Source organism: Loxodonta africana, chromosome 2 (assembly GCF_030014295.1).
Source record: "Loxodonta africana isolate mLoxAfr1 chromosome 2, mLoxAfr1.hap2, whole genome shotgun sequence".
NCBI classification, from domain to species: Eukaryota; Metazoa; Chordata; class Mammalia; order Proboscidea; family Elephantidae; genus Loxodonta; species Loxodonta africana.
In genome coordinates, this window is record NC_087343.1 from 224,128,879 (window position 1) to 224,250,774 (window position 121,896).

General features: G+C 43.8%; 2 protein-coding genes and 1 long non-coding RNA gene across 6 annotated transcripts in view; 1 reads left to right on the forward strand and 2 right to left on the reverse strand.

Moving 5' to 3' along the window:
- LOC135230396 (uncharacterized) overlaps positions 1–683 on the reverse strand; it is a 5,290-nt gene extending 4,607 nt beyond the window's left edge. Inside the window, exon 1 of the long non-coding RNA XR_010321070.1 lies at positions 1–683. This exon is cut by the window's left edge and continues 277 nt beyond it. This is a non-coding gene — a long non-coding RNA (uncharacterized LOC135230396).
- Positions 684–25,955: 25,272 nt separating this feature from the next.
- WDR4 (WD repeat domain 4) lies at positions 25,956–70,913 on the reverse strand. 3 transcript variants are annotated; one of them, XM_003418986.4, is made up of 11 exons: positions 70,776–70,912; positions 69,103–69,168; positions 67,365–67,508; positions 54,459–54,615; positions 51,632–51,744; positions 49,078–49,138; positions 48,422–48,520; positions 45,665–45,729; positions 45,175–45,358; positions 44,240–44,309; positions 25,956–43,776 (listed from the first exon to the last, which is right to left on the reverse strand). In XM_003418986.4, the coding sequence occupies exons 1-11, from the start codon at positions 70,862–70,864 to the stop codon at positions 43,583–43,585; spliced, it is 1,242 nt and encodes a 413-aa protein (XP_003419034.2). In that variant the 5' UTR covers positions 70,865–70,912; the 3' UTR covers positions 25,956–43,582. The 3 variants fall into 3 exon arrangements, with proteins under 3 accessions (XP_003419034.2, XP_010596968.3, XP_064135577.1); XM_010598666.3 differs by lacking the exon at positions 67,365–67,508 and having other exon boundaries at positions 70,776–70,913; XM_064279507.1 differs by lacking the exon at positions 70,776–70,912 and having other exon boundaries at positions 67,417–67,508; positions 69,103–69,116.
- Positions 70,914–95,613: 24,700 nt separating this feature from the next.
- NDUFV3 (NADH:ubiquinone oxidoreductase subunit V3) lies at positions 95,614–106,676 on the forward strand. Of its 2 annotated transcripts, XM_010598667.3 has the most exons (4): positions 95,614–95,737; positions 97,086–97,203; positions 103,073–104,125; positions 106,439–106,676. In XM_010598667.3, the coding sequence occupies exons 1-4, from the start codon at positions 95,690–95,692 to the stop codon at positions 106,600–106,602; spliced, it is 1,383 nt and encodes a 460-aa protein (XP_010596969.2). In that variant the 5' UTR covers positions 95,614–95,689; the 3' UTR covers positions 106,603–106,676. The 2 variants fall into 2 exon arrangements, with proteins under 2 accessions (XP_010596969.2, XP_010596970.2); XM_010598668.3 differs by lacking the exon at positions 103,073–104,125.
- Positions 106,677–121,896: the final 15,220 nt, after the last annotated feature.

Genomic DNA, 121,896 nt, shown 5'->3' on the forward strand with positions numbered 1-121,896 from the left:
GTACAGTTCCGCATACACACACAAATGCAATGAGCTTTTGTTTAGTTGATTTAGAGTAACAATTGACTTCACACTGCTTTACACTTATGCTTAATCTTGCAATACCTTCCACAGTTTTTATAACAATTAATCTTTTTGCAAAACCATTGCCACATAGGCTTTGTCCATCTTGTCCAGGGTGGCCAAGTTCTTGAAGTCCAGCCACTTTGGGTTACATTATATTGTCCACGATTATGCCAAGGACAATTCGCCCAATCTCTATACCCAAAGACCAGTCAAGCGCAGCAGTGAGAGGGGTAGACGAGAAGGTTGACCTGTAATTGGCTGAGAAATTGGCTGAGAGAACTCACTGCCTTTTGTTTTTCCACTTTTATGGGATCATGTGTGGGTGGTGGTTTAATCACAAAAGGGCCTCGGTAAATACCAGGATTCCACCATCCTGTTTTAGTTTTCCATAGTCGAGCTATTTGTTTTCCCCCTAAGACAGCTTCATGTTGATCCTCAGGTAATACACGGGCTGTCCCTGCCCGGGATTTTACCAGGGGATTATGAGTAGGACGCCCCCCGTCCAAAGGTCCCTAAATCTATAATGGAATTTTATGCTTATACATTCTGCTATACACAGGCTGAAAATGAAATAGACACATAACACAGATGACAGAGATATTCCTGACTTTTCAGGAATTCTTCGATGTTTATGCTGGGGGCAGTGGGTGCAGAGAGGCCGCCCTTGCAGCCTGGCTCCCAGCAAATTCAAAAGAAAGGTAATCCAATACAATGCAGAAATTATTGAACAATATCATTAATATCACACAAGTAAAATTTTGCTGAAGATAATTCAAAAGTGATTGCAGCAATATATGGACAAGAACCTGCCAAAAATTCAAGCCAGATACAGGAGAGGGTGCGGAACAAAGGATATCATTGCTGATGTCAGATGGATCCTGGCTGAAAGCGGAGAATATCAGAAAGATGTTTACCTGTGTATTATTGACTATGAAAAGGCACTCGACTCTGTGGATCATAACAAATTATGAATAACGCTGTGAAGAATGGACATTCCAGAACACTGAATTGTGCTCATGGGGAACCTGTATATAGATCAAGATGCAGTTGTTCGAACAGAACAAGGGGATACTGCTTGGTTTAAAGTCAGGAAAGGTGTGAGTCAGGCTTCTGCCATACTTATTCAATCTATATGCTGAGCAAATTTTTTTTTTTTTTTATTACCCATGTTAGTATTATACCATGTTAGTATTATACTAAACTATGCTATATTGCACTCTTAGTGGATATAATCTAAGGTCAAAGATGAAGAAATGAAGGCTTTTACCAACTTCTGCAGTCTGAAATTGATCAGACATGCAATCAAGATGCATTGATAATTACTGGTGATTGGAATAAAAAGTTGGAAACAAAGAAAAAGAATCAATAGTTGAAAAATATGACCTTGATGATAGAAACAACACTGGAGATCACATCATAGAAGCTTGCAAGACCAACGACTTCCTCATTGCAAATACTTTTTTTCAACAACATAAATGGTGGCTATACAAGTGGACCTCACCAGATGGAATACACAGGAATCAAAATGACTACATCTGTGGAAAGAGATAATGGAAAAGCTTAATATCATCAGTCATAACAAGGCCAGGGAACAGACCATCAGTTGCTCATATACAAGTTCAAGTAGAAGCTGAAGAAAATTAGAACAAGTCCATGAGAGCCAAAGTATGACCTTGAGTATACCCGACTTGAATTTAGAGGTCATCTCAAGAATAGACTTGATACACTGAACACTAATGACCAAAGACTAGATAAGTTGTGGAATGACATCAAGAACATCATACATGAAGAAAGCAAGGGGTCATTAAAAAGAAAGAAAAGACCAAAATGGATGTCAGAAGAGACTCTGAAACTTGCTCTTGAACACTGAGTAGCTACAGTGAATGAGAGAATGATTGAAGTAATGAAATTATTAAATAAATGAAATGTGCAGAGACCTGGAGATAGAAAACCAAAAAGGAAGAACATGCTCAGCATTTCGCAAGCTGAAAGAACTGAAGAAAAATTCCAAGCCTTGAGTTGCAATAGTGAAGGATTCTGCAGGGAAAATACTAAAAGATGCAGGAAGCATCAAAAGAAGATGGAAAGAACACACAGACTCACCATACCAAAAAGAATTGGTCAGCATTCAACCATTTCAGGAGGCAGCATATGATGAAAAGTTGATGGTACTGAAGGAAGAGGTCCAAGCTGCGCTGAAGGCTCTGGCTTAAAACAAGGCTCCAGGAATTGAAGGAATACCAATTAAAATGTTTCAACAAATGGATGCAGAGCTAGAAATGCTCACTCATTTATGTCAAGAAATATGGAAGACAGCTACCTGGCCAACATATTTGTACCCATTCCAAAGAAAAGTGATCCAACAGAATTTGGAAGTTATCAAACAATATCATTAATATCCCACACAAGTAAAATTTTGCTGAAGATCATTCAAAAGCAGTTGTAGTAATACATCGACAGGGAACTGCCAGAAATTCAAGCCAGATTTGGAAGAGGACATGCAACAAGGAATATTACTGCTGATGTCAAATGGATCATGGCTGAAAGCAGAGAATACCAGAAAGATGTTCACCTGTGTTTTATTGACTATGTAAAGGTATTCGACTGAGTGGATCATAACAAATTATGGATAACATTGTGAAGAATGGGAATTCCAGTACACTTCATTGTGCTCATGAGGAACCTGTACTTAAACAAAGAGTCAGTCGTTTGAACAGACCAAGGGGACACTGCATGGTTTAAAGTCAAGAAAGGTGTGTGTCAGGGTTGTACCCTTTCACCATACTTGTTGAATCTGTATGCTGAGAAAAATAATCCAAGAAACTGGACTATATGAAGGAGAAAGCAGCCATCAGATTTGGAGGAAGACTCATTAACAACCTGCGTTATGCAGGTGACACAACCTTGCTTGCTCAAAGTAAAGGGGCGTTGAAGCACTTACTAATGAAGATCAAAGACCACAGCCTTCAGTATGGGTTACACCTCAACATAAAGAAAACAAAAATCTTCACAACTGGACCAACGAGCAACATCATGATAAACGGAGAAAAGACTGAAGCTGTCAACAATTTCCTTTTGCTTTGGATCTACAATCAGTGCCCACGGAAGCAGCGGTAGAGAAATCAAAACACATATTGCATTGGACAAATCTGCTGCAAATGAATCTCTTTAAAGTGTTAAAAAGCAAAGATGTCACCTTAAAGACTAAGGTGCGCCTGACCAAAGCCATGTTGCTTTCAGTTGCCTCATATGCATGCAAAAGCTGAACAATAAATAAGGAAGACTGAAGAAGAATTGATGCCTTTGAATTATAGTGGTGGTAAGGAATACTGAACATACCATGGACTGCCAGAAGAACAAACAAATCTGTCTTGGAATAAGTACAGCCAGAATGCTCATTAGAAGCAAGGATGGTGAGACCGTGCCTCACACAGTCTGGATATGTTATCAGGAGGGACTAGTCCCTGGAGAAGTACATCATGCTTGTTAAAGTAGAGGGTCAGCAAAAAAGAGAAAGACCCTCAACGAGATGGACTGACGCAGTGGCTGCAAAAATGGGCTCAAGCATAACAATTGTGATAATGGCACAGGACTTTACAGTGTTTCATTCTGTTGTACATAGGGTCGCTATGAGTTGGAACCAACTCGATGGCAGCTAACAACAACAGAATTGCGTCCATGTGTATACCAAACATATTTTAAAGCTGAAGTTATAAATATTATTGCTTACAAAACTTAGGACAAAACTCTACGTAAATGCTATGCATTTAAAAAATAACTTGATTGAACTCATTGCAATGGTCAACTTATTCAAGTTCCCTCACTTTTGTACCATCTAGGATGGGAGTTCCCATTGGTTGCTCAAGATCGTACCCTTGTGTTTGTATCATGGCAAAGAGCACTGCTATCCCTCCTGGTTGGAGTTGCTGGATCAGCAGACAAGGGTGTACAAGAGGGTCCTCTCAAAATGGATCAGAGGTATGTTATCTATTAATATAATCCATCCTTGCCCACAAACCACTCATGCTGGATCCAGTTGCATATTGGGCCAATGTAGCAAGAGTTAGACTTGACAGCCGACTTCTACCCCTTATTTATTAGAAAGAAATAGTATACTACCAAAAGAACCATCGAGATAATGAGGTTCAGTTGTATGGAAGGGGACTGTCGACGAAAGTGGTGAAGTGGTAGCGGCCTCGTAGCTTAAACAACCTGTGTGTGGGTGCCCTCGTGACCCTGCGTGAACTGTATTTCCGGCTGGCACATTCTCACGCACGGGAGCTGGTCATTTTCACTTAGTGCCCTGCCAATTCCCTTCCACTGCAACACTCACTTTTCCCCGTGTCCTGACTGCATGGCAAATATGGGTCTTTGCTTTGGACAACTGCTGCTTCTGTTCTGTTGATGCCTTAAACATGTGCTTACCTTGCTTTTTGGGTAGTCTATCCCTGGCCACAAGAGATGGTCCAGGAGAGAATGGTGAGAAAATTGTAGAACAAAACTCAAAACCTTATAAAAAGGGCAGACTTCCTTGACCAGCAGAGACCTGGGGAACCCCCAAGACTGTAGTCCTGAGATACCCTTTAAACTTTGGACTGGAACTACTCTCAGAGGTCACCTTTCAACTAAATAACAGATTGGCTCATAAAATAAACAAAACCACCTGCGAGTACTATGCATCTTTTATTAAAAAAAAAAAAATGACCTATTTGAGACCAAACGGTCAACATCTACCCTAAAGCAAAGATGAGAAGGTCAGAGTGGGGGCAGGGAAGAAAGAATAATGGAAACAGAACAACCAGAATGGAAATAATGAAAATGTTGATGCAATGTGGAAAATATAAAAAATGTCACTGAAAAATACTGTAGAAATTGTTAAATGGAAACATAATTTGCTGTGTAAACTTTCACCAAAAACTCAATAAAATATTTAAAAAAAAAACAAAAAACCTCTATGGAGCACAGTTCTACTCTGACACACATCGGGGCACTGTTAGTCAGAGTCGGCTCGAAGGCAACTGGTATATACAAATATATATTATATGTGATAAACTAACATTTATTAGTGGCTTATCACTGTTCTAAGAAGGACATGGAGATTAGATAAATAGATGGATGGATGGATGTTCTTTCTCATTTAATTTTCACAACTCTAGAAAGGTTGGTATTCCCGTTATCCTCATCATATAGATGATGCTGTAGCACAGGGAAGTTCTGTAACTTGCCCATGGTCATAGTAAGTTATCTCACTGAAGCCTTCCAACAACTCTGTATTTCCTCATTTTCCACAATAAGTATGCATTTCTGATAAAATCTTGTTTTAAAAAACATACCAGCAGAACAAGACCCCTGTTGGCCAGGAGGTGGAGTAGGTGGAACTGTCACACATAGCATGTGAAACAGTAAAATTGTACCACCACTTTAGAAAACTGGCAGTTAATTAAACACACAAGTGATCCAGCAATTCCACTTACTCCTAGGTATTTACCTAAAACAGAGAAAAACATATGTCCACAAAAAGACTTGACTAGAAATGTTCATAGCAATTTTATTCATAGTAGCCAAAAACTAGAAACAAGCCAAATGTCCATCAGCAGGATAAAGAAAATTCAAATTGGGATATACTCAGACAATACAATATGCACAACAGTTAAAAGGAATAAGATACTAATATACTCAATGACATGGATAAATCTCAAAAACATCACGCTAAGCCAAAAAATCAGATGCAAAAGACTACCTACATAGTACATGATTCCATTTACAAGAAGTTCAAGAGCAAGCAAACCAGTCTGTAGCGACAGAAGTCAGAACAAGAATGCCTCTGAATATGCAGACCTCTGGCAAATTTTTTTGCAGAGGCTTCTGACTACATAAATTATTTGGTTAAAAATATATTACAAAATATATAGGCCCATTTCAGGCATAGTGGTTTATCGATGGGGAAGATGTAGAACATCAGGTAGTCGTCATTAATTGGCATCAAGTCAGCTATGATTAAAGGAGACCTTACGTACAACAGAGCAAAATGTTGCCTGGTCCTTCCCCCATCTTCATGATTGTTAGTATGTGTCACGGATTGAATCGTGTCCTCTAAAAATATCTGTTAACTTGGCTAGGTCATGATTCTCAGTATTGTGTGATCGTCCACCATTTTGTCATCTGATGTGATTTTCTTATGTGTTGTAAATCTATGATGTTGATGAGATGGGATTAGTGGCAGTTATATATCAGTCGAAATCGACTCGACAGCACTGGGTTTGGTTTGGTTTTGGTTTATGTTAATGATACAGGACTCAATCTACAAGATTAGATAGTGTCTTGAGCCAGACCGTGTTGAGGTACGAAAGAGAGAAGCAAGCAGAGAAACAGGAACCTCATACCACCAAGAAAGAAGCACTGGGAGAACAGCATGTCCTTTGGACCTGGGGTCCCTGCCCTGAGAAGCTCCTCAGCTGGAGAAATTGATGACAAAGACTCTTCCCCAGAGCTTATATAGAGAGAAACCCTTCCCCTGGAACTGGCACCCTGAATTTGGACTTCTAGTCTCCTAGACTGTGAGGGAATAAATTTCTTTGTTAAGGCCATCCACTTGTATTTCTGTTATAGTAGCAGCAGATAACTAAGCCAGTATGTTTGAGTATGTTTGAGTCCATTGTTGAGGCAATCATGTCAGCCCATCTCACTGCAGGTTTCCCTTGTTCTCACTGACCCTCTACTCTATCAAACATGGTGTCCTTTTCTAGCAATTGCTCTTTCCTGATGACATTTCCGAAGTAAGTGAGCTGAAGTCTTGCCACCCTAGGTTCTAAGGAGCATTCTGCCTGTACTTCTTTCAAGACTGATTTGTTTATTCTTCTGACAGTCCACTACATATTCAATATTCTTTGCCAAACCCACAGTTCAAAAGCATCCTTTCTTCTTCTGTTTTTCTTTTTCACTTTCCGACTTTCACATGCATGAGAATAGGTTTATTGTTCAATCAGAGCACGTGAAGATCCTTAATGCATTCTGGCACCATCTCTCCAAGTTCTTTATTGTCAAATGCACCATCCCTAGCTAATTTTGTATCTCCTAACGCAAGGCAGCTGGATATTCTCAAGGTCATATTTTGGCTCTTGTGGACGTGCTCTGATTTTCTTCAGTTTCAGCTTGAACTTGCATATGAGCAATTGATGGTCTGTCCCATCTGAATTTAGAGACCATCTGAAGAATAGGTTTGATGCATTGAGCACTAGTGACCAAAGACCAGATCAGTTGTGGAATGACATCAAGGACATCAACCATGAAGAAAGCAAGAGGTCATTGAAAAGACAGGAAAGAAAGAAGAGACCAAGATGGATGTCAGAGGAGACTCTGAAACTTGCTCTTGAACGTCGAACAGCTAAAGCAAAAGGAAGAATTGATGAACTAAAAGAACTGAATAGAAGATTTCAAAGGGCAGCTTGAGAAGACAAAGTCAAGTATTATAATGACATGTGCAAAGAGCTGGAGATGGAAAACCAAAAGGGAAGAACACACTCGGTGTTTCTCAAGTTGAAAGAACTGAAGAAAAAATTCAAGCCTCGAGTTGCAATAGTGAAGGATTCTACGGTAAAGATATTAAATGACGCAGGAAGCATCAAAAGAAGATGGAAGGAATACATTGAGTCATTATACCAAAAAGAATTCATTAGTCGATGTTCAACCATTTCAAGAGGTGGCATATGATCAGAAACCGGTGGTACTGAAGGAAGAAGTCCAAGCTGCTCTGAAGGCATTGGTGAAAAACAGGCTCCAGGAATTGATGGAATATTAACTGAGATGTTTCAACAAACAGATGTAGCGCTGGAGGTGCTCACTTGTCTATGCCAAGAAATGTGGAAGACAGCTTCCTGGCCAGCTGACTGGAAGAGATCCATATTTGTGCCTATTCCCAAGAAAGGTGACCCAACTGAATCTGGAAATTATAGAACAATATCATTAATATCACACGCAAGCAAAATTTTGCTGAAGATCATTCAAAAACGGCTGCAGCAGTATATCCACAGGGAACTGCCAGAAATTCAGGCCAGTTTCAGAAGAGGACGTGGAAACAAGGATATCATTGCTGATGTCAGATGGATCCTGGCTGAAAGCAGAGAATACCAGAAGGATGTTTACCCATGTTTTATTGACTATGCTAAGGCATTCGACTGTGTGAATCATAACAAATTATGGATAACATTGTGAAGAATGGGAATTCCAGAACACTTAATTGTGCTCATGAGGAACCTTTACATAGATCAAGAGGCAGTTGCCCGGACAGAACAAGGGGATACTGATTGGTTTAAAGTCAGGAAAGGTGTGCATCAGGGTTGTATTCTTTCACCATACCTATTCAACCTGTATGCTGAGCAAATAATATGAGAAGCTGGACTATATGAAGAAGAACGGGGCATCAGGATTGGAGGAAGACTCATTAACGATCTGCGTTATGCAGAAGACACAGCCTTGCTTGCTGAAAGCGAAGAGGACTTCAAGCACTTACTAATGAAGATCAAAGACCACAGCCTTCAGTATGGATTGCACCTCAACATAAAGAAAACAAAAAATTCTCACAACTGGACCGATGAGCAACATCATGATAAACAGAGAAAAGACTGAAGTTGTCTAGGGTTTCATCTTATTTGGATCCACAATCAACAGCCATGGAAGCAACAGTCAAGAAATCAAAAGATGCATTGCATTGGGCAAATCTGCTGCAAAGGACCTCTCTAAAGTATTGAAGAGCAAAGATGTCACCCTGAAGACTAAGGTGCACCTGACCCAAGCCATGGTATTTTCAATCACATCATAGGCATGTGAAAGCTGGACAATGAATAAGGAAGACCAAAGAAGAATTGACGCCTTTGAATTGCGGTGTTGGCAAAGAATATTGAATATACCATGGGCTGCCAAAAGAACAAACAAATCTGTCTTGGAAGAAGTGTGGCCAGAATGCTCCTTAGAGGCAAGGATGGCGAGACTGCATCTTACATACTTTGGACATGTTGTCAGGAGGAATCAGTCCCTGGAGAAGGACATCATGCTTGGCAGAGTACAGGGTCAGCAGAAAAGAGGAAGACCCTCAAAGAGGTGGACTGACACAGTGGCTGCAACAATGAGCTCAAGCATAACAACGATTGTAAGGATAGCTCAGGACCAGGCAGTGTTTCATTCTGTTGTGCATGGGGTCGCTATGAGTCGGAACTGACTCAACGGCACCTAACAACAACAACACTGCAAGGCAAAGGCAGCATCACTGTCATTGCTCACAGTCCTGTGGCTGCCCAGAACTTGTCTGCATTGAAACCATTGAGATTCTCCTGCCTCTGCAGTCCCCAGTGCCATTTATTAATGCTGGCTTCGTGGTGATACGGAACTCTGCTTCATCCATCACTGTCGGTCCACACTGGCTTCCAACAACTCCCACTGTCTGTGCTTCGTCAGTGAGGGCCACAAAAGCAAACTGAACCAGCCATTCATTTTCTGGTTGTGTTGGTGTTGACATGCACAATTTTACAGTGTGAATAACAAACGAGGCGTCTTCCATCCATGCCCTCTCTTGACCTTCTTAGCCATGATCACTGCATTCCTAGAGCGTGATCTCTCAAGGTTTCCCACAGCCCGGCTGTACACATGCCACCAGCAGGAAGGGTGGGTAGGAGAGGGCCCCGGGGTGAAGGGAGAAGAGAATTCCCATTTACACAAGGAAGGTCCGCCCCTCTTCCCACAGACTGACCCGGGAGAGCATGTAGTGGCCACCCCAATCAGGGGCAAGAAAGAACAAAGGTCACAGATATGAGGAGCAATGGTCTTGAAAGCCCTCTGTGCAGATGGGGGCTGCCAACAGGAGAGCCCAACATGGTGTGTGGAGCCTGCAGAGGGAGTAGATGACTATCCTGAGTAACAGCCATGGGGTCCCCAGGGCAAAGGATGCCCACCACCCCCACTGCCTTTGAAGGCTTTACATTGGAGGCAGCACAACAGTTAGGATGCAAAAGGGCGAGGTGAACTCAGGCCCCCAAACACAACTGAAGCCCAAGGTGGGAGGTGGGCTAGTTGGCCCCACATGGCAGGCAGGGTAGAGAATCGGAGTGTAACCCAATGGGAAAGATGAGGACTGACCATCTCAGTCCAAAAGGGGATTAGAAGATGCATTTACACGTCAAGAAATAGCTGGGGTTACCAGGAGCTGGAAGAGACAAGAAGGGTCTTTCCCTAGAGCCGACAGAGAAAGCATAGACCTGCCAATGCCCTGAATTCAGACTCGACCTCCAGAACCATGAAACAATATAATTTCTGTCCTTATAAGCCACCTAGTTTGTGGTACTTTGTTACAGCAGCCCTAGGAAAACAGACACATCACAACTCCTAAACAATGAGCAGAGAACTGTCTTCTCCCTGAACACCCTTAAAAGAGGTGCAGTTAGTTATCAATGACCCCCATCTCATTAACCAGGCCCTGCAGTCCCCACACCTAGACCTTGGCTTTGGGTCATGCTATTCATTGGGACATGGAAATATGAAGATGAAGGAAGACCAGGATATGCCACCAGAAAAAATAAGAGAAAAACACTTATTTTTTAATACAAAAACAATCCATATTGCCAATATGAAAATGGGTTAAAAGACCTAAACAAACATTTCATCAGAGAAGACAAAGGAAGGTTATTCAGCTTATCATGAAAAGACATGCGACATCATTTTCCATGAGGGAAATGTGAATTAGAACTACTACGGTATACCACAATATATCTGTTGGAATAGCTAAAATATAAAATACTGACTATATCAAGAGCTGGCAAGAATATGGAGCAGTGGGAACTCTCAAACACTGTTGGTGGGAACGCAAAAGGGTACAACGACTCTGGAAAACAATTTGGCAATTCTTACAAAGTTAAATGTATGTTTACCATGTTGTTGTTAGTTGACATCAAATGGGCTCCAACTCATAGCGACCTTATGTATAACAGAACGAAATGTTGCCTTGTCCTGTGCCATATTCATGATCATTGGTACACTCAAGTCCATTGTTTTGGCTATTGTGTCAATCTTGTTGATGCTTTCTCTCATTTTCCACTGACCATCTACTTTACAAAACTTGATATCCTTTTCTAGAAGTTGGACATTTATTATATACCATAACCCAGCGATCCCACTCCTATGTGTTTACCCTAGAGAAATGAAAACTTAGGTTAACACAAAAACCTGTGTGCAAATGTTTATTACAGCTTTATTCATTATCACCAAACCTGGAAACAACCCAAGCGCCCTTCAGTGGGTGAGTGGAGAAGCGAACTGTAGTCATCACACAGTGAGGTGCTACTTAGCAGCAACAGGAACTATACACAGGAACTTGCCTTCATCTCAAAGGCATTCTGCCGAGTACACAAAGCCAGGCTCAAAAGGTTACATATTATGTTTCCATTTATTTGCCGTTTTCAAAAGACAAAACTGTAATGGGAAAAAGTGGTTGCCAGGGTTTAGGGGTGGGGAGAGAATGCGACTACAAAGAGTAGCACAAGCAAGTTTTTTGGGGTGACGGGACTCTCTTGCATCCTGAAGTGATTCCATGAATCTCTACGGGTGTTAAAATCCACAGAAACCAAAAATCTGTTGCCATCGAGTCTACTCCAACACATAGAGACCCTAGAACTGTCCCACAGGGTTTCCAAAGCTGTAAATCTTTATGGAAGGAGACTGCCACATCTCTCTCCCGAGGAGCAGCTGGTGTGTTCCAACTGCTGACCTTTCAGTTAGCAGACAAGCCCTTGTATTTTTATGGAAATAACACGCATCTTCTATGTTTGTTTGCCAATCTCACCTTTCCACTTTCGAGGTATTTTCTTAAGCCCAGCTATGTCAATTTTTTTTTTTTTTTTTACAGAACATGAGAATTGGCATGGGGTGCTTACAAAAAAACCTGGGGGGAGGAGGGGTGGTTGGCAAACACAGAAAGTACATATTATTCACATAAAAGTACAGAAACCACTGTGCCACCAACCAAACCAAAACCAAACCTGTTGCCCTCAAGTAAAATACAACCCGTAGCGACCCTACAGGACAGAGCAGAATTGCCCCATAGGGTTTCCAAGGTGCAGCTGGTGGATTCAAACTGCCGACCTTTTGGTTAGCAGCCCTAACTCTTAACAACTGTGCGCTACCAGGGCTCCTTAAAATTCATAGACACATACAAAAATAAATTTTAAGAATAAATTAAATTTTACTGAATGTTATTTTACTGAATAAATAAATTTTAAATTTAGTTTTTAAAATAAATTCTGCTGAATGTTAACTTAAAAATAACCAAACTTCTTTAAAAATACATGTTCACTTGTAAAAAATTTAAAAATACAAATAAGCAAAATGAAAAACATGAAAATCACCCATGACCCATTATCTAGTGTCTGATAATATTTTGATGAATATTCACTCTCCCAACAAAAAGAGAACCATATTATACATACTGATTTTTTCTTTTTTTTTTGAAATAGATTCTATATATACAGAAAAGTTGCAAATATGTCAAGAAAAGTTTACATATACTTATCACGCAGCTTCCCCTAATGTTAACAATTTACCTAATCATGGTATAATTATCAGAGCCAGGAAATTAATGTTGGTAGGACGTAATTAAACCACAGACTTTATTTGAATTTCACCAGCTTTCCCATCAGTGACCTTTTTCTGTTCCAGGATCCAAGCCGGGCTCCCACACTGCGTTAAGTGGTTGTGTTGCCTTAGTCTCCCATAAGCTGAGATGACCCTCAGTCCTTCCTTGTCGTTAGTGGCCAAAACACTTCGAAGAGTACTGGCCAGGTATTTTGTAGCTGTGATAGTTAAGATTGCATGTGAACTTGGCTGGGCCATGATTCTCAGTGGTTTGGCAGTTGTGATGCAGCTTGGCAGTCGTATAATGATGTAATCACCTCCATGATGAGATCTGGTTCAATACGATCACCTCCATGATGGGAACTTCTGTGAGCAGCCAATCAGTTGAAAGGGAGTTTCTTTGGGGGTGTGGCCTGCATCCAATATAGGTGGACTTTCTGGCAAGGCTGGTGGCCTTTTGCTTGCTCTTGATCCTGCAGCTGCCTCCTATTCATCTGACTTCCAATCTTGGGACTTAAGCTAGGAGCTGACCTACCCACCTTGGGTTCACCAGCCCCTGCAGCTACATGAGTCAAGAGAAGCCTGCAGCCTGACCCAGAGACTTGGGACTTCCCAGCCTCTATAGCCACGTGAGGCATTTTCTTGATATAAATCTATGGATGGATGGATGGGTAGATGGATGGCTGGGTAGGTGGGTGGGTGGATGTGTGGGTGGGTAGGTGGATGGATGGATGGATGGATGGATGGATGGATGGATGGATGGATGGATGGATGGATGGATGGATGGATGGCTAGATACATAGACAGATACATAAATACATAAAGGAGAGATATAGATAGCTATAAAAAAAAAAGATAGCTATAGATAGATATTTTTCAGTGGTTTTGCTTCTCTAGAGAACCCAGCCTAAGATGATTAATTTATTCAATTATTTATTTCTATCAGTAAGGAGCCCTGATGGCATAATTGTTTAGCACTGGGCTGCTAACCTAAAGATCAACAGTTGGAACCCATCAGTGGCTCCATGGGAAAAAAGGCCTGACAATCTGCTCTCATAAAGATTACAGCCTGGAAAAGCTTATGGGGCAGTTCTACTCTGTCATATTGGCTTGTCATGAGTTGGAATCAACTCAAAGGCACACAACAACAACAATTTGTATCAGTTATGGATTCATGAATGTTTGCTTTAGGCTGTAAGTCCAATACTGTCCAATCCAACACTATTGTTACTTATTTTGTTGCTCAAATTATTTCAGCTTTGGCCACTGGGCAGTCCTTCAGGTTGGCGCCTGTGTTCTTTTGACAACTCCTCCGTGTTTTTCGAACCCTTGGTTCCACAAGATGTTCCAGGCTCAACTTACATTTTCCCTGCCCGAGTCCAGGAATCAGTTGGTTTTCCAAGGACCCCTGGTTTCTTATATTGGAGAATGGTGTTTAAATACCAAGATTGGGGTGCTAGGTGAGCTCACTGTTGTTGGGATGCCATTGTTTCTAGGTCTTTTCAGTGAACAGAGCTAGAAAATAGCCTAAGTATATCCACACATCAATACTTATTTCTAAGGAGACCTGGTGGTGCAGTGGTTAAGCACTCAGCTGCTAACTGAAAGGTCAGTGGTTCAAACCGACCAACTGCTCTGTGGGAGAAAGACGTGACAATCTGCTCCCGTAAAGATTACAGCCTAGGAAACCCTATGTGGCAGTTCTACTCTGTCTTATAGGGATGTTATGAGTCAGAATCAACTCAACAGCAACGGGTATACTTATATCTGTATCTATCTTTCTGTATATATATATTAAAAACCATGGGTTCATACTAGTGATTCCAACTCAACACCACCCTGTTCCTTTTAGCCTTTCCTTGTTTGTAACTTTTTCTTTCAATAGTAAGAAACCTAGACCTCATTACCGACTACATATTTATTTATTTACAGCCTTCAGGGTGGATTACACTGGAATATGAAGTAAATGAAAATCCTCACAACTGGACCAATAAACAACATTAAGATAAATGGGTGAGAAAACTGAAGTTGTCAACAATTTCACTCTACATGGATCAACAATCAATACCCATGGAAGCAAGTCAAGAAATCAAACAATGTATTGCATTGGACAAATTTGCTGCGAAAGACCTCTTTAAATGTCTAAAGACCAAAGATTTCACTTTGATGACTAAGGGGCACCTGACCCAAGCCATGGTACTTGCAGTCACCTCATATCTGTGTGAAAGCTGGCCAATGAAAAGGAAGACAGAAGAATTGATACATTCAAATTACGGTGTTGGTGAAAAATATTGAATATACAGTGGACTGCCAGATGAACACAGAGCTCTGGTTGCTCAGCAGTTAAAGCACTCGAATGCAAACCAAACGGTCAATGGTTCAAAACCACCAGTGGCTCCATGGGAGAAAAAAGTGGCAACCTGCTTCCATAAAGATTTATAGCCTTGTAAACCCTATGGGGTCACTATGAGCTGAAATCGACTCTATGGCAGTGGGTTTGGTTTGGTTTGGGCCAGAAGCATAAACAAATCAGTCTTAGAAGAAATACAACTAGAATGCTCCTTAGAAGCGACTTTGTCTTGCTTACTTCAGACACGTCATCAGAAAGGACTAATTGCTAGAAAAGGACGTCATGGTTGGTAAAGTTGAGGGTTGGTGAAAATAAGGAAAGCCCTCAATGAGGACTGACTCAATTGCCACAACAATGGACTCAAACATACCAGTGATCATGAGTATGGCACAGGACCTGGCGACATTTCATTCTATTATACATAAAGTCACCATGAACCAGAGTCAACTCAATGGCAACTAACAACAACAACAACAATGCACACATAGGAGTCCCTGAGTGGTGCAAATGGTTAATGCACTCAGTTGCTAACTGAAAGGTTGGAGGTTCAAATCCACCCAGAGGAAGAAAGACTCATTGATCTACTTCTGAAAAATCAACCACTGAAAACCCGGTAGAGCACAGTTCTACTCTTGACACACATTGACAGCAACTATTTTTGTTTTTTTTAATGTACATATAGAATAGGTTCGACTAGCAACAGTCTCTTTTTTAACGTACACATAAAATAATTTTGACTGGCAACGGTTTCTTTTTTAGTGTACACATAAAGTAATTTCAGAATGACTAACCTATACTCCCATATGAATTTACTATCTAGGGTATAGTCTTTTGCACAGTTCTCTTTATCTTTGGACTTAAAGTATCTAATCAAACTACTGATTTCCAAAGTTTCTTAAGTTGGTTCTTTCTTCCCCATCCACTTGAAGGTCGTGATGTTATTCATTTTTTACTGTGTGTATTCCATTTGGGGTTTCCCAAATGAGTTTCATTGTTTATTTTTTTGCATATGTGACACATGATTATCCTTGGAGCTTTACCAAAAATTATCTTCAGAAAAGTGTCACTTCCCTAACACCCCTGCTACTGTTTTTCCATTCTCTCTTTCCATCCCATTCCCACCCTCCCCCTGAAGGTTACCAACCTCTTTAGTTTCTGGTTGATCCTTCCTGTAATTCTTTTGCACAAATGAGCAGGTACATATGTATTTTCTTTTAGCCCACCTTTCTTACATGAAGGAAACATGCTGTAGATACTCTTTGGCACTCTGCTTTTGCCCTTAACAGGGTGTCCTGGAAATCACTCATATCAGTCATGGAGATCGTCATTCATTTTCTAGAGCTGCATATTACTCCATTGTGTGGATGCCCCATCATCTACTCTGCCACTCTCCTATACATGGGCATTTACATTGTTTCCCATATTTTGCAATTACAAACAATGCTGCAATGGATAATCTTGTGGGTATGTATTTTCATACGATGGACTCAAACATGCTGGTGATTGTGAGGATGGCACAGGACCAGGCAACATTTCATACTGTTGTATATAAGGCCGCCATGAGTTGGAGTCAGCTCAATAGCAGTTACCAAAAACGATGTATTTTCATATCCTTGGAGGTATATCATCAGAGTAGATTCGAAGAAGTGGAAAGACTGGATCAAAACGTAAGTGCAGAGGCGGAGCCAAGATGGCGGAATAGACAGACACTTCCATCGAGCCCTCTTTACAACAAAGACTGAAAAAAACAAGTGAAACGAGTATATTTGTGACAAGCTGGGAGCCCTGAGCATCAAAGGCAAGCTTTGACAATGAACTGAGGCACAGGGGGCGGAAGAGACCGTTCAGAAGTGGACAGAAGTTACCGGACCTGAACTGTGGGGAGCCCTCAGGTACCATTCCTGGAGCGGAGGCAGCGGGCTGGTACTGGAGTTCAGCCGCAGTTTCCTCAGGGAGAAGCAGCCAGCCACACAGCCTGCTCACACCTCCGGGACCTGAGAAGAATGGCGCTCTCGGCAAAAGCTGAGTGAGTACTTGCGTATATTTTACCACGCTCCCCTCTACCCCCAAGCCGGCTTTAGCCGCTGAATCCCTGGGCCTGAGATAGGCCCTGCTGAGCACCTAGAGCCACCCTCCCGGCCTTGGGGAAGGAAAAATTTTGCAACTGGGGAGAAAAGATAATTTGCTAGCTCCATTAACCTAGAGCCACCCTCCTGGCCTTGGGGAAGGAAAAATTTTGCAATTGGGGAGAAAAGATAATTTGCTAGCTCCATTAACCGGGGGAGCTCAGGACAGAAGCGGCTCCTGTCCAGACATAAGCCTGCCATGGATCTTGAGCACCTTTCCCTTCTGCATGGACCTGTGTGGGCCTATTTCAGGAGAAAAGGCCCTTGCTGGCAAACTCCAACCATTTCAGCTGTGCGGTGGAGAGGTGGGTGTTTGATATTTGACATTGCATTGCCTATTAAACAAGGTCCTCACCTACCCACATCAGGGACCTAAGGACTGGTAGCTCCACTCAGATCACCTAGCACCCAGTCCTTACAATAAAAAATTTTGGGTGCCCATGGTCCGTCTGCAGAGCCCATGCACCTGCACACTGTAGGGAACAGGGGGACACGTTTTCCTCAGAGACACTCAGGGGTCAGTTCTCAGCTCCCTGCCTTGTTCAGAGCGTGACCCCCTACTGCAATCAGGTAACAGTATATACGCCAATCACCGCTGCCCCTCTAAGACTGTAGGACACAGCCTATACCACACACTTGATATCAGCTACCTGGAAACCTGAGCTGAATTCATACAAGAAAACTGAATGGACTCCTAGACTGATATACCTGATAACAGCTCTACCCAGCTGGGGACAGGATGCCAGGGCTCCAAAGGTGAAAATAATCAAGCTAGCTCACTCAAGCAACACACAGGGGTATATCAAAACAAAACAAAGCAAGAAGCTATGACACAGTAAGCAAGCATAAACTAATACAATAACTTCTAGATGGCTTGGAGACAACAGTCAATATCAAGTCACATAAAGAAACAGATCATGATCACCTCAACAGGCTCTCAAAACAAAGAATCCAGGGATCTTTTAGATGAAAGTGCATTCCTGGAATTACCAGATGCAGAATACAAAAGTTTAATGTACAGAACCCTTCAAGACATCAGGAAAGAAATGAGGCAATACGCAGAACAAGCCAAGAAACACACAGATAAAGCAACTGAAGAAATCAGGAAGATTATTCAGGAACATAATGAAAAGTTTAATAAGCTAGAAAAATCCATAGACAGACAAGCAATCAGAAATTCAGAAGATGAGCAATAAAATTACAGAATTAGACAACTCAATAGAAAGCCAGAGAAGCAGAATTGAGCAAGCAGAAGGTAGAATTTCCGAACTTGAAGATAAATCACTTGGCACTAATATATTTGAAGAAAAATCAGATAAAAGAATTAAAAAAAATGAAGAAACCTTAAGAATCATGTGGGAGTCTATCAAGAGAAATAACCTAGGAGTGACTGGAGTACCAGAACAGGGAGGGATAACAGAAAATACAGAGGGAATTGTTGAAGATTTGTTGGCATAAAACTTCCCTGATATTGTGAAAGATGAGACGATATCTATCCAAGATGCTCATTGAAAGATCTTAAAAGAAAGTCACCAAGACATATTATAATCAAACTTGCCAAAACCAAAGATAAAGAGAGAGTTATAAGAGCAGTGGGGGATAAACGAAAAGTCACTTACAAAGGAGAGCCAATAAGAATAAGCTCGGACTACTCAGCAGAAACCATGCAGGCAAGAAAGCAATGGGATGACATATTTTAAAAAACTGAAGGAAAAAAATTGGCTGCCAAGAATGATATATCCATCAAAACTGTCTCTTAAATATGGAGGTGAAACTGAGACATTTCCAGACAAACACAAGTTGAGGGAATTCGTAAAAACCAAACCAAAACTACAAGAAATACTAAAGGGAGTTCTTTGGTTAGAAAATCAATAATATCAGGTATGGACCCAGGACTAGAACACTGGGCAGAGCAACCAGAAGTCAACCCAGACAGGGAATTGCAAAAAAACAAAGCAAGATTATTAAAAAAAAAAAAAAAAAAAAAAAGCTTGAAACAGGGTAACAGCAATGTTATTATATAAAAGAAGACAATATTAAAATAATAAAGAGGGACTAAGAAATGTAATCCTACACCTTCCATATGCAGAGGAAGATACGGCAATACAAAGAAATAAAAGTTAGTTTTAAATTTAGAAAAATAGGGGTAAATAATGAGGTAATCAGAAAGGAGACAAACTATCCTACTCATCAAAATAATTTACAAGGGAAAAATACAGACTCAGCAGAAACAAAATCAACAACAATAAATATGAGGAAAGGAAAATATATAAAGAAAATCTACTCAGCACATAAAATCTAGTGACAAAAAAAAGACATCTAAATGATAGCACTAAATTCATACCTATCCATAATTACCCTGAATGTAAATGGACTAACTGCACCAATGAAGAGACAGAGAGTGGCAGAAAGGATTAAAAAACAAGATCCATCTATATGCTGCCTACAAGAGACACACCTTAGACTTAGAGACACAAACAAACTAAAACTCAAAGGATGGAAAAAAATATATCAAGGAAACAACAATCAAAAAAAGAGCAGGAGTGGCAATATTAATTTCTGACAAAATGGACTTTAAAGTTAAATTCATCAGAAAGGATAAGGAAGGACCTATATAATGATTAAAGGAACAATACACCAAATGCAAATTAAAACTACGATGAGATTCCATCTCACTCCAACAAGGCTGGCATTAATCCAAAAAACACAAAATAATAAATGTTGGAGAGGCTGCGGAGAGATTGGAACTCTTAGACAGTGCTGGTGGGAATGTAAAATGGTACAACCACTTTGGAAATCTATTTGGCGTTATCTTAAACAGTTAGAAATAGAACTACCATACAACCCAGAAATCCCACTCCTCGGAATATACCCTGGAGAAATAAGAGCCTTCACACAAACAGATATATGCACACCCATGTTTATTGCAGCTCTGTTTACAATAGCAAAAAGCTGGAAGCAACCAAGGTGTCCATCAACGGATGAATGGGTAAATAAACTGTGGTATATTCACACAATGGAATACTACGCATCAATAAAGAACAGTGAAGAATCTGTGAAACATTTCATAACATGGAGGAACCTGGAAGGCATTATGCTGAGAAAAATTAGTCAGAGACAAAAGGACAAATATTGTATAAGACCACTATTATAAGATCTTGAGAAATAGTATAAACTGAGAAGAACACATACTTTTATGGTTACGAGGAGGGGAGGGAGGGAGGGTGGGAGAGGGTTTTTTACTGATTAATTAGTAGATAAGAACTGCTTTAGGTGAAGGGAAGGACAACACTCAATACATGGAAGGTCAGCTCAACTGGACTGGACTGGACCAAAAGCAAAGAAGTTTCCGGGATAAACTGAATACTTCAAAGGTCAGCGGAGCAAGGGCGGGGGTTTGGGGACTATGGCTTAAGGGGACTTCTAAGTCAATTGGCAAAATAATTCTATTATGAAAACATTCTGCATCCCACTTTCAAATGTGGCGTCTGGGGTCTTAAATGCTAACAAGTGGCCATCTAAGACGCATCAATTGGTCTCAACCCACCTGGATCAAAGGAGAATGAAGAACACCAAGGTCACACGATAACTAAGAGCCCAAGAGACAGAAAGGGCCACATGAACTAGAGACTTACACCACCCTGAGACCAGAAGAACTAGATGGTGCCTGGCTACAACCGATGACTACCCTGACAGGGAGCACAACAGAGAACCCCTGAGGGAGCAGGAGATCAGTGGGATGCAGACCCCAAATTCTCACAAAAAGACCATACTTAATGGTCTGACCGAGACTAGAGGAATCCCGGCGGTCATGGTCCCCAAACCTTCTGTTGGCCCAGGACAGGAACCATTCCCGAAGACAACTCATCAGACATGAAAGGGACTGGACAGTGAGTAGGAGAGAGATGCTGATGAAGAGTGAGCTAATGATATCAGGTGGACACTTGAGACTGTGTTGGCATCTCCTGTCTGGAGGGGGGATGGGAGGATAGAGAGAGTTGAAAGCTGACAAAATTGTCACGAAAGGAGAGACTGGAAGGGCTGACTCATTAGGGAGAGAGCAAGTGGGAGAACGGAGTAAGGTGTATATAAACTTATATGTGACAGTCTGACTTGATTTGTAAACATTCACTTGAAGCTCAATAAAAGTTAATTTAAAAAAAAAAAAGCAACAATACACCAAGAAGATACAACCATATTAAATATTTATGCACCCAATGACAGGGCTGCAAGATACATAAAACAAACTTTATCAGCACTGAAAATTGAGATAGACAGCTCCACAATAATAGGAGGAGACTTCAACACACTACTTTCAGTGAAGGAGAGGACATCCAGAAAGAAACTCAATAAAGACACAGAAGATCTAAATGCCACAATCAACCAACTTGACCTCGTAGACATATACAGAACACTCCACCCAACAGCAACCAACTATACTTTCTTTTCTAGTGCACATGGAACATTCTCTAGAATAGACCACATATTAGGTCATAAGCCAAGCCTTAGCAGAATCCAAAACATTGAAATATTACAAAGCATCTTCTCTGACCATAAGGCCATAAAAGTGGAAATCAATAACAGAAAAAGCAGGGAAAAGAAATCAAACACTTGGAAACTGAACAATACCCTGCTCGAAAAAGACTGGATTAGAGAAGACATTACGGATGGAATAAAGAAATTCAGAGAATCCAATGAGAATGAAAACACTTCCTATCAGAACCTTTGGGACACAGCAAAAGCGGTGCTCAGAGGCCAATTTATATCAATAAATGCACACATCCAAAAAGAAAAAAGAGTCAAAATCAAAGAATTATTCCTACAACTTGAACAAATAGAAAGAGAGCAACAAAAGAAACCCACAGGCACCAGAAGAACACAAATACTAAAAATTAGAGCTGAACTAAATGAAATAGAAAATAGAAAAACAATTGAAAGAATTAACAAGACCAAAAGCTGCTTTTTTGAAAAAATCAATAAAATTGATAAACCACTGGCCAAACTGACAAAAGAAAAACAGGAGAGGAAGCAAATAACCTGAATAAGAAATGAAATGGGTGATATTACAACAGACCCAACTGAAATTAAAAGAATCATATCAGATTACTATGAAAAACTGTACTCGAACAAATTTGAAAACCTAGAAGAAATGGATGAATTCCTAGAAACACACTACCTACCTAAACAAACACATACAGAGGTAGAACAACTAAATAGACCCATAATAAAAGAAGAGATTTGAAAAGGTAATCAAAAAACTCCCAACAAAAAAAAGCCCTGGTCCAGACAGCTTCACTGCAGAGTTCTACCAAACTTTCAGAGAAGAGTTAACACCACTACTACTAAACGACAGAATACTACCAAACTCATTCTATGAAGCCACCATATCCCCGATACCAAAACCAGGTAAAGACACCACAAGAAAAGAAAATTATAGACCTATATCCCTCATGAACATAGATGCAAAAATCCTCAAGAAAATTCTAGCCAATAGAATACAACAAGATATGAAAAAAATAATTCACTGTGACCAAGTGGGATTCATACCAGGCATGCAGGGATGGTTCAACATTAGAAAAACAATTAATGTAATCCACCACATAAATAAAAGACAAGAATCACATGATTTTATCAATTGATGCGGAAAAGGCATTTAAGTTCAACACTCATTCATGATAAAGACACTCAACAAAACAGGAATAGAAGGAAAACTCCTCAACCCAATAATAAACGGCACTTATACAAAGCCAACAGCCAACATCACCCTAAATGGACAGAGCCTGAAAGCATTCCCATTAAGATTGGGAACCAGACAAGGATGCTCTTTATCACCGCTCTTATTCAACATTGTGTTGGAGGTCCTAGCCAGAGCGATTAAGCTAGATAAAGAAATAAAGGGCATCCAGACTGGCAAGGAAGAAGTAAAAGTACCTCTGTTTGCAGACGACATGATCTTATACACAGAAAACCCTAAGGAATCCTCCGGAAAACTACTGAAACTAATAGAAGAGTTCAGCAGAGTATCGGGATACAAGATAAACATACAAAAATCAGTTGGATTCCTCTACACCAACAAAAATAACATCGAGGAGGAAATCACCAAATCAATGCCATTTACAGTAGCCCCCAAGAAGATAAAATACTTAGGAATAAATCTTACCAGAGATGTAAAAGACTTATACAGAGAAAACTACAGTACGCTTCTGCAGAAAACCAAAAGAGACTTACATAAGTGGAAGAACATACCTTGCTCGTGGATAGGAAGACTTGATATTATAAAAATGTCTATTCTACCAAAAACGATCTATACATTCTATGCAATTCCAATCCAAATCCCAATGACATTCTTTAATGAGATGGAGAAACAAATCACCAACTTCATATGGAAAGGAAAGAGGCCCAGGATAAATAAGGCATTACTGAAAAAGAAGAACAAAGTGGGAGGCCTTACTTTACCTGATTTTAGAACCTATTATACCGCCACAGTAGTCAAAACAGCCTGGTACTGGTACAGTAACACATGCATGGACCAATGGAACAGAATTGAGAATCCAGACATAAATCCAACCACATATGAGCAGTTGATATTTGACAAAGGCCCCAAAACAGTTAAATGGGGAAAAGACAGTCTTTTTTAACAAATGGTGCTGGCATAACTAGATATCCATCTGCAAAAAAATGAAACAAGACCCATACCTCACACCATACACAAAAACTAACTGAAAATGGATCAAAGACCTAAATATAAAACCTAAAATGATAAACATCATGGAAGAAAAAATAGGGACAATGTTAGGAGCCCTAATACATGGCATAAACAGTATAGAAAACATTATTAAGAATGCAGAAGAAAAATTAGATAACTGGGAGCTCCTAAAAATCAAACACCTATGCTCATCCAAAGACTTCACCAAAAGAGTAAAAAGGCTACCAACAGACTGGGAAAAAGTTTTTAGCTATGACATTTCTGATCAGTGCCTGATCTCTAAAATCTAGAAGATACTGCAAAAACTCAACTACAAAAAGACCACCCAATTGAAAAATGAGCAAAAGATATGAATAGACACTTCACTAAAGAAGACATTCAGGTAGCTAACAGATACATGAGGAAATGTTCACGATCATTAGCCATTAGAGAAATGCAGATCAAAACTACAATGAGATTTCATCTCACTCCAACAAGGCTGGCATTAATCCAAAAAACACAAAATAGTAAATGTTGGAGAGGCTGTGGAGAGATTGGAACACTTATTCACTGCTGGTGGGAATGTCAAATGGTACAACCACTTTGGAAATTGATTTGGTGCTTCCTTAAAAAGCTAGAAATAGAACTACCATACAATCCAGCAATCCCACTCCTTGGAATATATCCTAGAGAAATAAGAGCCTTTACACGAACAGATATATGCACACCCATGTTTATTGCAGCACTGTTTACAATAGCAAAAAGATGGACGCAACCAAGGTGCCCATCAACGGACGAATGGATAAATAAATTATATTCACACAATGGAATACTACGCATCGATAAAGAACAGTGAGGAATCAGTTAAACATTTCATAACATGGAGGAACCTGGAAGGCATAATGCTGAGTGAAATTAATCAGTTGCAAAAGGACAAATATTGCATAAGACCACTACTATAAGAACTTGAGATATAGTTTAAACTGAGAAGAAAACATTCTTTTGTGGTTACGAGAGGGGAGAGGGAGGGGGGGTGGGAAAGGGGTATTCACTAATTAGATAGTAGATAAGAACTACTTTTTTAAGAACTACTTTAGGTGAAGGGAAAGACAGCACACAATACAGGGAAGGTCAGCACAACTGGACCAAACCAAAAGCAAAGAAGTTTCCTAAATAAACTGAATGCTTCGAAGGCCAGCGTAGCAGGGGCAGGGGTCTGGGGACCATGGTTTCAGGGGACATCTAAGTCAATTGGCATAATAAAATGTATTAACAAAACATTCTGCATCCCGCTTTGAAGAGTGGCGTCTGGGGTCTTAAACGCTAGCAAACAGTCACCTAAGATGCATCAATTGGTCTCAACCCACCTGGATCAAAGGAAATTGAAGAACACCAAGGACACAAGGTGATTACGAGCCCAAGACACAGAAAGGGCCACATGAACCAGCGACTACATCAGCCTGAGACCAGAAGAACTAGATAGTGCCCGGCTACAACCAATGAGGGCCCTGACAGGGAGCACAATAGAGAACCCCTGAGGGAGCAGGAGAGCAGTGGGATGCAGAGCCCAAATTCTCACAAGACCAGACTTATTGGTCTGACTGAGACTAGAAGTACCTTGATGGTCATGGCCCCCAGACCCTCTTTTGGCCCAGGGACAGGAACCATTCCCAAAGCCGACTCTTCAGACAGGGATTGGACTGGACAATGGGTTGGAGAGGGATGCTGGCGAGGAGTGAGCTTCTTGGATCAGGTGGACACTTGAGACTGTGTTGGCATCTCCTGCCTGGAGGGGAGATGAGAGGGTAGAGGGGGTTAGAAGCTGGCGAAATGGACATGAAAAGAGAGAGTGGAGGGAGACAGCAGGCTGTCTCATTAGGGGGAGAGTAATTGGGAGTGTGTAACAAGGTGTATATGGGTTTTTGTGTGAGACTGACTTGATTTGTAAACTTTTACTTAAAGCACAACAAAAGTTATATTAAAAAAAAAAGTGCATACGTAATTTCACTAGGTATTGCCAAATCTCCCTCCAAAAGATACGTACCAGTTTGTATCCCTGCCAGCAATATATGAGAGTGCCTATTTTCCACAGCCTTGCCATCAGACTGTGCTGTTTCTTTTTTTTTTTTTTTAAGTTCTGGCAATCTGATTTAGTGAGAAATGGCATCTCAGTCTCAGTTTGCATTTCTCTAATCACTCGACGGCACTGGGTTAATCATGAGTGAGTATGAACATTTTTTAATATATTTGAGGGTCATATTTGTGTTTTTAATAAATCATCTGCTCATATCTTTTTCTCATTTCTCTAATTTTTGGTCCTTTGTCCCTCAATTTTAAGAATTCTTTATATGTTAGGGATATGATCTCTCCGTCTGTGGGTACATGTTGCAAATATTTCCTCCCAGTTTGTCAGTTCAGACCTTCCCTTCTTTATGGTGTTTCCTCTCATGCAAAGTTTTTTCATGTGTATGAATTCAGACTTAACAGTCTTTCTCTTATTGTAGCTAGAAAGATTTGCCCTACACCAAGGTTAACAAAGAAAGTCATCCATATTTCTTTCTAGTACTTACTTGGTTTCATTTTAATCTATTTTAAATCATTTTAATCTATTTGGATTTTATTCTTGTGTATGGAGTGAGATATGGATCTCATTTTATCTTTGTCCAAATGGCTACCCAACCATCCCAGCAACAATTTTTTTAAAAAATTCACCTTTACCCAGGATTTCAGTTATCTAGTGCTGCTGTAACACAAATACCACAAGTGGGTGGCTTTAAAGAACAGAAATTAGTCTTGTCACAGTTCTGGAGGCTAAAAGTCCAAATCACAGGCTCAGCCACGTCAATTCCTTCCTTGTTGGGCATTCATTGGCTTATAGATGGGTCCTCACGTGGCGTCCGTCTTCCCCCATATGTTTCTCTGTGCCTATTCTGATCTTTTTGTAACTCAGAAATGATTAGGGTTAGAATCTACTCTCATTAACATAAAAAAAGAAACATCTTACTTCCAAACAGGATGACAACAAGGGCCAGGAATTCAACACATATTGACTACAGTTCAATCCCAAACATTCACCTTCATCATGTATTAAGCTTCTATAGATATCTGGGGCTATTTTGGGTTTTCTTTTCTATTTTGCTGGTCTATTCATGTGCCAGGACCACACTTTTAATTTCAGAGGTTTGATAGTATGTGTTAATATCTAGTAAGGCTATACCCCCTTCCTAGCTTTTCTGTTTCAGGGTTTCCCGGCTTGTTGTCTGCTTGTTTTTTCCATATGAACCTCAATGTCAACTTCCCTAGCTCCATAAAATAGCTTGCTGGTATTTTTATGGTGACTGCACTAAATTTATAAATTAAGGAGAACACGTATGATGCTTAGTTGTCCTATCCAAGAATAAGGGACATCTTCCATTTGTTCAAGTCTTCTTTTGCATCTTTTAAGCCTGGCTTAAAATTTTCCTTGCTTTTTGCACATTTTTGTTAAACTTATTTCTAAGTAATCTTGTTAGAATTTTTCTTTACGATTGTCTTCTGCTTATTGTTCATATATATGAAGGCTGTGATTTGTGTTAACTTTATATCCTGCTAATTCACTGAATTATTTTACTGAGTTAGTTTTATCATTGATTCTACAGGGTTTTCAAGATAATACCATCATGTCATCTGCAGACAAGAGAGGGTTTTACTTCTTTACCCATTCTTGTGCCTCTAACTGATTCCTCTTGGCTAACTGCATCGGCTAATACTTCTACTATAATATGGAATTATAGCAGGCATAATAAGGGGCCCTGGCGGTGCAATGGTTAAGCACTAAACTGCTAATCAAAAGGTCAACAGTTCGAACCCACCAGCGACTCCATGGGAGAAAGCCCTGGCGATCTGCTTGCCTGAAGAGTACAGCCTGGGAAACCCTATGGGTTAGTTTTACTTTGTCATATCGAGTCGCTATGAGTCACAATCAATTTGATGGTACCTGTCTTAGTCATCTAGCGCTGCTGTAACAGAAATACCACAAGTAGATGGCTTTAACAAATTTATTTTCTCACAGCCTAGTAGGTTACAAGTCCAAATTCAGAGCGTCGGCTCCAGGAAAAGGCCTTTTCTCTGTGCCAGCTCTGAAGGAAGGTCCTTGTTCTCAATCTTCCCCTGGTTGAAGAGCTTCTCAGGCACAGGGACCCTGTATCCAAATGGCGTGCTCTCTTCCTGGTGCTGCTTTCTTGGTGGTAGGAGGTCCCCACTCTCTGCTAGCTTCCCTTTCCTTTTATCTCTTCAGAGAAAAGGTGGTACAGCTCACACCCCAGGGAAACTCCCTTTACATTGGATCAGGGAGGTGACCTGAGTAAGGGTGGTGGTTACAATCCCACCCTAACTAATCCTCTTGACATAAAATTACAATCATAAAATGGAGGACAACCACACAATACTGGGAATCATGGCCTAACCAAGTTGACACATATTTTTGGGGGGACACGATTCAATCCCCGGCAGTACCCAACAACAGCGGACATAAGTGGGCACCCTTGCCTTGGTCCTGGCCTTAGTGGAAATGCCTCTAGTCCTCCTTCACAGAGACACTGGCTGTAGGACTTATGTGTATAGATTTTATCGTGTTAACAAAGTACCCCCAATTCCTACTTCCTTGAGTGTTTTTATCATGAATGGATATTGAATTTTGTAAAAAGCTGGTCTCTATGGAAATAATTATATTTTTTCCTTAGATCTGTTAATATATGACACTAACGGATTTCCTAATATTGATCAAACTTTGCATTCCTAGAATAAATTCCATTTGTTCATTGTATGTTATTTTCTTAATGTGGTATTGGATTCTGACTGCTAATATTTAGTATCTTTGTATTTATACTCATGAGTGATTTTGGTACATAGTTTTCTCTTTGGACTGTTTTTATCTGGTTTAGGTATATTCTTGTTTTAGCTTTTCAACAAGTACCTAATGGGGAGTGGAGACTCTCATTTCCTTTCCTCATCTGTGGTAGAGGCTTTATGGATATTTGGAATACATGATTTTGTTAAGGTTCAAAGCAAGTGCGCACTCAGAAATCAACTGCAGAAGTACAGGGACTCGTCCACACAGTGCTCTATAGCCAAAAGCCTTGATTTGGTGAGTCTGACTCGGCACAGGGCCACCACGTGGGGGATCTCACTATCTCTACTCTTGAGGTCAGATTAAGAAAGCTGGAGAATTGAGGCAAATGACTGTGTGGTCCTAGGACAAGGGCAGGGTCCATCTTGCTTGCTTTGTGGAGCAGGTCGCTTGTGCCAAAAAGCGTGACGCATGGAGAGACTAAGCTTGCCACAGTCATCAAATCCCCTCAATTGTCTTTCATTAGAAGACTTGGCAAAAGGAGAAGTCTCTCAGCCAGGCTGCCTAAAACAGATGTTTCGTCTCCATTTGATTTCTCTAATGGTTTGCATGAGCCACAACCTCAAAGAACACTGATTGCAGTGATGGCGAATCCCTGGAACTCAGGCTGACAGACACTCTATCTCGTCTGTCGCCGTCCTGTTCCCACTGGCCCACGGTGGTCATTTGAGGGCCCAAGGACAGACGTGTTCCTAGCCATCCTGACCTTACCCCCCAGAAGGCTTCCTCCTGACACACAGCCAGCAAAGAACGAGCCAGAGGAGCAAGGACAACAGCTTTATTATTTTAGTTTGTTCATTTCTTTGTCATGGAGTTGGAACGAGAGAAACATAACACCAAATGTAGGGCTTGCAATTTTCTGCTTCGGAAGTTGTCAAATCCCACCGTGAATCCTAGAGCAGACCACCTTGTTTCCATTTCACAGATAACAAGTGAAGTTTGGGGGGAAAAAAAGGGCTTGTGAAGTGGAAGTCACAGCCCCGCCACACCGTCACTTCCCGTCAACCCCTCTTCCCCACACATCAGGATTTTGTTCCGTCTACAGTTCCACACTTCTCCCCTTCCTCAACAGACGGTTCCCAAGGTAGGGTGCATGGAGACAGTCTTTCTGAATACCACAAAAAAAAAACACACTTCTCCCCTTCCTCAACAGACGGTTCCCAAGGTAGGGTGCATGGAGACAGTCTTTCTGAATACCACAGGACACCCAGAAATCAAAAACAAGACTGATAGATTAGACTACAAAAAAAAAAGCTAATAAAAAGAAAACAACCTTTAAAAACTCAAAAGACAAACTTGAAAATTCATGCTCATTCCGCACATTCAGAATCACATTATTTGTACTGCGAGTCGTATTATAGGTGGACGGCTAGGAAGATCACCTTCAAAACCTCCACCTTCCCCAGAAAAACACTGTAGGCACCCTGGCAAAGAATATCCAGGGAGAACTCAAAGAAGGGACACTGCTGTTCACTTGTCATAGGGCAAGTGCACCTTAAAACTCCAATAAAAACTTCTCTTTCTCACCCTGAGGGAGTAAGATGGTCCAGAAGCACCACCACCCCACTGTGACCAACTGGGAAACCGGCAGCACAGGTCTGAGATCCCTAGGAAAAGGGGCACATTTGGGGTGAGACCTACCATCCACTAGGGTTTGTGTCTGGAAGCAATCCTGTGACCACGGCACAGGAAGAAGCCCACAGTCCAACAGCCTGAGTTGAGACAGAAATTAAAATTCACAGAGGCCAAGGCAGCTAGAATTTGGGGGACACAGTGCCTGAAAGGGGGAACTACAGACATAAAGAGAAATGTATGCAGCAACCTCAACACCTGAGAGTTTGGCTGAATACCAACCTGCACATGTGAGTGAAACCCCACGAGGCCGGAAGAGAGTAACAAATCCCCGAAAGTTTAAGACAATTTCCAGGAATCACTTGCTTCCCTCCAGCCAGATCACAGAGATTTCATTGAACATAGAGGGTGGCATTCAACAGACACCAGGAGGGCCACACCACAGACGTGGGACCAAATTATCACTAGGCTAAAGGCTACTCTAGACCTGCCTAACTGAGCTTAAAAACAAACCCTGAAAGGATCAGATCATTCCACAAGTAGCTTAACTGCCTGCCAGAAAGCGTGAAACATCCTTTAAAGGAATACACTGGACCTTAGCACTCAACAATGAAAAACGGACATCAGGCATTCAATCAAAATTTACCAGAAACAGGCACTTCACCAAAGAGGATATTCAAATGGCCAACACACATGAAAAGATGCTCAACATCATTAGCCACAAGAGAAATGCAAATCAAAACCACAATGAGAGATCACCACAAACCTATCAAAATGGCTAACAAAAAAATATTGACGCCAAATGTGGCAAAAATGTGGAGAAACCGGGTTTTTCATATACTGTTGGGGGAAATATAAAATGGTGCAGCCACTCTGGAAAAGTATATTGTAGTTTCATACAAATTTTTCTTGTTAGTTGCTGTCATGGATTGAGTTGTGTCCCCCAAAAATATGTCAGCTTGGCTAGGTCATGATTTCCTCGTATGATTACATAATTGTCCATCATTTTATGTGATTTTCCTGTATGTTGTAAATCCTATCACTATGATGTAATAAGATGGATTAGTGGCAGTTATATTGATGAGGTCTACAAAATTAGGTAGCGTCTTAAGCCATTCTAAGACATAAAAGGGAGAAGCAAGCAGAGACATGGTGACTTCATACCACCAAGAAAGCAGCGCCAGAAGCAGAGCGTGTCCTTTGGACCTAAGGTTCCTGCGCTGAGACGCTCCCAGACCAAGGGAAGATTGATGACAAGGACCTTCCTCCAGAGCCAACAGAGACACAAAGCTTTCCCCTGGAGCTGGCGCCCTGAATTCGGACTTCTAGCCTACTGGACTGTGAGAGAATAAATTTCTCTTTATTAAAGCCATCCACTTGTGGTATTTCTGTTATAGCAGCACTAGATGACTTAAGAGAGCTGCTACAAAGGCAGCTCCAATTCTGGTGACCTTATGTATAACAGAATGAAACGTTGCCCAGTCCTGCGCCATCTTCATGACCATTGGTATGTTTGAGCCCGCTGCCGTGGCTAGTTTGTCAATCCATTTCACTGAGGGTTTCCCTCACCGGCCCTCTATTACACCAAGCATGACATGCTTTTCTAGCAATTGGTCTTTCCTGACCACACGTCCCAAGTAAGCAAGACGAAGTGTCACCATCCTCAATTCTAAGGAACATTTTGGTTATATTTCTTCTAAGACTGATTTGTTCATTGTTTCGGCAGTCCACAGTATATTCAATATTCTTCATCAACACCACCATTCAGACAGATCAGTTCTGCCTTCCTTGGTTTTTTTTCACTGTCCAAATTTAGCATGCATATGAGGCGGGTGAAAATACCATGGCCTGGTTCAGGCACACCTTAGTCATCAAAAAAAAAATAAAAAAGTGACATCTTTTTGCTTTATAAAATTTTAAAGAGGTCTTTTGCAACAGATTACCCCAATACAACATGTTGTTTATTTCTTTACTGAAGCTTCCACGGATGTTGTTGATTAAGTAGGATGAAGTTGACAACTTCACTTACAAAACTAAGCATGTGTTTACTAAACAACTCATCAATTGCACACTTGGGGATCTACCCTAGAGTAATGAAAACTTAGGCTCACAAAAAAAAAATTGTACATGAATTTCATAGCAGCTTTGTGCACAATAGCCCAAAATATATGTTTGCGTGCTGCTGACAGACACACACCACAGAAGCCAGGAAAACAAGCTGTGCTTAAACAGGTGTGGCCCAACCACACCATGGAATACAACTATGCCCTAAAAAGAAACAAAGTATTTGATACACATAACAACTTGGATGGATCTTCAGAAGTCTACTGAATAAAAAGTTCAATCTCAAATGGTTATGTACTGTATTATTCCATTTATGTATCATTCTTGAAATGACAAAATATTAGCTATGGAAGACACATTAGTGGTTGCCAGGGGTTAGAGTGGAGTGGAGGGAGGAGAAAGGGAGGTGCCTGTGGCTATGAAAGTATCATGAGGGATCTCTGTGATGGGTTGTGCTGATCTTGACTGTGGAGGTAGTCACACACATCTACACAGGTGATAAGATTGCAGAGAATTAAATACACACACAAATGCGAGCATGTACAATTGGTGAAAACCAGATAAGGGCAATGGATTGTAGCCAGGTCAACATCCTGGTGGTGGCATTGTACTAGTAATCCAAGATGTTACCCTTGGGGGAAAGTGGATGAAGGCACACGGGACCTCTCCATTATCTCCTACAACTGTATCTGAATCTACAATTACCTCAGAAAAAAAAAAGTGTTTTGTTGTTTTTAATGAAGATGAACTATTCTTTTAGAACAGGAATAAAAAAGACTGAGAAAACTCTTCACTAGCTGCCCTACGAGAAGCTTTTCAAGAAGTTCTACACAAAAGTATGAACACTGGAAATGATAAGTGTGGGAAAATGTCCACTTTTTTCTCACTTTCAGACTCCTTAGAAATGACAAAAACATTACTGTCTAATAAACTTTCTGCAATGATGAAAATATTCAATTTCTGCCTTGCCAAACATGGCAGCCCTTCCCTAGCCTTTTATGTCTACTGAGCACTTGAAATGTGGCTAGTTTGAGAAACTGAATTTTTAATTTTGTGTTTTAGGTGTTTTAAATAACCACACGTATCCGGTGTCTACAGGGTGGAACAGCATGGGTGTGATGGTTAGGGTTGTGTGTCACCTTGACTGGACCATGATTCTCGGTGGTTTGGCAGTTATGTAATGATGTAATTTGGCAGTTACATAATGATGTAGTCATCCTCTATGATGTGAACTGATGTGATCAGCCAATCAGTTGTAAAAGTTGTTTACTCTCGGGTGTGGCCTGCAACCAACATATATATGGCCGTCCCGGTAAAGCTCACTTGCTTGCTCTACATTCAGCTCATCATCTGACCTCCCGTTCTTAGGACTTGAGCCAGCTGCCTGTCGTACTGCCTGCCCATCTTGGGATTCATCAGCCTCCATAGCTTGTGAGCCAGCAGCCTGCCATCTTACCTGCTGATCTTGGATTCATCAGCTTCTGCAGCCTATGAGCCAGCGACCTGCTGTCTGACCTGCCAATCTTGGATTTGTCAGTCCCTGCAGCTACGTGTGTCAGGAGAAGCCTTCAGCCTGACACCTAACCCACAGACATGGGATTTGCCAGCCTCTAAACTGATTCCTATCAAGTTGATTCTGACTCATAGTGACCCTACAGGACAGAGTAGAACTACCCCTTAGAGTTGCCAAGGAGTGGCTGGTGGATTCAAACTGCCAACCTTTTGGTTAGCAACCACAGCTCTTATATATATAAAAATTTATATATATAAAAAAAAAACACACCCATATATGTATATATAGACATACATATACATATGCTTCACTGGTTTTGTTTCTCTAGAGAAACCAACCTAAGAAAACAGGTATGAAGCAAAAAATAACTGTGTATTGCTGCTTGTAAACATATGTACAAGTAAATGTAGGTCTATTGTTCCAGGGTCCCTAAGACCCAGGTTTAGGGTTCTCTAGGACTCCCGGGATTCAGCATATAATTATACTCACAGCTAACACTTATTACAGTGAAGGGGCACAGCAGAATCAGCAAAGGGAAAAGGCACATGGGGTGAAGTCTTGGGAAAACCAGGCACAAGCTTCCAGAGTCCTCCCTCAGTGGAGCCACAGAGGACAAGCTTCATTTCCCAGTAACCAGCTGTGACAACACATGTGAAGTATTGTCTACAGGGAAGCTCATTAGAGACTCGATACCCAAGCTTTTCACTGGGGGCTGGTTACGCGGGCACCTCTGCCAAACTCCCAGAAGGAAAGCTGATTTTCAGTATGAACCATATTGTTTGCACAAATGGTTTAGGCACAGTGAGCCATCTTATCAGCTAGAGAAAGTTTTCTATCAGTGTAGGAACTGCTTAACAGCCAAGTTCCCAGACAGCAGCCCAGGACCAGCCTTGTACACAGGTGTTGCTAAGTATAGCAGTGTCTCTTCTACACAATAGCCCAAAGCAGAAGAGGTGTTACGCTGTAAGGCTCTTATACTACGCACGAAGGAGTAAAACGTCATTTGAAGGCAGACTGTGGTAAGTTAAAGGTGTATACTGCAAATACTAAAAAAATGAAACAAAGACATACAGTTAATTAGCCCAAGAGTAGGATAAAATGGAACATTAGAAACTATTCACCCTTTCAGTTCTGTAATGAGATCACTCCTGAGGTTCACCCTTCAGCCAAAGGCTGAACAGGCCCAGGGAACAAAACAAGACTAAAGGAGTGTACCAGCCCTGGGACAGGGACTGGAAGACTGAAGGGAACAGGAAAGCTGGTAATAGGGAACCCAGGGTTGAGAAGGGAGAGTGCTGACATGTCGTGGGGTTGTTAATCAAGGTCATAAAACAATGTGGGTACTAAATGTTTGATGAGAAACTAGTTTGTTCTGTAAATGTTCATCTAAAGTACAAAAAAAAAAAAAACTATTCAAATTCATCCCACAGAAAGCTAGGAAAGAGGGAAAGGAACCAAAAAAAAAAAGGGGGGGGGGGAACGAAGAGAAAACAAATTACAAGATGACAGGCTTAAACTCAACCGTATTGAGGGTTACATTGTATGTAAATAGCCTAAACCCACGCGCCCAGTACAACTACCACTCACCGCCTGGCTACTGAGCACTTGAATGTGGCTGCCCGGTTTGAAAAGTGGTGTAAAATACAAAACAGACTTCTAACGATGAGGATAAAAAACAAAATGTTAAATATCTCATTAACTTTTATAAAGATTACGTTACGATAATATTTTTTACATATTGAGTTAAATGAAATATTACCAGAATTAATTTCACTGCTTTTCTTAAGCTTTAAAGTGACTACTAAAAATTTTTTTGTTAATTATATATGTGACTCGTAATATTTCTATCGAAATCTAATCTTTATGGGATAAAAAGACAAAACATGCTGTCTTCAAGAAATCCATTTTAAATATGAACACATAGGTTAAAAATAAGGGGATGAAAAAGATATTCCACACTAACACTAATCAAAAGGAAGTGGGTGTGGCTATATTAATAACAGACAACTCAGACTTCAGAACAGACTACAAGTAGGGACAAGGAGGGGCACTTCATAATAATCAATGGGTCGTTTGTCAAAAAGACATAATAACCCTAGTGTGTACGCACTTAATATCAGAGTTTTAAAATACACAAAGCAAAATTTTCTAAAACAGAATGAAAAACTAGACAAATTCACTATTTTAGTTATGTTTTAAATACTGCTCCCTCAGTAATTGTTAAACCAAAAAAATGCTGAACCTGCTGCTGTGAAATGGATCTGACTCACGGCAACCCCACGTGTTCGACAGAAGAACTGCAATCTTTATGGAAACAGATCCCCAGGCCTTCCCTGGTTCCACCGTGTGGGTTCAAACCGCCAACCTTTAGGTTAGTAGTGAAGCGCAAACCGTTTGCACCACCCAGGGATCTTTTCAGCAACTGACAGAAGTACACAAACTACAGTGAAACCTTTGAGAGCCAGAACTCGACGGGGCTGCCTGGTTTCTCCAGGTCTCACAGGTCTTCTGGCTTCAACGGGGTGCATACAGTCTTATCACTTTGCTATCTCTCCTTTTAGGGGGAAATATTTGAGTTTTCCTTCGCTGACAGGTTTCTGCCTTACACAGTTTCTGGCTTTTGCAGGTTTTACTGTATTAGCAACTTCAAGCTGATAGTAAACAACACTACCATCAACTTGGCCTAACTGGTGTTTATAGAACACTTGACCCGACAGCCACAGGGTGCACATTCTTCTCAAGTGCACATGGAACACTGCAGTGGACCATGGAACAGGTTCAATAAATTTAAAACGAATGAAATCAAAGCGTATTCTGTGACTGCAATGGAATTAAACTAGAAATCACGTAACAGGAACAATGAAAATCTAGAGAAAACCCAAGCGTTTGGGAATTAACCACACTTCCAAAGAGGAGACCACAAGGGAAGTCAGAAAGAGGGGTGTCAACACATAGTGGACACAGGTGAACAGCATTGCAGGAGAGCTTTACAGCATTATATGCTTATGTCAGAAAAAGAAGAAAGGTGAACTCACGTTTTGAGAAAATTGTATAGCATTAAATGCTTATGTATAAAAAGATTTATGAAAGCACTGTCTAAGGTGCTCGGAAGCCTCTTCTCATTGTTGGCACTGTTTGCCATCCAGTCCTGGCTCCCTTATGGAACAGACCTTCCTTGACCTTCTCTCTCTCTCCTAATACATTTTACTCTCAGCAGCAGTAAGAAGTCAGATGATGGTGGTGCTGTGTGCCATTGTGGTCTATTCTGACTCCCAGCAACTCTGTAGGACACAGCAGAATTGCCCCATAGCAGGTCGCCAGGGCTTTCTCCCACGGAGCAGTTGGTGGGTCTGAACCACCGACCTGATCAGCAGCCATGTGCTTAACCACTGCACTGCCAGGGCTCCTTAGAAATCACCTAGGACCTTCAACACTTGCCTGGGAGGTCCCTATAGTTAGACCACCCAGTTAATTTAGTACTTTTTACTTCCCATGTTACTGCAGGTGACAAGGCTGCTACACATTCTGTCACTGCATAACAAGGGTCCCCTGTCCTCAAGTTTCCAAAATCATTCTCCTCATTTTCCAGTGAGCCCTCACCTGCAGCCTCCGGAGGCCACCAGGCTTCTCCCAAGACCCTTCAAAGCACTCTAGATGTTCACTAAAACTCTCCTCAGAGGACACTAGTGGTCCAGTGGTAGAATTCTCACCTCCCCTGCGGGAGACCTGGGTTCAATTCCCAGCCAGTCCACCTCATGTGCAGCCACCACCCATCTGTCAGTGGAGGCTCGCATGTGGCTGTGATGTTGAACAGGTTTTAGTGGAGCTTCCAGACAAAGACTAGGAGAAAAGGCCTGGCAATCTTCTTCCAAGAATCAGCCAATGAAAATGCTATGGATCACAGCAGTCCGATCCGCAACCGACCATGGGGATGGCGTGGGATCAGGCAGCATTTTGTTCCATCGGGGATGGGATCGCTATAGTTAGGGGCCAACTCACTCTCCTCAAAGTCCTTCCAGCTTGTACTGGTTTCAGAGCCATGCCCAATTTTAGGTTTTTGTTATAGCAGCATACCACTTTGAGGTATTAAAATCTGAAGGAAAAAAAAATTCTTTTAAAAATGGCCCCCACGAGGACCACGAGTTGCTAGTGCTATCCACTGGAAAGAAACTGAAGACACCTTTAAAGTCCATGGTTTCTGGCCAGGGGAGACTTTGTGGACTTATCGGGAGAACACTGAATCTGGAGCGGCTGACATGCAAGAACGGAGTCCCTACCCCTGAGACAGAAACCAGTAAGGCATTTGTGAGACTGTGTCAGAGGCACTCCGCCTACAGCGTGGGAGTGGAAACTTCAGGGGAAGATGAAAAGAGAGTTAACTCTGTGTCAAAACAGAGAAAAAACCACCACCACCACCTCTTAGAAATGTGGCTCAGGAGAAAATAAAGGTAAAAAACGGTATTTTAAAGCAATATTCTTCTTCACATAAATGCTAGTGTTTCTATAAAAATGACAAAATACTGTAGCCATACAAATACAGGGTTTATTTTTAAAACTTGGTGAAGGACTTTATTACCATTTTTAGAGAATTCATAAAGAAGTAAGAAAAAGACAACCCTATAGAAAAATGGGAGCCCTGGTGGCACAGTGGTTAAGAGTTTAGCTGCTAACCAAAATGTCAGCAGTTCAAATCTACTAGCCACTCCTTTGAAACCCTCTTTGACAGTTCTACTCTGTCCTATAGGATCATTATGGGTCAGAACCAACAGCACCTAACAACAACAACAATAGAAAAATGGGCAAAGGACTAGAGCAGACATTTCACAGAAAGTAGTGTGATGACCACATCCAAGTGTGCTCATGTCCAACAATACAAACATCCAGTAACCCAACTTCATTAATCAAGGAAATACAAACTAAAACTACAAGGTAATGTCATCACACATCTGCCAAAATAGCTAAGGTGAAAAAGAAAGTGCCAGTTGACTGTATGGTGCAACAGTAACTCTCGGGCACCGCTGAGTTTACATTGGTACAACCACTTTGAAAAACTGTTGCCATCTACAGCAAAACACAAGCGTTAACAAGGAGCCAGTAATTCCAGTCCCAACAGAAATGTTCACCAAAAAACACATACCAGAACGTTTATCGCAGGACTGTTCCTAACATAAAAATCAGCAACTGCCTGTTAAGGATTAAATTGTGTCCACCAAAAAGTTACATTTAAGTCCTAACCTAAAAAAAAAAAAACGTACCTTTAAATATGACCCTATTTGGAAAGAGGGTTTTCTTCTGATATGTTAATGAGATCCTACCAGACAAGGGTGAGTCTTAAACCCAATCACTTCTGTGAGATGTCTTACAAAAAGAGCAGAATAGACAGGAACAAACGGGAAGGCAGGCATTAAGCAAAGATTGTTTCTGTTACAGAAGGAATTGTGTTCCCCCCGCCCCCCAAAATATGTGGCATCTTGGCTAGGCCATGATTCCCAGTATTGTGTGACTGTCCACCATTTTGTCATCTGATGTGATTTTCCTACGTGTTGAAAATTCTACCTCTATGATGTTAATGAGGTAGGATTAGAAGCAGTTATGTTAATGATAAAGGACTCAAATTTATAAGATTAGGTTGTGTCTTAAGTCAATCTCTTTGAGATATAAATGACAGAAGCAGAAATAGGGGGACCTCATTACCACCAAGCAAGAAGGGCCAGGAGGACACATCCCTTGGATTCGGGGTCCCTGTGTTAAGAAGTTCCTTGACCAAGTGAAGACTGATGACAAAGACCTTCCTCCAGAGCCAACAAAGAGCAAAAGCCTTCCCCTGGAGCCGGTGCCCTGAATTCAGACTTCTAAACTACTAGACTGTGAGAGAATAAATTTCTCTTTGTTAAAGCCATCCACTTGTGGTATTTCTGTTATAGCAGCATTACATGACTAAGACAGTCTCCAAGCAAAGGAATGCCAAAGACTTCTAGAAGACACAAGAAACTAGGGAAGACGCCCACAGAGTCTCCGCTGTGTCTCAGATGGGACCCTGATTTAGACTTTCAGCCTCCGAGACTGTGAAAAAGTAATATTCTGTTCTTTAAAGCCACCCACTTGTCATATTTTTTATTAAAGCAGCACTGGAAGACTAAGACATTACCCAACACCCATCAACAGTAAAAACAGATAAATTGGGGCATTTTCACACAAGGGAATGCTACAGGGCAATGAGAAGGAACAATACATAACTACATGCAACAACATGGATGAATCTCAAAAATACATCAAGTAAATAAAGCCAGAGACAACAAAAGGCCAACCTACCATATGTTATTAAGTCAAGCTGGGGTTGCCCTTAAGCGGGGAGGCGCCTACTGCAAGGGAGCAGAAGGGGGGCTTTGCAGGTGTTGGTAAATGGTCCATTTCTTAAGGGCACTGCTACACGCATGTTCTATTTGTGAAAAACTCAGTGTGTGCACTTTATGTGCACTTTTCAGTTGTATACTATACTTCAATCAAAATGAGCAAAAAACAAGAAAGTTCTTAGAATGAAGCAATGTGATGACCAAATTTCTTTTTAAAATCAATAAAAGAACTGGAACAAAATCCAAGGACTCTCCCAAAAAGCAAAACCTATAGAAACCAGAAAGAAGGGTGGGTAGGAGATTAGAATAATGAAAGGGATGTTTATAAGCCAAATCTTGGGACTCCCAGAATAAGAGGGCAATAGATGAAGCTGACTCCTCAGGAGGCTGATTTATGAACCAGAAGGCACAGTTAACATTTTACAGAACAAATGACTCAGTCTTGTCAACAAGCTAAAGTCATGGAGGACAAGAAGTACGTGATGATGTTGTTCTAGGTGAAGAGTCAAGAGATATAAAACCAAATACAACGCGTGGGCCTTGACTGTAAAAGAATGTTCTGGAATAACTGGGGCATGTGCATACAGACTAGGCTATCAATCAGGGTCCTAGCAAAAATCAGACTGCACACTCAACTGAGATTATCTAAGGGACTGCGATGGATTGAACTGTGCTCCTCAAAGTTGAACTGGCCAAAGTTGTTTGGTAGATGTATTTACGACCCCCCTCCAAAAAAAAAAAAAAAAAAACAGGTAGCTGCTGAGGCTGCCTAAGTACAACCAAACACCTCATGGGATCTGATTCCTTGGTTTGGAGGTTTAGGGTCATGGTTTCATCGGACATCCCAGTAAATTGGCCTAATAACATGTTTAGTGCTTCTGTTCTATCTCTTGGTTCATTGTGTAGTGCCTGGGGTCTTAAAAGCTTGTAAATGGCTATTCAAGGCACAACTGGTCTCTATCTGCCTGGAGCAACAGAGCAAGCACCAGCCTCAGGAATAGGAAGAGGACATGGAATGTGTGGCTAACTGCCTCCCTGAACAACTGCCTCTTTGCCATGACATCAGAAGAACTGAAGGGTGCCCAGCTATCATTACTGGATATTTTGATCAAAGATTATATAGAAGAATCCTGATGAAGGTATGAAAATGCAGAACAGAATTTAAAATTTTTATGGAATCCAGATTTTCTGGAACCATGGAGGCTGGATGAACCCTCAAAGCTATTGTCCTGAGATAATCTTTAAACCTCAAGCCAAAAATATCCCCTGAAGTCTTCTAAAAACCAAATGACAGTTTAGCTTGACTTGTAAAGAATGCCTGCCTTGAGCATTATGCTCTATTAAGATATGTGTGTATAGGACCAAATTGACAACAGCAACTTGAGAGAGCAGACAGCAACCTTAGGCAGCAGTGAGATGTTAAGGGGAAGGAACATCTGCAAAAGGAGGGGGAGAATGGACGCACGACTCAGAGAACATAATCGATGCTGCCGAACTGTGCACGGAGAAACTGCAGCACCGGCGTAGGTTTTGCTGTGCTGTGTATATTCTCAATAACAAAATAAGTAAATTAATAATAATAATAATTACACAAAGGTAAGAGGGACATGAGGTAAGGGTCGACAGACTTCTCTAAGGGCTAGACAGGAACTCAGCTAAGCTTTGCAGCCAGGCGGTCTCTGTCATAGCACAAAACCTGCTAGACTGTATGTAAATGAATGGTGCTCCCAAGCTTTATTTAGGAACACTGAAATTTGAATTTCCTCTGATTTTTATACATCACAAAACATTACTATTCTTTTGCTCTTTTTTTACTTCTTTAAAATGCAGAAACCATTCCTACCTTGGAGTTTGTACATTACCAGGTGGTGGGCTGGACTTGGCCTCCAGGCTGTATCTGCCAAGCCCTGAACATAGATGAGCCCAAACCTGAATTTCTACCTAAGCCCAAGAATTCCAAAGTGGGTTATTAACGAACACACTCCCCGTAGCAGACACTTCCCCAGTGCCAGCAAGGTCAGGGTCCTCCCACGGCCCTGGCCGGGGCCCACTCCGCTGCCCTGAACTGATCCTACCCAACCACAGCCTCTGGCAGCTTCAGTTCTTCCCTGTGGGGGTGGTCCAAAGCACTGGACAAACAGCATCATGTTCAGATCAGACCAATTTGTAAAGAAAAAACAGGCACTTAGGAAAACATGAAGCACCCCAGCTTTGATATTCAAAATGATTTGGTTTCTAAGTACCCAAGAAACCCCACCCCAAGGTCATGCAGAACCGCAGGGCTGCGTGTCCCCATGCCTGAGCTCAGCTGGACATATCAGCTGACATGTCCACAGCCAAAGCATCAAAAAAAAATTTTTTTTCAGATTATGAAGCGAACCTCTCAGTCACAAACAGTACACTCATCAAAATGGTGTTGCTCAATACATTTTGAAATCAGCTCTGCGTGTTGCTGCTAAAGGGTTCCAGAAAGCTGCCAAAAGCTCATCTTTATTGGTCGGTAATTAAGAGTTCAGCTGACAGCCCTGTTGCTTTGCAGTGAGTGCACAACAAAAGCTTAAATCAAAATAATACGCATAAAAAAAAAACACGCATGAAGTTACTAACAATTCCCCTTTAGGATTCGGTTCCCCCCAGGGCTTACACACCTATGCGTCTTGAGATGAGTCCATTTTCTGTACCACTGCTGCCCAACAGAACTCTGAAAGGTTGGGAACGTTCTCTATCTGCGCACCCAAAACAGCAGCCACCAGCGACACGTGGCTACTGAGCACTTGATACATGGCCAGTGTGAAGAAGGGCTGAACTTGTAATGTGATTTAAATTTCAACAGCCACGCGTAGCCAGTGGCTACCCTACTGACCAACGTACTACCATTTAGGATGAGAGGTATTAAAACAGGAATCATGCTGCCATAAAAATTTTGCTCATAGGTATAGCACACACTCACTATGTGGGTGGTAGAAAAATCAAAGACTCCTACAAACACAGGTCCACAGGTTTCCTCCAATGTGAAGGACCAGATAAAATGCTGAAGGCGATCCCATCACATAGCCTGTAGCATCTTTAGCTGTGCAAACACAGTTTTGCATGGCTACTCTTCAACCAGAAGGCGGCATGAGACCCAGACAGGAGGCTTGGCGACAGGGCATCCTTCAGAGCTGAGGGCAGGTCCAGCCTCCAGCTGGCCCTGGGTGTCCAGCTGACCTGGACAGGACCTCACTGCCGCCGAGCATGGCAGTCAGGAACCACGTCCACCTTGTTCTTCTTCCAGGAAATGCCAGGGAGAGAGGGGCACATGGAAATGGCTCGCTCCTTCCAGGCAGTGAGCTCACTGCCGGGCACTGAGATCAGCAGCCCGAGGACGCTTCGCCCAACTTCAGCTTCTTGGTGTGTCCGTTGGGCCCAGGCTGCGGGCTCTTCCGTCGCTGCCTCTTCTCCAGCTGCTGCTGCAGTCTCTCCTCCTTCTTCTTCAGGTAAGTCGTCATGTTGTCAAAGGTGGCCTTGTACAGACCGCTGAAGCTGTCCCCCACACCAGTGGAGCCTGGGACAGAGACAGAACAGAGCCTGGGTGGGACAAGGGCCATGACACCTCCTGTTCAGATGCAGCTCCAGTTACCCCAATGAGAACTCACTCATGCTTCCTCCCTCCTTGGTGTGCCCCAGCTGGCAACCTGACTGTTAAGACAGGTTGCCATGTAGTCGACCCCAGCTCACAGCAACCCCATATGTGTCAGAGTAGAATTGTGCTCCAAACGGTTTTCAATGGCTGATCTTTTGGAAATAGACTGCCAGGCCTTTCTTCCAAGGTACCTCTGGGTAGACTCAAACCTCTAACCTTAGCAGCTGAGGGCATTAACTGTGCACCACCCAGGACTCCATGCATCTCCCATATGCCCTACATTTTACTCACCAAGGGGGCCCCACTGTGTATGGCATTCTGTAATCTGCATTTTCCTACAGTTTTAGACTTGCTCCTGAGAAGCAGTTTATGTTAACGTCCTCACCTTCTAACATGGCCCAATTCCCGTGAAGATGACTGGAGACTTTGTTTAGCACGTCATTTTCAGAAACAGGCTGAAGAAGACAAGTGAAAACCTTTCAGAAAGAGGCAGGACAGGACCCACCAGGCTCTGCCCAGCACTCGTGATGGGAAAGCCTGCGGCTGGGAAGATTCGCTGCAACCTCCTCGTCCCTATCAGCTTCCTAGTGCAGACCTGAGGAGCAGGCGGGGGTCTCGCCCAACAAGCACGCCAGGACTGCTGCTCGTTGCAATGCAGACACATGCTGTGAACATGCCCGCTCCAGCAGGCTCGCTAAAACTCCCTGACTCAAGGAGCCAGCAGACCCAGCCTGGGGGAATGTGCTTTACTGCTACTTGTCAGATAAAAACCCCAGAGAGGTGTGAGCAGCGTTGGCAAAGGTGACAGGGAGCATCCATGCACTTTATCTCACTCATCCCCACCACATCTTGTGATGAAGGACGCTCCCACTTTACAGATGGGGAGACAGAGCCACGTGGGCTCACCCTCCCCACCCCTACACCCCACCACACCAGGGCCTTTGCAGCTCTGAGACCCCCACCTAAGGCCCCAGGCACTCAACTCTGCTAAGCTGCCAGCATTAGGGACACAGAACGAAGCCACACCAGCATCGGCCCCACTGCTGACAAGATAGGTGTGATGAGGACACCCACAGGAAAAATCCCCAAATGAAGGCCGGTTTCCAACTGGAGGAAATCTATCTCCAGGCACCGTCGACCTACGCAAACCCTAGCCAAGCTCCCTCGCCTGCCCCCGCTCCCTCACACACACTCCACTGGGATGGAGAAGTGACAGAGCTGAAAGGTCTCAGGTGCACAGCCAACATCAGAGTGCCCCCCCGCCCCCCCACAGCTTACAGGACAGCAGGAGGCGGAACATTCCAGAAGGGCACACCTCACCTGCCACTGCCCCTGCACCGGCTGGCAAAGCACCACAGGAGCTTCCCGGGAGTCCTGCAGGACCCACAGCCCCGGTGTCTCCTCAAAGGCGACGTCCCACACCCGGTGCTGGAAGGACAGCTGCTGCTTGTAAACCAGCAGCTGCCGGAGGGCATCCAGCTGGAAGATGTAGACCACAGGGATCCTGGGCACACAGAGAGAGAAGGGACTGCGGCCACCACCAAGCCGTGTGGGCATCAGCTGACACAGCCGAGTCTCGGCACCCCCAGCTCCCATGCCTGCTCCAGAGAAGCGGGTCTCACAGTGGGATCCCAGACTGGCAGCCTCAGCACCTGTGGAACCTACTGGAAACGCACATCTTCAGACCCACCCCCAGGCCCACTGAATCAGAAACCCCAGGTGGGGACCAACAACATTCAACAATTCATGTAACCCTCCCCCCCGCCACAGGCACCTGGGACAAAAGCCACACGGGGCTGCCAGCACTTACCCATCACACTGCAGGGCCACACAACTATCCTGGCGGCAGTATGCGATCCGGGACGCTGTGAACCTCTGCAAGAAGAGGGGGGCTTAGCTGCCACCACCACCCAGGAGACCCGAACGAACCCACAGGACTGTACACCACCAAGGAAGGGGAGAGAAGGGAGTTCTGGGACCTTCTGGAAAACCATGGACCATTTGTTTCACACACAATTCCGCCTCACCAGGGCCAAAGGCAGAAGCTTCCCGTGGCTCTGGCCCCGCCCCAGAGCCTGCGGAATGTCTCCAAAAGCAGGCTGGCCAAGAGCAAGAAGAGGAGCGAACTAAGCACTCAGAGGGAAAAGAAAAAATGTTAATTACCAGACACAGGAAGCCAAAGTGCCTCCACACTTCCAGGCGGAAAAAACGTTAAGACATAAAGAAAGTGATGAGAACTCAGTCACAAGAAGTCGGGAAGAACGGGCCTGGTGCTCGCTGTGGCCACCCAGCAAGAAACGCAGGAACGCCAGCGCACTCCTGGGGTAGCCCCAGGGCGGAGCAAGGGCACCAAGATGTGGGGACCATCCACAGCACAGGGAAGCCGAGGCACCCGTGTGCTGGCACTGAATTGGCCCAAGTAAGTCAGACCCTGCAACCGCCGTGCTCTGCCACGGACCCTGCTCATACGACAGAAACGAGACCGGCACCAGCCTTGCCCACAGGTGGCTGTGGGGGTTAAGTGAGGGCACGCAGCAGTCAGGACCAGCACCAGGCTGACAGCCTGTGGGGTCCTTGGGCCCCAACCTGGCAGGCCTGACCTGCTCACAGAACAGAGGCGACAGGGCAGTGTGAGGCCCAGAGGAATGGGGGCAGCTCACAGAGGATGAGCAGAAATGTCCTTCTCTTTTTGTCCCCCTCTTAAACCAGAACTCACCCCCAGACCACATCCCGGACACCAGTGGAACGCTGATCCCTCAGGGCTGCAGGGGCCCAGGAGGAGCTCCAGGGCAAATCCAGAGCTCTCAGCCTGAGGACACACAGTAGGGCACCCACGCCACTGAGAAACTGCCCACAGGTCAGCACCATGCACCAGCTATGCAATCCTTAAGTAAGCAGGCCTGAGCAGAAACAAAAGCCAAACCTTCCTGCCCCCTGCACAGGCCCAGGCCTGCCTCAGGGCAGCACAGCGGTAAGCCAGTGCGGGTCCCCCTGGAGCACCCCACACCCTGGTGTCCAGTACTGGGCTCTCCTGAGCACACAGGACTCCAGAGCAACCAAAAGGCGGCTACGTCTTTTCAACTGAAAACCTCCCCAGCAACCGAAGACCCCGGTGACATGACCCCAGGAACGCATGGGAGGGCTGGGCAGGGGTTCAGAGCAACCCAACAGGAGGCACCCTGGAGGAAAAAAAAAAAAGGCCTCTAGTGTTTAAAAACTAGAGAGACCAAAATGTTAACAAAGCAGGTAACGAAAGGCTACAGACAGCACCAGGTTCTCGAGCCTCCTAAGGCCAAGGGCCGTGCTCCAGAGGGACGTGCAGACACGGGCTTGGAAAAACCACAGTGCCTTCCAAAGCAAAGCAGCCCACACTCGGCACTCGTCTGTCCTCACTGGGGTTTATTCTGAAGAAGAGGGAGCACAGGAAGCGCTAACCATTTAAAACACGAACAGCCTCAGCACTGCCATCACAACCCAAGGCCTTGGGACGCCTCCCAGACAGTGCAGAGCAGCCGAGAAGGGGCACGTGGCCTCTGCTGGCACCTAGTGATGCCCTCAGCATGCAGCATACTGAGGCGCACTGCGTGGGAGGAAGGGCGCAGGCGGTGCTGTGAGCACACCCAGGGCCTCCACAGACGAAGCATGTGTGGGCGGGCATGTACAGAGGAGGCACAGACTGATGTCCCACAGAGCCAGTGAGGAAGGACAGGGGGCTACATAGCAGTGTCCCCAACCCCACCCCCGCATGAACTGGCAAACTGCCAGCTACCTCCCCCAGCACAGCCAGAGAGTGGTATGGTGGGCGGAGCTCACCCGGAAAGCAGGGATGAGGGAGAGCTGGGGGGTGACTGAGCACGCACACAGGCGGCACCAGAGCCGGAGGAGAGCTGCTCACCCGGAACAGACCAGAACCCGCCCCCAGGAGGCCTGCAGTGCACGTAGACAGAGCAGACATGGAGGAAAGAAGCCAGAGGGAGCGTAGCTGACAGCACCCTGTCCAAGAAAACAAGGGCCGTAGGACATCTGACCTGGATGCAACACAGACCAAATCGGAGGCCAGGAACCTGGGCAAGGGCCCCCATCTCCCCACCAGGTTCGTGTCCTGCCTGGGTGAACCTCCACCCCGTGCCGCCTACTGGCCAGAAAAAAGCACCCTTCCCAGTAAGATGGCAGAACCATCTCACACAAACTTTACGAACACCCAGGGCCAGCCACACACACCTAGGGCCGTGAAATGAGCCCTGCTTGGGCACTGAGCCCCTCCCGCCCACCCACACAGCACCTCTGCCAGGCTGCTGGCCCAGGCACCAACGTCCTCCATTTCCAAGCAAGAGAGAGAGGACCTCCTGTAAGCGACATGTCTGACGCACACGGAATGTGACCCATGTGTGACTCCCACTGACATGGTGAGGTGCCCTCAGCATCTGAAATACACAGTCTCTTCCACTCCGGAAGAAGTCTGGCATTGGCGTCAAGAAGTGTTCCTAACATAGAAACAACGGTTCTCAGAGAACCCAGGAGCCCAGGCACGTGCCAACAGGTCCAGGTGAGCCATGTGGCACCTTACCTTCTCTCTCTGGGGCGCGCCCGGCTCCTGCAGGCTGGTCACCAGACAGCGATGCAGCTCCCGCCCGCTCCGGTACTCCCAGAGCCGCAGGGTACCATCCTGCATGCCAAGGACACGGGTTAGCCCACGTCACATGCAGACGTGGGAGGCAGCTCACAGAGACACCAGGTGTTCAGAGGCTGGCAGGTGTACCCGATTGACTGGCCGGCTGTGGTCTGTGGCAACGCTGGTGAGAGTGGGCATGGCCTCTGTGAACCAGAGGCTCCCTGGTCGTCTCACCGCGTAGCAGCTCACACAAACCCCACAGCAGGGCAGGCCAAGGGCTCAAGACAGCCAGACCATCTTGTTCTAGGAGGTCAGAGACCACAGCTGATGGGCTCATCCAAGCATGTACTCACTCACACACACACACACCCCCTCACACATGCACGAGTAACCGGCAGTGAGCAACAAGGAAGCCTCAGCCACTCCGCCACTCAGGATCAGCAAGCACCATCTAGTGGCCACCAAGGGACACGTGGACTTCTACCCCAGAGGGCTGCTGTGCACCTGAGAATCCGCACCTGAGCTGCCCCCACCAGGACGCTACCCCACCCCTGGGCTCCCAGCTCCGTTGCGAGGAAACCAGAGTGAAGGGCAGCACGCTCAGCACTCACCCCAGAGGTGGACAGCAGCAGCTCTGGATGGTCGGGCACCACGAATATCCGGCTCACAAACCTGCAGCGGGAAGGTGAGGAGTGGGGAATTAGACCAGACTCTGCAGTGTCAGCGCATCCTGGAGGCAGCCGGCAGTTCAGAAAGCAGAGGCCTCCCCAGCCTCCCCACGACCTCAACAGACTCGCCTGCCCCCGAAAAGAGGCCACATGTGAACAGGGGTCAGGGATACACGTGCTGTATGTGGGCCTGTGCCGACAGCACAAGAGCGTTTCAGCGACACGGCCACCAAGGACCCATCTCACCGCCCCCACACCTCACCTATGCCAGCCACACGTCACTACACACCTGCCGCCGAGTGATGGCACTGATGACAGTGAGACCCAGAGGACAGAGCACGGGGAAGGAAAGCAGCATGCAGATAGGAGGCCCCCTCACAGCCAGGCCCCAGGCACCTGAAGCTCCCTCCATGGAGCGGGAACGAGAGCCCAGTCACTCCCCAGCCACCACGCAGCCTTGGCACCAGAAACCTGGTGGCCCGGCCAGAGAGCCAGCTCGGTGGACCACACCAAGTCCCCCATGCAGGGCTCTGCCTGCAACGGCCACAGAATGCCAAGTTGCGGCTGCTCTCCTGACAAAGCGGCGGTTGACAGTGGACCCTGGGAAGCATGACCCCAGAGCCCACCTCAGCTGATCAGTCACACACACAGTCTCAGCACCTCCAGGGTGCAGCGCACCCTCATTCCCACCAGCTCGGGCTTGAGCCACCACTAATGTGTCAAGCTCACTCGCTGGTCCCTTAGGCCAGGCCACCTTGGCCCTCCCCTTATCCGAACCCCTCCCAGCCTACCCCACTCCCTCACCAGGGGCTGCCTTCCAGGAAGATACTTGGGGCCCCAGTCTGTTTCTCCAAGTGGAAAAGACAAAACGCACGTTTGGCTCAGGGCTTTCATTCCCGAGGGCGTGGGTCCCCTCAAAGGTCTCAACAGGAGAGAAACGATCACTCATTCAAGTATCTACTGACCACCTGCCACGGGCCAGGCACTGCGCTAAGTGGGGAGACAGCAACAAGCAAAACCCAGAACCCCTCCAACCAGACGCTAGAGGGAGACAGATGTCTGACTGGGAGCTAGAGCCAGGCTCAGTGCTGTCCAACAGACACGAGGCAAGCCACAGACAGAGGCGTGGCTGTCATTTTTAATTTTCTAGAAGTCACATTAAAAAAGTAAATAGAAAAACTGAAATTAACTTTAGCAATATATTTTTATTTAACACGTTATATCCAAAATATTGCCATTCAACCCATACGTTTCACAGGTTTCTGGTAATAAGTCTTTGAAATCGGGTATGTACTTGCCACTTACGACTCGCCTCCCCTCAGACTAGCCACAAGTGACGTGTGGCTCGAGGCTCCCATGATGGACAGCGCCAGACAAGAAGAAGTGCCTGGCCAGGGCAGGAGTCATCTGAGAGGTGGTAGTCAGGGAAGGCCATGCTGAGAACAGGTGGCCTCAAACCCAAAGCTAAGGGAAGGAAGGAGTGTGGGCTGTCTGGGCAAAACCAGTGCCCTCCTCAGGACAACAGGTCCAAAGGCCCTGAAAGCAGCATACCTGGTGGTGTCGGGTGCAGCAAAGACCCCAGCAAGCCCAGAGCAATGGGGAAAGGCTGGAGAGCTTGTGGGTCACGGGGACTCCAAGCTGCTGATTACTAGGGAGCCAGATAAAAGTCAAGCTACCATGAGGTACCAACCAAGTGACCAACAATCTCCTCAGAGGTCAACGTTTGCCTTCCATTAGAAACCAAGAAAACACAAGCAAGCCCAGAGCTGAAGTAAATCCCTTCTGTTTCTTTCCCATCCTCAGGTTATATATTTTAAAACATTTCAGCCAATTAAACTAAGTGTTCTTCCTTTGTGAAAACTCTTACTAGCCTTTTGCCTGAGAATTGCCGTATTCCTCAGAAATGCCTTCCTTATCCATCATAATTCCATGAAGAAGACAGCTCATGTACCAGGAAGCAGAGGTGACAAGAGCAAGGGCGGTGGCCAAGTTCAAGGCTATTTAATCCTTTGACAGTTACAATCAATAAACCGCGATCACTACCAAACTGCCCAGCAGACCCGGGGCCTCAACTCTGAGAACTGAGGAGGTTCCAGAACAAACCCCATCATGAGGTTGACATGGAGTAACAGACCAGAGGAAAAGGCTCAGAGTAAACGCCTTTCTCTCACGCTTCTGGTCACACTGGGCTTCGTGGGCAGCAAAAACAAATGGTCAGCCTAGGCTAACACTTCAGGAGCAATGAAAAATCTCCCCCTAATGTAGGTGCCGAAGGTGAGAACGTGACCAACCAGATGTGACAGCACGCACCGGGAAGTACCATCATGGCACTGGGGGGAGTCTTGTTGCCAGAAGGGTTTCGAGCGGCTCCATGACTGCCTGCCACCCAGTGCCCACCAGCTCTCATACCTCCACCTGCTGTAAAACCAAGCTTGCGCCAAGGCTGAGGATGTGTGAGCAGCCCAAGGAGCAGGGAGTGCCCAGGAAGGACACTCACTCGGTGTGTCCGAGGCAGAAGGACTCAATGCTGTGGGGCGCTGCCAACCAGCTCACGCGAATCTTCTCGTCACGGTCTGCAGTGAGCACGTAGCGGCCATCAGGACTCACTGCCTGCGTTGTGGGGACAAATGAAGGAAGACACAAAGGCTGCACCTCTCCGGTTGCAGTCACAATGCCCCGCTTCTCATCCCGCATCTGGGCCCCATCAACACCCCAAAGGCCCTTCGGAAGGGAGCCTGCACCCAATCAGGAATGGGACGTGGCCCTAGGGTACGTCAGGCCAGCTCCTGTCCCCTCCAGACGCCCCTAGTCTAACTAGTGTCCAGGCCTACCCAGCCCCTTCTCCTGCTCTGGGTGGGTCCCGAGCCCACCCCAGCCCCACCCTCAGCTCTGCACCAGTGAAGGACTTCCCTGGGTGCCCTGTCTCCTCCAGCTCATCACACCTACAGAAGTCTTTGTCCCCACCCACCATACCCCACATACAAGTCCCTCGGCTCCAACAGTGTGGGGTCACTTCCCCGTCTTCCTCTCACTCTCCCCACGCCCATCACCAAGCCTGGTGCTTTCTCCTTCAGACACCCTGGTTACCTCCTTTCCCTGCTCAGCTCCTGCCCTGGCACCCCCACGCACTGGCCCTCCCTGGACCCCGGGCAGTCATCTGTAGATGGGATGGGACAGTGTCCAGCTCAGGGCCTACTGTGAGGACCAAACCAGGGTGGCGCTCTCGACCCGCTGCTCCTGCTGGCTCCCTGCTCCAACACCAGACCCAGCCTGAGCCCACGTCTGGAATCGCTTATCCACTTCCTACCTCCATTCACTTGTCTCCTGGATACAGGGCTCTCCCTAGAGGGCCATTCCCACTATGGGAGAGCCACACTCTCACCCAGACATGCAGGATGCAAAGGGGCAGCACCCCTCACCGCCTGTCCTGCTCACCTCTCACCTCCACCCCCAGGTCCTGGGAGGCGGCGGCATTTCCAGCTGTGCCCCTTCCTGCTCACCGAACAGTCTCCACAGAGAAGCTGCCTTGTTGAGACCACATGGCCTCAAGTACAGGCGCTGGTTCTCCCACCTCCCTGCAAGCCTCCAGGGGGCTCACATATGCTCCTCGGACCCTCAGCATTTCCACACAGGCTAAGGGCAGGCTGTGCAGACTTTCTGGGGGCAGAAGACACTGTCACAGGGCAGGAGCCACGGTGGCACACGCCTGCAATAACGACATTACAGAGCAAACCCGAGGACTCGCTGTGCTGCCCCAACTGGGAAAGACGCTGCCCACCCTGCTCGGAATGCACCCCAACGTCCCTGGGGCACCCAGGCATTGCTTTGGACCCACATGTGCTTTACGTCCATAAAAGTAAAGACCCAGAATCAGGAAAGGTGTGTGTCAGGGTTGTATCCTTTCACCACACTTATTCAATCTGCATAAAAACCAAACCAAACCCACTGCCGTCAAGTCGATTCTGGCTCACAGTGACCCTGCAATACAGAGCAGAACCGCCCCCTAGAGTTTCCAAAGAGCGCCTGGTGGATTCAAACTGCCGATCTTTTCGTTAGCAGCTGTAGCTCTTAACCACTATGCCACCAAGTTTTCCATCCAGTCTGTATGCTGAGCAAATAACCCAAGAAGCTGGACTATATGAGGAAGAACAGGGCATCAGGACTGGAGAAAGACTCATTAACAGCCCATGATATGCAGATGACGCAACCTTGCCTGCTGAAAGCTAAGAGGAGTTTGAAGCACTTACTGATGAAGATCAAAGACCACAGTCTTCAGTATGGACTGTACCTCAGCATAAAGAAAACAAAAATCCTCACAACTGGACCAATAAACATCATGATAAGCAGAGAAAAGAGTGAAGCTGTCACGGATTTCATCGCCCATAAAAGCAGCAGTCAAGAGATCAAAAGACGCACTGTATTGGGCAAATCTGCTGCAAAGGGCCTCTTTAAAGTGTTGAAGAACAAAGATATCACACTGAGGACTAAGGTGCGTCTGACACAAGCCACAGTATTTTCAATAGCCTCATATGCATGTGAAAGCTGGACAACGAGTAAGGAAGAATGATGAAGAAATGATGCCTCTGAATTATGGTGTTGTCAAAGAATACTGAATACACTATGGACTACCAGAAGAATGAATAAATCTGTCTTGGAAGAAGCACAGCCAGAATGCCGCTTAGGATGGTAAGACTCTGTCTCACATACTTTAGACATGTTATCAAGAGGGATCAGTCCCCAGAGAGGACATCATGCTTGGTAAAGTAGAGGGTCAGTGAAAAAGAAGAAGACCTTCAACGAGATGGACTGATACACTGGCTGCAACAATGGACTCAAGCATAACGACGACTGTGAGGATGGCACAGGACCAGGCAGTGTCTCGTTCTGTTGTACACCGGGTCGCTATGAGTTGGAACTGACTCGACGGCACCTAACAACAGCAAGGACATAGGGCATCTTCATTTTAACTAACAAACGAACCGCTCTCCCTGCCCTAAACCACCAGTCCTTCTTTTTGCCCCCTCCGCATCGTTCTTATGCTCTGCCACCATCACAGCTATTACTTGCTTCTCCCAATGCCTCATGAGCCGCCACAAGGGGGCCGTGTCTTCCCCATCCTCTCCATCTTGCGGAGAACTCTAGCCCAACTCCTTACATAAAACCAGCACTCACGTTTTTTGCCAAACTGACACAAGACTATTTGGCAAGCTCCCTCCCAAGAGTTACCCTAATAATGCACCCACACAATGTGCTAGGAGAGCTGGACAGGGAACGGGCGTGGCAGACACGCAGAGCAGACATCGGCGAAGCAATCACCTACGTACCACGTCCAACAGCATAGACAGGTGTCCCAGCTCGAGCTTTCCACGTCCCTGAGGCTCCAACACAGAGAAGGAATAGACATCCCCAGACTTGTCCGCCACGAGAACCTTCTCCTCGGAGGCTGTGAATGTCAGGGCAGTGCATCGCCTCACCATGGTCCTAGAAGGCCAGACAGATCCCACGTCATTTATCAAAATTTATACAAAGTCCCCTGACAGACCCCGAAGCCACTTATTCAGCTGGTATGCGTCAGGTCCTCACGTATGTTTTCCTTCCCCATTACCAAAGACGGTGCCAAACACGTAAAGCCATCGAAACAACCGCGACGAAGCCAATGCCTTAGACAAACTTCACTTCTACTGTTTTTCCTCTAGAAAAATTGCTCCTAATGACAGAATGCAGGATTTTTTACATAAAATTCTTTCAACTTTGCTGTATTTGAAAACTGCCAAAACAAAACGTTGGGGAAATTGCTCCTGGACCCCAGAACCTCTGCTGCGTACCTGGGGAGACAGCAGTCAGCTCAAGTGTCAAGTGAGCCCTGGGACACCATTAAAGACAGACAAAAGCACACCCCCACCTGGGACCCGCCTTAGAGCTTCCACCACCAGGACCACCAGTGACCGCGACCCCTGTTTTGTCACAAGAAGACCCAGAATCCCACACATCCTGCCTGAGCTGTACCCCCCGCAGAAGAGGGGACTGTCTCTGACACCCTGAGCATTGGGGCTAAGTACGACCCAAGGCGGCAGAACAAGCACCGTGTGACCCTCCAGAGGCCACTCCCTGGGTCCAGGGGCAAGTGCCAACCAGGGACACTGACGGCTGGACAGGCCTGACTTCTAGCTCAGCTCGCACTGGGTGAATGCGCTCACAAATTCAGCCCTTGACCAGACCCACAAGTTCCAGCTCAGCTCACACTGGGTGAGTGCGCTCACAAATTCAGCCCTTGACCAGACCCACATGTTCCAGCTCAGCTCACACTGGGTGAGTGCGCTCACAAATTCAGCCCTTGACCAGACCCACGTGTTCCAGCTCAGCTCACACTGGGAGAGTGCGCTCACAAATTCAGCCCTTGACCAGACCCACAAGTTCCAGCTCAGCTCACACTGGGTGAGTGCGCTCACAAATTCAGCCCTTGACCAGACCCATATGTTCCAGCTCAGCTCACACTGGGTGAGTGCGCTCACAAATTCAGCCCTTGACCAGACCCACACGTTTCATCACATTTATCAACTGGCTCAATAACGGTGTTAGCCCTAACAAGCAAAGTTATGTTCAGTGTCCGTGAGGTAACCTGGATCAGGGTCTGTGGCATCTCCGTGTATCGTCATCACCTGCCATCTCATCTCTAAAGGAAGATAATGTGCTCACCAGAAGGCAAGGGACCTGGGCTTCACTTTACAAAGACACTCCTTACACACCAGAAGTAACACTCTCAGCTCTTCACAGAACAGCGGCCATCCTGTCCCTCCGTGCCCCATCCACGGAGGCAGGCCCGCATTCCCAGGGAAGAGCTAACGTACACGCAGACCCCACTGTTGCTGGACTGCCGTCAGATGTTAGCTAGAAAGGAAACCTGGGGCTTAAAGGAATGCTGTCCCCAACACGTGGACTGACAAGACCCTGCACTCCCGAGCTCAGGGACAAAAGGACGAAAGAAGAAAGGGACAAAGCCCTGCCGCTCGTTCTCCTGTCCATCATTGCGCTGTGCCGCCTCGGCAGCTGAAACTCCTCCCCCGCCAGCTTACTGGTGCCCATGGAACTGCAGAGGGGGGCCGTCATGTAGTAAATATGGAGAAAATGACAACAGAAAGGCGATTAAGCTGGGGAGGAGGCAAGATTTATCAAAACCCGCAGCGTGCTGTCACTGAAACGAACGGCCCGTGAGGTGCCAGCAACACGGCCCTGCGTTCTAATCTGCGAACGAAGCAGCTGCGACAAAACCCCAACCACGACATCAACAGGGACAGCCTGGGACTGAAGTCCACAGCAAATGCTGGCCCTGGGTTCAACGACCTTGTCCACGTCTGAGCACCCCCGACCCCTCCCCCACTGTGCCCCTCACACCCCCTTTGGTCCTGGTCTCTGCCTCCCCGTCTGCATTCACATCTAGCTCGGCACAAAAATGGAATTCCTTATCTGGTCCCTTTGCTGCTTTCCGCAGCTCAGGGTAAATGTGGCCTGGCAGGGGTTCCAGGGTGCAGCCTGCTGTATGGCCCGATGCTCAGGTCCGTTATGGGGTGAACTGTGTTCCCCTGAAGCGTGTGCTGAAGTCCTAACCGCAGCCAGGCCTCCACACACCCAGGTACGGCATGACTTCTCGCCTCCTCTCCCTCCACGGGGACACGCTGACCACCCCCGTTCCCACTCGAGGGCGGCAGCTCCTCTCCAAACAGCTCCTCGGTCAGCAGCCATAACACTGGACACCCCTCGGCCTCAGGCTCCCAGAGGGAGAGCCCACGCCAACAGTGCTCACAGCGGAGACAACCTAAGGGTCCAACGATGGAGGCGACATAACCTTCACCACAGACACTATGACAGACACCACGTGAGGGAAACCGGGCTACCAATGCTACAACTTAACATCTGCAAATGCCACGCCTGCAGAGACAAGCTGGAGGACACACACCGCCATGTTCGTTATTCACAGGGGACACCTTTGGGCGGCGAGGTTAAGGGTGATTTTTATTCCCACTGTGTACTCTGCCCTGGTTTCAGATTACGGACCATAAAATTAAGGGGAAAACAGTAACCGAACTGTACTCAGAGGAACCCGTCCTTGGTTTCCCTGATCCAATTTTCCATCCCTCAGATGGCATACCAGGTACAATTCCGCAAAAGGCACTAACCATGACATCAACAAGTACGCCACACATCTGCTGCAGTTCTCCTCGGCTGGCCTTTGAGACGTTTGTCAGGTGAAGCAGATACCCAGGAAAATGGGACCCCAATGTCCCAGGGCTACAAATTATCACACTTTAAGCAACTGGGCTACAAAACAGTATGTGCAACTGTGGTTTGTGCCGACAGGCTTATATTTAAAACAAACAGGAAAACCCTGAATTTCCTTACGGTCAACAAAAAAAGACCAACGATCAACAGGAAAAAAAAAAAAAAGATAATACAGTTCACTGGAGCCCTGGTGGTGCAGTGGTTAAGAGCTCAGCTGCCAACCAAAAAGTCTGCAGTTTGAATCCACCTGCGCTCCTTGGAAACCCTGTGGGGCAGTTCTACGCTGTCCCATAGCGTCGCTATGAGTCAGAATCGACTCAGCGGCAACATGTTGGGTTTTAATATAGCTCACAAGACACTACTGTTTCTTAAATACATACATATATGTATATATATATATAAAAAGTGCTCTCCCTCACTCGTGATAAAACAAGAACACAAGATAGGATTTTTCTTCTATGAGACTAAGATGATAAGTTTGCTTGCTAACACCCTGTGCTGTCGACACAGGGTGGAGAAAGGCAGCACCCTTACACTCTGGGCGGTAAACAGGCATAGTCCCTGTGGGCAATCTGGGATTATCCACCAAAATTACAAATACATGTATCTTTTGAACCAGCTATTTACTTTGCGGGATTTCTCCTACAGATAAGCAGACAAATAGAAAGTATTATACCTTTGCATGGTTATTCATTGAAGCACTTTGTAAAACAGTGAAGCAAGCAAAACACAAGCAAAAAATGTCCATCCACACTGGGATGGTTAAAAAAAAAAACTGTACAGCCACATAAGGGGATCCCATACAGCCACATCGCCTCTCTCATTTCCGTCTTCAGAAAGTCTTTACCTGGGCTGACAAGTCTCTCACTGTTCCAGGTGTGCCTCCAGGAGGCACAACAGCATAGGTTTAGTTATCATCCCAACATAGCCCTTCAAGCCTACAAGACACTCAAGTCTTCTGCTACCCAGGCCAAACACCCCTAGGTCCTCTGATCATTCCCCAAGTCTCCTCACCAACTCGGTGGCCTGCTGCAGGTTTACAAAGTCCATGGGAGTCACAGGTGGAGGGCAATTTGAGTTCTGTGATACCGAGCCATACAAAGTGCTGTCCACAGCCCAACAGCAATGGACAGCTTGGTGAAAACGCAGGCCCTCAGGGCCCCCCAGGACTAAAGAGTCAGAGTTTACACTGGAACAAGGTTCCCCAGCGAAGCCTGGACATGGGCATTTCAGAGGCACTGCCATACCACTCTTAACTTCACCAAGAGGATCTGCCATCAGATTCCATCTGCTCATTCGCCTTCTGTCTTCTTGGGGCCAAAGCCCCTTCTGAGATTCTAATGAACCTGACACAGGCAAAATGAGCAGCCAGTGCCAGAAAGGCGTGAGTCACTACCATCCTCTTCTACTCCCGGCCGGTTGCTGTGGAGTCGACTCCGCCGCACGGCGACCCCACGTGGATCAAAGTAGAACTGCACTCCACCGGGTTCTCAAAGGCTGATTTTTTGGAAGTCTGTTACCACGCCCTTCTTCAGAGGTCACTCTGGGTGAACTCAGACCACCAACCTTTCAGTACTATACAGGGACCCCTTCTTTTACAAAGGAGATGAAATCTCTGCCACTACCTTGCCTACTTTAAACACGCCCTTCCTTCCCCACAGGTTTTTGAAGCAACTCAGAACTAAGGCCAAACGACAGCAGTTTTAGGACAGTGAGACTACCCCACACGATACTGCAATGGTGGACACGTGACGTCATGCACTTTTCAAAACCCCCAGGGCTATACAACAGAGTATGCCATAAAGTGAAATGCGTACTTTACTTTCATTAGTAACGATGTTACTGGTTGAATCGTGCCCCCCCAAAATACGTGTTGTAAACCGTAACCTCTACTCTTGCGAATGGGTTATCTGTGTTACGTTAATGAGGCTGGGTTGGTGTAAGATGTGTCTTGAGTCAGTCTCTTCTGCGATATAAAAGAGAGACGAAACACGTGGTATTGGCCATTTTGAATTGGACCATCATATAGTCTACTATGCTGGGAATGACAACTTGAAGAGGAATGGTGTTGCATTCATCGTCAAAAAGAGCATTTCAAGATCTGTCCTCAAGTACAACAGTATAATAGCCATACGCCTACAAGGAAGACCAGTTAATACGACTATTATTCAAATTTACGCACCAACCACTAGGGCCAAAGATGAAGAAACAGAAGATTTTTATCAGCTGCTACAGTCTGAAATTGATCGAACACACAACCAAGATCCATTGATAATTACTGGCGATTGGAATGTGAAAACTGGAAAAGAAGAAGGATCAGTAGTTGGAAAATATGGCCTTGGTGACAGAAACAATGCCGGACATCGAATGATAGAATTTTGCAAGACCAGCAACTTCCTCATGGCAAATACCTTCTTTCACCAACGTAAACGGCGACTATACATACACATGGACCTCAGCAGACGGAACACACAGAAATCAAACTGACTACATCTGTGGAAAAAGACGATGGAAAAGCTCAATATCATCAGTCAGAACAAGGCCAGGGGCCGACTGTGGAACAGACCATCAGTTGCTCAAATGCAAGTTCAAGCTGAAACTGAAGAAAATCAGAGCAAGTCCACAAGAGCCAAAATATGACCTTGAGTATATCCCACCTGAATTTAGAGACCATCTCAAGAACAGATTTGACTCATTGAACACTAGTGACCGCAGACCAGACGAGTTGTGGAATAACATCAAGGACATCATCCATGAAGAAAGCAAGAGGTCATTGAAAAGACAGAAAAGAAAGAAAAGACCAAGATGGATGTCAGAGGAGACTCTGAAACTTGCTCTTGAGTGTCGAGCAGCCAAAGCAAAAGTAAGAATCGATGAAGTAAAAGAACTGAACAGAAGATTTCAAAGAGCCACTAGAGAAAACAAAGTAAAGTATTATAGTGACATATGCAAAGAGCTGGAGATGGAAAACCAAAAGGGAAGAACACGCTCGGCGTTTCTCAAGCTGAAAGAACAGAAGAAAAAATTCAAGCCTCAAGTTGCAATAGTGAAGGATTCCATGGGGAAAATATTATGTGATGCAGGAAGCATCAAAAGAAGATAGAAGGAATACACAGGGTCATTATACCAAAAAGAATTAGTCAATATTCAACCATTTCAAGAGGTGGCATATGATCAGGAACCGATGGTACTGAAGGAAGAAGTCCAAGCTGCTCTGAAGGCATTGGCGAAAAACAAGGCTCCAGGAATTGATGGAATATCAACTGAGATGTTTCAACAAACAGATGCAGCACTGGAGGTGCTCACTTGCCTATGCCAAGAAATATGGAAGACAACTTCCTGGCCAACTGACTGGAAGAGATCCATATTTATGCCTGTTCCCAAGAAAGGTGATCCAACCGAATGTAGAAATTATAGAACAATATCATTAATATCACACGCAAGCAAAATTTTGCTGAAGATCATTCAAAAAGAGCTGCAGCAGTATATCGACACGGAACTGCCAGAAATTCAGGCTGGTTTCAGAAGAAGACGTGGAACCAGGGATATCACTGATGTCAGATGGATCCTGGTTGAAAGCAGAGAATACCAGAAGGATGTTTACCTGTGTTTTATTGACTATGCAAAGGCATTCGACTGTGTGAATCATAACGAACTATGGTTAACACTGCGAAGAATGGGAATTCCAGAACACTTAATTGTGCTCACGAGGAACCTTTACATAGATCAAGAGGCAGTTGTTCAGACAGAACAAGGGGATACTGATTGGCTTAAAGTCAGGAATGGTGTGCATCAGGATTGTATTCTTTCACCATACCTATTTAAGCTGTATGCTGAACAAATAATACGAGAAGCTGGACTATATGAAGAAGAACGGGGCATCAGGATTGGAGGAAGACTCATTAACGACCTGCGTTATGCAGATGACACAATCTTGCTTGCTGAAACTGAAGAGAACTTCACACTTACTAATGAAAAAGATCACAGCCTTCAGTATGGATTACACCTCAACATAAAGAAAACAAAAATCCTCACAACTGGACCAATGAGCAACATCATGACAAACGGAGAAAAGACTGAAGTTGTCAAGGATTTCATTTTACTTGGATCCACAATCAACAGCCATGGAAGCAGCAGTCAAGAAATCAAAAGACGCATTGCGCTGGGCAAATCTGCTGCAAAGGACCTCTTCAAGGTGTTGAAGAGCAAAGATGTCACCCTGAAGACTAAGGTGCGCCTGACCCAAGCCATGGTATTTTCAATCACATCATAGGCATGTGAAAGCTGGACAATGAATAAGGAAGAACGAAGAAGAGTTGACGCCTTTGAATTGTGGTGTTGGCAAAGAATATTGAATATACCACGGGCTGCCAAAAGAACGAACAAATCTGTCTTGGAAGAAGTGCCGCCAGAATGCTTTTTAGAGGCAAGGATGGCAAAACTGCGTCTTACATACTTTGGACATATTCTCAGGAGCGATCAGTCCCTGGAGAAGGACATCATGCTTAGCAGAGTACTGGGTCAGCGGAAAAGAGGAGGACCCTCTACGAGGTGGACTGACACAGTGGCTGCAACAATGAGCTCAAGCATAACAACGATTGTAAGGATGGCTCAGGACCAGGCAGTGTTTCATTTTGTTATACACAGGGTCACTGTGAGTCAGAACCAAATCAACGGCACCTAACAACAACAACAACAAACAAACACAGGAGCAGAGCAAAGATGTGGGAAGGGAGATGCCAAGTTACATAAAGGTCACCCAGGAAGAGAAGCTCAGAAGAAGCAAGAACCTTCCTCCAGAGAAGACAGAAAGAGAAAGCCTTGGGGTGTCTAGCCTTCTAAATTGTGAGAAAATATATTTGTTTGTTAAAGCCACTCACTCGTGGTATTTCTGTTCCAGTAGCACTGGGTAACTAAGACACAATGTATCGATGTTGAGTCATCACTTGTAAAAAATGTACCACAGAAACCCAAGATATTAATAACAGAAGAAACTGCAGGGAGAATAAGGGCATTTGGGGATTCTGTATCTACTGCGCAATTTTTCAGTAAACCTACAGCTTCTCTAAAAAATAAAGTATACGTAAGGAAAAAAAAATCTAAGGCCAACCGCCACAACTCGTCTGTCAGTTTGTTATACAATGATGGCTTGCACGTTGCTGTGATGCTGGAAGCTATGCCACCGGCATTTCAAATACCTGCAGGGTCACCCATGGTGAACAGGCTTCAGTGGAGCTTTCAGACTAAGACTAGGAAAAGGATACGGCTGTCTACTTCTGAAGGACTGGCCAGTGAAAACCTTACGAACAGCAGCAGAATACTGATAGAGCGCGAAGATGGGCCCCTCAGGTTGGAAGGCACTCAAAAGACAGGGGAACAGCGGCGTTCTAGAAGTAGAGTCAGCCTTAATGACACGGATGGAGTCAAGCTTTGAGGACCTTTATCTGCTGATATGGCATGAGTCAAAATGAGAAGAAACAGCTGCAAACGTCCACTAGTCATCAGAACATGGAACATACGAAGTATGAATATAGGAAAATTGGAAGTTGTCAAAAACGAAAGGGAATGCTTGAAGACTGATATCCTAGGCAACAGTCAGCTCAAACAGACTGGTACTGGCCATTTTGAATTGAACAATCCAAAAGGCTACTATTCAGGGAATGACAAATTTAACAGGATCTATCCTGAAATAAAACGCTTTCAGTGACAGGATAATATCCATGCACCTACAAGGCAGACCAGTTAATATGACTATTTTCAAATTTATGCATCAACTGCTAAGGCCAAAGATGAAGAATTTGAAGATTTTTACCAACTTCTGCAGTCTGAAATTGATCAAACAGGCAATTAAGATGCATTGATAATTACTGGTGATTGGAATGCAAAAGTTGGAAACAAAGGATCAAGTAGTTGGAAACTATGGCCTTGGTGATAGAAATGACACCAGGGATCACATGACAGAATTTTCCAAGACCAACAACCTATTCATTGGAAATACCCTTTTTCAACAACGTAAATGACAAGTATACACTTGGACCTCACCAAATGGAATCAAAGCGACTACGTCTGTGTAAAGAGATGATGCAGAAGCTCAGTATCATCAGTCAGAAGGCCAGGGGCTAACTGCAGAACAGACCAGCAACTGCTCACATGCAACTTCAACTTGCACCTGAATAAAATTAAAACACTTCCACAAGAGGCAAAGTACAACCTTGAGTATATCCCACCTGAATTCAGAGACCATCTCAAGAATAGATATGACACACTGAATACTAATTACCAAAGACCAGACAAGCTGTGGGATAACTTCAAGGACATCATACATGAAGAAAGCAAAAGAGGTCATTACAAAGGCAGAAAAGAAAGAAAAGACCAAATCGGATGTCAGAAGAGACTCTGAAACTTGCCCTTGATCTAGGGTAGCTAAAGCAAACAGAATGAATAACGAAGAAAAAGAGCTGAATAGAAGACTTCAAAGGGCAGCTTGAAAAGACACTGTATGACAACACAGCAAAGACCTGGAGTTAGAAAACCAAAAGGGAAGAACACGCTCAGCGTTTCTCAGGCTGAAAGAGCGGAAGAAAAAATTCAAGCCTTGAGTTGCAATTCTGAAGGATTCTATGGGCAAAATGTTGAATAATGCAAGACGTATGAAAAGAAGATGGACAGAATACAGAGTCCCTAGACCAAAAAGAATCAGCTGCCGTTCAACCATTTCAGGAGGTAGCATATGATCAAGAATCAATGGTACTGAATGCGGAAATCTAAGCTGCACTGAAGACACTGGCAAAAAACAAGACTCTAGGAATTAACAGAATACCTACTGAGATGTTTCAACAAACACTAAACTCACCTATGCCAAGAAATCTAGAAGACAGCTACCTGGCCAACCACTGCAACAGATCCATGTTTGTGCCCATTCCAAAGAAAGGCGATCCAACAGAATGCAGAAATTACTCAACAATATCGTTAATATCACACGGAAGTAAAATCATGCTAAAAATAATTCAAAAACTGTTGTGTGGTAGTACTTCAGCAGGGAATTGCCAGAAGTTCAAACCGGGTTTAGAAGAGGACAGGGAACGAAAGGTATCATTGCTGATGTCAGATGGATCTTGGCTGAAAGCAGGGAATCCCAGATATTTACCGGTATTTTTTTGACTATGCAAAGGCAGTCTGGATGTATGGATCGTAACGAATTATAGATAACACTGTGGAGAATGGGAATTCCAGAACACTCAATTGTGCTCATTTGAAACCTATACACAGACCAAGAGGAAGTCATTTAAACAGAACGAGTAGATACCGTGTGGCTTAAAATCAGGAAAGGTGTGTGTCAGGGTTGTATCATTTCGTCATACTTATTCAATTTGTATGCTGAGCAAATAATTCCAAAAGCTGGACTATGTGAAGGAGAACATAGCATCAGGATTGGAGTAAGACTCACTAACAGCCTGTGATATACAGATGACACAACCCTGCTTGCTGAAGGTGAAGAGGACTTGAAGCACTTACTGATGAAATCAAAGACCACAGCCTTCAGTATGGATTACACCTCAAAATATAGAAATCAAAATCCTCACAACTGGACCAATAAGCAACATCATGGTAAGTGAAGGAAATATTGAAGTTGTCAAAGATTTCACCTTACTTGGATCCACAATCAACGCCCATAAAAGCAGCAGTCAAGAAGTCAAACTACATATTGCATTGGGCAAATTTGCTGCAAAACACCTATTTAAAGTGTTAAAAAGAAAAAATGTCACTTCAAGGACTAAGCTGTACCTGACTCAAACCATGGTGTTTTCAAATCACTTCATACGCATGCGAAAGTTATACAATGAATAACGAAGGCCAAAGAAGAACTGACGCCTTTGAATTACGGTGTTGGCGAAGAATACCGAATATACCATGCGCTGCCAGAACAAACAAAACCATCTTGGCAGAAGTGCAGCCAGAATGTTCCTTAGAAGGGAGGATGGGGAGGCTGTGTCTCACATACTTCGGACATGTTATCAGGACCAGTCCCTGGAGAACATTCACACTTGGTAAAGCAGAAGGTCAGCGAGAAAGCAGAAGACCTTCAATGAGATGGACTGACACAGTGGTTGCCACAACGGGCTTAAACGTAGCAACAACTGTGAGGATGGTGTAGGACCCAGCAGTATCTTATATTTTCTTCGGTTGTACACAGGGTTGCTGTGAGTTGGAACCGACTGGACGGCACCTAACAACAAGGCCAACCAACTAGAAAGCAGTGGAGCCACTGTCCGAGGCTGTAAAAAGGATGCAGAATCTGGGGCTACAAAGGCTAAAGGTCAAAACCTCAAGGTCACCTTGTACCATTTACACTGAGTTCTAAAAACACTTAGCAACATCATGTCTTAAATGATTTGCTCATGTTTTGGCCATTTTCACAAGATGATACTTCTTTAAAGGCTTTCAAAAGAACCATGATATGAATTCACGGGAGTCAGCTAGAAGAAGCAATTTATTATTAACCATCTTTTTTTTTTTTTTTTTTTTTTATCATTTAGGTACATGGCAATGTACACTTAAGTCATTCTTCTACTAGCAGGCTGTAATTGCCTGTAGAAAGGGGACTGGATGGTGGGGGGTGGAGGAAAATTTATGTTTCACCCTATACCCAGTTGTTTGTTTTGTTGTTTTGAATCAAGTCCATCTATGACCTACCAGACATCTTTTATGTTTCACCCTGTACCCAGTTGTTTGTTTTGTTGTTTTGAATCAAGTCCATCTATGACCTACCAGACATCTATAAACAAGTATATAATAAAAATGAAGGCATGTTCCTTTAGTTTATTTTTAATCTGACTGGTCTAAGGGCAGAGCAGGTGTTCCCCGCTTTGGATGCCACCTGGATTTTGGCTTTTTACTCTTCTTAGAAAATAAGATGAAACAAATCTAAAAAGTGCGGCTGGCCCCAATACAGGTGTGGGCCAACTAAAAACAGAAAGAACTTAACCATAACAGTTCAAATATTATAACCTGTGTATGTTTTTCTCTGAGCACCAAGGGCCAGTTAGACCCTGCAGCTTCAGGGAGGAAAAACTCAGGGAACACACAGGAGCAATTTTGCTCTAAGCCACCCTTACATCAGTGTTGCAGGAAAATCAGAATAATTCTGGCCCTGACTCTTATTAGGGAAATAGAGTCACATTCGAAGACCTTCAGAGCCAATAAATACTTAGACCTGCCCAGCATGGTGTACCATACATACATCACTCCAGCGCCTCTCCTTAAGAATACAGTGCTAGTGAGACCAGAAGGTGTCTTCAGAAACAGAGATGCAGAAAACTGCAGCACTCCCTCGCTCGTAGAAAGCGACAGAGACAGATTCCAAAGAGGCATGGAAGGTAAAAGAACATGTGTGGGACTGTGCTGGGTAAGAGCAAATGCCTAGGCCTGGTGCTATCTGCGTTCCCGCCTGAGTGACTGACCTGGTGCTTTCCATCAACATCGAGCTCCCTCCCATTCTTCAGATCCTCAGGGGAAAAGTGTTCTAACTTACAAACCACCTGCATCACACCATGCTACAGACGCCGGAACTTACAGACACCCCAGCCCTCACAGTATGTGCTGAAGGTGTTTACTTCTGCTACCACAAGGCCCGGCGCGCACCATCTGTGATAGAGTTACCAACCCCTGGAGGAGAGTAACTAAGTTCAGGTCCCAACTCTGCTCTCCACGCCAACTCACCTGAGGTCAGCCACCTCCTCCTGAGAGGATGTGGGAGGGACAGTGGCCCTAGCTCCCTCATAAGGCTGTTATAAGGACTTAGTTAACACAGATAAAGCGCTAAAAACAGTGCCAGGCACATAACTGATGGTACATGTTAGTTGCTTATCACTACTGTCACTGATGTTGTTAATGACATGCAAACATAAGTTCTGCATATGACATCTTAATTATTCAGCACTAGCGTTTCATACCTGACACTCAGACATTGCCATGGTTTTGTACGGAAAAGAATCAGACGCTTACTGTCATCGGTCAAAGCAAAATAGCTGCCAGACTCAGAGAAGGTGGAAGCCAGAATCGTGTCGCTCCCCTTCTCCACGGGCTGCCCGTCCTCCCTGGGAGAGAGAAGAGGGGAACAATTACACCTTCACCGAGCAAATGAAGCTGCGCTCCCGCACGACCAGCCTTGGTAGTTTACAAGACAAGCAGAGGCAGAACACGCTCTCATGAGGCTCATGTACCCAAAATATGAAACCAAACCAGCTGCTGTCAAGTCAACTCTGACTCGTGGTGCTCCCATGTGTGTCAGCGAAGAGCTGTGCTCCACAGGGTTTCCAATGACTGATTTTTCACAAACAGATCGCCAGGCCTTTCTTCCGAGGCACCTCTGGGTGGGCTCGAACCACCAACCTTTCAGTTAGCACATAAACCATTTCTACCACCCAGGACTCCAGCCAGAATATAAGGATGTGTTATTAAATGGGTGGGGGAGTTCAACATAGCTCTAACGTTAGAGGAGTAAAATCTAACTAAACAGAAAAATCTCTCAGCATTCACACCAGAATCAGAACAGCCAAGCTGGAAGGACCCTCACAGATCATACGGACCCACCCTCTCACAGACAGGAACTAATCCAGAGCCACAGGTCAACTATGCTAAAGAAAGCCACCATTTAAGGCCATCACACACTGCTTTTCTTATCTTCCAATTACCTCACCCTTACCCATTGCCATCAAGTCGATTCCAACTCATGGTGACCCTATAGGGCAGAGCAGAACTGCCCCACAGGGTTTCCAAGGAGCGCCTGGTGGATCTGGACTGCTGACCTTCTGGTTAGCACCCACAGCTCTTAACCATTACGCCACCAGCATTTCCACCTTTCCGTTAAAAGGTAAGGTTAATTCCCTACCTCTGCCTTCCATGCGGAGCTCTGGTGGCGCAGTGGTTACGAGCTACGGCTGCTAACCAGAAGGTGAGCAGTTTGAATCCAGCAGCCACTCCCTGGAAACCCTATAGGGCAGTTCTACTCTGTCGTATAGGGTCACTGTGAGTCGGAATCGACTCAATGGCAACAGATTTGGGGTTTTTTGGGGGCCTTCCCTGCATTTTAAATGTATACCATTATTTCAACAAGTCAAAGAGATAGTTACTCTGGTTAAAACTAATTAAAAGTATGTAGAAAAGTCCCAACATTCTTAATGCCTGATTTGAAAGTGCACTCTGTTTCTTTCCTGAAGCGGTACTTATTTTACCCACAGAGTGTTGCTGTCGTTGTTGCCACTGAGTTGATTCCCACTCATGGCGACCGCATGTGACAGAGTAAAGCTTCCACAGAGGGTTTTCTTGGCTGTAATCTTTACGGAAGTGGACTGCTAGGTCTTTCTCCGGAGGAGCCACTGGGTGGGTTTGAACCGCCAACCTTTCAGTTAGCAGCTGAGCACATAATCGCTGCGCTGCCAGGGCTCCTTATCCACACAGTAGGGTAACCCACTGCCATCGAGTCGACTCCAACTCAGAGCGACTCTATAGGACGACCTGCTGAGCTCTTGGTTAACAGCCACAGCACTTAACCACTACGCCACCAGGGTTTCCACAGTAGGGTAACGGAAACTAAGAATTCAGCAATAAGAACAATTCCATCTTCTGCTCCCCAGATCCTATTAATTCAAACCACTGATCAGGCCCTGAGGTGACTTCTAGGCATCTCACCCTTTATTTTCCTGTGGCTTCTTCTCAGCAGTACTGCAATCATATATGAAGATGCTGTCATCATTGCTAAAAAAAAAAAAAAATGGATTTAATAGGTTTTTATTAAAAGTTCTTATATTTTATTCTTGAGACAGAAAATATCTGCATTCTCATTAAATTATCCCCAAAAAGAAAGATTCAGGGAACAGTTAAAGAATTCCATTTCTTTCATCTCCTATTTAGATTTGCCACACAAAACAGGCATGGTTCTGTCCAAAAACATCAGTTCCCTAAAATAAATGAGGAGGAAAAAACTCCATAGAAGTTAAATGCTGTTTTTCCAGGTGCTAGGAAATCAATGCAACATGATTCTGTGAAAAGAAATTGTGTTCTGATATTGAATTTTCAGTGGGGTTTTTTTTTTTTTTTGTAGCCAAATTTCAAACTGCCATTGCTTATTTAGAAAAGTGTCTTACATACTCTCGCCTACCTGAAAAAGCTCCCAAGACTCCCAAGCACTTACCATCACAGGAATCACCCACCTTCCTGGTCAGGCCCTAACCTCTCCATTCTCCCATTCCCACCCGCGCCCCAATGTCTTGACACAGGAAGACATCTCACACATACCTATACCCTTGGAAGTGACTGTCCACTTATAGGTAGATACTGTAAGGTAAAAAGCATTCTTCAAAATCAGAAACCTTGCCAGCCACTGGCTTTCCTCAAAAAGCCTAGACTGAAACACACAGAACAGGTCTAATATCCCCATGGCTCACTGCAACATATACTAGAGACTGCGTGTCTCTAAAACAAGATCTGGAATACAAGACAGCTCTGTGAATAATTCTTTGTAAAACTTAAAATGAACATCTAATAGGATTTCTGAAACCAGCTGTCAAGCAGAGTACATTTGATCAACACACCGTCTCCGTGCAGTGTGAAAGAGAATCCCAACTCCCCTGGGAAAGGAAACAAGAGAACGAAACGGACCACTATTAATACCCCCAGTTTCATGGGTCAAGGCCGTTCGATCGACACTGCTGTTCTGAAACCCTGGCCGATATCTAGGCACTGCGTAGACGTTAAAGGAGAATGAAATTACAGCAAACAAAGGCAGTACCGTGGGAAAGGCCGCAATGCAGGGGCGAGCTGCTGGCTCGGGGTGCAAGGAAGAAGATAATGTGTCGGATAAGATCTCCGAGGCGTGAGAGCAATGAGGGCGCAGTCGGTGGATGAGGGAGAGAAAAAAAAGAGGGAGCATGCACCACCGACCGCAAAGAGAGGGAGTGAGCTCAGCGCACGACGAGAATCGAACCAGTTCGCTAAGAATAAAGACCTGAAAGCCGCTGCAGCCGGGCGACCAAAACGGCCTTCCACCCACGCCCCAGGGCGGGTCGTGGCAGCACCCCAGAGACCCCTCACTGGCCCAGCCCAGCCCCCGTACCCCACGTGACCCGGCCCTGCCCAGTCCGCGAGCAGCCGCCACCGGAGTCCGGAAGGCGCCGGAGTTGAGCTGACCCCGCCAAGGGCTAGGCGGCTAAGGGCGCAAAAAGGCCTGGGAAGGTCCTGAGAAGGGGCGCGGAGAAGGGAGGCTCCACTGTCCCGGCACGTGGAGATTCCTGGGGTGACCAAGGGTGCAGGGGCATGGGGTCGCTAGTCCCCGACCCAGCCTGTAGCCTGGGCTCTCTGCTCACCTATTTGCAATAGTGGTGGCCAGGAACCGGCTACCGCCCCGCACCACCAGCGCCTGCCCGCACAGCGACAGCCCCGCCGAACTCGCCATGTGTAGACCCGGCGCGCCGCTGCCCACGTGCGCACCGAGGGCGCTTTTTCCTCTCGGCGCCGGGCCGTGACGTCACCGGAAGACGCCGGGCGGTGACGTAATCTTCCTGGTCCGCACCCCCGCGGAGGACCCAGCTTTGGGCATGCGCAAAAAGCATTTTCTTCCTTATTCGCACAGGCGGATTTTGGCGCACCTTACCCCTGTGTGTGGCTTCTGGGTGATTTCAAATCACCAACTGTTCACTTAGTAGGCAAGAGGTTAACCGTTTGCAGGATCCAGGGATTCCATATATGTGTGTGTGTGTGTGTGTGTGTGTGTAAGTGGGTGAGTAAGTATATATATATATCACTAGTTCTGTTTCTCATTGGTGCACTGATAACTTCTGCCATGGTCTGTTGGTCAAAGCAAGTCACGAGGGCAGCAGGATTCAAGGGCTGGGAAAAATAGACTCCCCATCTTCATGGCAAAAGCAGCAAAGTCACATTGTAAACGGCATGGACAAAGGGAAGGGTGGAGAGTTAGGGCCATTATTGTGATCATGTCTTCAAAAGGCCGTTATCTGGCAGAAATTATTCACATCTTTCCACATGAAAAAGATTCATCTCTTCCCAAGATCCCCAAAGGCCTCATCCAATCACAGCATCAGGATCAGAATTCAAGGTCTTATGATCTATATTAGATTTGGATGAGTCTCTGCAGATGCAGTGCCTCTTGGTCCAGAGACCTACGAACGGAAAAGATGAGTTATCTGCCCTCTACACACCCAACTTTAAATGGTAAAATGGGAAAGGAGGTCCATAATAAACACTTCTGTTTGAAAAGGAGAAGAATGGGAGGCCCATCCCCTCACTGACCCATAGCAGATCTGAAATCCACTGAGGAATTGTTTCCAGGTCCCCCAGGAGTTGGGAATGCTCCTTATGGAGGCCTAAATTCTGTTCCTTGGGAGTGTCTCCCCAATCTATGTTTCAACATGACTCCTGCCTCTGTCCTCTTGGATGTTCCTCCTTTTCCAGCACCTAACTGGCCACTTTGAAAAAAATGTGCCTCTTAGTTACCTACCCAGTGATTGCCTTTAACAAACAGAATTTTATTTTCTCAGCGTTTAGGAAGCTAGAAGTCCATGTCCTTGGTGAAAATTCTACCACACATATCCTTAGTTTGCACAACAAAATTTTCCAAATCTTTAAGTTCTGTTTTCATTTTGCACAGTTTATTTTTAAATCCATCCTTTTTCTCTCACATTTTACTATAAGCAGCAAAGAGAAACCACATAGCCCTTTTAAGATCTTGCTTAGAAATCTCCTCAACCATATAGCCAACTTCATCACTTCCAAGTTCTACCTGCCGCTAAACATTTGAACATAATTCAGACAAGTTCTTTGCCACTGCATAAAAAGCATCACCCTTCCTCCATTGTCCAATCAAGTGTTCATTTTCATTCAAAGCCTCACCAGAAGCACATTTAACCTACACGTGTCTACCAACATTCTGTTACTGGCGCCATATGTATTCTCTAAGATGAACAAGACTTTATAACTCTCCTCACTTCCTTCTGAGCCTTTGTCAGAATTGCCTTTGACGTCCATAATTCTACCAGTCTCTTCAAGGAAAGGTAGGCTTCTACTATTAGGCACTGTCTTAGTCATCTAGTGCTGCTATAACAGAAATACCACAAGTAAATGGCTTTAACAAACCGACATTTATTCTCACGGTTTAGTAGGCTAGAAGTCCAAATTCAGGATGCTGGCTCTAGGGGAAGGCTTTCTCTCTCTGTCACCTCTGGAGGAGGGTCCTTGTCTCTTTTTGAGCTCCTGGGTGGTCTTCATGTAGCTTGGAATGTTTCTTCCCCCATCTCTGCGCTGCTGGCTTGTTTGGCCTCTTTTATATCTCAGACGGGATTGACTCAAAATACATCCTATACTAATTCTGCCTCATTAACATAACAAAGACAACCCATTCCCAAATGGGATTATAGCCACAGGCATAGAGTTTAGGATTTACAACATATTTTTTTGGAGGGCGAACATAATTCTATTCATAACAGTGCCCTTTGAGCAACTTTCTCAGTCTACTTCCTGCCCTTAGAAAGTTAGGGGCCCAGAGGCCTTTTTTCGTTTTAATCTGTCCATTCTATTTTAAACCAGCCTGGCAGTGCTTTGTTCAATACAAGTCTCTTGAAAACTGTGTGAGCGTCTCATGAGTCTGATTCAGGTTCACGCCATGCTCAAAAGCCACAGTTCTTTTTTTTTTTTTTTAATTGTACTTTAAATGAAGGTTTACAGAACAAACTAGTTTCTCATTAAATAGTTAGTACACATATTGTTTTATGACATTGGTTAACCACCCCACAACATGTCAACACTCTCCCTTCTCAACCTTTGGTTCTCTATTACCAGCTTTCCTGTCCCCTCCTGCCTTCTAGTCCTTGCCCCAGGGCTAGCGTGCCCCTTTAGTTCAGGAGATAGTTTTAGTTTAAGGTTAATATATAAAGATTATCTTAAGGCAATAGTTTCAAGTATTCATCCAGCCTCAATGGCTCCAGAAATTCTGGATTCCGTTGAGGATTTGATGTTCTGTTTCACATCATTCCTCCTTTTGATCAGGTTTCTTCTATGGAATCTTTGATCAAAATGATCAGTATTGGTAGCTGGGCACCATCTATATCTTCTGGTCTCAGGGCAAAAGAGGCAGTAGTTCAGAAGGTAACCAGACACACAATCTGATTCCTCCTCCAATTCCTAGTCAGATTTGTTTTCTAGCGCTTTCTTCAGAGTACTCATCACTCTGGCCCTATGAACTATTTCATTGCTCTTGTGCACAGCCATGCTGTTGTGTCCCTGGGTTTGCTCCGTTAGGATTGCCCTTACCCTCATTTCTACACTCTTGAATTCTCCTGCTTGTGGTCTTTCCAAAATCCTTGACTGGATGTAAACTCTTCCTTCTCTGAATATCTCCCTTTATCACCCCTTCTTTCATGGCATGATCATGGAACCTGACACACATGGGGGCACTTCATAAATATTGGCGTTGCTATTAGAGCAGTTGATGTGCATGTCTTGTTTAAGGGACCACTGAGCACCAAAGTGGGGTGCACACACCCTAGAGGTGTGCATGATAAGGAAGTGGAAGTATGGGAGGAAAAGATCAGAACTTCTGTAAAAATTTCTTTGAAAAACCAAGAAAAAGTTAAACTTTACTAATGTTTAATACGAAGCCATTGGTGGCGTAGTGGTTAAGTGCTACGGCTGCAAACCAAAGGGTTGGTGGTTCGAGTCTGCCAGGTGCTCCTTGGAAACTCTCTGGGGCAGTTCTACTCTGTCCTATAGGGTCGCTATGAGTCGGAATCGACTCGACAGCACTGGGTTTAATGTTTAATAGGAGTTCCTGGGTGGTACTAATGGTTAACACACTTGGCTGCTACCAGAAAGGTTGGAGGTTCGAGTCCAGCCAGAAGTGCTTTGGAAGAAAGGCCTGCTGATCTACTTCCAAAAAGTCAGCTACTGTAAGCCCTATGGAGCACAGTTTTACTCTGACACATTTGGAGTCGCCAGGGGTCAGGGTTGACTCTGTGGCAACTGAAAAAGCCACAGTTCTTTTTGAGACAGGCACCTCTGTTCTTCAAGATTCTTAGAAACCCTTCTGTATCACTGAGAGGGTCTACTAGGCACTGCTTTAAAACTTTCAAACTACCTTCGATTTGATTTTTATCTTCAGGCTATATTTTACTGGCACCAACGTGGATTTTATCTTTCCCCCAGGTTTTGATTTAATGTTAGAATTTTTTCCCAGCTGGAGTCTAAAGATGAAATTTTCCCTCCAACCCAGTATGTCCTTTAAATTCTCTTTGAAAACTGGTGAGTTTTTTTTTGTTGTTTTTTTTGGGCTAATTTTCGGAAGTACATCACCAGGACTTCCTTTCTTGTCTGTCTTGGTCTGGAAGCTCTGCTGAAACCTGACCACCATGGGTGACCCTGCCGGTATTTGAGATACTGGCGGCAAAAACTTGCAGCATCATAGCAACATGCAAGCCACCACAGGACAACACAGTGACAGATGGTTGGTGGGAGGACACTATAGACCTGACAAAATATTCACACACACTGTTGTAGGCAGATGTTTTCTTACGAGGAGAGAGGTGTGAATCCACATTGGAGGCCTGGCCACTTACTGCAGTGTTGGTGGCAAGCAGAGCTGCTCCACCTCCTTGATAGGCAAGTTGAAGTGAATAATATCTCCAAGCTGTCAAGTATCACTTGCCTGAACTGGGCCAAGTTGTTAGGCCTTGCAGATCTGTTAAGTACAAAGCAGGAAAATTTCCTTAATAATCTAGCAAAATGTCACTTAACAGGACATCTTGTGGGTCTGTCAATATTTATGGAGAACTCCATTATGGTGTTGTTATGGTTCTGACCACATGTCTTAATTTCCCAGGGCTGCTCTGTTACCTGGTGCTGCTATAACAAATGCCACAAATGGGTGGCTTTAACAAACAGAAATTTATCCTTTCACAGCCTAGGAGGCTTCAAGTCTGAATTCAGGGTGCCAGCTCCAGAAGAAGGCTTTCTCTCTCTCTCTGCTCTGGAAGAAGGTCTTTGTCATCACCCTTCCCATGGTCTAGGAGCTTCTCTGCACAGGAACCCTGAACCCAAAAGATGCACTCTGATCCAGGCGCTGCTTTCTTGGTCGTATGAGGTACTTCCTGCCTCTCTGCTCACTTCTCTCTTTTCTGTCTCAAAAGAGATTGGCTTTAGACAAAAATCTAATCTTGTAGATTGAGTCCTGCCTCATTAATATAACTGCCAATAATCCCACCTCATTAACAGCATAAAGGCAGGATTTACAACACAGAGGAAAATCTCATCAGATGACAAAATGGTGGACAATCACACAATACTGGGAATGGTGGCCTAGACAAATTGACACACGTTTTTGGAGGACACAATTTAATCCATAACAGCTGCCATAACAAAACACACAAGGTGAGTGGCTTTGAAGAATACAGATTTATTGTCTTACAGTTCTAGATGGTAGAAGTCCAAATCACAGTATCGGCTGGATTAATTCCTTCTGAGGATTTTGAGAGAGGAACTGTTCCACGCCTGTCTCCTACTTTCTAGTAAAACCAAAACCCATTTCCATCAAATCCATTCCGGCTCACGGCAACCCTGTAGGACAGAGTAGAACTCCACCACAGGGTTTCCCAGGTTGTCAACTTTACGGAAGCGGACTGCTTTAACTTTCTCCCACAGAGCAGCTGGTGCGTTTGTTACCAGAATAAGGTTCTTGCCTCTTACTGGTCAAGGATGAGCAGGTAAGGCACATAGGGTTTTCCACACGAGCAAAGCTTTATTGAAGAGGCTTGCAAACGGAGACAAGGAGGGCCTAAAGCAATGCTTACCTCCGTCTCACAGAACAGACGGGCCTGGGTTTTTAAAAGTCCTTCGGTGGGGAAAGATTCATGTTTATTCATAGCCACAGGCATGGAGCAGCTTTCTAAGATGGCTCCTGTCCTGGAGGCCTCTGGGATTCGTAGCTGTACTCATTATGGGGTGTCATGCCTGCGCAGTCTCTCGCTCCCCAGGTTCCATTCCCTGGCTGCTGCTGTAGCCCCTTTTTGCCCCTGGTGGAAGGTCACACAGCGGTCACAGGTGGATGTGCTGCATATGTTCCTGGAGCTGGTTTTCTCCAGCTGCTTCTGAAAGGCAACCTTAAAGAAGTTTGTGGGCTATTTTCTGATATCCTGCCCCATTGTTCAGAGGAATGGCTTTGTTTCTGCACCCTGGTCCATTTCTTGATAATTTGTTTGCAGATTTGGGGGCCCCTCTGTTCCCCGTCTTACATTCAGAACCACTGATTTTTGGGGGGGGTTAGCAGCCAAGCACTTAATCACTGTGCCACTAGTGTTCCTAGTGGCTGCTGGAAGTCCTGGACGGGTTTTTTGCTGCTTACAAATGGACCTTCACATGGCTTCTGTCTTCTCCATTTGTCTTTGTTTCTATGTCTTTTCTCCCCTTTTATAAGACAACTCAGTCTGACCCACTGCAGTAGGACCTCCTTTTATTTAACTGATAACAAAAGAAAACCCTATTTGCAAAGAAGGTCACATTCACAGGTTTAGGACTTCAGCATATCTTTGGCGGGACACGATTCCATCCAGAACACAGTAGATTTAGCGTTCATAAAAGCTCTGGGCAATTTTTGGCCATTTGGGACTGGATTTTATGAACAAACACATCAGGTTTTGGTTTGGTTTTGTTTTTTTCAAAATCTCATTTTGGTTTTGCTTTTTCAAAGTCTCATTTTTAGCATTCTGCTCTCCATGGTGATTTGGCATGATGCAAACAGTGTAAATATTGTTGCATCTCTAAGGGTTTGTAGATTTCCTTCACACTCTGCAGGTCAGCTGTGTGTCCTTACTACTATCAACAGACAATAAGGATGAAATTCCCTTAAAGTCTTTGCTGGCGGTGACTGTGTTAATCTTTGTACCTAAGAAGGCTCTCACCCATCTTAAGAACATATGTACATTTAAAATGAACAACACTTTTCTCATACAATCAACCTGAATATAATATTAAATGTGTGAAAAGGAAAAAGAAATCTTTGTTTCCTTTTTTGATTATCATTATGGATTCATGGCTTGGTCACGAGCTAAATTGCTTTAATGAACCATGATTATTATTCTCTTCACAGCTTGGCCAGTGGGAGCTGCTTTTAGTAAGATCCTGTGTATTGCCAACACCATCCAGGACCTCTGAAAGCATCCTGGCTCCCTGGCAACAAGAATCCCAGGCACATCTTGAATTTTCTTTACTACAAACCACGAAATCAGCAATTTTCCAAAGATAGCTGGATGGTGAAGGAGCTCTAAGGCCTAAGATCTTGGCCCTGTGGGTATATTCCTGAACTGAGCTGCTGCAAATATCGTTCACAGGACTCCAGTGAGCAGTACGACAAACATTTATTTTTGAAAGGCCTGCTTCAGGGCTGACGTAAGAAAGCACCACAAAGTCGGTGGCTTAAAACAATAGAAATTTATTCTCTCACCGTTCTGGAAGCTAGAAGTCCCAAATCAAGGTTTTAGCAGGGTCATGCTCTCTCCAAAGACTCTAGGGGAGGATCCTTCCTTGACTCTTCTAGCTTCTATTAGTTGCCAACAACTCTTGGTGCTCTTTGGCTTGTGGCTGCATCACTCCAGTCTCTGCCTTTGTCTTCACATGGCATTCCTCCCGCGTGTCTTATGTCCGGTGTCCAAATGTCCCTCGTGTTACAAAGGACACCAGCCGTTGTATTGGTGCCTAATCCAGTATGACCTCGTCTTAACTTGATTCCATCTGCAAAGACTCTATTTCCAAATATGGTCACCTTCTGAGGTTCCAAGCAGACGTGAATTTTGAGAGGGCATTATTCAACCCAGTACACCCATATGGATATTTCCATTTGTGCTCTAACATCGCCCTACAACATACCTACCGAAATTGTTACTCCATCACCCAAGTTATAGTTGCTTTCTTTAATCATTTTTTTTTCTTTTCTTGCATGTTAGGTTTTGTTTGTTTGTTTTGTTTTTTAACAGCTTTATTGAGATATAGTTCACGTATAATAAAATTTGGCTGTTTAAATTGTACGGTTCAGTGATTTTTTTTTTTTGTATATTCACAGATTTGTCCAGACATGACCAAAATCTAAGAATATTTTCAAGACTGCAAAAGGAAAACAAAAATACTGTGACCCTAATACTACCCAGCATGTTTTCTCCTTTTCAAAATGGGCAACTGAGAACTTGACATGACTAAAGCCATGACGAATCTATGAGGTTTTTGTTGTTGTTGTTTTCCCCTGCCTGCCTTCTCCTTTCCACATAGCTTTGTTAATGGCTTTGTTTTGCTCTGTCAGGCCCAAGGGAAGACTAGAGCCCAGATGTCTGGTGTGTATATCTTTAGCCTGATAAGGAGATGTCTGGCATGTATCTCTTTAGTCTGATAAGGAGTCTCTTGTAGTTATTTTGTAAGGAATAACTCATCTGGCCACGCCATCTGCGGGCTACAAAGACACTTCTGACCCTTGTAAAAATCGTATATAAGCTCCAATATAAAACTGCCTTTCAGAACTCCACAAAGACAGCCTGCATTGCTGTCAGATTCACTGTTGGTGACACCACCTAAATAAACTCTCTCTCTCTCTCTCTGATGGGGGTACGTTTTATTGGCTTGACTGCTCCAAGGCACAGACCCTACTCAGGCAAAAATACTGTACCCACTAGTCATTCCTTTCCATCGCCCCCTCTCCCCAGACCTTACCAACCGCTAATCTATTTTCTGTCCCTATGGATTTGCCTATTCTGGACATTTCCATAACACTGGGGCATACACTACATTTTGTTTGTCTTACAAATAGAATCACACAGTATGTGATCTTTTCTGTCTGGCTTCTTTCACTTAGCATAACGTCTTGAAGATTCATCCACGCTGTAACATGTACCAGTGCTTCATTCTTTTTTATGACTGAATAATATTCCATTGTATGGTGTCTTAGTTATCTAGTGCTGCTATACCACAAATACCCTAAATTGGTGGCTTTAAAAAACAGAAATTTATTTTCTCACATTTCAGGAAGTTAAAAGTCTGAATTCAGAGTGTGGCTCTAAGAGAAGGGCTGTCTTTGTCTATTTCAGCTACCAGGAGCTGTTGCAGTCCTTATAAAGGGAGGCCTGGATTACAAACGAGTTCCGTTCCTAAGCCTGTCTTTAAGTGGAATTTGTACATGAGTCAGAACAGTTAGGTAGGCTCCTATCTAACATCAGTTAGTCAAATGTTTGTCTTAGCATATAGTGTAGCTTTCTATGCATAAAAAAAAAAAGTTAAAGAAACACTTCCAGGCACACTAAAACATCTTTAACATAATAATACAGTAATAATAGTGATAATGTTTTGATGTGCATTGCAAAGTAGCTCCTATTTGTTATTAGGAACCATTGTACGTACCTCAAATTTTTAATATAATAGGTTGTAGTTCTGTAGTTAGTAACAGCAGACTGCCTGGAGACACATCTGTCTTACTTTTCTCCACGTGTTTGACTCTGTCCATTCTGCTCTTTTTATAACCAAGAAGTAATTAGATTTAGAACTGGCCCTACTCAGATGAGACCTATTTGACATAAAAAATCCAGACAGCATCATATGTATAGGTATAAATTGTCCACGTTGCCATGAAGGTGATTCCAACTCGTGGCGACCCCACATGTTACAGAGTAGACTGCTCTATAGGGTCGTCTTGGCTATAATCTTTACAGAAGCAGTTTGCCAGATTTTTCTTCCTCAGAGCTGCTGGATGGGTTCAAACCACCAACCTTTAGGTTAGCAGCAGAAATCCCTCCTTATGGTCCTAAAATAACTGGTTCTGTGTTAAAACAACAGTAGAGTGGAGGATCACTTGGGCTCACACCGTGAGTTTAACTCCTAGGCATTTGAGCCAAAAAGGAAAACAAAAATGCTGTTACCAAACCACCCACACAGATAACCTAGCTCCGCATTCTGGCCTCAAACACGTATTCTTTATAAGCCCCGAAGGAAACGGTGATATAACCAGTATATCATGATATTATCCTATCTAAATAAATAAAACGTAATTATGTGCTTTAAATTAAACAATGTTAAATCTTTAAATAATTCTGCTGCTTTAAAATATTGTTTAGGAAGACCATATATGGCATGCCTTGCAAAGTTAGTAAGAATTTTATTTCAAATAAAAGATAATAAAAACTGTAAGTTCTACAACAGTGCAAGTAAATTTAAAAGACAAAATAAGAAAAGACTTAATAAAGTGAAATTGCACACACCTAAAACTGTGGTTTTTCAAAACCTATGTGTAATTTACTACCACCAGAATCTGCCTACATTTAGAAGGAGGGAGGAGAATCAAGATCAGCATAAAGCTGGTCCCCTAGAGGCAGAAGTCAGACACATCTTCACTCTCCAACTTTTTCACTATTTCTGATACCAGCTGTCCTCCGCATGGCACTCTATACTTCTCTGCTGGGCTCAATAATTCGTTGCAATGGCCACACAAAACTCACAGACCATACTCACATTTACGCAGTTTATTAGGGCTGTCACTTTGAGGACTAAAGTCCACCTGACCCAAGCCATGGTGTTTTCAATCCCCTTATATGCATGCAAAAGCTGGACAATGAATAAGGAAGACTAAAGAAGAATCGATACCTTTGAACTATGGTGTCGGTGAAGAATATTGAATACACCATGGACCACCAGAAGGACAAACAATTCTGTCTTGGAGGAAGTACAGCCAGAATGCTCCTTAGAAGTGAGGATGGCAAGACTTCATCTCACGTACTTTGTACATGCTATCAGGAGCCCCCAGTCCCAGGAGAAGGACATCATGCTTAGTAAAGTAGAAGGTCAGAGAAAAAGAGGAAGACTCTCAATGAGATGGATTGACGCTGTGGCTGCAGTAATGGGCTCAAATATAGCAACGATTGTGAGGATGGTGCAGGACCGGGCAGTGTTTCGTTCTGTTTTACATAAGGTTGCTATGAGTTAGAAGAGACTCGACGACACCTAACAACAACAACAGGCTAAACTCAGGATCAGGGTCAACTTGGAAGTAACAGGATACAATGCAGGAGACAAGATACAGTTCCTGAATCAAGACAGCTTCCAACCATACTGTCAGCTGTGTCCACAGGCAGGCCCTTCTCTGTACCTCTGCCCTGCTCAGGCAAGGGTTACAGCTCTTTAGCTCCAGTGACAAGTGCCCAGAGGCATCCCATTCTGCCAGCAAGCCTGCTGCCCAAAGGTGCTCAGCTCTGTCTTGCTCTGTGGGCTAACAAGTCCACTGCAGCCATCTCACACCAGCCTCCTGGTTCCCCCCACTCATACTACTGCCACCATTTTTCTGCTGCTTGGCTCTGGTGTGGTTGCCACTGTTTCTTGTCATCTTGTGCCGTCTCCAGTGTTACAGCTCTTTCTTTCCTGTGTCCAGGAGGTTCTCAGTGCAGGGACCTGGGTCCAAAGGAGGTGCTCTGCTCCAGTGTCTTCTTGATGGTGGTGAGGTTCTCCTCAACCTCTGTGAGATTGGCTCTTATGTAAGGAAATGCGTTGTTGATTTCAAGGCAGGGCCCTCCCACCCGGACCATGATCTGAATAATCCACTTGGCTGACCATGACCAACTCAATTTGCGTAGTAATCGACTAATTCATGCAAGGTTACTTAATCCTATTGGGTGGTTTTACACACTTTATTTGCATAGTAGACTAACCAATTCCTTTGCAAGATTCTCACCTAGCCAATCATTTTGGCAGAATTATAAACCCAAGGCCAAGAAGGCTCTATATAAGGGAAACCCACTGCATCGCAACATAGAATGACTTTTATTTCTGAACCTGCAAGGAGCCCTGGTGGCGCAGTGGTTAAAGTGATCAACTGGTAACTGAAAGGTTGATGGTTTGAAACCACCAGCAGCTCCAAGGGAGAAAGATGTGGCAAGTCTGCTTCCGTAGAGATTTACAGCCTTGGAAACCCTATGCGGTAGCTATGAGTCGAAATTGACTCCATGGCAGTAGGTTTGGTTCTGGTTTTATTGGCCACCAGATATTATGAAAAATCCTTCGGCTGCATGTTGTAAGGCTGGATAAAATATTACAAGCATAATTGCAAGTGATCTTATAAGAAAGTAAAGGAAATCCCTAGGGACCAAGAAACGAAGAAGCAAGAAACCACGAAATGCCACAGCTGCTCTAAGAGCCTTTGCTGATCTCAGTAAGGCAGTGCCTTGGGTAACAGACATCCAAGAACAAGAGACAAGACCTTGGAGCTGCGAAAACTTGGGAGTTGGGTAGGAAATCACTACAGAAATCTGTAGACCTTGGTGATAGGGTGAACCTGGACAAACTCCCTGCTAGCAAAGAAACGCCACAGGAAATAAGTGTATCTCATCCTGGGCTTTGGATGGGAAAAATTGCCTCAAGGCCTATGCACACTCGAACTTGGAGTTCAAAAACAAACAAACAACAATACACACACACACTTCTGGTGGTCCAGGACATTCCAAGCTATGAAACAAACAAAAAGATTACACTGGATCAAGATAGGCAACACTCAGAAGTGCTTGGCAGACACAAAAACCCAATGCACCCTCAACCCAGGCCTTGGGGATTCCCACAGATAAGAGCCCAGAAAGACATGATCTTCAAGTGCAACATAACATGGCACATCAGGATAGAATCAACCATATGCATTAGTCAGCAGAAACAACAGACAACTGATACGGAATAAAATAAGTTTGTCCAATGTGATCAAATAAATAAGAGAAGCGAGAACAAAAAACACGAAAATTAAGGAACTACATAAAAAAGAAACAGATTTGGAAGTGAACCAAAGAGACATTCTAGAAAAGAAAAAAAATACAGTCAATAAATTTAAGAATCCTAGAATAATTAAAGAGCAAATTTGATGGAACCAAAAGAAGTTTAGAACTCTTATGGTTACTGTGAGTCAGAATCGACTCAACAGCACATAACAACAGCAAAGAAAGGTTTTGCCCCTAGATGATATTTTGAGAAGAAATCACCTAGATTGAAGTGCATAAAGACAGAATTGCAACTTTATTCAATATGTTGTAAACTTTTATTATCATAATCAGATTGTCCAAAATTTGGCCAGTGAGATCCCCTTCAAGGTGGCTCATGGGGTAGACAAGGATTTTAAAAAAGCAATTAAACTAAAGTGAAGAATGTAAAGGAAACTTTGCTCATAATGAATGAACAGATGAGAAGTCTCAGTAGAGATATGTTGTTGTTTTGTCGTTAGCTGCTGTCAAGTCAGCCCCCAGCTCGTGGTGGCTCCATGCACAATGGAATGAAACACTGCCTGGTCCCACATCAACCCTGTGATTGATTGCTTATCAAACAGTTGACATCTACAGGGTTTTCACTGGCTGATTTTTGGAAGTAGATCACCCGGCCTTTCTTCCTAGTCTGTCTGGAAGCTCTGCTGAAACCTGTTCAGCATCATAGCAACATGCAAGTCTCCAGTGACAGACAAGTGGTGGCTGTGCTTGAGGTGCAGTGGCCGGGAATCAAACCTGGGTCTCATGCACGGAAGGTGAGAATTCTACCACAAACTACCAACGCCCCCATAGTGGAGAAACAGAAAGTGTAAAAAGCACCAAGTTGAAATTCTACAACTGAAGAATAATCTCAAATTAAAAATGCACTGAATGGGCTTAACAGAAGATTGTAGATGATAGTCTACAGTCTAGTAGGCTACAAGTCCAAATTCAGGGCTTCAGCTCCAGGGAAACTTTCTCTCTCTGTCAGCTCTGGAGGAAAGTCTTTCTCGTCACTCATCTCCTGGACTAGGAGCTTCTCTGCGCATGCTCGCCATGCTGCTTTCTTGATATGAGATCCCCATGCCTCTTTGCTCACTTCTTTTATACCTCAAAAGAGATTGGCTTAAGACACTACCTAATTTTGTAGACCTCTCCAAGATAACTGCCCCTAATCTATATCATTACATCATAGGGATAAGATCTAGAACACACAGGGAAATCACATCAGATGATAAAATAATAGACAATAATACAGTCATACAGGGAATCATGACCTAGCCAAGCTGACAAATATTTTGGGGGAGTACAAATCAATCCATGGCAATAGAAGAGTCAGTTAACTTGAAGACAGACCAGTAGAAATGATCCAGTCTGGAGAAAGAAAGAGGATTGGAAAAGAAGAAGAAGAAGAAACAACCTGTGGACAATGTCGAAAGGTCTGATACTTCTGTATTTGGAATCCCAGAATGAGACAAAAGATAATGAGGCAGACAAATACTTAAAGAAATAATGCTCCCACATTTGGTAAAAGACAAATTTGAGGTCATACCTAACACAGTAAGACAAGAAAAAACATAAAAAACCAAACAGACAAGGGTTAGAAAGGGAGTAAGAAAATTCACCAGTGATATGATTGTAACTGTACCCACTGAGAATATATTTGGCTTCGGGCAACAGGGAACGTGACTTAGAGTGCCTTAAAAGAGAGAGATTTATGATTAAGCTCTGGACTACTACTAACTGAAAGGTTGTCAGTTCAAACCCACCCAGTGATACCTTGGAGGACAGGCCTGGTGATCTACTTCCAAAAGGTCACAGCCTTAAAAACCCTATGGAGTAGAACTACTCTGCATACATGGGTCGCCATGAGTCAGAATCAACTCGCAGGTAACTAAGAATACAACATATGAGAACTCCAGGACTTGGCAGTACCAACCTAAGCCGGTTGCTATCAAGTCAATTTTGATTCATGGTGACTCCATGTGTGTCAGAGTAGAACTACATTCTACAAGGTTTTCAAAGGCTGGTTTTTTGAGATTCTTCTGGGTGGACTTGAACCTCCACTGTTTTGGTCAACAGCTGAGTGTGTTAACCCTTTGCACCACCCAGGAACTCCAGTCCCAAACTAAGTCGGTGATTCAATGATGCCATTGATAAGACTCTTCCTATCTTTTTGTTTCACGGTGGGACTTGTCCTTGTGCCTGGCCCCTTAGGGTACACGGTGGTTGCTGTAGCCTTACATTTTGTTCCAGGCAGGAAAAAGGAGTAGGAAAGTTGTCATAACCACTGAGTCTGTCTTGCCTTACAGGGAAAACAAGTCTTCCCATAAGCCGCATTCGGTGGATGCCTGCTTTCATCTCATTGGCCAGAATTGTACCCAATGGCCATCCCTTGCATCCCTTGACGGTAGCTAGGGAGATGAGGGTTTGGACAGGGATTGGACAGATGTGCCAGACAGATCTCAAAAAAGAAGCCCAAGGTAGGTATTTACAGAAGAGGGAATTGAATGCAGGGAATTTGTTACACAGGTGATGGAGGAGTTGAGGAACTGAAAGAAGAGTGAGGTAACTCAGAGGTTAGCAACAGCAGGAAGCCACTATCCCCCTTGGGATGGAGAAAGATAGGAAGAAGGAGGTGCTACACAGCGCATGGGTTTGTCGTTTGTGGAAGCTGGGGCACCTGTGGGTCTGTCCAGCAGGAGCTGGAGCTGTGGTGGGACACATGCTGACAGAGGAGAAATGCCCTTACCGCTCTTCCCTTTCTGCTTGCCAAGCTCCCACCAGGATCTCCCACTGATCACACCTGCCTGGGCAGTGGCTGACCTGGAAACCTGAGAAATACAGCCCACAGGGAACATCTCTCCCTCTAGAACAACACAGACCAGAGCAGGGGAAGGGCTGGGAAAGTATCTGAGAACACAGCCCCAGCCCTGGCACAAGGGGCAAACCGATTGTCTCAGCAAGCAAAGCCCAAGAGAATATATAGCAAAACTATGAGAATTAATTAGACTGCAGTGGTGGTTCAGTGCTAGCATTGTCACCTTCCAGGCGGGAGACCCAGGTTCAACTCTGAGCCAATACACCTCACGGGCAGCCACCATGCGCCTGTCAGTGGAAGCTCGTGTGTTGTTATGATGCACAGCAGGTTTCAGCAGAGCTTCTAGACTAACACAGACTAGGAAAAAAGGCCTGGCAATCTGCTTCCAAAAGTCAGCCAGTGAAACCCCTATAGACCTCAGTGATCTGATCCTGTTGGGCATGGAGTCGGGGGACGACTGGATGGCAGCTAACAATGTCAGAATTAGAGAATTCAGTGAGATGCTGGGTGTGCGAACAATTTACAAAAATAAATTGTATTTCTTACATCAGCAAGAAACTGAAAATGTAATTTTAAAAGCAACTCAATTTTAAAAGGATCTAATTTAGCCCAAACCCCTATATTTTCACTAAATATAAATGATAAATTTTTACTGTAAGACAATAAAGGGAAGGCATTAATAAATGAAAAGCTGCTCCTAAATATTGTATTTCATTTTACTTGGGTCCACAATCAATACCCATGGAAGCAGCAGTCAAGGAATCAAAGTATTGCATTGGGCAAATCTGCTGCAAAAGACCTCTTTAAAGTGTTAAAAAGCGAAGATGTCACTTTAAGGACTAAGGTGCACCTGACCCAAGCCATGGTGTTTTCAATCGCCTTATGTGCATTCGAAAGCTGGACAGAATTCAAAAGAATTGATAATTTGAATTATGCTGTTGGTGAAGAGCAGTGAACATACCAGGGACTGCCAGAAGAATGAAAAAATCTGTCTTGGAAGAAATACAGCCAGAGTGCTCCTTAGATGCAAGAATGGCAAGACTTCCTCTCACATACTTTGGACATGTTATCAGGGAGGACCAGCCCCTGGAGAAGGACATCATGCTTGCTAAATGGTCAACGAAAGAGGGGAAGACCCTCAATGAGATGGATTGACACAGTGGCTGCAACAATGGGCTCAAGCATAAAAAGGATTATAAGGATGGTGCAGGACTGAGTAGTGTTTCGTTCTGTTGTACCCAGTGTCACTATGAGTTGGAACTGACTCAATGGCACCTAACAACAAATATTGTAAACATGTTAATTTTCTTCAAAAAATAATCTAATACATCCAATTGAATTCTAATCAATGTTCCAGGAGGGATTTTTTTTGGAAATTAACAACATATTTATAACATTTATAGGGGAAAAAGAGAAGCCCATGAATAACCAAAACAGTGCAGGAGGAGAAGAAATAGAAGGAGGAAGAAAAAAAAGGTGTGAAGACTTACCCTAGTAAACGAACTTAATATGCTGCTATAGTGATTACATACAACAACATGGTGATCAGTATGGTATGGTATCCGTTCAAAGATAGACAATCTGACAATAAAAGTGCAACAGATCCTGATAGAAAGCACGCCTATATGGAAACTTAATACGCTACAGAGGATTCATTGTTGCTCACTTAAGAAAACACAAACCATTCTATAAATTGTGCCAGTATCGTTGATCGTCCATATGGAAAAAATAAAATTGGATTCCTTCTTAATACCTTAAATAAAAATCAATTCCTGCTAAATTAAAGATCTACAAGAGGAAAACAATTCATTATAAACATAGAGTAGGGAAGCATTTCTCAAGACACAAAAAGCTGAAACTATAATGAAAAAAACACTGATCTATCTGACTTAAAAAACTGAAATCTCTATTTAGCAAAAGGTACTATAAAGAATGCTTCGAAGGCCTGCGTAGCAGGGGCGGGGGTCTGGGGACCATGGTTTCAGGGGATGTCTAAGTCAATTGGCGTAATAAAATTTATTAACAAAACATTCTGCATCCCACTTTGAAGAGTGGCATCTAGGATCTTAAACCCTAGCAAGCGGCCATCTAAGATGCATCAATTGGTCTCAACCCACCTGGATCCAAGGAGAATGAAGAACACCAAGGACATAAGGTGATTACGAGCCCAAGAGACAGAAAGGGCCACATGAACCAGCGACTACATCATCCTGAGACCAGAAGAACTAGATGGTGCCCGGCCACAACTGATGACTGCCCTGACAGGGAACACAACAGGGAACCCCTGAGGGAGCAGGAGATCAGTGGGATGCAGACCCCAAATTCTCATAAGACCAGACTTAATGGTCTGACTGAGACTGGAAGAACCCTGGTGGTCATGGCCCCCAGACCTTCTGTTGGCCCAGGACAGGAACCATTCCTGAAGCCAACTCTTCAGACAGGGATTGGACTGGACAATGGGTTGGAGAGGGATGCTGGTGAGGAAGGAGCTTCTTGGATCAGGTGGACACTTGAGACGGTGTTGGCATCTCCTGCCTGGAGGGGAGATGAGAGGGTGGAGGGGGTTAGAAGCTGGTGAAAAGGACACGAAAAGAGAGAGTGGAGGGAGAGAGTGGGCTGTCTCATTACGGGGAGAGTAATTGGGAGTGTGTAGCATGGTATATATAGGTTTTTGTGTGAGAGACTGACTTGATTTGTAAACTTTCACTTAAAGCAAATAAAAAATATTTCTTAAAAAAAGGTACTATAAAAAGGGAAAAGAGAAGTCACAGACTAGGACATCAATTGATCTACAATTAGTATCCAAAATATATTAAGAGTTTCCTACTAATTAACAAGAAAGAAAAGCCACCCAATAGAAAAATGGTCAAAAATTAAGAACAGACAATGCTTAGCTGATAAAACAGAAGCTCAACATCACATACAATTTTAAAAAGTGTGAATTAAAATCACAATGAGATTTGATTTCCTAGTCGTCTATTTGGCAAAGAAAATATCGGACGATACTGGATACCATTAAGGATATGGGAGAGTGGGCTTTCTCACACTTTGCTACTTGGAATATCACATTGCTTTGGCAATATCTAGCAAAGCTAAAGAAGCAAACATACTATGATGCAGAAATTCTGCTCCTAGGTATCCACTCCATACATGTGATTCTCACACCCACATCTGAGAGTCATGTGCAAAGTGTTTGTAGATACATTGTTAAAAGTAGTACCTAACTAGAAATAATCTAAATGTCTATGAGACTAAGAACGGATGTAAGAATTATGTTAATTACTTCAGCAGAATAATACATCACTGTGAAAATGAACTATATGAGAACTTTCTGGGTAGAGCAAACTGTCAACGCACTCAGCTGCTAACCTAAATGTTGGAGGTCTGAGGCCACCCAGAGGTGCCTTGGAAGAAAGGTCTGGAGGTCTACTTCCAAAAGATCAGCCATCAAAAACACTATAAAGTACATTTCTACTCTGACACACATGGGTTGCCATAAGTTGGAGTTGACTCGATGGCAACTGGTGATGGATAGTGGATGTTCTAGCAACTAACAGGTTTTATTCTAAGGCAGCTCTCGGCACTAGTAGTGATACTCGGCTGTTAGAAGGCAGGGCGGTCTTCTGTAACAGTCTACTTTGTGAGATGGGAGAAACATGAAGGCAGATTTTCAAAGCTGGATGCAAGCTTTATTCCGCCGCTGTTGGTCCATCCAGAATGACACAGAGTAAGGTTATGTACGCAAGGTTCTGCTGGACAAACCCATTCTGCCTTTCGGTATTGAGGAATATAGAATTCCTAGCAGTCTTGTGGGAACCTATATTTTTTCTGTCAGTCTACGGTATATTCAATATTCTCTGCCAACTCCGTAATTCAGAGGCATCAATTCTTCCTTGGCCTTCCTTATTCATTGTCCAGGTTTCACATGCACAGGCAGTGACTGGAAGCACCATCGCTTGGGTCAGGCGCACCATAGTCCTCAAAGTGACATCTTTGTTTCTTAACACTTTAGAGGCCTTTTGCAGCAGATTTGCCCAACGCAATACGTCATTTGTTTTCTTGCTGCTGCTTCCAGGGGCATTGATTGTGGATCCAAATAAAATGAAATCCCCGAAACTTCAACCTTTTCTCCATTTATCAGGATGTTGCTTATTGGCCTAGTGGTGAGAATTTTTGTTTTCTCTGTGTTGAGGTGTGATTTTTACTGAATATACCATGGACTGCCAGAAGAACGAACAAATCTGTCTAGGAAGAAGTACAGCCAGAATGCTTCTTAAAAGTGAGGATGGCTAGACTTTGTCTCATGTACTCTGGACATGTTATCAGGTGGGACCAGTCCCTGGAGAAAAACATCATGCCTGGTAAAGTAGAGGGTCAGTGAAAGAGAGGAAGGCCCTCAACGAGTTGGACTGACACACCGGCTGCAACAATGGGCTCAAATATAGCAACAACCGTGAGGATGGTGCAGGATCGGGCAGTGTTTCGTTCTGTTGTACGTAAGGTCCCTACTAGCTGGAACAAACTCAATGGCACCTAACAACAACAACATCTTTTCATTAAAAAGTGAGCATCTGCATCACCCAGCTATGACAGCATTTTGCCACTCCTGGGGTCCTTTTTAAAGAACTGTATTTTAATTTTCCGTGAAGCAGTACTCAAAGGCATCAGAATTGTTAAGGGAATTACTCGATTATTGGCATTCTGGAGAAGGGCACTGGAAATATATTTCTTTCAAAAGAAAATATTGGAGGTATCTAAAACTATTGCTTACAAATTTGGGGCACCAAATGAAACAAAACATTTGTTTGAGGATTTTTTTAATGCATCAAAATAATTATGAGATATTTCACATGTATCAAAGATACGTGAGTAGGATAGCAAGCGCTCACGGACCCTGAATTACCACGTACTATTTTTTTTTTTTTTTTTTTAGTCGCCGTGATCAGAGTCGACCTGACGGCAACGGGTAACGGGTCAGCTGCCATTAAGTTGACTGTCTCCTGGCGACCCCGTGTGTGTCAGAGCAGAGCTGTGCTCCGTAGAGTTTCCAATGGCTGATCTGTCCGAAGTAGGTTGCCAGGCCTTTCTTCTGAGGCACCTCTGTTTGGACTTGAATCTCCAACCATTCAGTTAGCAACTGAGCACATTCGCTTTGCACCACCCAGGGACTCCATCAGAGCATCAATGTCCTCAAGATGAAAACGTATGGCAACACCACATCAAGTGGGGGATAACAAGTGGTTTTAGACCTCAGTAAGCTGGCCTCCCTCCTTAATGATATGCATTCCAAGGAAAGGCAGCTGCAATCTTAAATCCCATCAATCGTCCAGAAGTTTCATTAATATTGTCGGTATTAGTAGCGTTATTTTGGACTCTTTTCTATTGACAGACAAATAATTTTTTAACTTTGCAGGAGTTTTTGCAGAAGCATAATTATAAAACAGCTATGAAAGATAATTCATATATCTGACAAGGAACTTGAATCCAGAGCATACAAAGAACTCTTACAACGCAGGAGAGATTGGCTGCTAACAAAAAGTTCGGAAGTTTGAATCCACCAGCTGCTCCTTGGAAACCCCATGGGGCAGTTCTAATCTGTCCTGTAGGGTTGCTATGAGCTGGAATCGACTTGATGGCAATGAGTTTCTTACAACTCAACAATAAATAGGCAACTAACCCAATAAAGAAATGATCAAAGGATTTGAATAAACTATTCCCCAAAGAAGTCATAAAATTGGACAATGTTGTACTTGTTGTTAGGTGCTATCGAATCGATTCCGACTCATAGCGACCCTATGTACAAGAGAATGATCTACCGAGTGGTCCTTCGTCATCTTCGCAATCATCGTTATTTTTTAGCCCATTGTTGCAGCCACTGTGTCAATCCATCTTGTTGAAGGTCTTCCTCTTTTTCACTGACCCATCTACTTACCAAGCATGATGTCCTTCCCCAGGGACTGGTCCCTCTGATAATGTATACAAAGTACGTGAGACCAAGTCTTGCCATTGTCGTTTCTAAGGCACATTCTGGCTGTACTTCTTCTGAGACAGATTTGTTCGTTCTTTTGGCAGTCCACGGTATATTCAATATTCTTCACCAACATCATAATTCAAAACCATCGATTCTTCTTTGGTCTTCCTTATTCATTGTCCAGCTTTCTCATGCATATGAGGCATTGAAAATACCCTGCCTTGGATCAGACACACCTTAGTCCTCAAAGTGACATCTTTGCTTTTTAACACTTTAAAGAGGTCTTTTGCAGAGATTTGCTCAACGTAATACATCGTTTGATTTCTTGACTGCTACTTCCATGGGCATTGATTGGTGCACCCAAGCAAAATGGAATCCTTGACAACTTCAATATATTCTCTGTTTATCATGATGTTGCTTATTGGTCCAGTTGTGAGGACTTTTGTTTTCTTTACGTTGAGGTGTAATCCTCATTAGTAAATGCTTTGATCATCATCAGTAAGTGCTCTTCGATTTCAGTAAAAAAGGTTATGTCATCTGAATATCGCAGGTTGTTAATAAGTCTTTCTCTGATCCTGATGTCATGTTCTTCTTCATATAGTCCAGCTTCTTGGATTATTTGCTCAGCATATAGATGGAATAAGTATGGTGAAAGGATATAACTCTGATAGACACATTTCCTAATTTTAAACCATGCAGCATCCCCTTGTTCTTTACGAATGACTGCCTCTTGATCCATGTACAGGTTCCTCATGAGCACAATTAACTGTCCTGGAACTCCCATTCTTTGCAATGCTATCCATAATTTGTTATGATCCACACAGTCAAATGCCTTTGCATAGTCAATAAAACATCTTTCTGGTATTCTCTGCTTTCAGCCAAGATCCATCTGACATCAGTAATGATATCCTACATTCCACATCCTCTTCTGAATTCAGCTTGAATTTCTGGCTGCTTCCTGTCAATGTGCTGCTACAAACGTTTCTGATTTATCTTCAGTATAATTTTACTTGTGTATAATATTAATGATATTGTTCAATAATTTCCGCATTCTGTTTGGTCACCTTTCTTTGGAATGGGCACAAATGGATTTGTTCCAGTCAGTTGGCCAGGTAGCTGTCTTCCAAATTTCTTGGCATAGACAAGTGAGTATTTCTAGTGCTGCATCCATTTGTTGAAACATCTCAACTGATACTCTTGTCAATTCTTGGAGACTTGTTTTTCACCAATGTCTTTAGTGAAACTTGGACTTCTTCCTTCAGTACCATCAATTCTTAATCATATGCTACCCCCTGAAATGGTTGAATGTCAACCAATTCTTTCTGATACAGTGACTCTATATATTCCTTCCATCTTTTTCTGATGCTTCCTGCATTGTTCAATATTTTGCCCATAGAATCCATCAAAGTTGCAAGTCGAGGCTTGAATTTTTTTCTTCAATTCTTTCAGCCTGAGAAACGCTGAGTGTCTTCTTCTGGTTTTCTAACTCCTGGTCTCTCTAAACTTCATTGTAATACTTTACTTTGTCTTTGCAAGCTGCCCTTTGAAACCTTTTGTTCAGCTGTTTTCCTTCCTTTCGTTTTGGCTACTCTACTTCTAAATTCAAGCTGAATTTTCAGAGTCTCTTCTGACACTCATTTAGTATTTGCTTTCTTTCCTGTCTTTTTAAGGAACTTTTGCTTTCTTCATGTATGATGTCCTTAATGTCATCCCACAACTCACCTGGTAGTCCCCGATTTATAGATGTATTTGAGTTAGGAGAACCACAATGACCACGGTCCTTTATTTTTTTCTTTTTGTACATCTTATCATTAGTAATATGCACTACATACAATGTAAAAAAAAAAAAAAAAAGCAGTGGGTAATTTGCTGATGTTGTCATTCTCATGCCAAACCCCAAAGGCAAACGAAAATTAGATTCATAAAAATACTGATAATAAAAGGCAATAATAATGAAATGGAAAAAAAAAAGGAGGTATTTGACTTCCGTCAGAACCAACCTACAACAGAGTTATCAGAACAGAACCTCCGTTATACCTTAGAGACTACCTGTATTTTCACAGAATCACACCCACAAGTACAGGGGCCAGGACGTCAATACATATTTGGGGGGACACAATTCAATCTATAACACCTCCCAAGGATAAGGGTGAACTTTCCCCTAGAGTCAACAGAGATAACCTGGTGCTGAGCAAAGGATAATTTTTCTTCTTTTTTTTTCTTCATCCTTTCAAGAGAAAACACTCTCTTTTCCCACTGTTACTCTGAGAAGCATGTAACTAAGTGCCAGAAGTTGTTCCTTTGGCCTTCCAGGGTAGATGATGGCAGATTCCACAGGATTCCCTTGGTTCCAGTCGGAAATCCTCTCTCAAGCCACTTTAGTTGTGGGAGAAGAACATCTTCCCATGTAGAAGCTGGAGCTGTTCATTGTTAATGGAATATGTATGGGGCCCTAGGCATCAGCATTGGGGTGGCGGGAGGGGGCATGGTCAACAGGGGGAGAAGAAAGCTGATAACCATGTTCAATCCACAATTATGCCTGACTTTTCCAGTGAAGGCCAGGCTAGGGGGAAAAAAATCTTTGGACTAACAGTCACGAACCTTCGAGTAGAATGGAGCGTCAATGTTCAATCTAACTCTGGTACTGGCGTTATAGGTCCCGCCTGAGGCCGTGCTGCAGGTGGGCAGTGATCTGACACCCCGGCTGTAGCCAAGCAGAGGGGCTGGGTGAGTGGTGTAGATCCAGAGGAGATGGAAGGAGGACCTTAAACACACCCAAAATATAGAGGACAATCAATTATGATCAGAAATGCTAAGGCTTGGATTGTGAGGCTGTGCACCCGAGGAGATTTCAAATGTAAGGCTGACAGGTCTTCAGACAAAGATTAGACTGGACTGTAAGACATAAAATGCTACTGGTGAGTATTGTGCTTCTTGGCTCAAGTAGATAAAAAAATACATGAGACTAAGAGGGCCGCTCCTGCCTGGAGATGAGATGAGAAGGCAAAAGGGGACAGGAGCTGGTTGAATGGACGCAGGAAGACTCAGGGTGAAAAGAAGTGTGCTGTCTCATTACAGGGAGAGCAGCTAGGGTCACATAACAATGTGTATGTAAACTTTTGTATGAGAAACTGACTTGAACTGTAAACTTTCACTTAAGGCACATTAAAAAAAAAAAAAGAAAAAATACAGGTTAAAAGAAATGTGAGGCTGAGAAGGCAGAGGCAAAGAGGCGAGAAGCAGTCACGGGGATCACTCAGGCGCGCCATCCGCAGACTCTGAGAACACGGTAAAATCCCCTCGGTGTTTACTCGAGATCTCCACTACCCTCACTCTGAGACGGTGCATACTCTCCTGGCAGACAAGCCCTGCCCTCTTTGTCCCCCTAGGTCGGGACCTTCAGGGGCGGACCCATTTCGCGTCCCTGCTTGTGATTGGGGCCCTCGGCCAAGGGGCGGGGCCTCGAGGCGCAGCGCTGGGAGCCCGGGGGCAGGCGTGGCTGTGCGCGCAGACGCTCGCTCCCCGGCCTGGCAAGTCATTCGCCTCGTTTTGCTGCCGTCTCTGCTTGTGATTGGCGGCCGGGACAAAGGGGCGGGGCCTAGGGGAGGTGGTGCGCGCGCAGAGCTGGCGTCTTTGCCCCGTGCGACCTCGGCCGTGTACCTAGCCCGCCCCAGTGTTACAGCCATGGCTCCCCCTCTTCTGCTGCGGCAAGGACTGGCTGGGGCGCTGAAGGTAAAGGAGGAGCCGGGCAGGGCAGGGAGGCCAGGGTCCACGAAGAGGCGGGGACGGTGCGCGGCGTCGGCCGGGCCCGGGTTGGCCGGCCGGTCCAGACCGCTGACCCCTGGGCCGAGGAGGAGGAAGCCGAGCCGGCCCCCGGGCGCAGGCGGCCTTGAGGCCTGGCCGGCGCCGGCCAGCGGCCCTTGGGGTGCACCTGTGCCGCGGCCCCGTGCTACTCCCGGCGACCTCCGCTCCGGTCACCTGGCGGGACACCGGCTCGTCCCGGGGGACGCCCGCGCGCTCCGCCGCTCCCAGGCCCGAGGCCGGGCACGCGCCGTGGAAGGGGCAACACCTGCGCAGTGGCGTCCACCTCCGGCAGGTGCCCGGCTCACCTGGGGAGACTTTGGGGGGCCGGAGTTACCCCAGGTGGCGCTGCCGGGCAGCAGGGGCGGACGAGCGCGGTACGGCCATGACTCCAGCCAGTATCTCACGGTTTCTCCGAGTACAGCAGCTTCATTTCTTAAGAGAGGGAGTGAGGGAAGTTTTAGGTACCTGTTTGACCCGGTAACTTCCCTGGCAGCCTTTGGGAAGCCGGCTCACACTGCCTGACCTGTAAAAAGGGAGGGAAAGAAAGAGGCTTTTTCCGTATACAAAACGCTAGAGCCGGTTAGCTTTTTATAACTGAAAGGGACTCTCAGTGCAAAAGTCTTCACTTTTCGTTGCAAAATAATTTAAAGTGCAGATGAGAAAAAAAAAACAGAGTCCACTATTTACTCATTGAAGTATCTAATTCCAAACTTTTTTTCCCACTTTTGTATGTCCAGATACACATGCTTACAGGCATAAACATGAAGATGTGTTTTTACGGTCACACGTGTATGCCACAGGTCTCTGTTACCTACGTTCAGCCTCTAGAACAGTGCTCGGCACATAAAGACCTTAGAAAATACACACTGAGTGTCTTAACGCTTTATATCGCGCGTTTCCACTTACGTCGTGTGCACTTTCGAAGCAATTACCCAGCTACGTAACTTTTAACGGCTGAGTAGTATTTCTTCTACTTTCTAAGTATAGAAAAAACATTTTACAAAAAAACAGACCAACGAAATAGAGTATTTTGTAGGTTAATAAATAACTGGAGATGAGTAAAAAGTATGTGTAGAAGAAACCTGGTAGGAAAAGTACCCAAATGTTAACAGTGACTGTCTTTGAATGCAAGTGTTTTGTGTCAGCTTTTCGTCATACACATATGTTGGGAAAATTGTAATAACCATTAAATATGTCGTTTGAATGGAAAACAATAGTAATAGCTGTTCTCACCGGTGTTGCTCTAAAATGTCCGTATTTGTCATTCTCTTGTCAGACTGGGCTCCAAGCAGGGTTGCTTCGAGGACTTGCTTCTACGATTCCTCTGTCTGCAGAATCGGGAAAGAGTGAAAAGGGCCTGCCACCAAATCCCAAGAAGCAGAGTAAACCAAAACGTAAGATTCTAATGTTGGTAACAAGCGCGAGAAAATGCAGAGTCAGTCAGTCGGTCAGCCTCCCAGTCTGGAAAGGAGTTGTACCAGCTGCGTGACTTGGGGCTCACACAGCGCCCAGGTCTAACAGATTTTAGACCCAGCACGTCACAAATGTAATAGTCTTTGACTCATAATTTAGCCCGAACTGAGTCTTTCTGTGTTTTCTAAATGCCAAACTATAACATGGAACAAGTGATGCAGGGTATAAAGGCCATATGGCATTTAACCATAACCAAACCAGTTGTCATCAAGTCGACTCGTGGCATCTATGTGTTTCAGAGTAGAACAGCTCCATAGGGTTTTCGGTGGCTGATTTTTTGGAAGTAGATTGCCAGGCCTTCTTCCGGTGCTCCTCTACCCCAAAGAAGCCAAACCCATTGCTGTCGAGTCAATTCTGACTCATAGCAACCCTATAGGACAGAGTAAAACTGCCCATAGGGTTTCCAGGGAGCGGTTCCTGCAATTGAACTGCCAACCTTTTTGATTTAACCACTGTGCCACCAGGGGTCCAGAGCACCTCTAGGTGGACTCAAATCACCAACCTTCCAAGCATGTTAACTCTTTGCATTACCTGATCATCCCAAACCCATTGTGCTCGTGTCAGTTCCAACTTGTATTGACCCTATGAACCAAAAGGTCGGCAGTTTGAATCCACCAGCCGCTCTTTGGAAACCGTATAGGGTCTGCTCTGTCCTATAGGGTCGCTACGAGTCTGTGAGTTGCATAACTTAGGGACTCTGTGTGGCCCTAATGGGGTCTTGTGCTAGTAGGGGTGGATGTGAATCCCACCTTGCTTTTCCTCCGATTTCGACTTTGTCAGCGTCTCTGAGATGCCTCTGTGATTTCCCACCCTTTGCTCGGTCACAATCCGGGATTACAGGCGTCCTTTTATGAGCTTAGGGAGAGGGAGTTAGGCGCAGGCAATTTTCCATCCAGACTCACTTTGATGATGCGTGATGTCTGATCTGTTTCCAGCTCTTTCCACAGTCATTTTGACTTTTTATCACCGGGTTTTTTACCTTTTTTTTTTTTTTTTCCCTGAATTCCAATGGAGAATATTCTCATTAGAGGGAGATGGGAACTCTAGCAGTGTATTTTAAATGTTTCTGAGAATTATTTTCTACTCCTTGCTGTTAGTTATTGACCATGATCCAAGTCCATTGCTTTAGTCTTACTTAATGGAACCTTAGCTAACTCTTGAGAGAATATTTGTGCAGTCTCTTTGTAAATCTTAGTCTTCATATGGGGTTTTAGAATGATTCATATTTGGTTTTATTTTCATGAAAATAACATTTGGTCCGTTTGAATACTTGAAAGTATTTAGATTCTGTGGTTTTTGCCCCTTGTTCTGCACGCAAGAACATCCCTAGATTATCTGTCGGTGGGTTGTTGAGAGTCCCAGCCCCCAGACCCCTTTCACGCCCTCTCAAAGGCACCATCCTGGTGGCCTCCAATGTGGTGGAAAGATTATTTAATTCTGTACTTCTCCATTGTCTTCACGTCCAGTTTGCTTCTGTTTTTTTTTTTTTTTCCTTTTTCATTCGCCCATTAATATTTCAATATGTATCTTAAACATAATGACTCTCTTTCTTTAAAAACATGACCATAATACCATTATCCCACTGAAAAATGAACATTAATTCCTTAATATCATCAATTGTTACCTGGCCTGTTTTTTGATAATCTTTTAATGTTTATCAAGAAAAAGTGAATTTCTGTATCATACATGGCATATTTTCGGCATTGTTGTAAGGTTTACTTGTGAATAATTTGTTGAATTTTGTTACATTATTCTCCCCCTTGGTGAACTTTAATCGTATCTACAGTCCTGCTTCATTGCAGATCTCTTTGATTACATGATTATTTGATGTTGCAGGTGTATGAATTTGCATTAAATGGATTTTAAAATATCACAGCAGAGCCCAAGGTTCCCTGTCACCCTATGGAAATGTACTCGAGTGGCAACAGGATGCTGCATCCTGCGGCAGTTTTGTGTGCAGTTGTGGGAGGAGAACACTGAGCTTGAAGTTGGCCTGGGCTGTTGACTAGCTTCTGCCCCTGAGCGTGGCCAGCGCTTCAGGCCTCGGAGCCTTGGTTCCTTTGTGCTGGAGTAGGGACAGTGTAGGCTGACTAGGAGGAGACCTGTGTACGTGCTCTGTACAGTGCACGGCGCACTAATTGTCTATAGCACACTTTACCTTTGTAGGGTGTAATTTAAAAAATCTTTCCAAAAAAAGGAAATGATGCTTCTGTAGTGGAGATGTGCAGGCGTTTGTGTTTCCCCTAATTGTTAGTGATTGGCGAGTGCCTTCACCTCCTGATGGGAAACTGCCAGGTGAGAACCCCTCTCAGCTATGGGTGGCTTGGGAAGCTCTAGTGGAAGCCTCCCATCTTAGTCATCTTGTGCTGCTATAACAGAAATACCACAAGTGGGTGGCTTCAACATACAGAAGTTTATTTTCTTACATTCTAGTAGGCTAGAAGTCCAAATTCAGAGCTCCAGGGGACAGCTATCTCTCTCTCTTGGCTCTGGAGGAAGGTCCTTGTCATCAATCTCCTCCTTGACTGGAGGCTTCTCAGTGCAGGGACCCCAGGTCCAAAGGACACACTCTTCTCCTGGCACTACTTTCTTGATGGTATGAGGTTCCCCTGTCTCTCTACATGCTTCTGTCTTTTATATGTCAAAAGAGATTGGCTCAAGACACAATCCAATCTTGTAGATTGAGTCCTGCCTCATCAACATAACTGCTGCTGATGCTGTGTCATCGACATCACAGAGATAGGATTTACAACAAATAAAATCACATCAAATGACAAAATGGTGCATAGTCACACAATACTGGGAATCATGACCTAGCCAAATTGACAGATATTTGGGGGGTGGGGGGCACAATTCAGTCCCTGACACCTCCTGTCTGTAAATGGGAACATCCTCAGTGCTCGCCTTGGGGCCACATCTCTGGTCAGAGGGCCTGCCATCAGGGGCAGGACCCCAGGGTTCCGTTTGGGATTCCAGCTCTTTGGAGCACATGCTTCCTTCCCGGGAAAAGAGGCCGGCTTGATCTCAGAAGCCCGGTGTTCTCACAGGTGCACCTGCTGGGAGAACCACCTGGCTTCCCCGCATTTGTTGATCTCTTAAACCCAGGGTCTAGGCTCCGTTTTGCTACTATCAGTAATACTTTGTTGACTAAATAATCTCTGCATAGCTATTTAAAGATTATGTCAGGAAGCCACAGTTAATTATCTATTTCAAGTCTTCATTTCAGTTTTAAAAGTGAGCAGTCTCTGGAAATAGGGATTTGATATATTTAATTATAGGAAACAGTGCCAGACACTGTTGTAAGCACTTCCCATATATGACATGGCCGCCCACAAACAACGCCGAGCAGATGCTCTTACTGTCCCCATTTGATAGATGGGGCAGTGGAGCTGCAGAGAGACTAGCAAGCTGCCCAGGGTCACACAGACTGCAGATGTTAACGCCGGATTTGCACCCAGGCAACCAGGCTCCAGAGTCCATGTTTTAATCCGTATGCCGTCTTGCCCTGAAAAATCTTGATTCTTATGCATTCGTTTAAAAAAAAAAAGTCACAACCTTGTAACAGAACTTTTAAATTACCATTTAACAATTGAATAGCTATATTCTTTCATGTTATTTTTAAATGTACCTCTGTTTCTGAATGTGCTTTGTTTCTGAAATTTAGTTTTCATGACATTGACAAAATACGGAAATATTTTAAGGTTGCTGATCTATTTCCAACACCATCGCCATGTCTGTTTTGGCTCTGGGGACCACTAAAAGTTCGGTCATGCTTTTCAACAGAGCAGAAAAGAGATTTATGAAATTTAAGTTCTATTCTGAGAGGAGGTAAAGAAGCAGTAAGGAGAAGTGCCTTTCTCTGTGCCGTTTCCTAGTGTTTGTAGACCTCTGGTGGCACAGAGGCTAGCACTGGCTGACTGAAAAGTCAGTGACAGGTACCGGTGCTTCCAATGGGCTCATTCCGGTTCGACCCCCTGCTGAGAATTTGCCTTGTACGGAAGAATCACTTGGAGATCTTGTTAAGATGTAGATTCTGATTCAGTATATCTAAGGTGGAAATGCACATTCTCAACAGGGGTCAAACAGGAATGAACTGGTTCAAAGCCTTGGTTTGAACCCACAGGCCGCTCCATGGGAGAAAGATGTGGCACTCTGCTTTCATAAAGATTACAACCTTGGAAACCCTATGGGGCCGTTCAGCTTTGTCCTGTAGGGTCCCTGTGTGTCAGGAATCTGCTCCCCACCTGTGGGATGAGAATTTTAGGTAGGCTCTTAGATGGTCTCTGAGAGTAGGAATAGCCCCTGAAATTCCCCATCTAATGCTGTGAGCTATGCCTACTCAGACTAGTCTTACTTAAGTAGTGTCACGTTTCGTTATATTTGTCTTTCAAGGGAAGTCACCATCGAACTAAAACATTATGAGAATATATTGGCATCCTACTTCTAGACAAATGCCTTAGTGAAAATAAATAGGCAGAGGCTTCTTACACACAGACTGTGAGCCATTTTTCCTTGATAGGATAGCGTTCTCTTCCAGGTGACATCGTTTCTGTGCTATGAGATGCAGACTTGGCGTGGACACTGTTGCTTTGGTACAGCAGGTACTTGTGGTTGTGACAGATCACCAAGGCAAGCTTCCTTCCTGGGTCAGCAGAAGGAGGCCAGGCCTGTGCTGCAGAGGCTCAAAAACTGGCCTCTCAGTAAAGAGCAAAGCGCATTTAAATTACTTAGTCTTTCCAGTGGATGTTCCCAGTACCGTAGCATGACCGAAAGAAACTTTAAACCATCCTTATTTTGTGTGATAGACAAAGGTTTCCTTTTCAACCAATTTCTAAATTATATAATTTTCAATCGAATTTTTTTCACTAGATAATATAGGGGGTCAACCTATAATATTGTTTAATAACTCTTGTAAAAATTTTAAAATCCACAACAGATTCTAGAAGAATCAGCTATTTTAACTACTCTCTTGTTTACCGTGCTGTCAGAGCTTGGGTGTCTCCCTGTGAGTTCTAGGTTCCACTTGCATCAGCACCCGCCCTGGGGGTGTCGCAATGCAGATTCCAGGGCCGGACCAGCACCCTGTTGTAGACTTTTTGGTATTGCAATAGTTTTGTTTTTCCTGACGGAAGAAATCCCCAAATGACTTGTGTGGTTTTGAAGGATTTATCTTCCTCCCGAGGGCACTTTTGCCTCAGCTACATTATTCCTCTCCTACCTACCCCCGCCCGACACACACATGTGCCCACCCCATGCCCTCTCAGACTGTCGTCCCTACTTTTGACCGAAAACATTTTCCTTGCTGCTCGGTTCAGAAAGTGTAGGTTCATCCAAAATGGTTAACTTTTTTAGTATTTGAGATATTCCAGGGCTTTTTTTTTTTTTTTTTTTAGGAGTTTAAGGAATTATACATTAGTGTAACATACTCATGTGAGAATATCTTTCTATCATAGTTGAATTTGTCTCACATTTGGGTAAAATAGTAGTTTAGAAATAATCATCAAAGAAGCCGTTGTGAAATATGGAAACATCTCATACCAATATTCCTGTTGGTACCAAGCCACGTTTTTAAATGTTTACAAAGAAAAATACCTACGTTCCTTGCTATGTTCTCTCTCACGTGGTTCGACTTTCACTGAAGAGTGGATTTCTGGAGGAGGTTTCTTAGGATGAGTTCACTGAAGGCAGATAAATGACAAGCTGAGGGTAATGAAATGTCTGTGACTATGATGAGTTTAGGTTGTTTTATCAAGTGTTAGAAATAACGTTCCTCTTTATGCCATTTCCTAGATGTAGTGGAACCAAAGGCGAGGGGCAAGCTCCTAGCCTCCCACCCAGCAGCTGGACTGTCTAAAAAGCCCTCTCCACCCAGTTCTTACCCGTCAGTTGTGAATAAAGGCGACATGGTAGCTAGTCCTGACCCTGATGACCTCACACTGCTCACAGATGACGGGGGGCCGAGATTTCTGGCAAGGAAGACTTTGGTAGAGTTTCCTCAGAAAGTTGCTTCTCCATTCAGAAAGCAGGCTTCTGATTTAGGAACTCAGCAGGGACGCAGGACAGCGGCTGAGGATTCGTCTTCGTCTTCATCTTCGTCCAGCGACTCTGATTCAGAGTCTGAGGAAGAGGAGGATGTCTCAGAAGTTGGTCCTCGAGTGGCAAGCAAAGCCCAAGGAAAGTTTCCAAAATCCAAGGCTTCCTTTGAAGACAGAACCCCCAAAATTGTGATAGCGGCTAAAGAGGAGACCTGGTCCCAGACGCCACATACGGACAGCACATATCCAGAGAAACCCCGTCAGCCAGAGAAGAAAACAGCGCCCCAGGCAGAAGTGGGTGAAGGTGTTATGAAGCAATATGTTAAAGAAAAACAATCGCAAAAAGTATTTAGAGTGAATGAAATGGATAAAAAAAGCCAAAAACCAGGCGAACTGAAACACAGCTTACCTGACCACACAGATTCGGGATCATCTGTACCACCAAGCCCAGTGCTGATGCCACTGGCAGAAGAAACAGGGGCAGAAAGACAGCTGCACGCAGCACCTCCTGAGACCAGGGGAAAAAACATGGAGGAGGAGCAAGTGCCAGAACCGAAAGGGCAGGAGGCTTCTCCCTACTCCAGAAAAGAGGATTTGAGGAAGCAGGTGGCTGTAGGGAACATGAAGGCAGCTCCTCAGACTAAAGAAGTAGTTTTGGAAGATCGGGTACCTGTAGGAAGTGTGAGGACGGTTCCTGCTCAGAACCAAGACGTTTCCAGTGAAAAGATCCCAGCACTAACCCTTGAGGAAAAGGGCGAAATAAGTCAAGACTCCGCAACTCAACTGGAAGACCCAGACAACATACAGGGTATATACCTTAACTTACGCTTGAGAGCTTTTCTTGGTCTTTTAGGGGGTGGCCAGGAGATACCTTAACTAATGGTTGAGAGCTTTTCTTGGTCCTCTCTGGGGTGGTTAGACTCTAAAGACTTATTTTTAGCATCTGTCTGATTATATAGGAGCATTGCAGTGAGTCAGATTTTTCTGTAATAGAAACGTGACTTATCACACTGTCTCAAATAAGCAGGGAGGCATATCTTAGTTGCGAAGGATGTGCATCTTTACACACCAAACCCCTAAAACCTTTTAAATTTGTTTTAAAATGAAAGAGTATGCCCTTGGCTCTCTTGGTTGTTTCTCGGCCAGTATAATTTTCGAAAGCTGGTAGTCTAACACCATCACCCTTAGCTTTTGAAGGTGTCCAGGTGCTCATTTCATGAACTTGCGGTGTATTGCCCCATGTGAGGAAGGCGGAGTCTCCTGGTTAACTAAATTGAAGAACAATAGTTACACCTGGTATTATTATAGTCTTCAGGTGAGCGAAACTAGATTTTGACTATAATTTAGCTTCCTAGAGCTCAGCTGCTAACCAAAAGGTCAGCAGTTCTAAACCACCAGCTGCTCCTTAGAAATCCTATGGGGCAGTTCTCTATCCTATAGGGTCACCATGAGTCGGAATCGACTTGGCGGCAGTGGATTTAGTTTGTTTTGGGTTTTGTGCATAAGGGAAAACGGGCAGTTGAGGAATTAGAATAGCAAGTGTTATCCACAGGCAGCCATGGATGGCTTAAGTGTCCTTGTCACTGGGCAGCAGGTCTACCACTGACTCAGCTGAACCACACAGTGGGCTGCTATTGTTTTTTATGATGAATTCTTACAAAGGGCTTTTTTTGTTTCCGTGGATTTTTAAAGGGGAACAGTGTTGATTCCTGTTGTTACCATCTTCTTGAACCTTATAAAATGTAATGTGCTTTACGTGGGTCCTGGCAAACGTGGATGGCGCTCTTCCATTTTAGACTCTGCCTCCTCAAGACTTCTTTAAACTGCATCATGGCTAACGCGTCTAGCTCCTTCTTGTGCCTGCTCTTCTGTTGGAAGCCTCTCCCTTGCCTCGTGTACTTTACCTGGCCTGTTAATGTAACCGTTTGCAGTGTGTCTACAGAATTTGTGTTTTCTTCCCTCCCCATTTTTATCCTCTTTCATTAGTATGCACAGTCCCAGCGCTTGCCCGACTTCTCAAGGCTCTGAGACCTGCCTTTCCTGCTGCTGCTGTTCCCAGTCATTGTGTTCTGAGTGGGAGAGAAAAACCAAAGCCTTCAGGATAAAACACACAGAATCTGGGGGTTCCAAAGTATAAAACTTGTGGGGGGAAAAGCTTCCAATTCTTCATGAATGTGTTACTTAATTTTTTGTGGATGTATTATTTTCAAATATCCTCTTTCCCCTTGGAAAGGCTAAAGAAGACAACCAAGAGTGCAGCCCGTGTTACAGGGGCCCTGTCTGTGCGGTGTAGACTCTGAGGTCCACCAAGCAGACCTCCCGCCCCCAGTCACCTGGTTTTCGGGGGTTTTTTTAATAATTTATTTTGTTGTTGTCATCGTTGAAAATACAGCAAAAACACATACCCAATTCAAGTTTCTACGCGTCAGCTACCTGATTTTTTTGTCTTCCAGGTAGATTAGTTTTTTAATGAGTTTTCTAAATCCATGGCTTCCTTCAGGCATCCCCTCCCCCATATAAGGTATAATATGGTCTGGTTGGAAGGCGCACCACCACATTGAAGATATTCTAATTGGTGAGATTGGGAAAATGTCAGCTTTCCAGAGAAGACAACATTGTTGCTCCACACAACTAAAAAGTCAGAATTTTTCTAATTTTTTTCTGTCTATAGAACCGGAAGGCTCATTTAGTTTCTACTTCTGAAAATGTTCTTGTATAAATGGCTGATTTCTATTATAGACAGATTTCTAATAGATCTCATTTTTTTCCTGCATCTTTAAGTGACCTGAAAGTTCCTCCATAATTGTTCAACAGAGGTTAAAAATTCTGACAAGCCCTAGGCCTAGAAGTGTACAAAGATGTTAAGACACTTCAAAATAACTTTCATTTCTTAAATTGCTAAGGGTGTCTGTTTTAAAACACCTGTTGAACTAATACCTTTATTCTGCTCGTGAAGATTCTGTTGCTTTCCTAGGCTTCACTCTCCTAATGTGACAAGTTATTCACTCCAAAAAAAAAGATAGGGTTTAAGACAAGTGCTTGGTCTGTGAGCACTGTGTGCAAGCTAACTTACAAAGAACTTTCTGTCTCTGTTCTCATGTGCTGCGTATTTCCTCCACAGAGACTGAGCAAGCAGCAGCACCTGCCAGCCCGTCTGACACCACCACCTACAAGAACCTCCAGCACCACGACTACAATGCGTACACCTTCATAGATCTGAACCTAGAGCTGTCGAAATTCAGAATGCCTCAGCCTTCATCAGGACGGGAGTCACCACGACACTGAGAGCTCAGAGCTCAAAGATTATACCTTGTCTTTGCTGCTTTCTTGCTGCACAAATAAAATCTGCTCCGCAGTCAGGAGGCCTTTGTGTATAATTAGCTGACCTTCCACGCCTCTTACAGAGCATGGTCAGTTAGCAACTGTACTATTGCTTACTTATTCAACATATGTTTAGAAATACCTGCTATGTGCAAGGAGTTATTCCATAATTATAAAGTTATGCCTAACTGGACAAATCCGTAAAATTAGAGAATTCTAAGTGCTTTGCAGTGGTGTGGTGCTACTGCGTTGAGCCCTAGTCAGTTTAGTGATGATCTGACTTACTAACTAGGTGTTGATAGATATAATGGTGACTTCTTGAAATCGGCTAGACAGCACCAGGTTTTCTAATTTTCAGGATCTAGTTCCAGATAAATTAGAGATGGAAGTTTTACTTTAAGTAACTAATGTGTGACAAAGGAATAGCATTATACCTTCCTTTTTTTTTTTTTTTAATTACTATCATGGAACAGAATCACCTTTATTCGCCTGTATTACGTATTTGGTGTAAAACTCGGGAAGTTTTCGGTGGCTCATTAGGGAGGGGTGAAAACTTTGCTCCTGTGGCCACGTGAAGCCTAAACTCATTTAGCTGTTGAGGATTTCTGAATTGCCTGAATGACCTTCTATCACTTGTGATAATTTGGGGACGTATAATTATGTTGCCTATTGCAGAGTAAGCAGGCTTCAGTGCATCACAGGGTGTCTATGCACCGCGTCCCCAGTGGGGACATGTTAGTCTGATGTTGAGAAACTGACAAATAGTAAGGGCTTCCTTTTGCTGGTGAGTTACATGTAATTATTATAGAGTTATGTGAGTTGAGATACAATACCTGGACCCATTCGTCCGAGGTGATGTGTTATGGCCAAAAATAGAAATGGTTAGTGTACGAAAACATGATATTTTTTCTTCATGTTTTGCTTAATTTTGTTGTCTGACTTGTGTCAAAACTTGTTGAATTTTGGTCTTTGGCCTCTAGTCAGCTTATTTACAGCAGACTCATTATAGTGTGTTTGTAACTTTTGATTCACATTTCTAATCCTGCATTTCTTAAAAACAGTCCAAGTCAGAGTACCAAAACGGGAAACAGCATGGAATTGAAAACTAGTGAGCATCTGCCTCAGGTTTTGTTACTACCCAAGGGGCTTAGCAACTCAGCAAGATTTTTCTAATCACATTTTTTATTACCAAAGTAATAAAACCACATTACCAAAAAGTAAGGAAATGGAAAATAATAAAATTAGCTAAAACCCAGTACTCAAACTCAACCACTATTCACATTTTAAATGCCCTACTATTTTGCCATGGTCGTTTTAGTGAGGTTTAAGGGTTGGTGTACATACAGTTCTCTGGCCTGCCTGTCATTGATAACCTGCTTCCCAGACAGGCCCTGCATGGGGGCATGAAGCCACAGACTGTGTTTCCTTGGGCCACTCATGCCACATAGAATGACTTTTTATGTATTAGAATGAATATGAATATATTTTAATTTGTATGTGTTTTTAAGGTACATTATGAGATGTGCATAAAAATTTTCTCTTGGAGCCATTCCAGTTGGGCTAGTCTTCCAGTCTCCCAGGGAGCTTGGTTTTGTCTCTGCCAGGGAAGAAAAGGCTTGGGAGCGGTGATGAAGCCAGGTGCTGCTCTGCATTTTATAATCCTCATTGCTGATGACTCCTTCGTGTGCCATCTGCTGGAGATGCCATTGTTACCCACCAAGTCTTTGTGGATCTACAAGACTTCTAATGTTCTCTTTCAAAGAGTGCTGCGAGAAACATCTGTGTGACTTTAACGTATTTTGTATTATTTCCTAAGACAGATTTCCAGAAACTGATCCGATGAGTCACAGGGAATGAAGATGTTTACTGCTTGCATTTCTACTAGATTTTGAAACTAGTTTTATACCTCTAAGTAAAACAAGATAATTATTTTACCACCTTTTATATATTTCATATCAGCTAAACTCTGGCATCTTTCTAGGTGTTTGTTCTCTTCTACCTGTTACAAATACCCTTGGACAATTGCTTGTAAATCCTAAACCCAGCCCTTACTTACTGTGGATTTGTCTTAGGCTGGGTTCTCTAGAGGAGCAAACCATTGAAGGGTGTATAAATATAGAGAGATTCCAAGGAAATGTCTCAGCCAGTTGTGGAGGCTGGAAATTCCCAAATCCTTGGGGCAAACATCAGGCTGGAGGCTTCTGACTGACTGCATTGTAGGGGCTGACAAACCCAAAATTGGTAGGTCAGATGCCATGCTGCTGGCTCACAGAGGTGTGTGAGTGGCAAATCTCAAAATCGGCAAGTCAGTTGCTAGGCTGCTGGCTCACGTCCCAAGAACTGGAGGTCAGAGGATGCCAAGTTGGATGCCCAGTTCAGAGAGAGCAAGCTACACCAGAACATTTATATGTATTGGATGCAGGCCACACCTTCAAGGAAACTCCCGTTTCAGCTGGTTGATCACATAAGATCACAAAATGGAGGACGATTACCCAGTATCTGCCGAACCGCTGAGAATCATGGCCTAGCCAACTTGACACATAACCTTAGCCATCACAGTCCACCCATTGTCAGCGTGGCACATGTACACATCTCCTTAAACCATACATAATCTCTAAATAAAAATTATAAAGTCATACTCGAACCTAACATGATACAGCTAATGTGTACAACTGAAAGCGCTTGAGCCCCATTTACACCATATACTTTATAATAAGTAATGGAATAGGGGAAGGAAGAAAACAAAGATATTTGCAATAGGTATATATACACACACTCATACACGTAAAACAAGTGAGGTATACTGAGAACAATTATAGTCCTCATTTCTGCAAGTGGTCACGTGGTGGTAGCTGGTATTTAGAGCTGCCGCTTTTTTTTTTTTTTTTCTTCTTCCACCACCCATTCTGTATTCCCCTTGCCCTCATCAAGCACGTCAACTGGTCATGGTTCTTTGCCTGGTGTGACCCAAACTTTCATTCCTGAAAGGTCTGGGCCACTAGACGTGGCAGAATTGGGTTGCAATAGTTTTCCAGAGTAGAACTGTCCTATAGGGTCCCTGTGATTGGAATCAACTCTACAGCAATGGTTCCCCCACCCACCCACCCAGGGAGGGACAGTTCAAGATGGCTTCCACTTGGTTTTTCCTACCATAATAACCCTTACTCCACATGTAGGGGATACAATGTGGGGGTTCTGCCAGTTGCTGAGAACGTCTGTTCCAATTATTCAGGAACTGGGGAAATCACTACAGGATGAGTTCGGGGGCCTGTTGGACTCACTGTGAGACTGACCTGAGCTGAGACTCCATTAATAACCTGACCTCCATACACCACACTCTAATTGGTGGACCACAGTGATGTTTTGGGTCTCATGGAATTAGTGTCAGTTCAGATTCAGTAGCCAGTAATCAGCAAAAAGTCTATTTCCTTTTCCCAAATGGACAATCACTTTAGCGAAGGGCCGTAGATCCCTTTGGGGAAGGCTAGGAGAAAGATTTAACAGTATAAAATTTCGGCAATGTAGTGGGGTACTTCCTCAAGCGGACCAAGCCTCCCCTTCATTCAAGAGGTTGTGGCTCTGTAAACTGGCTCAAGTCGGGGAATTAATGAAGGGTCATGACTCTCTGTTCTGGCAGTTCAAGTTAGACTTCTGTTCACTGACCTAGAATTCTGATACAGATCAATATTTAGTATATTTCCCATCTATTTCACTCCTAGGTTAACTAAGTAGACAACACCATAAGTCTGTATGAGTCAGACTATTCTGATTACTGCTTTGACTCTGCTGTCTGTTAAGGTAACCATGCCACCTGGTCTTTGTCAACTGAGTGCCACAACCTGGCCCCTACCCCCACAGGGTCCGATCAGCCCCATTGTAGTTAGGTGTCTTAATTCCGTTAGGGCAGTTCCCACTGTCAAATCAGACTTACATAAAACAGCAATCACAGCAGTCTTCAAATTCGTTCCTTGCCATTGTGGTAAAAGGTGTGTCCTCTGGGCACTCTATGTGTGAATGTGTAGGTCTAACCTGATAAATCCACTCTAACATGGCAATTTCCCTAAGTCGTTTGATACCCTCTACCGTATACCAAGGCAGGCCTGGCATTTCAGCTTGATTTAGTGTAGGCCATCACTTAATCCAAGCTTCACTGGAGCAACCAAATAAACTATTAGATCCTTTCTAACATCTCGAACTAAAACATTCAATGAATAATCTGTGCTATAGGGTCGCTATGAGTCGGAATCGACTCGACGGCAGTGGGTTTGGTTTTTTGAATGGGCCCATATCAATAAACTCAGACTGAATTCGACTTTATGTTCTTGTGCCGTTATCCCACACCATTAATCGCCATTCCTACACATATTCCCCAGGTTTCTGTTTGTATATATTAGAAAAATCAAACAGTTCTTTTGGAATGTAGTGTACCTCCTCCTGGGTCATACTTTGTACTTCATGTCTTGAGGCTCGCTGGGAATTAAGTCTAGTTTTTTTTATAGATCTAGAAGCAAAAAAAAGATGGTGGAGTTGAGTCCTGGGGACATTTAGCAATACCTTGTAAGACATTTGCCCCAGGTGATCCCCCAGACAGTGCCCCAGGTACTGCCCCAGGTAATATCTCTGATGAAGACATTTCAGGCACAGCTGGATTATTCTCATCAGGTGCTGATGGAGGGATAATGGTTTTACTGGGAAGGATGGCTCAGCAGACAAAGATGGAATAATCTCTTCAGATGGGAGTAAGCTGGCTGCTTCTGTTGGCAGAGTGATTCAACAGTATCCAGGGGCTCAGCTTCCTTATTATCTGCTTACAAGTCCGCATCCTAAGTTTCAGAATCCTATTTTTTCTGATCAGTACTCTCACGTTAACTTCAGACACCGTCCAAGTTTGGGAATTCAGTTGGTGTTGTAATTCTGCCACTCCTATAAGACTCTGAGTTTGGTTTTCAGCAACATCAGCTGTGTTACTACGAGCAATAAGGGCACAAGTGGCAACTTTGAGATTGTTTATGTGGTGCTTGAGCCGTGACTCTGAAGCCCTGAGCTCATCTCTTTCACCACTTTTTCCAGCAAAAGCTGGACTAACAAATCAGCCTCTCTATACTTCTCATTCTGACAAAATTGTAGAATAGTATCAAATATGCAGTCACCCAGAGCCTTGATTCTCTCAAATATTTGATTGATTGGTGGTGATATTTTGCATATTTCTATTGCCACCTCATGCTGTGGATTAGCAGTGAAGTATACACACGCATACACACACACACACACGTACACACAGAGAGAGAGAGTTATTTCAAAGAAATGGCTCATGCAGTTGTGGAGTCAAGCAAGTCCCAAATCTGCATCAGACATCCAGCTGGAGGCTTCTCCTGATTCACACGGTTGCAGAGGCTGATAAGCCCAAAATTGGTGGTCAGATGACACAAGAACCAGAGGTCAGAGGATAATGAGTTGGATGTATGATTCAGAGAGAGTGAGGTTTGCCAGAACATCTATATATTTTGTATGTAGGCCACACCCCAAAGGAAACTCCCTTTTCAACTGATTGGTTGCTTACATCAGATCACAGAATGGAGAATGATTACATAATATCTCTCAAACCACTGATAATCATGACCTTGCCAAGTAGACACATAACCTTAACCATCACAGGACTCTTGCCCTGATGTTTACTGGCAGCTGGCTGATAATTGAAAATTGGCAGATTACTGTGTGGTTTTTCTGATTGCACCTCCAAGCTCATGCTTTTTTTTTGATAGCTTATGTTCTGCTGATCTCTCAACTATATTAAAAACCCTGAGAAGTGCTCATTGACTAGTGAGCCACCACTCAAGGGTATGTGACAGTGGCACCAGGACTTACTCATATTGTGTTGTTATTTGCTGTCGAATTGGCTTGGACTTATGTGACCCCATGGACAACAGAACTAAACACTGCCCAGTCACGTGCCATCTTCATGATTGTTTGCACGCTTGAGTCCACTTTGGGTGTCACTGTGTATTTTGAGTGCCTTCCAACCTAGGGGGCTCACCATCTAGCACTGTATTGGATGATATTCTGTTATGAACATTGGTTTTCATTGGCTAATTTTTGGAAATAGATTGTCAGGCTTTTCTTCCTAGCCTGTTTTATTGTGAAAGCTCTGCCGAAACCTTTCCACCATGGGTGACCCTGCTGGTGTTTGAAATTCTGGTGACATGGCTTCCAGCATCACAGCAACATGCCAGCCACCGCAGTATGACAAGCTGACATACGGGTCTTAAACATAGGAAGCTTCAAAAGTTTGTAAAGTGAATTCACTAATGCCACAGGATTTACTATGTTTTTACAGGGATAGTTATAAGTTGGAGTTGACTTGATGGCAAAGTTGTTTGTTTGTTTTTACAGGGATGGTGCATGAGATATAAATTATACAAAATTTACTTGTTCTGTTAAAGCAGGGTTCAGCAAACTTTATGTCAAAGTCCAAAGAGTCACTGTTTTAGGTTTTGCAGGCCACATACACTCTGTTTTACATTCTTTTTGTTTGTTTGTTTACAATTCTTTGATAATGTGAAAACCATTCTTGGCTTGTGGGCCTTACAAAAAGAGGCAGTAAGCAGAATTTGGCCGTGAACCATAGTTTATGACCTTAGTGTAAACACTAGATTTAATAAAGTAACCGGTCATAAAGAAGGCTAAAATACATGGTGATTTAGGCACTCAGCTCCCTTGGTTCTACAACCTTCTCTCCTTCGCCCTCCTCCCATTACCTCTATTCTAGAAGGAACCTGAAACACACAGTAGGATATAAAAGATTAACAACCACTAATGTGTTGTTCCTTCTAGGATAATTTTTACTCTTATAGGCCTGTAATAAACATTTTTTTTAAATGCCTGTGATATGCTAGGCGATGGAGTCCCTGAGTGGTGCAAATGGCTAATGTGCTCATTGCTAACTGAAAAGTTGGAGGTTCGAGTCCACCAGAGGTATCTCAGAAGAAAGGCCTAGCAATCTAGTTGTGAAAAATCGACCATTGAAAACCCTATGGAGCACAGTTCTACTCTGACACGTGGATTGTCATGAGTTGGAATCCACTCAACGGCAACTGGTCCGCCTGATCACTATCACTTGAAAAAAACATTACGTGAAGATAAGCAGTTCCTTCAGTTTTACTTCAATTACTTTTCTGATACAAATAATAACTTAATGCATAATTTTTTTGGTAATGGAGGACTTTTTTAGCTATAATTAATATATATACATATTTTTATTGTACTAGATGAAGGTTTACAGGACAAACTAGTTTCTTATTAAACAGTTAGTACACATATTGTTTTATGACATTGCTTAACAACCCCATGACATGTCAACACTCTCCCTTCTCAACCTTGGGTTCCCTATTACTAGCTTTCCTGTTCCCTCCTGCCTTCTAGTCCTTGCCCCAGGGTTGGAATGCCCCTTTAGTCTCATTTTGTTTTATGGGCCTCTCTAATCTTTGGCTGAAGGATGAGCCTCAGGAGTGACTTCAATACTGTGCTGAAAGGTGTCCAGGGGTCATACTCTCAGGGTTTCTCTGGTCTCTGTCAGGTCAGCAAGTCTGGTCTTCCTTTTTGAGTTTGAATTTTATTCTACATTTTTCTCCAGCTGTGTCCAGGACCCTCTATTGTGATCCTTGTCAGAGCAGTCAATGGTGGTAGTGGAGGGCTTTTTTTTTTGGAAAGTTTATTGTGCTTTAGGTGAAAGTTTACAGCTCAAGTTAATTTCTGACTCAGAAATTGGTATACACATTGTTTTATGACATTGGTTGCAATCCCTGCAATGTGTCAGCACCCTCCCTCTTTCCATCCCTAGTTCCCTGTGTCCATTCATTCAGTTCCTGTCCCTTCCTGCCTCCTTGTCTTGCTTTTGGACAGGAGCTGACCATTTGTCTTGTATATTTGGTTGAATTAAGAAGCATGTTCCTCACATGTGTTATTTTTGTTTTATAGGCCTGTCTAATATTTGTCTGAAAAGTGGGCTTCAGGAATGGCTTCAGTTCTGAGCTTAATGTATAATTTAATGCTTTTATCCAGTTATTATTTATTTATTTATTGAGTGAGTCATGTGTGAGAGTGACTTCTTGTACAAAAAGACTGTTTAGGGGCTGTTTTAAAAAATTAACATTCGATCTCATTAAAACTAAATTACTCTTAAAGCTTTTAAGTTTACAAATTTAATTTGTTTATACAGTCAATTTTTGATGAACACTTCTAAACTTTAAAAGTAAAATTTTTCACTGCATTTCTTAATGAGATGGATTAGAACTCTTTAGAATTTGTTTCATATATCCATAAATGAATATTACTTAAGGCTAGAATGGGTTAAAAGTTAGCAGTAAATTGGAACTCTTGTCCTGCTGGTGGGATACAAAATGATATGACACTTCCTTAAAAAGCTAGAAATAGAAATACCATATGATCCAGCAATCCCACTCCTAGAAATAAATCCTAGAGAAATAAGAGCTGTCACACGAATAGATACAGGCACAGCCATGATCATTGCAGCGTTATTCACAATAGCAAAAGGATGGAAACAACCTAAGTGCCCATCAACAGATAAATGGATAAACAAGCTATGTTACATACACACAATGTAACACTATGCAACTATAAAGAACAATGATGAATCCATGAAACATCTCATAACATGGATGAATCTGGAGGGCACTATGCCGAGTGAAATAAGTCAATCACTAAAAAAGGACAAATGCTGTATGAGACCACATTACAAAAACATATGGAAATGTTTCCACACAGAAAGAAATAATCTTTGATGGTCAAGAGAGAGGGGAGAGGTGGGGAGGGAAAAACACTAACTAGACAACAGATAAGTGGTAACTTTGGTGAAGGGTAAGACAGTACACAACGCTGGGAAAGTCAACACAGCTTGACCAGGACAAAATCACAGAAGCTTCACAGACACATATAATACCCCGAGGGACCAAGCTACTGGGCTGAGAGCTAGGGACCATGGTCTTGGAGGACATCTAGCTCAACTGGCATAACATAGCCTATAATGAAAATGTTCTATATCTGACTGTGGTGAACAGCGTCTGGAGTCTTAAAGGCCTGTGAGTGGCCATTTACTGGTCCCATCCTGGTTGGAACAAAGGAGAATGAAGAAAATCAAAGGCACAAGTGAAAGATTAGTCCAAAGGACTAATGGTCCACAACTACCACAACCTTTATCAGACTGAGGCCAAAACAACTAGATGGTGCCCAGTTACCACCACCGACTGCTCAGACAGGGATCACGATAGAGGGTCCTGGACAGAGTGGGAGAAAAATGTAAAATAAAATTCAAATTCATACACACACACACACAAAAGATTAGGCTTGCTGGTCTTACAGAGACTGAAGAAACCCTTTAACTCAGTACTGAAGTCACTCCTGAGGTTCACCCTTCAGCCAAAGATTAGACAGGTCTATGTTTTTGTTGTTGTTAGGTGCCATCAAGTCGGACTCACAGCAAACCTATGCACAACAGAACGAAACACTGCCCAGTCCTGTGCCATCCTTACAATCGTTCTCATGCTCGAGCTCATTGTTGCAGCCACTGTGTCAATCCACCTCTTTGAGGGTCTTCCTCTTTTCCACTGACCCTGTACTCTGCCAAGCATGATGTCCTTCTCCAGAGACTGATCCCTCCTGACAACATGTCCAAAGTATGTAAGATGCAGCCTTGCCATCCCTGTTTCTAAGGAGCATTCTGGTTGTACTTCTTCCAAGACAGATTTGTTCGTTCTTTTGGCACTCCAAGGTATATTCAATATTCTCCACCAACACCACAATTCAAAGGCATCAGTTCTTCAGTCTTCCTTATTCATCATCCAGCTTTCACATGCATACGATGCAACTGAAAATACCATGGCTTGGGTCAGGCACACCTTACTCTTCAAGGTGACATCTTTGGTTTTCAACACTATAAAGAGATCCTTTGCAGCAGATTTGCCCAATGCAATGCATCACTTGATTTCTTGACTGTTGCTTCCATGGCTGTTGATTGTGGATCCAAGTAAAATGAAGTCCTTGACAACTTCAAACTTTTTTCCGTTTATCATGATGTTGCTCATTGGTCCAGTTGTGAGGACTTTTGTTTTCTTTATGCTGAGGTGCAATCCATACTGAAGGTTGTGGTCTTTGACCTTCATTAGTAAGTGCTTCAAGTCCTTTTCACTTTCAGCAATCAAGTTTGTGCCATCTGTATAATGCAGGTTGTTAATGAGTCTTCCTCCAATCCTGATGCCCTGTTCTTCATATAGTCCAGCTTCTCATATTATTTGCTAAGCGTACAGATTGAAGAGGTATGGTGAAAGGAAACAACCTTGACACACACCTTTCCTGACTTTAAACCACTCAGTATCCTCTTGTTCTGCCTGAACAACTGCCTCTTGATCTATGTAAAGGTTCTTTGAAAGGATCAACAAAAGCAACAAACCACAGGCCAAACTGACCAAAGAAAAACAGGATAGAAAGCAACTAACCCAAATAAGAAATGAAATGGGGGACATTACAACAGACTGAAATAAAAAGAATCGTAACAGAGTACTATGAAAAACTACATTCCAACAAATTTGAAAACTTAGAGGAAATGGACAAATTTCTAGAAACGCACTACCTACATAAACTGACACAAACTGAGGTAGAAAATCTGAACAGACCCATAACAAGAGAAGAGATTGAAAACGTAAAAAAAAAAAAAAAAAAAAAAAAAAAAAAACTCCCAAGAAAAAAGAAACTCCTGGCCCAGATGGCTTCACTGGAGAATTCTACCAAATATTCAGAGAAGAGCTCCAAATACATTCTCTAAAACCAGCATAATCCTGATACCAAAACCAGGCAAAGGTACCACAAAAAAAGAAAGTTATAGACCAAGATCATTCATGAATATAGATGCTAAAATTCTCAACAAAACTCTAACTGATAGAATTCAGCATCATATCAAAAAAAATAATACACCACAACCAAGTGGGATTCATACCAGGTATGCAAGAATGGTTCAACATTAGAAAATCAGTCAGTATAATCCACCAGGTAAAGAAAACAATCACATGATCATCTCAAATGACACAGAAAAGGCACTTGATTAAGTCCAATACCCATTCCTGATTTAAAAAAAAAAAAAAAAAACTCTCAATAAAATAGGAATAGAAGAGAAATTCCTCAACATAATAAGGGGCATCTATACAAAACCAACAGCCAACATCATTCTCAGTGGAAAGAGGCTGAAAACATTCCTCCTGAGAATAGGAACAAGACAAGAATGCCCTTTATCACTCCTATTTAACACTGTATTGGAAGTCCTAGCCAGAGCAATAAGGCAAGAAAAAGAAATAAAAGCCATCCAAATTGGTAAGAAAGAAGTAAAACTGTCCCTTTTCGCAGAGGATATGTTACTATATGTAGAGAACCCAAAAGACTCCATAAGAAAACTACTGGAAATAATAGAAAGATTCGCCACAGTAGTAGGGTACAAGATAAACATAAAAATCAGTTGGATTCCTACACACCAATAAAGAGAACTATGAAAAGGAAATCAGGAAAACAATATCATATATAATAGAAGGTAAAAAAATAAAATACTAGGGGATAAATCTAACCAGGGACATAAAGATCTATACAAAGAAAACCACAAAACACTACTTTGAGAAACCAAAAGAGGCCTACATAAACGGAAAAACATACCATGCTCATGGATAGGTAGACTCAACATTGTTAAAATGTCAATTCTACCCAAAGTAGTCTACAAATACAATGCAATCTCTATCCAAATACCAACATCATTCTTTAACCAGATGGAAAAACCAATCATTAACTTAATATGGAAAGGAAAGAGGCCCTGGATAAGAAAGCACTATTGAAGAAGAAGAAAGTAGCAGGCCTTGCACTATCTGACCTCAGAACCTACTTATGGTACCCAAAACAGCTTGGTACTGGTGAATGACAGACACGTTGACAAATAAGAACCCGGATGTAAATCCATCCACCTGTGGTCACCTGATCTTCGGCAAAGGCCCAAATTCCATTAAGTAGGGAAAAGACAGTCTTTTTAACAAATGGTGCTGGCAAAACTGGATGTCCATCTGTAAAAAATGACACAGAACCCGTACCTCACACCATACACAAAAACTAATTCAAAGTGGATCAAAGACCTAAATATAAAACCAAAAACTAAAGATCATAGAAGAAAAAATAGGGTCGGCATAAATATGATACAAACCATAACTCACAATACACAAACACCAGAAGATAAGCTAGATAACTGTAATCTTCTAAAAATTAAACACTTATGCTCATCAAAAGACTTCACCAAAAGGGTAAAAAGAGAACCTACAAACTGGGGGAAAAAAATTGGCTATGACATATCCAACAAAGATCTAACCTCTAAAATCTACAGGAAAATTCAACACCTGTACAACAAAAAGACAAATAATCCAACTAAAAAAATGGGCAAAGGGTATGAACAGATACTTCACCAAAGAAGACATTAAGGCGGCTGGCTAACAGACACTTAAGGAAATGGTCTAGATCACTAGCCATTAGAGAAATGCAAATCAAAACTACGATGAGATACTGTCTCACCCCGACATTAGTGGCATTAATTAAAAAAAATAAAATAAAACAGAAAATAACACATGTTAGAGAGGCTGCAGGGAGCTTGGAACTCTTATGCACTGCTAATGGGGACGCAAAATGGCACAGCTATTTTGGAAAATGATACGGCACTTCCTCAAAAAGCGAGAAACAGAAATACCACAAGATCCAGTAATCCTGCTCCTAGAAATATATCCTAGAGAAAAAAGAGCAGCCACACGAATGGACACAGGCCCAACCATGTTCACTGCAGCATTATTCACAATAGCAAAAAGGTGGAAAAAACCTAAGTGCCCATCAACATATGAATGGCTGAACAAAGCATGGCACATACGCACAGTGGAATACTATGCAATGACGAACAACAATGATGAATCCTTGAAACATCTCACATCGATGAATGTGGAGCACATTATGCTGAGCTTAATAAGTCGATCACAAAAGGACAAATACAGTATGAGACCACTGTTATAAAAACACATGAAAATGTTTCCACACAGAAAGAAACAATCTTTGATGGTTACGGGGTGGGGGGGGGGGACACTAACTAGACAATAGATACGTTGTAACTTTGGTGAAGGGTAAGACAGTACACAATACGGGGGAAGTCAGCCCAACTTGACCAAGATAAGGTCATGAAAGCTTTGCAGACTCATGCAAACTCCCTGAGAGACCAAATTACTGGGCTGAGGGCTGAGGACCATGGGCTCGGGGGACATCTAGCCCAAATGGCATAACATAGTTTATAAAGAAAATGTTCTACATCCTACTTTGGTGAGTAGTATCTGGGTTCCTAAAAGCTTGTGAGCAGTTGTCTAAGGTATTCCACCGGTCCCACCCCATTTGGAGCAAGGGAGATGAAAACCAAAGACACATGGGAAAGATCAGTCCAAAGGACTAATGGACCACAACTACCAAAACCTCTATCAGACAGTGTCCAGCACAACTAGATGGTGCCCAGCTCCTACCGATTGCTCTGACAGGGATCACGATTGCAGTCCTGGACAGAGCTGGAGAAAAATGTAGAACAAAATCCAAATTGACACACACAAAAAGACCAGACTCACTGGTCTCCCAGAGACTGAAGAAGCCCCGAGAGTATGACTCCCGGACATCCTTTTTACTCAGTACTGAAGTCACTCCTGAGGTTCACCCTTCAGTGAAAGATTAGACAGGCCCATAAAACAAACAATAATATAGGTAGCTCAACCGTATATATGAGGCTAATGGGCATACCCCCCGCCCCACCAGGAGCAAGGACAAGAAGGCAGGAGAGGACAGGAAAGCTGGACGAATGGAAATGGAAAATCCAAGGTCAAGAAAGGGAAAGGGTTGACACATTGTGAAGTTGGCAACTAATGTCACAAAACAATATGTGTATTAGTTGCTTAGTGAGAAAATAATTTGCTCTGTAAACCTTCATTTAAAGCACAATTAAAAAAAAAAGAAAAAAAAAAAGCCAGAAATCCAAAAAAAAAAAAGAACCCAGCTAAAATCATGTAGACTTCTCAGACTTTCTTTGTTCCTCTCTGACTGTATTAACCCCAGTGCTGCCACATTTATTTGGAACACGTGGTTTAGGCTATGTGTTCCCCAATTTGTGAATTGTTGATCAAATAATAAAAATACATTGAGTCGATTCCGACTCATAGTGACCCTATAGGACAGAGTGGAACTGCCCTATAGGGTTTCCAAGGAGTGCCTGGTGGATTTGAACTGCCAACATTTTGGTTAGCAGCTGTAAACCACTGTGCCTCTAGGGCTCTGACTGAATAATAAATCTGTATTGTTTTTAACTTTGTTTCTATTCTCAGAAACCCTTGTAGAGTTACAACACCTTTTTAAAGCTTAGATGAGTATCTTGCCCTTTGTTTTGATTGGTTAATCACATTTGATTTTCCTTTGTATTTAGGAAGGTTGGTCACTGAATGCTAATCCTTGTGCTGGTAAGTGTTGCCAACTCATGCTGATAAGGAAAACGTGTGCAAGTTTGGATTCTGTGTAAAACTGTTGTTTTCTGTAAATGTTGGCTCTTGGCCCAGGGAAGCCATTTTAACTCTTGCCTCTATAAAAATGTTAACACCTTGTGACAAAAATCAATGAGTGTGGTTGTTCCCACAAGTCTGAAGAAACATAAAACATTAGCTATCATTATTATGTGTTTCTTTTACTTAAAGGTATTGCATTGATCTGTTGGAAGTAAATGTGGACACTTTTCCTTGTGTCTTGAAATTGTGTAAAATACACTGCTAAAACCCAGCTAATGAGAGCGCTGCCAAGGGCTTCCCCAGGGTGAAAATGCAGAGAGCATGCCAGGGGCTAGCATCATGCTTTTTGCAAACACTGAGTGTCCTACTTTTACTATAGTCAGACAGCTAGGTGAGGTCACGACCTTGCCAAAAGTTGTCACCTGGATAGGATCAGGCACGGCGTGGTTAGAGTGGAACACTGTTCTGGCTCGAACCCTCTCCGCAACCCGTGTAACTGCATATGTGACATCCCAGCACAGACCGAAATGTCTTCACAGAAACGTACAGAAGACCTGTGAGGACAGGAGGGCTGCTGTGGGTCCTGTGCCTGGAGTCAAGGAGCTGTGCCCAGTATTGTGAATTGTTCCTTTGCCTGAAATGTCCCCCAGTA

Excerpts from the sequence above, each read along its gene's own strand:
- NDUFV3 (XM_010598667.3), top strand. The coding sequence starts at position 95,690 with ATGGCTCCCCCTCTTCTGCTGCGGCAAGGACTGGCTGGGGCGCTGAAG. Across the intron at positions 97,204-103,072 it reads GAAGCAGAGTAAACCAAAAC|ATGTAGTGGAACCAAAGGCG; the intron begins GTAAGATTCTAA and ends GCCATTTCCTAG. Across the intron at positions 104,126-106,438 it reads AGACCCAGACAACATACAGG|AGACTGAGCAAGCAGCAGCA; the intron begins GTATATACCTTA and ends TTTCCTCCACAG.
- WDR4 (XM_003418986.4), bottom strand. The coding sequence starts at position 70,864 with ATGGCGAGTTCGGCGGGGCTGTCGCTGTGCGGGCAGGCGCTGGTGGTG. Across the intron at positions 51,745-54,458 it reads TGTCTATGCTGTTGGACGTG|GCAGTGAGTCCTGATGGCCG; the intron begins GTACGTAGGTGA and ends CCCACAACGCAG. Across the intron at positions 45,359-45,664 it reads GTGGCCCTGCAGTGTGATGG|GATCCCTGTGGTCTACATCT; the intron begins GTAAGTGCTGGC and ends CTGTGTGCCCAG.